Here is a 124330-nt window from a genome sequence, read left to right on the forward strand (position 1 = left end):
CTTGTTAGTGATGTCATGTGTCCTCACGTTGTCTTTATTGTTAGGCAAAATCCCCATGGCGCACAGGTGGCCGCGACAAGGCGGACGAGTGGGCACAATGTCCTCACAGCACCAGGCGGCCGCCAGCCATCTGTCTCTACCTTCTTTATCCACAATACCTTGCACGCACGAAGGACTCCCTCCCGTCTCCTCCACCTCCACGTCTCTTGGGAGCCACTAATCTGTTTTATGCCTCTGGTCTGCCTGTTGTCCTATGAACCGCATCATAGGGGACCTTTTGTGTCTCGCTCCTCAAACTTTGCATATTGTCTGAGCGTTTCACCAGGCTGCAGCCTTCGTCAGAACCTCAGTCCTCTGCATGGCTGCAGGACATCTGTTGTGTGCCGGCCACGCAGGCCTGTCCTCCTCTGTTGTTGGCCATTGGAGTCATTTCCACCTCTCGCTCGTAGGAGCACGTGCTGGTGACGTACCTCTACAAGTTTCTGTGTGGGCACCTGCTTTCATTTTTCTCAGGCACAGACCCAGGAGTGGCATTGCTGGGATGCAGGGTGATTCTGTACTCACCGGAGAAGCCGCCGCTTTTCCATGGCAGCTGCACCGTGTCCCGTCCCCACCAGCACCGCACCAGGGTTCCTGTATCTCCACACAAACTCGCTGGCATTTGAGGTTTCCATTTTCTATGTGAGAGCCATGCTAGCGGGTGTGAAATGGTTTGCATTTCCGTCAGGATCATTACGTCCAGCTTCTTCATGTGCTTGTTGATTGTTTGTGTATCTTTGGGAAAATGTTCTAGTCCTTGGCACAATTTTTTCTTCTTTTTCTTCTTCTTCTTTTTTTTTTTTTTTTTTTTTTTTTTTTTTAGAGCATGAACGCACGTGAGTGGGGGAGAGAAGCAGAGGGAGAGAGAGTCTTAAGCAGGTGTCACGCTCAGCACAGAGGCCGACCTGGGGCTCGATCCCACACGCCGTGAGATCATGATCTGAGCCAAAATCAAAAGTCGATGCTCAACCATCGACTGAGCCACCCAGAAGCCCCCACAGTTAAAACGTATGTAACACAGTTTACAATTTTAACCCTTTTTGCGCACTGTTCAGTGACAATGAGTATATTGACACTGCGGCCACCACCTCCGTCTCCAGAACTGTTAATTATCCCAAACTAAACGTGTTCCCACTGACCAGAATCTTCCCCTGTCTGTCCCCTCAGCCTTTGGTAGCCTCTGTGTCACCTACTGTCTCAGGGAGTCCGCTGCTCCGGGGGCCTCATGGCTCATGGGAGCGACTCACACACTATTTGTCCTTCTGTGTCTGCTTATTCACTTAGTAGGTCTTCAGGGTTCACCCATAGCACGTGTCAGGACTGCATTTGCTCATTTTTAAATTGGGTTGTCTTTTTGTTGAGTTGCAGGAATATGTAAATATACTTGGAATACATGATATGCAAATATTTTCTCCCATTCTGTAGGTTGTCTTTTCACATTCTTGATAATATTCTTTGATGTATAAAAGTTTTAATTTCTGGGGCATCTGGGTGGCTCAGTCAGTTAAGCATCCGACTCTTGGTTTTGACTTAGGTCATGGTCTCATGGTGCATGAGTTCAAACTGCATTGAACTATCAGTACTTGGGATTCTCTCTCTCCCTGTCTCTTTGCCCCTCCCCTGCTCGTTCTGTCTCTCAAAATAAATAAACTTCAAAAAAAAATTTTTAAGTTTTAATTTGTTATGAAGCATAATTGGTTTTTTAAAAAATTTTTTCTTTTGTTGCTCATTTACTTCTGGTGTCAACCCTGAGAATCTGTTGCCAAATCTGTGGTCATGAATGTTTATCCCTGTGTTTTCCCTTGTAAGAGTTTTATAGTTTTAGTTCTGACAGTTGGGTCGCTGATCTATTTTGAAGTAATTTTTGTATATGAAATGGGGTAAGGTTCCGTTCTTTTTGCATGTGGTTATTCATTTGTCGAAGATGGTGTTCTCTCTTCTTGAATGTTCTTGGAGCCCTTGTTGAAAATCCACTGGCCATAGATGCTTGGGTAGATTTCTGGACTGTTCTATTCCGTTGGCCCATGTGTCTACCCTTACACCCAAGTCATACTGTTTTGATTACTGTAGCTTTGTAGGAAAATTTGAAATTAGCAAGTATGAGTCCTCCAGCTTTGTTTTTCTTGTTCTTTTCCAACATGGTTGTGACTATTAGGACCCCTTATATCCTTATGAATTTGAGGATTGGCTTTTCTAGCTCTGCAAAAGGCCCCTGGATTTATAATAGGGATTGTATTGGGGAGCACTGGCATCTTGACAATAGAAGCTCCTCCTCGGGAACACAGGAGGACAGGATATTTCATTTATTCAGGTCTTTGTAATTTCTTTCAGCAGTGGTTTGTAGTTTTGAATCTACAAATCTTCCACCTCTTTGGTTAAATTTACTCCTAGGGGATTTTATTCTTTTGGTGCTCTGATAAATGGAATTGTTTTCTTAACTTCCTTTTGTGTTGTTCACCGCTGGTGCACAAACACAGCTGATTTTTGTGTGTTGGCCTTGTACACTGCATCCTCCTTGAATTTGTCTCTTTGCTCTCGTAGATTGTGTGTGTGGGTTCTGTGTGAGTTTCTATTGATACAATCGTGTCATCTGCAAACAGAGATAGTTTTACTTCCTCCTTTCCTATTTAGATGCCTTTCCTTTGGCTCGGCTAATTGGTCTGGCTAGGACTTCCAGGGGTGTTGAGCAGCAGTGGTGAGAACAGGTATTCTTGTCTTGAACGTAGAAGAAAAGCTTTCAGTCCGTTACCATTGGGCATGATGGAAGCTGTGGATCTCTTGAGTTTTTCCTGCTTGAATTTTGTTGAGTTTCTTGGCTGCGTACATCAAACTTGGGGAGTTTTCAACCACAGTATCTTCATATATTTTCCTGTCCTTTCCTCTCTCTGTTCTCCTGCTGGAGTTCCAACAGTACACGTGATGGCGTGCCAGATGATGTCCCATGGGTATCTTTTCTTTTTTTGAGAGAGAGCGAGCGAGTGCACACACATGTGAGCGGGGGAGGGGGTAGACAGAGAAAATCTTAAGCAGGCTCCACACTAGGCTCCACACTCGGCACATTGAGTCGATCCCACAACCCTGAGGTCATGGCCTGAGCCGGACTCAGCTACTCAGGTGCTCCTCATTTGTTTTTCTTCCCCTGCTGATTAGATTGTGTCCATTACCCGACCTTCAAGTTCACTGATTCTTTCTGATGCCTGCCCAAATCTGCTTTTGAACACCTAACATGAAATTTTTATTTTAGCTACTATACTTTTCAGCTCCACAAAAATTTCTATTTTGCTGCTTTTTATAATTTTTCTTTTTTGATTTCTCTGATTTCTTTTAGTTTTTTGTCCATGGCTTCCCTTCTCTCTTTGTGCATATTTAAGACAATTAATTTAAAGTCTTTTGTCCAGTAAGTGCAATTTCTGCACTTCCTTACAGACGGCTTGTCAATTTTTCCCCCTGTGAATGGCCCATAGTTTCCTGGTCCTTTATGTTTTGTAATGTTTTTGTTGACAACTGCACAACTTGAATACCACAGCACTGTAACTCTGGAAATCAGATTCTCCCCCTTCCCCAAGGACTGTTGTTGCTTGACAAAAGCTGTAGTTAGTTGTCCATTTATTTGATAACTTTTCCAAACTATTTGGTAAAGACTGTATATCTTGTCCTGTGCGGTCGCTGAGTGTATGTCTTGTCCTGTGTGGTCACTCGACTTTGTTCCTTTAGCTTGTCTTCAGTTGATGTTTCATCAGAGATTTCCTTAAATTCCTGGACCTAATAAGATTGTTTTTTAAGTTTCATTTATTTATTTTTAGAGAGAGAGAGGGAGAGAGAGTGCATGTGCACACAAGCAAGTGGGGGAGGGGCAGAGAGAGGGGAAGAGAATCCCAAGCAGACGCCCCACTCAGCACAGAGCCGGACATGGGGCTTGATCCCATGACCCTGGGATCGTAACCTGAGCTGAAATCAAGAGTTGGATGCTCAAACGAGCCACCCAGGCACCCCAGTCTGTATGTGTCTTTATATTTAAAGTGGGTTTCTGGGGCGTCCAACTTTGGCTCAGGTCATGATCTCACAGTTTGTGAGTTCAAGCCCCATGTCGGGCCCTGTGCTGACAGCTCGGAGCCTGGAGCCTGCTTCGGATTCTGTGTCTCCTTCTTTCTGCTCCTCCCCTGCTCATGTTCTCTCTCTCAAAAATAAACATTAAAAAAAAATAAAAAGAAATAAAGTGAGTTTCTTGCAGAGAATATACATACAGGTAGGGTTATGATTTTTGATTTGCTTTGACAATTTTTTTTTTTTTGATGTGTTTTAATTGGTGCATTTAAACCATTGGTGTTCAAAGTGATTACTGATAGAGTTGGATTAAAACCCACCATAGTCGTCACTGTTTTCTATGTGTTGCCCTCATTCTTTGAAAACTATATGCGTAGGTATAGGTTTTTCTGGCATTTATCCTGCTTGTTCCTGCTTCTGGGTCTGTGGTTTCATGTCTGACATTAACTTGGGGAAACTCTCCGTCCTGATTGTTTCAATATTTCCCGTCCCTTCAAACAGCTCCAGAATTCCTTCTGGTGTTCACATTACAGGCATCCACACCTCGTGTACTTGTCCTGCGGTTCTGGACATTCTGCTCTGGCTTTATTTTTTCAGTCTTTGCTCCTTTCAGTACTGGAAGTTCCTACTCCTATTTCCTGAAGTCCAGGGGACTCTTCCCTTAGCTATGTCCAGTCTACTGATAAGCCCCTCAAGACATTTATTTGTTGCAGTGTTGTGTTTTTAATCACCAACCTTTCTTTTTAGTTGTTAGGGTTCCCGTCTCTCTGCCGACATCGCCCACCTACCCTCGTGTGCTGTCTCCTTTATGCATCAGAGCCCCTGGCGTAGTAATCCAGTTCTACGTCCCCAGTCCGGTAACACCAACATCCTGACCCTGTGGGCTCTGATGTGGCGCTCTCTTCAAATTGTGTTTTTCCTTTTAGTTATTCTGACTTGCAGTTTTTTCTTGACAGCTATTCCTGCTGTACTGTGTAAAGGAACTGCTGTCAACAGGCCTTTAGTGATGTGGGGGGTGGGGGAGGGCGGTGGTCTGCACTCCCAGGGTCAGGGCTCAGTCTTTAGTAACTTCTCACTGGTTCTGTTTCTCCGTTTTCTCTCCCCTCGGGTGGGACTCACAGCTACAGGGGGCTGTCTCCCTTCCCCCAGGTCAGTTGGGCTGTTGATCATAATAATATGCTAATACTCCAGCAGGTTAGGCTCTGGGTAGCTGTTTTCCTCCCAAAGGCCTGTTCAGAAGAGCCCTCTGGAGAATTCCAGAATAGCTTTCCTCCCTCCCCCTGCTGCTTGTCCTGTGTTTCCTAGGAGAATCTGGATGAGCTCCTGCAGGTAAAGCCCCCAAACCCCTGTCCCCTAGAGCGTTTAATTCGGAACCGTCCACACAGAGCCTCCAGCACTTTGTGAACCCACGGTAAGGTTTTCCTAGCCCAGCACTGGCTCCCCACGGAACGGTCCCTGCACCTGCCGTGTCTCTCTGTTCCTGGGGAAGCAGTGTGGCCCAGGTCTGCCCCTCTCTTGCCGATGCAAGCGCCCTTGCTTTTTCAGACTGTTCGGCGGTTTACTTGTTGGGGCTAGTGGCAACTTCTAGGCTCCTTACATGTGGAAAACCAAAGTCCTTGATTCCTTTATTTTGAGGCTCTTGTTAGGTGCTTAAACCCTTAGGCATGTTACGTTTGGTGAGTTGACCTGTATCATCATGTCACGTCCTTGTTTATGCCTGGTAACTTTCCTCGTTCTGAGGTCTGCTTTGACGTGAATATAGCCGCTCCAATCTTGTTTTTGATGTGTTCCCATGCTGTCTCTTTCCCATCCTTTAAATGACACAGGTGGGCTAAAAGTAAAAGGATGGGTACTTTTAGCCCACCTGTGTCATTTAAAGTTGGGCCTTATTTTCCATCCAATCTGACCATCTTTTTTAATTAAAACATTTATTAGAGTTGACATACAGTATTAGCTGCAGGTGCACAACATAGGGACTCAACACTTCTATACATTACTCAGCACTCACCATGTGTCACGCCATCTGTCACCATTACAGTACTGTCGACTACATTCCCTATGCTCTATTTTCATCTGCGTGACTTTAGTTTACAGCTGGAGGTTTGTACCTTGTAACCCCCTTCACCTGTTTCACCCACTTCCCCACCCCTCTGGCAACCACCAGTCTGTCTTCTGTATTTACGGGCTCGTTTCTACTTTGTCCACTTGTTTTATTTGTAGATTCCACACGAGTGAAATCATACGGTGTTTGTCTTTGTCTTGTTTCGTGTAGCATAATGCTCTCTAGATCCATCCACGTCGTTGCAGATGGCAAAGTCGAATCCTTTTCACGACAGTCATAGTCCGTCGCACACGTACCACATCTCCTTTATCCATTCATCTATCCACGCACTGGGGCTGCTCCCACACCTCAGCTACGGTAAATAACGCTGCAGGAAACATAAGGGTGCGTGTACTTTTTCAAGTTAGTTTTGTCTTCTTTGGGTAAATACCGTAATGGAATTTACGAGGTCATATGGTAAAATTCTTCTAATTTTTTGAGGAACTTCATACTGTTTTCCACAGCGGCTGCACACTGTACACTCCCACAGTAGCGCATGAAAGTTTTCTCCACATCCTCACCAACACTTCTTTCTTGTCTTTTAAAAAATGTTTTTAAATGTTTATGTTTGAGAGGCGGAGTGTGAGCAGAGGAGGGGCAGAGACTCAGAGCAAGAGTGGGAGAATGTGAACAGGCTCCAGGCTCTGAGCTGTCAGCACAGAGCAGGACGTGGGGTCTGAACCCATGAAACTCGAATCATTACCTGAGTTGAAGATGGATGCCTGACTGAGCCCCCCAGGTGCCCCACTTGCCTTTTTGAGAATAGCCATTCTGACAAATGTCAGGTGATCTCGCTTTGTAGTTTTTTTTCTAAGTTTATTATTTTGTGAGAGAGTGCGCCCGTGCGCGCGCGTGCGAGTGCGGGAAGGACAGAGGGAGAGAGAGAATCTCTGTTGGCCATCTGTAGGTCTTCTTTGGAGAAATGTCCATTCAGGTTTTCTGCCCATATTTTAATCAGCTTATTTTTTGGTGTTAGGTTGTAGAAGTCCTTTGTGTATTTTGGATATTAACCCCGTGTAGATATATCATTTACAAAGGACTTCCCCCGGGGCGCCTGGGTGGCTCAGTGGGTTAAGCGGCCGACTTTGGCTCAGGTCACGATCTCACGGTCCGTGAGTTCGAGCCCCGCGTCGGGCTCTGGGCTGACGGCTCAGAGCCTGGAGCCTGCTTCCAATTCTGTGTCTCCCTCTCTCTCTGCCCCTCCCCTGTTCATGCTCTGTCTCTCTCTGTCTCAAAAATAAATAAACGTTAAAAAACTTAAAAAAAAAAAAAAGGACTTCCCCCACTCAGTAGGCTGCCACCTTCTTTTGTTGGCTTCCTTGGCTGTGCAGACTTTTATTTTGTTGTAGTTTATTTTTGCTTTTGTTTTTCTTGCCTGAGGAGACATATTCACAAATATTTACTGCCTGTTTTCTTCTAGGAGTTTAATGGTTCCAGATTTTACATTCAGGTCTTAAATCCCTTTCGAGTTTATTTATTTTTTATTGTGTGGTACAAGAAAGTGGTCCAGTTTTCCCAACACCATTTGTTGTCTTTCCCCTGTTATGTATTTTTGCCTCCTCTGTGATAGAATTAACTTGGGTTTATTTCTGGGCACTCTGTTTTGTTCCACTGATCTATGTGTCTATTTTTGGGCCAGTACCGTACGATTTCATTTTAGCTTTGTAGAGTATCTTGAAATCTGGGATTGGGATACCTTCAGCTTTGTCGTTTCCTCAAGATTGCTTTGGCTATTTGTGGTCTTCTGTAGAACAATACAAATTTTAGTTTGTTTTGTTCTAGTTCTGTGAAAAATTTGTATTTTGTAGGGGGATTACACTAAATCTGGAGACTGCTTTTGGTAGTAGGGCCATTTTAACAATATTGATTCAGGGGTACCTGGATGGCTCAGTTGGTTGAGAGTCTGACTCTTGGTTTCCGCTCAGGTCATGATCTCACGGTTCATGAGTTCGACCCCCGTATCAGGCTCTGTGCTGACAGCCCAGAGCCTAGAGCCTGCGTCGGACTCTGTGTCTCCCTGTCTCTGCCCTTCCCTGATCATGCACATGCACTCGTGCTTGCTCTCTCAAAATGAATGAACATTAACAAAAATTAAAAACTTACTCTTAGGGGCGCCTGGGTGGCTCAGTCGGTTAAGCATCAGACTTTGGCTCAGGTCGTGATCTCACGGATCGTGGGTTAGAGCCCCGCATCGGGCTCTGTGCTGACAGCTCGGAGCCTGGAGCCTGTTTCAGATTCTGTGTCTCCCTCTGTCTCTGCCCCTCCCCCACTCATGCTCTGTCTCCCCGTCTCAAAAATAAACATTAAAAAAAAATTTTTTTTAAAAAGGAATTTAAGAGGAAACATTAGTGTATTTGCCCAGATCTTTCCATTTCTGTTGATTAAAAAAAATTTTTTTTAATTGTATTTTTGAGTGAGAGAGGCCATGAGCAGGGGGGGTGCAAAGAAAGAGGGAGACACAGAATCTGAAGCAGGCTCCAGGCCCTCAGTTGTCAGCACAGAGCCTGATGTGGGGCTCGAACTCACGAATTGTGAGATCATGACCTGAACCGGAGTCGGAGGCTTAACCAACTGAGCCACCCAGGCATACCAATGTTTATTGATTTTTGAGAGAGAGACAACACGAGCAGGGGGGAGGTAGAGAGAGGGGAAGAGAAAACTGAAGCAGGCCTGATGCAGGGCTCAACCCCACAAACCGTGAGATGACCTGAGCTGAAGTCGGACATTTAGCCAACTGAGCCACCCAGGCACCCCGGTCTCATTCCTGAAGTTCCAAGTTTCGTTCTGTCGTTTACTTTTTGCCTGAAGAACTTCCCTTAGCATTGCCTTCTGAGCAGCTCTGCTGGTTCAGGACTCTTAGTTCACCTTCATGTGGGGATATCTATTTCATCTGTATTCCTGGTATTTCTATGGGTACAGTATTCTAGATGATTACTTTCAGTCTTTAAAAACTGTCCAGTCACATGGGCTCTGGTTTCTGATGAGAAATCTGTTGTTCACATTGTCGTTACTCTGTATAAAATTAGTCACTTTTTTTGGGCTGCTTTCAAGATAAAAAGTCTTCAGGTTCATTAGTCAGTGGTGTTTTGACATAGTTTTAACTTTTTGGGGTGTACTGAGCTTTGTGAATCCTAAAATTTGTCTTTTGCCAGATTTGGGATACTTCCAACCATTTTGGTAAAAAACAGTATTTTTACACCAATGTCTGTCTCTTTTTGCTGGGAATCCATTAATGCACACATCAGATCTTTTTATATTGTCCCACAAGTCCCCAAGGCTTCGTTTGTTTCCAAATGTTTATCCACTAAATTTTCACTTTAAAGTTTGTAACTTCTGGTTTATTTCGACAGCATTTGCCCTTCTTTCATGGCAGTATGGTTATAATGACTAGAGTCTTAAAAGGCTCTAATATATCTTTTTCTGAGCATTCCACCAACACATTTAAGTTGACATCTGTTGACTTTCTTTTCCTTTTAGACTTTCCTGGCTCTTTGTATGTTGACTCTGAGTATTAAAATCCTCTAGAAAATGTTGGTATGTTTTGTTTTTGGGTTTTTGTTTTTGGAAGCAGGCAAACAGTCTGACTAGGTTCCGACCACACACGCTTTCCTCCCCTGGATGGGCCTTGGTTCGAGTCCGCTGTTCTCCAAGCGCACGGTGCTAGCTGGGCCTACGTCTGTGTGCAGCACCAGGGCCAGTCTACGTGGTAGCTCAGTTCATGAAGTCTCTGCCGCCACAGCTCCAGGTGTACACAGCTTAGGGTGAATTCAGGGTATCATATGGGAGGAGGGAGGAGCTCTTCTATACTTCCATCTTCCAGATACCCCTTTGCCTGGTTTTTGGCTAAAAAAATTTTAGGTTTTACCTCCCTGTGGTGTTGTACTCTCTCTGATTGGGTCCAGCTTGGGGCCAAAGTGGCGAAAAAAAAGATCTCACAAGGATTCCCCCCCCCCCCCGACACACCCCTCTTTGGAGTATACAGGTGTCCCTTTTTCTAGTCTCCCGTCTCTGAGCCCTCAGTGTGTCCAGAGCTGTCCGAGCATATCTCCCCGGTGTCCACGGGCCCTTCCCAGCACTCTCCAGGTAGAGAGGGAGGAGGTGTCTCCCGGGTCCGTGGTGTTTGCTCCTAAGTACAGTTCTGTATTCAGGCTGCCCGGGAGATAACGAGAGAGGAAAATACGGGAAAATCATCACCATACTGGTTCTTCTACAGTTTTAGTCCCGAAGTCCCAATCTGCCTGCTGCTATTTACTTTTCAGAGTACTGGGAAAATGCTTCATTCTGTTCAGGGATGTCAGCTGTAACCCTGAGAAGGCACAGGGCAAAGTGTGCTTATGCCCACGGGATTACCCATCTCCTCAGAGGTCACCCGAAACCCTGGCTAACATCTGTTGTGTGGCGGCGGATGTAAACACGGAGGAAGCAACAAGCGGTGAGTCCTTGTAGCACAGCATTCCACGGAAACCTGCGTGTGCTGGACAGTGGCCTACGGGGTCAGTCACTGAGCGCCGTGGTTCTTACAGCCGTTTAGGCCTGAACTGACTATGTGGCTGCAGGTAGGCTCCCGATGGGCACTGAGGTCTTCGTTGTAGACTGAACATGGCTCTAAATGTGGGCCTACCTCTAATTAGCAGTGCTTCTGCTACATGAAAGACCTATTGGTTAGTGAACTGTCCCTTTATCTGGAGGCTCTTCTCTTCTATGTCTGTTTCTTGGATAAAGGTAGCTTATCCTCTAGGATAGCTGCTTTGACACCTGTTTGGACAAGTTTAACTTGAAGGAGAACCTAATGAGTTACCAGAGTAACGTTGTCTGACAGAAGGGAAGTTAAGGCCATACGCATTTTAAGGTATCTATCAATGCAACGTGGACAGGAGATCTAAAGCCAATTGTGAATGCTTCCTTTCGTTAGGAGAACTAGTCTCTCTGTGTCAGAGTGAAGCGCCCCACGAGCTCTGTCTGTGAGCCCTGCAGCGCAGCTTCCTTGAGCTCCCACAGGGCCCTGCGCCGACCTTCCCCGGCTGCCAGCGTCAGTTAGCAAGCTCCAGGACACCAGCGATCCCCACTGGGGACTTTCTGGTAGCCGGACGGTCACCGTGTCAGAGCGTGGAGCTTGCGCTGCCACGGGGGCGTAGATCTCAAGTTGTCAGCAGTGATCTTGATTCTTAGGCTGAAAGGCGGGTCCTTAGAAGAAATGGTGGCAACAGCCACAACCTCAAAGTAGGTTTCACAACTGCACTGTCATAGATGAAATCAGTGAGATTCCGTTATCACCACCTGTGCCCCCTGAGCCTCTTCCACGTGCGAACACCCCTCTCTGGCGGCAGAGCCTACACCACGGCCAGCACAGCAGCTCCTCGGTGCCTTTGCTCAGTGCGCTAGGCCCTTGGCAGGTCAGAGCACAAGTTAAAAAAAAAAAACAAAAACAAAAAACTTGTTTCAGTTTATCAAAATGACAATGATACTCTATTCAATTAAAATTAGTAAAAATATTTTATTGAGTTTCAGGAACTTGGTAGTTTTAAAATTTAAAATCTTTGCACACAAATCACCACTATGCTTTCTAGAATTGTGGAGGTTAGGACTTGAAGACTGTCACTGATCTCCTTGTGTCACATAGCTTGGAAATCCTAAGTCCTGGGGCTGCCCCGCCCGACTCAGGGTCTATGCTGCTGTTCTAAGGGAGGATGGTGAAGGGAGTGGTGTCTTTAAGGAGCTCAGCTGTCCACGTGGAGACTCTTAAGGTTGCCAGAGTAGGAGGGATCCCAAGTCATGCCCAGACACACCACGCCACGTGGCTCACATGTGAGTTTCTCTTTCGTATTTTTGTTTGGTTTGGGGCAAAGCTGTTCAAATGAAGTTTCTAGTTCCTTGGGGAGCCCAGAAGTCTGGCAAAGGTCAAAGCAGAAACGTCCTGAAGTAAGACATTTAGGAACTTCCAGTGAACAGCTGGGGATTAGTTCGGAGCATCACGTCTGTTCAGGGGGCACCAGGAGTCAAGCAGGGACGCAAGCTCAGTGGCCGTGGATGTTTTGAGGGCTCCTGGGAATTCAGAGCTAAACTGCAAACGGTTAAGTGCCTGGGATACGACTATTTGCTAATCCATGTTGTTTTTCTGCCTTCTCCTTGATAGTCTCAAATTTCCATGTGCCAATCAATCAGCCAACTGAACAAGACACGGAAGAGGCCCCCAAGCCCTCTGAAAAAGGCACACGCCAGCTGCTTTACGGCAAAAATACTGGAGAGCTGGGTACTTTTTTTAAAGTCTATAATCCCAGCAAAAGTCCCTCCAGACCCACAAAGTCTATGTTTTAGGCTCAGAAATAACCAACTGATGGACTGGGCTTACTTTGGGAGAACTACCCCAGTCTTTCTGGACGGTGACAGGCACACTGCTGTGGAGACACGGCTCCAGGTGGACACACGATGCATTGGTCAAGTCCGTGTTCCCGCTGGGGTGGCCTCGACCATTCACCTGCCCAGAGCTCAGTCAGAGCCCACGGGAGTCGTCATGACTGGCAGGTCTGGACCACTCAGCGGAGCGACCTGACCCTACGCAGGACATTATGCAATCGGCGTTATTTTGCAAATCGCAAACCTTCTGAGTAAAAAGACAGAAACTATACATTCCAAGGTTGTCTGTAAAGTGCCTGGAAGATGCAGACTGCTGCCCTGAGGCACTCTGACCCATCCGGGCTCCAGCCTGCAAGTTACCTGCCACTGTCACACACGTGGGGCCTCATTCACATGATGGTTTCATTTTTATTTTTCTTTAATGGCTGAGTTATAAATCCAGCTAGTGTGCAGTAATTTCATTATTTTTCATACGCATTATCTGCAATAACATTGTGACAGCTCCGTACTGTGGGTTAACACACAATACTTAGAACAAATTTATCATATTTGGTCTGTAGGTAAATAAGGTTTTAAAATTGCCTAAATATACCACTCTGAGCCGTTTCATTCCACCAGGAAAATACAGGGTTTTCCCTCTCTTTAAAAAAAAATTAAATACCAAAATAACTACATTTAAATAAATAACATGATGATGATGACATTTAAAAGTTCACAATAAGGCCAAAGCCCTCTTCTAGTTGCACGGCTGCTCAGCCCTGACCCCCTCAGAACGCTCTGGAAAGGCCAAGGGTTTTGTTCAGGGGCAGCGTGATGGAGGCCGGGCGGGCGGGGGCGGGGGGGGGGGGGTGCCCTTACTGCTCATTCACTCACCTTTGTTTCATCTCACTTTTGTGTCTTGTAGGAGAGAAGTCAGCTTTAGGACTGCTTCAGTTCTGAAAGGCTGAGGGGGATTTCCTGTCACAAATCAGAGAAGGACCTGGATGTTTCCAAGGCCCTCGTGTTAACACGCAGCCTCTCCTCCACCCCGCACCTGCTGCTCCCCGCGTGCCGGGCAGATGGCAGCGTCACCGGGTGGACGGCTGGTCGGACGATGGCTCTGTGCCTCGAGCCGGTGACCGTGACTAGGAACGTGCCACAGAGAGACCTATGACACTTGACGGAATCTTTTTTCCAAATGAAGGAGGAACAGTTCTGTCGTTTGAAACACACACAACACTTAGGAGGCTTGTTTTACTTAGAGTGGAAAATTATGCCGGGACAAAGTCAACACAAAGAAACAAACAACAGAAAGTAGCAGGAAAGAGAACCAGTTAAGTGCAGCTCGGAGAGTCCGGCAGTTCTTTCGGTCATGGCTACATGCAGCCCCGCATGGGCATCTGTCTGTCCAGTCAGTCTGTCTGTCCATCCTAAATGCATCCGGCACCTGCTCTAACACGGAAAACCTGCAGATGTCATCAAGCAGCTCCATCTGAACATTAACAGGATAGACAAAAGGAAATCATTCCATAGGCTGAAAACAAACAACAAAAACAAAACTACATTGTTTCTTTTCCCCAAATGAAATCAACACAAAAAGTCCTGTGTGATTCCAAAATTTCCAGAGTAGAAATGGAGTGATCTGAAATGTCAAAGACCCCATTATTTCGTAAAGAAAGTACACCTCAAAATACTCTAATTCCACATGTGGACAACAAAACACAGTCTCATCTGCACCGAGCGTCCTGGGAGGGCAGCGGGGACGGCGCCCGCCCTGTCCCGGCAGCTCCACCTGCCCCAGGCACGGGCTCAACCAGGACCTCGCGCCTCTAATCCGGAGTCACCAGCTGAGCCCGGGGCAGGGAGACGCTGCCGGAACCAGGTTCTGTTGCATGTGGTTTTGTTCAGGTGTGACTTCTGTCTTTAAGGAGCGTAAGGCCACCTGGGTTTTGTGTTTTCAGTGCTGAGGTGAAGTCCAACCGCAGGGCCCTCTACCCACCGAGACGGCGTTCCGAGCGTCGGTGAGAGGCAGTGTCTCCTTTTGGCACCACAGAGTTGATATTAAAGTAAGAAAAGCTGTCCCAGTTGCTAGTTCTGGACACCCTTCTCCCTGCCGGCCGTCGGCGGCGTGTCCACACTCAGCGCGATGACGATGCTCTCGCCGTCTTCCGTCTTGACCCGCTTCAGCTCCGGCTGCTCCGACTGGTCGCCGTTCTGGCGCTTTGTGGGCAGGGAGGCGGACGCCGATGCGTGTGTTGCCAGCATGTGCAGAGGACTCGCCCCTGCTGCAAAGAGACAGTGAGTCAGACCCCGCGTTCTCAGGTGCGCCCTCGTCCCCCGTCAGGCCCCCACGGGGCCCTGGGGCACCAGCTGGTCCAGGCTCTGCCCAAAGGGTTGGCTTCTGTGTGTGACTGGTACGGCCCGTGGTGGCCAGGGGCACAGGAGCCTGGACTGGACAAACCCTATATAGCAAGTTAACTGACGAGCAAGCGGGTGTTCTCAGCAACAGCTGGCCTCTTTATCACTTCGAAGACTGTGCTACCTTCACAGAAGCACGGGGGAGGATCAGGCAAAGGGGCTGCTGCCCGCCTTCTCCCCGAGCAGAAGCCCCTCGTGCCCCACATCACACTGAGCGGGGTGGGCGTGTGTGGCTCAGGCCAACCGGGAGCCGTGACAAGGAAAGCCCCGTGTGTGGGGAGGTTCATCTTCGTCCGGGCCCCATGAACCTAGAAGCTCACAAGCAGACGCGTGCCCGTGAGCCCTGGTCTGGCTTGGCGGCTTCTCCTTGGTCCCCACCACCAAACGCGTCCTCTCTCGGGGCTGCATCACAGAGAGACCCCCCCCCCCCCCCTCCTTCCCTGGCCCTCACCCGGCCCATGCTTTGCACAATCAGGCAAACTCTGAGACATGAAAAAAGAAAGTGCTGCTTCCTCAGAGTGAGAAGACAGGGCTGGGTCCCCCTAGGGAAGGGGCAGAACCGCCAGCCTGATCAGTGTCCCAGCATAAGGCGCCCCTGTCCGAACCCGGAAACACAGCCAGGGAAGCAGCTATGAAGGGGAGGCATATAGACAGCAGAATGTGTCCCGGAGTGGAAGCGTCACATGGACACAGAGTTGCCTGTATCTTGAAAGGTAGAGAAGGCAGGAAAAGTCAGGCTACAGAAAGGCAAACTGGGAACTCGAATGCAGGGGCGGGGAGACCGACCCCAAACCAGGCGCTCGGCGACGGGTTCCTCCAAGGAGGTGTAGGGGCAGAAGACGCCAGGAGGGTGCAGGCTTCTACCTGGGCCCCAGGGATGCGCACTGGCTGCTGTAGAGACTCCGCCTGACCTTGGGATGGGGCAAGGGCCGCCCGGGGTGAACCACAGGCACAGGAGGCAGTTCTGCAACTTAGACCCACCTTGTTGTACCCGACTCAGAACCCATCCAAGTTGTATCTCTGGACCATCTCCACCGGCTCCTTTTCACACAGGGGTCTGTGGCATCTCTGCTGCGTCACACGCTCATGAGAGAGCCACCTGTCCCCCTGATTTTTGTCGGACTAGCTGTGGACAGCCCCAGTCTTTCGGATCTTCGCCCCCTGGGTGACCGCACAGAGCAGTCTCGGACTCATGCACTTCATCTGGCAGGCCTGTCCTGATGCCTGGTGCTAAGGCCTCTTGTGTATGACACATGGGGATGGAGAGAGCATTCTCTTGGGAAGATGGGCCCTAGGGGTCTCTAGCGGCCATGCACCCTGAGAGCTGTCAGCTCCTGGTCTTGAGGAGAACAGGCCCCCTGACCTAGACAGGGGGCCAGGGTGGGGCTTTGCACATGGCCATGCCCTCAGGAACAGAGGGGCTGGCTTGACCCTGATTAATGGGGGCACCCTGGTTCCTCTCCACTTCATTCCAGAATAACTGCCCTGTCCTGTTAGGAAAGAGGGCCTGTGTGGTTGCTGGGGTGGCACTGACGTGCAGCCCAAGTTCTTCCAGTGGGACCCGCACACCACACAGTCGAAGATGCTTGACACGAACGAGAGTGAATCAGTGCCTGGAACTGAGCGACACGGGACGCTGGGACCTTGCTGTGCTCGGCCACCCTCCCGGGAGAAATACAGGGCAGGGGTCTGTCAACCGGTTAACACACACCTTATTCTATGTGTTTCTGGTTAAAAACAACTTACTACCACGTTAACACTGAGCTCATGCCTGAAAGCAACTCATGTAACATAAAGCAAATCACAGAGCTCTGTGCCTCTGACACCAGGGGCCTTTTCAGTACTATGCTTAGGGTCCATTTTAAACAGGAAAATCACCAACAAAAACACCAACCCTGAAAAACTGCACTAAAGGGCATGTGCTTCCGGTCAGAGCTGAACCCAAGAGGGGGCACCGCCGTGTCGCCCCTCAGCAGGAGCCAGATTCAAGTGTCCATCCACCCCATGCGTGGGTGCGTGAGCACGCATGAGCACTGACTGGGATGACAAATAACTGTTAGTGATCAGGCGAGCACTGAGGGTCAACTGTGGGAGGTCACCTCTAGAAGTCCCCCAGAGCACCAGCCTTACACAGGATGGGCACGACAGCAACACCGTCCCCTCAGGGCAGACGCCTCCCGTGGGGAAACAGGGCAAAAGGCTAAGCTGGTCAAGCAGGTCTTCCGCTGGCTCCAGATACACCCCTGCAAGTGGCCCCCGGGGGAGACGGAGGTGAACAGGGACACTGGACTAAGACGACAGACAGCGCAGGCACTAGCCCACAGGCACCTGTGTCCCTAAGAGGCCCGTACACCTTCTTAACACCTCAAAGCAGCACAGGGCAGGGGGCCGTTTTCTGCAAGGAGAAGGGCTGATGGCTGTGAGCACAACGGAGACTCTTAGGACAGCAAGTGAAGTGTCAGCCTGGGACTTCTGCTTCAGGGCCACAAGAGAACGTGGTCAGCAGGAGGAGGTGACCATTCTTCCCAACACCCGCTGCCGCTGCCCCTGCCCCCGGATAGAGGCCTGGGGTGGCTGTCTCAGCAAAGACCCACACTGACAGAGCACCTCTGACCAGAACCACAGCCCAGTGGGGGAAGAGAGGCTGAGGAACGGCCAGAAGCACACTGGGTTTTCTGGGGGGCAGGTGGTACAGCCCCAGAAGCTGCCCCGAAGAGGAGCCATCCCTCACAGGCACAGGCCAGAGTTCCACATCCACTCTCCGAGGCCAGCATCACCCTGAAACCGAAGCGGACCAGAATACTACAGGAAAGCTACAATGTCCCTGACACAAACTGACATAAACCTCCTCAACAAGACATCAGCAAATCAAATTCAACAGCATATAAAAGGGTTATATGCCACAGCCAACGGATTCATCCCAGGGACGCAAGGGTAGCGAAACATTAAAAAAAAAAAAAAAAAAAAAAAAAAAAAAAAAAAAAAGCCATGCGACACACTGCATTAATAAAGGAAAACACCCACATGATCACCTCAACACAGAAAAAGCACGTGACTGAATTCAACACCCTTTCCCGATAGAGCTCCTCAGCAAACCAGAAAGGAAAAACAGCTCGGCATAATAAGGTCTGTACCCACAGCTAACATCGGCCTCGACAGTGCAAGACGACATTCTCCCTCTAGGATCAGGCGCAGGACACACATGTCTGCTTCTGGCACTGAGATTCAACACTGCTGGAGTCTTAGCCCAGCAGGCACAGGGAAGTCAAGGCATCCGAATGGAAAAGGAAGTAAAACTCTCTACTGGAAATGACCTAATCTTTGTATGTAGGAAATCCTAATAAATCCACACAAGAAAACCCCCTAAGCCAAAAACTATAACCACTCAGAACTGAACTCAGCAAAGTTGCAAAGTACAATATGGACACGCGAAGATCAGCTGTAACAGCTGTGTATATAGTAACAGCTGTAATATGCAGTAACCAGCTATGTATATAGTAGCAACTGTAATGTACAGTAATCAGCAGTATATATGGTAACAGCTATATATATAGAAAAGACATATATAGTCATCAGCTGTATGTATAATAATCAGCTGTAACATATCGTAATCAGCTGTATATATAGTAAACTTAAAAGGAAATTAAGAGAACAATTCCAAAGGAACTGAACAGGAAGGAGTTCCAAAGGAATAAAACAGGAAGAAATTTGAGCCAGACTTTTACACTGAGAACTACAGAACACTGTGGAAAGAAATTAAAGACTTAAACAAATGGAGAGATGTCAACGCTCCTGGTTGAGAAGACGTGATGCTCGTCATGCGGCACTGCCTAAAGCAATCTATGGGCTCAGTGCAGTCCCTATCGACATCCCAAATGCTGGTTTTTTGCAGAAATGGAAAAGCTGATCCTAAAATTTGCATGGAATTGCTAGGGATCCAGAATAGTCAAAACAAAAAAGAACAAGGTCGGAGGACTCCTCCTTCCCAATTTCAAAACTTCCTACAAAACCGCAGTAATCAAAACTGTGGCTTTGGCATCAAGGCAGACGCGAAGGTCAGGGAGATAGACGTGAGAAAGAAACCCGTAGATCGGAGGTCAAGTGACTTTCCACGAGGGTGACAAAACCACTCCGTGGGGAAAGCATGGTCTCTTCTATGGAAGAGGCCTCTTCTGGAACAGATGTACATCCACACGCCAAAGGTGTGGTCAGACCATTACCTCACTCACTCGATACAAAAATTAACGCTACATGGATCAAAGAACTAAACCTAAGAGCTTGGAACACTGTCGCTCTGAGAAGAAGAAAGCACAGGGGCACCACCTCAGGGGTGGCAGTGGAGTCTTTGCATAGGCCACCTGGAGCACAAGACACAAAAGGGCACAGAGATAAAGGGGACTTCACAATTAAAAACTGGTGCATCAGAGGGGCGCCTGGGTGGCTCAATCGGTTAAGCATCCGATCATCGGGTTCAGGTCACCATCTCACAGCTCACGGGTTCGAGCCCTCTGTCAGGTTCTGTGCTGACAGCTCACAGCCTGGAGCCTGCTTCGGATTCTGTGTCTCCCTCTCTCTCTGCCCCTCCCCCACTCACGTTCTGTCTCCCTCTCTCAAAAATAAACATTAAAAAAAAATATTTTAGGGGCGCCTGGGTGGCTCAGCCAGTTAAGCGCCAGACTTCCACTCAGGTCATGACCTCACGGTTTGTGGGTTCGAGCCCTGCATCGGGCTCTGTGCTGACAGCTCAGAGCCTGGAGCCTGCTTCAGATTCCGTGTCTCCCTTTCTCTCTCAGACCCTTCTTGGCTCACACTCTGTCTCTCTCTCGCTCTCTCAAAAATAAACATTAAAAAAAATTTTTTTTAAATTATTCTAAATCTGTAAAAAACTGGTGCATCAGAGACACTATCAGGAGAGTGAAGAGATAAACCCACCAAATGAGAGAAAATATTTGCAAATCACATCTGGTCAGGACCTAGTATCCAGAATATATCAAGAGCTCCTACACCTCAACAACAAAAAATGGACAAAAGATTTACATAGACAGCTCGTTGAAGACCTACAAATCACCAAGCACATGAGAAGATGCTCAACATCGTTACTCATGAGGGAAATGCAAACCCAAATCACTGATATCACTTCACACCCAGTAAGATGGCCATGAGGGGGAAAAACAACAACAGAAAACAACACGTGTTGGTGAGGATGTAGACAAATGAGAATCTCATACATCAGCGGAAGAATGTAAAATGTAGCTACTGTGGAAAAGTTTGGAAGTTCTTCAATAAACAACACAGAATTACCATACGACTGAGCAATTCTACTCCTAGGTATACACCCAGAAGAAATGAAAATGAGGACACCATACATAATCATGAATGTTCACAGCAGCACTATTCACAACAGCCAGAAGGTGGAAACAATCCAAATGTCCATCCATCGGTGACTGAATCAACAAAAATGGAAACATTAATGGGGCGCCTGGGTGGCTCAACCGGTTGAGCGTCCGACTTCAGCTCAGGTCACCACCTCACGGTTCGTGAGTTCGAGCCCTGCATCAGGCTCTGGGCTGATGGCCCAGAGCCTGGAGCCTGCTTCCGATTCTTTGTCCCCCTCTCTCTCTGCCCCTCCCCCATTCATGCTCTGTCTCTCTCTGTCTCAAAAATAAACATAAAAAAAAAAAACCACTTTTAAAAAATGGAAACATTAAGCCATAAAGAAGTACTGACCAATGCTATAAACCTCCGAACATGATGCTCAGTGAGAGACCAGATATAAAAGGCCACGTATCAAATTGTATCTACAGGGAATGTCCAGTGTAGGCAAATCCACAGAGACAGATTAGTGGCTACCAGGGGCTCAGGTAAGAGGGAAACGGGAAGTAACTGCTTACTGTGTATAAGATTTACTACTGGGACAATGAAAATGCTTCTAAACTCGTTAGAGGAGATGGTTTCAAAATGCTGTGAATGTACCTAATGCCACTGACTTGTATGCTGTAAAATGGTCAATTGTATGTTACGTATATTTTACCATGACGACAAAAAAAAAAAAAAAAAAAAAGACTCGAATCCTAAGGAGTACTAAGTATAAAAGAATTACTGCTAATTTTAAAAAATAGTAAAAGCAAATTCTTTCAGAGATGCTGAAATACCAACAGATAAAAATGACACTATGTCTGGATCTGGGTGGGGAAGAGCTGGGAGAGAATTTCCAGAATGTCTGACGTTTTCCATAATACAAAGCTTAAAAGAAAAAAGCAAAGCTGCTGACTTTCAGAGTTTATTAACAGGTACCGCTTTCCTTTCTCAAGAGTGACTTTCTAGGGTGAAGGCAGTCACAGGCCATGCAGCACCTCAGTGACCGCTGACACTGTGTAAGGAGAGCCACCCTCCTCGCCCAGTCTTCAAGATCATCTGCCACCTCCTCCCCCTTTTCCACAGCGCCTCCTGCGCCCACTGGGCTGGGTGCCGCCGCTGGGGAGGATGGTGTCTGGGAGCACTGAATCGTTACGGACTAGAGAGAAAACCCTTTTCTAAACCAGTGATTTCTTTAAAAAAAAAAATTTTTTTTAATGTTTTTTATTTTTTGAGAGAGCACAAGCAGGGGAGGGGCAGATAGAGAGGGAGACACAGAATCCAAAGCAGGCTCCAGGTTCTGAGCTGTCAGCACAGAGCCTGACACGGGGCTCGAACCCAGGAACGCGAGATCATGAATGACCAAGCTGAAGTGGGACACTCAACCGACTGAGCCCCCCAGGCAGCCCCCAGTGATTTCTAAGTAAAAGACTACAACCAAATTAAAGAAGAACCAATAAAATTTCCCACTAACAGATAATTTAAAATGGTTTTTGGTAAAAGATGACTAAAACTGGAAGGAGTTTCAATATTTTTTCCATCTTCCTTCTCCTGAGAGGGAACAAGGTCTCAAGACTGACCCTGCAGCGATCATCAATGATGATAAAAAAAAAACTGTGTGGCTTTCTTTAAAGCCCCAATTTTTTTTTTTTTTTTTTTAAATTTATTTTTGGGACAGAGAGAGACAGAGCATGGACGGGGGAGGGGCAGAGAGAGAGGGAGACACAGAATCGGAAACAGGCTCCAGGCTCCGAGCCATCAGCCCAGAGCCTGACGCGGGGCTCGAACTCACGGACCGCGAGATCGTGACCTGTAAAGCCCCAATATATTAAGAAGTTAATCTTTAATACAATTTTAATTTATTTTACGAGATAAATTATATTTTTGAGGAGTGCCTGGGTGGCTCAGTCAGTTGAACCATCAACTCCTGATCTCGTTGTTGTGGGATCAAGCCCCAAGTCGGGCTCCATGACAACAGAGAAAAGCCTGCTTGAGATTCTCTCTCCCTCTGCTCTTCCCCTACGTGCACCCCTCTCTAAATAAATAAACAAATATTTAAAAAAATTGTATTTTTGGGGGCACCTGGGTGGGCTCAGTCAGTTAAGTGTCCGACTTTGGCTCAGGTCACCATCTCACAGTTCGTGGGTTCGAGCCCCATGTCAGGCTCTGTGCTGACAGCAAGAGCCTGGAGCCTGCTTCCGATTCTGTCTTCCTCTCTGTCTACCCCTCCCCTGCTTGCACTCTCTCAAAAAGAAACATTAAAAAACTTTTTTTAATAAATAAATTAAAAAATTCTATTTGTTTTTTTAAGTTTGTTTATTTTGAGAGAGAGGGAGAGAGGATCCCATGCAGGCCCCGTGATGTCTGCAGACAGTCCGACAAGGGCTTGATCCCATGATCCTGGGATCATGACCTGAGCCAAAATCAAGAGTAAGGCGCTTAACCGACTGAGCCACCCAGGTGCCCCAAAAGTTGTTTTTATTTTTTTATTTTTTTTTTAATTTTTTTTTGGTAACGTTTATTTATTTTTGAGACAGAGAGAGAGCATGAACGGCGGAGGGTCAGAGAGAGGGAGACACAGAATCTGAAACAGGCTCCAGGCTCTGAGCTGTCGGCACAGAGCCCGACGCGGGGCTCGAACTCACGGACCGCGAGATCGTGACCTGAGCCAGTCGGCCGCTTAACCGACTGAGCCACCCAGGCGCCCCACCAAGTTGTTTTTAAATAATAGTTAACACGTGCCAACCTGTGGATAAATGGACAAACTTGCGATCAGTTACCCATTTCAAATGCTGTGTTCTCAGGTTCTGTAACCCTTATATTCACGATTAAATCTTTAATATTTCCGCATTCTCCTGTGCAGAGTAAAAATGTGCTCAGCAAACAGTATTCAGACAGAAACTAGTCGGCACGCATATGAAATCTGTTAGGGCGCAAGACCCCATTACAGGGGCAGGAGGGCCTGTCTGGGTGCTCATAGATTCTGAGAGTAGACGCCAAATCAGGGCAATATTCAGGGCCAGGAGAACATTAGAGAGAATGATGTAAAACAGTGGAAAACTTAATCCTTTGCTTATTAAATCTGTAAGGAAACATTTTAGATACCAACTTTCACATGTGAAAGGGATACACAGCTGTTCCAACTCCCTCCAGTAGACAGGTGGACATAAGAGGCCCCTGACTGGCACCAGTGGTTCTCTGACAACCTGGAATGCGTTAGAAATGCACTCTTGGGCCCCCAGGCCACACCTGCTCAGGAAGGGACTCTGAGGCACATCATATCTGGGAATCACTGGCTGAACCATGGCTTCAGCCTGAGCAGGATTCAGACCAAAAAAGGACCGACCAGTCCACCTCCCAATGCCACGTTCTTCCAGAAGCACACAGCGCCAACAGGTTTGCTGCGTCAACGTCATCCACAATGACAAACTTATTCAGAGAGAAAATAAGGCCCGCACAACTCTTAATACTTAGGGGACACAGAACCTGAGAAGACAGCATTTGAAATGGGTAACTGATTGCAACTTTGTCCATTTATCCACAGGTTGGCATGTGTTAACTATTATTTAAAAACAAAGACATTAGAAAAACAAAACTCTTGGGGCGCCTGGAGGCTCAGTTAAGCGTCTGACTCTTGGTTTCAGCTCATGTCATGATCAACGCCATTCGTGGGACTGAGGCCCCGTATTGGGCTCTGCACTGATAGCCCAAAGCCTGCTTGGGATTGTCTCTCTCCCTCTCTGCCCCTTCCCCACACTCTCTCTCGAAATAAATAAACTTAAAAAAAAAAAATAAGAAGAATAAGAACAAAGAACTCTCAGGTGGTTAGTCTTCCCAGAAAAGGTTCCAGAACTTATTCTACCAGTGAGTTTGGGTCAAGGCAGAGTGGGAATCTGAATCCCATAGGCAAACGCAGGTCTCCTCCATTCCTTCATCGCTCACAGGTGGGAGGTCAACACAGTCAGGCCTTCTGTTCTCTACCCCTTTTCAGAGAAACTCTGTGGGCACAGAGAGCACCTTCTGACCAGGAGCCTGACTCCATTGCTTGAGCTCCTGCAGGCCACTGCTGCGTCCTGATGGACAGCAGGCACTCTGTAGGCCTAGGCAAGGACCCACTGCTCAAACAGCAGCTCTGAGGATGACACTAGACTCCTGAGTTGACTTAACAGCCAGCCGGACCCCTACGCCTCACATGGCTCCACAGGGCTGGGTGAAACGGGGTTCTCTGTGCTCTCATTTAAAAGCCAAGCTCAGGGGCACCCGGGTGGCTCGATCAGTTAAGCGTCCGCCTCTTGATCTCAGCTCAGGTCTTGATCTCAGGGTTATTGAATTGAATTGAATTGAATTGAATTGAATTGAATTGAATTGAATTCCGGCGTTGGGCATGGAGCCTACTTACTTACTAAATTACTAACTACCTAACTAAATGCCAAGCTCCGTTGGTCTGTCCTGTCTTCTCTACTCGTCGATGTGAGAACATGCATGGACAGCTATGTGCGCAGAGAGCAAGATTCTCTGCTTCCGTCAGACACACTCTGGAGCACAGGTGTCCCAGGAGACATCTCAGAAGGCAGGTGCCAGTGCCCAAACCTCCCGTTACTTCCAGGCCACACCCAGGGATCTACACAAGGACGGGGGGATTTCTAGCTCTCTAGGTATTTACAGAAACGCTAATCTCCGTTCAGATGGCTCCACCAGGGGGACCCCCAGGAGAGCTGACACCCACAACCACCGCCAGGTACCCTGTAGCACTATTAGGTTTCTTACACTTTAGAAATGCAAACATTTCCTCAGACAAAAAAATTAAAATTTAACACTCGAAACCAAAGTATGGAACACTACCATTCATAAAACGGAGAGCAAAGGATCTTCGCTCTTGATATCTGCACCCTATTAGCTGTGAAGGACACTGCTTACCGTTGTTCACCTGGCCGTGGACGGCGGCAGGGACTGGCACCACGTGAGTCCCGTTCTGCGTCACAGTTTTTATTGGTAGCTGGTGCTGACCCAGAGGAGCCTGCTGCACGATGGTGACCGTCTGGACGGGGGTGGTCTGTGGCGTCTGAATGATCCGGCTAGCGGCGCCCAGCGTGGCATGGCTAATCGCAGGAATAGGTTCCACTTTTACTGAAATTAAAAGGAAGGGGAAAGAAACAATTCCAACTGACATTACTGGAAAGCCACAGCAATCACGCCAGGTGGACAGCAGACCCTCTCTAAGACGTTACGTAACTAGAAAAGGGGTTTGGGGGCGGCACCTGGGGGGCTTAGTCGGTGGAGCGTCTGACTCTTGGTTTCGGCTCACGCTGTGATCTCACAGTTCATGAGTTCTAGCCCCGCCTCGGGCTCTGCGCTGACAGTGCAGAGCCTGCTTGGGGGTCTGTCTGTGTCTCGCTCTCGCTCTCTCCCCCTCTCTCTCCCCCTCTCTCTCCCCCCCTCTCTCTCTGTTCCTCCCCAGCTTGTGCTCTCACCTCTTTCAAAATAAATAAACTTAAAAAATTAAAACAACAACAACAACAAAAAGAAAGGGGCTTGGGACGAGTAGGTCTGCTGGGAAGACTTGAGAAACAGCTTGAGAAACTGCCTGCAGCGACTTCTTCTGTTGCTTTACCTTTTACTTCTTTGTGGTCTCCATTCTCTTGCGGCTCTGCCTTAGGAGGGGCCAGCACGGCCGCCTGCGTGACCACGGCCTGGCCGGCAACAGTGTACGTGCTGGCCGGGGCGAGGCCGGCCACGCCGGTGACGGACACCGCGGGGATCTGGTGGACGACGTGCACCGTCTGCACGACAGGCTGCTGGGAGGTCGCGGTGGTCACGGGGGCGGCGACCGTGTAGGTGACAGGCTTGATCGTCGGCGGCAGCTGCCGCTGCACAGCGATTAAAACAGGCTGACTAGACAGGGGAGAGCCTGCAGAGTTTGAGGGAGCAGGGGTGAGGCACAGGCACCCACGTTCCTCCAACCGTTTCCCAGAACCGACCAAGCACAACCATCCGCTCACAGCACACAGAGGAGTAAGACAGGGCGCGCCCCTCCACCTCATAACATAGTGAAGTCACTCGCGGTGGGAAAAGGGTAGTATCTTAACGGGGATACTGAACTCTTGTATCTGACCGCTAAAAACGCAATTCTTGCTCTATTCAGATTTCTTACGACACCTCTTCCCACATCTCTTTCCTCATGAAAAAGAAAATGTCAACACAGTATATGGGAAGAAGCTGCCTACTGAGCCCAGTCAAGGGGGCCACGCTCTCCCCAGCATTAAAGTCTCACGGTGGGGGCGAGAGAACCGGAAAGCCCAGACACAGAGTTACAAACTCTGCCAACCGACCTCTGCTCTCCCTGGTTTGGGCACAGAGTAAATGAAAAGACACGCTGGTGACAGGAGGTACAGGTGGGGGTGGGGAGGGGCTGTTGCCAGCATGGTCAGGAATCCCACTGTGTCAAAGTGCGTATTTTGTGGGTGCCTGGGTGGCCCGGTCGGTTCTGAGTCCCACTCTGGATTTCGGCTCAGGTCACGATCTCGCAGTTTGTGGTACTGAGCCCCACGTCGGCTCTGTGCTCACAGCGCGGGGCCTGCTTGGGCTCCTCTCTCTACCCCACCCCCACTCATGCATGCTCTTGCTCCAAAAACAAAAACGAAAAAACACCAAAAACACACATTTTGCCAACCAATTAGGAATCATAATAGAATTAGTTCAGACACATTTCCACACTGTATTGTTACAGTTTTTGTTTTTGTTTTTAAATTCCTCAGGGCACACATCTTTATTCTGCTTTGCAACTTAGTAAGTAAACTGTGAGATGCTCACCTAGTCATTAAGTGGGCAGTTTCTGCTGCCAATCAATGTCTAGCTTGTCTAATTTGTGTTATTCCTTTGGGGGGAGGGATTTTTTTTTCACAATCTTTGAATGATCAAGCAACTGAGAAACAGATTCTTAATTATTTCAGGCATCCATATAAGCTGTTTTTACGTAAAACAACGTTCACTGTTTTTGGTTGTTTTTTTTTTTAACACTCACAGTACTATTAAGTTTTTCAGAGCTTATAACACTCAGGTATTATGCAGAAAGTACCAGGTACAAAGGAGCCAAGGCCACTGCTGTGTCCCGCTGAGGAGCCTGGCCCGCCGCCACCCACCACGCCTGCCCCCTCTCTTCGAGTCTCACCTGGTGCACTCTGAGCAAACCGTGCCTCCTGGATGACGGCCAGTTTGGGCTGTGACGCGCTGGGCTCCGGGTCCAGCGGGGCCGGGGAACCTTCCCTCGACAGGCTCTCGGGGGTCTGGGCACCACTGGAGTGAGCAGACAGCACTCCAGCGTGATTGGGAGAGGCTGGGGCACTTCTGTGTTACAGAAAAAAAGACAGTGGATTTTTACAGGTCCAGCACTCATCACGCTGCGTCATCTCAATAACGTGCATTTTGAAACTGTAACGGCCATTTGTCTTCTGCCACCTGACTACAGTTCTGTGAGCTCTACCGGACATGGACCTTCCGTGAGACTCACTCAGCTGTGACAGCCAGTGTGCCTGTGCTGCGCGAGGCTACTGGGGCTCCGTGCCCACATGGGCTGCACGGCCGTGGAGCTGTACTGGTGCCCTCCCTAAGCAGCTCCTGTCCACGGGCAGCAGGAGCCAGCGGTGTGCAAGCAGGTGGGGGCCCGAGACTTACATCCTGGTCCTTTTTTTTGTTTAGAAACAGAGCATCTATTAATGAAGCTAAAAATGTATAATTTGAAAATCAGGCCATTAACATTATATAAAACAATCTTGAGTTTAAGCCGCTAAAATACAGCTTGGAAGAGCTGTTCATGTGTCAAAGGAAAGGAAAACACACAGCTCATCAAATGCCGACCGGTCATGTTAACAACGTGCAATGAGTTCAGTGAGGCCACAGCTGCCACGTGGGAGCGGAGTCTCCGCCGTTTCAGACCGCCGTTCAAGAAATGTGCGGGCAGCATCCGACACTCTTGTTCAAATCCCCATCCCCACATTTAATCACACCGCATTTGGTAGTTCCTACTGTGAAAAGGAAAACTGACCAACACATTGAAGGCAAATTTACTAACCAGTAAGTGAGGTCTTTTTGTTTGTCTTTTTTCCTTACCTAGACGAGAGCGGTCCCAGAGGGGTTCTAAAGCAAGGCACGCCCCTAGGCCGTCTTTTCCTAAAAGCCTGCTCTATTAATTTGCTTTCAGAGGCAGGGTCTATCCTCCAGAATGAGCCTTTGCCTGGTTCTTCCTGGGAACGTGGTACTTTGATGAAATACCGATTCAGAGAGAGATTGTGGCGAATTGAATTCTATGAAACATAAAAAAATACGTAGAATTCATATATTTCTTTGCTGAGAAATGAAAATGTGCCCCAGTTTCAGTGCCCTGCAAAGCAGAGACCGAGGCATGCGGCCTTTGCAGAGGGCAGACGACTTACAAGCAGCGCTGTTCTGGGAGGAGCCGGCCCTCCTCCCGAGTGAAGGAGTAGGGGTGCGACCCCCCAGCCGGAGGGTCCTGGAACGAAACGGCAGAGGGAGCACCAGGGGCGGGGGGGGGGGGGGGGGGGGGGACCTAGGGAACAAAGAAGGGGTGGGCCATCTAAACCACAGGGAAGAAGGCAACTTCCATCTCTCCCCCAGGTAGGAGACCAAGGACCCTCACTGTAGTCATCTCACCTTTCCTGCTTAGAGACGAACAGAGACAAAATAAGCCAATACTTTTTGAGCACGGAATTCTTACAAGAATCTGTCACAGCCATCTAAAACGAATTAATCCAGTGCAAAGTGTTTGGCAAACCAGCAAAGGATAAAGACGAGCTAAAGGTTGAGACGTATTGTCGACATCATCTTCCAGTAATAAGAGCACTTTGCAAAATACTTCCATACATGTTTTTCAATTTGATCCACCAAATAATCTGATGAGGCACAGAGAGGAGTTTTCCCTCAACTCCTGCTCTATTCTTTCCATTACAAAAATCTTGGCTCACAGCTTACAGACAGTTTCAGGAAAGCTCCCCACTGCAACCTGCACGACTCTTGGCAGCACGCCTGATCCCGAGCCCCCCAAACCACAGTCAGCAACAGCTGGACAGAACCCATGCATCCAAGTTATTTCATGTATTTACACACATGTTTAAATTTAAACTTAGTAAGTTAAACTACTTACTAGTTAGTAAGTTAAACTACTTACTACTTACTTACAAGATTCAAAATGATGGTAACTCACAGTACAATTTCGGGCTATCCCAAAATCATTTCTAAATTCCCCAATTAATCTTCTAAAGGAACTCCTAGCCACAGCCTGAAATCCTCACTTGCCAGAGGTGGCTCAGAAATCAAATGTATCAAATTCTACTTTACAACCCAGCTAGGGGACCGCTCACCTACCACAACCAGTCACAGGCTATGGCTGTGACCACAGCACCACACAAGCCCGTGGAAGTCCGTCTCCCTCACCAGCAACACGCAGGGGGGCAGCCTAGACTGTCTGTGATTTGTGGAAGTGTTTATAAATAAGTGCATTACCTGAGACTTAGAATATTTTATTATTTTTTTAATGTTTATTAAAAGAAAAAAATTTTTTAAACGTTTATTTATTTTTGAGACAGAGAGACAGAGCATGAACGGGGGAGGGGCAGAGAGAGAGGGAGACACAGAATCGGAAGCAGGCTCCAGGCTCTGAGCCGTCAGCCCAGAGCCCGACGCGGGGCTCGAACTCACGGGCCGTGAGATGGTGACCTGAGCTGAAGTCGGACGCTTAACCGACTGAGCCACCCAGGCGCCCCTAATGTTTATTTTTGAGAGAGAGAGAGAGAGAGAGAGAGAGAGAGAGAGAGGGGGAGAGTGTGAGCGCGCTGGAGGGGCAGAGAGAGAGAGGGAGATAGAGGACCCAAAGCAAGTACAGAGCCTGACACGGGCTTGAATCCATGAACCGTGAGATCATGACCCGAGCCGAAGTCGGATGCTTAACCGACCTGAGCCACCTGGAAGCCCCAAGATTTAGAACATTTTGATAACCGCAGATACTTGTTATTATGTTTTATCATAGGTTTAGGGATTTACCAACAATACCTTTCTACTAGCTCTTCCAGAAAAATCAAACTCAACTACTACTGGTGCTTCCGCCAAAGAGAGAAGACGATCTTCCTCTGATTACTCAGACGTTTCTGTGCCGTAGAAGGTAGACTCCAAGACTGTGGGTTGAGAAAAGCAAACCCAGACCATGACACCACAGGGCCCTCTGGCTGTGAACAAGGCAATCCTTATGACTGCCATGGAAGCGTTAAGAGGTCCTCCGACTGTACGGTGGGAGGGAACCTGGCTACCTGGGCAGCTTACAAGTGAACAACATGGGAGGTGCTGAACCCCCACGTGAAGGCTGGAACTGCACCGAGAAGGTTAATGCACGTACTGCTAGGAGGAAAAAGGGAAGCTGGGTCAGGGGGAGTCTGGAGGTAGGAAGTGCCATTTCAGGGGACTGGGACACTAGTATTTCTTCCCACTGATAAAGGAGAACAGGACTGGCGGGGGTGGGGGTGGGCTGTGGTTCCACGACCTTCATGCCACAGACAAGCTGCACGCAAGTTCCTAGGTCAAGGAGTCGCTATTTTCTGTCCTGAAAATGTGACAGAAGCTACACTATGCACCGTCACAACAGGGTCTAACAAGCCTATGGAACAAAGAGGCCACGATTTTCCAGCCAACAAGACTGGAAATGCTGTGGAAGTCATTCCCATTATTCTACGAGATACTTAATGCAGACGCAAAGTAACTATATTTCTAAGGTCATTTAAGGCCTTTGTAATTTGATCAAGCCAAGCTACAAACACAAAAACCACGCTGGCTTGGCTTCTACTGATTCAGAAAGTATTACATGCAGAGAAAAGGCAGGTTATTACTCTTTAAAACTAAACAGGAAGAAAAGGGTCTGCAGTACTGCACACATTCTCTTCCCCCCAGACCCTCCCCTCACCAAGGCTACTTCCCACAACCCGTCCTCCCTGGGCGCCAGTCCCTCCTCCCTCCTGTCCCCGAAGGCAGCTCCATCCCTGCAGATGACCCGGACGAAAGGCCCAGAGCTGGTCACCGGCCTCCGGCCTCTGTAAGCACCCCCAGCACTCCTGCCCAGACCTAGTTTCTGTCGGCCCCACTCATGCAGAGTACTCCCTCTACTGAGGACTTGTAAACAAACTGATAAGAAGGGAACATGTCAGGACCTTCTAGAAGCAGAGTTCAATGTACAGGGTGAGAGGAGCCCACAACACACCCTCTACTTTAAGAAACCGGCTCTGGTCCTTTCAGAGGCCCAAAGGCCCAGAATTCAAGTTTTCTAGTTATAACAAATACCTCAGTTCTGGGCTGGGTAAAATTATAATTATAAATCATACGAAAACATTTTGGCATAAATATGCAACCGAAGGAAAGAAACATGCCATCTTCCCAGATGCGGTCACAATTTGTTTTATCCCAGAGTTTCCTCTGGACCAATCAAGAAGCCTTGCCAAAGGCAGACAAGGCAAAATACCCGAAGCGAGCCTGGAAGGCAGCTGTGGACTTCCTTCAGGTGCTCCAAAAGGCACAGGTCTCCGAGGAGCAGATCAGAGTCAGGGCCAAGCCCTCGGGCCCTGCTCTCCCTGCACCACCACCTCCCTAACGCCCTAGGGGAGGGCAGGAGGCAGTCTGGAAACCCACATTTTAAAACTGGGCTGTTCTACAAGACCGTCTTCCCCCCCCTACTCTCCACACAAAGAAAATCGGATCTGGCTTTTATGAAACAAGGTTGCAAAAGGGAAAGGCTTTTTTGTTTTAAGCCAAAAGTGAGGACATGGGAAGAAGGTCTCATCCATACACAGACTTTAAGTGCAGTCACTTTGGGAGGGGCAGCTCAGAGAATCTCATGACAGAAAAAGAACACGTGTGGATCAGTACTGGGAACAGCTAAAAGAAATTGAGAGCGCATTCCAAAAATTAAAGGGAGGGGTGCAACAGGAAATCTCTTTTCTGCTAAAACGCTGGAGCCAGGAGGGCCTTACACAGGCAAGGCTCAGTCACCCTTCTGGGCCTTGATCTAGACAGAAAAGAGGTTTCGATAAAAAGCAGCATCGATGACAGCTAACAGAGAGGGGTGCTTGCCCTCCAGCAGCCATGTCTGTGATGCTCCGCTCTCAGGGGCTGGGAAGTCGCTCCCAGAGCCAGGAGCAATCCGTGCACGTGGGGATCACACCTGACCTAACTCCCCACAAGACTGAAGCCTGGAGGAGGCCGCCCCTGAGAGCTGGCCTTCGTCCTCCGGCCAGAAAACCATATGTTGTTTGGAAGCAGCTCTTGCATAAATGGATGTTAGGAAACACAGGGAAACACGTCACTGAAGGTCTGGCCGGGCGCTTCAGTAACACTGGCTCCCCTTCTGCCCCGCTAACTGGCATTTCCAGTCACCAGAATCCTGCACGCGACGAGCTGCACATAACCCCCCACCCCACTCCTTGACGGGGTATCCTGAGACCTCATCTGCCCACACACAGGAAACCGTGTTCCTGGAGCAATCACCAGAAACGGACACAGGTTATCATTTGGCTCTGCTTTTTTTGTTTGACATTTTATCTGAAGCACAACCTCACTGTCCTCGATTAAAATGGTCAGTATCGCAGGGATTTCTTGTCCAATGTGTTGAAGAGACCTGCCAGGTAACTGGAGAGCAAAGGGTTCTCCAAATCCAGCATTTTCCTCACTGCCAACTAAGAAATGCACCTCGCTGTGCATACGGAGGCAGGGAGGCAGGCAGGCAGGGGGCAGCTGCCCCAGGCCAGGAAGGGAGGCGGGGTCTTATTCTGTACCCTCCACAATCAAGGACCCGGACGCGCCTAAAGACCCCTTACAAAGGAAATGTTCAGGATTTGGCTGGACTACTTGTATTATAACATGTTTGTATGTCTGCAGGTAGAAGAAAAGAGTTTTTGCCCATCATTAAACAGAAAATGGTTCCCCCTCCACCCCCACCCACTTGGTTACGGTTACAGGTCAGCAGACACATTTTTCCGAGGATCATTTACTCACTATGCCTGAAAGGAATAGTGTTGCCATTCCTTGTTACTTAATGAATTCAAGAACTGCAAGCGTACATTTCTTCTTTTCTTATGCTTTTAACGTTCCCTATTTCAACCCTGCCTTTCCCATATGGTCTGAATTAGGGAGGTTCTACCATACTCCAGCAAGTAGGCACACCTAGCACAGATACACGGAAGAAAAAACCACACGGTGTAAAACTTTAAAAATTAAACGAGATTAAAAAGTTAAATAAGGATCCGTTATGCACTAATATCCAAGAGTCCTCTGAGGAAGGCTGGGTTGCAGACACCCCGGGAATGATCTGAAAGTACAGGAACACAAGCAGGTAGGCCGCCCCCACACAGGGCAGCATCGTGTCTATCTGCTTTTCTACACTGCCCAACGGGAGAAGATGTCTTTTGAAGAAAGGGTTCGTTGATAAAATAGTTTGGAAACCACCTCTGCAAACTTCAAGAAGCTATGTACGTCAGCAGACGCAGGTAAGGAAGAAAGAAGGAACCCGAAGTAAAGGACGGGCTGGGTTTTTCACATTCCTTTACTTCAGACATAGGAAGTTAACTGCAACGGTCGAAGAGAAACATCTCAAACAATCCATGCCTTTCCCATCCGTGGGGACGGTCAGGGACCGTAAAAACCACAGGCTGAGGTTTTCTTCTAGAGCCACTATTCCTTCTGCTCTGTGTGGAGGAGGTCAAAGCGTGGGGCCAGTGGCCTCTAACACGTCCTCCTCCCTGAGCAAAAGAGGGTCTCCCTCACCTCGCTCTACCCTTGCCCTGTGCCCAAGTTAAGGAAAGCAGCTCAATTTTCCTCTGTTTTCAATCAGCATCTACTGACTTGTCACAGAAATATTTCATAACAAATCGAAATGGATTTACCTGCCAGCCCTTGTCCGCAGTCCTGTAGTATGGGTAATTTTTAGTGATGTGAGTATAAATCCCATTTAGAGTGAGTTGTTTGTCAGGAGCCATTGTAATTGCTTGTACAATTAATTGTGCATAGGAATAAGGTGGCTTTGAATCATCCTGTATTTAAGTTAAAAAAAAAAAAGAGAGAGAGATTATTGAGGTTATCAAAATGTTTACTAAATTTACTAGAATTTAGCACTGTTTGTGCTTTTATTTAAAACAATTTTTGGGGAGGCCGCCTGGGTGGCTCAGTTGGCTGGGTGTCCAACTTCGGCTCAGGTCGTGATCTCATTGTCCATGGGTTTGAGCCCCACGTTGGGCTCTGTGCTGACAGCTGGGAGCCTGGATCCTGCTTCGGATTCTGTGTCTCCCTCTCTGCCTCTCCCCACTTGTGCTTTATCTTGCTGTGTCTCTCAAAAATATATGTTAAAAAAATTTTTTTTTAATAAAAAAAATTTTTTTAATGTTTATTTCTGAGACGCTGAGAGAGAAGGAGACAGAGGATCTGAAGCGGGCTCTATGCTGACAGCAGAAAACCTGATGCAGGCCTTGAACCCATAAACTGTGAGATCATGACTGGAGCCAAAATCACATGCTTAACTACTAGGCCACCCAAGCGCCCCTCTTTTTTTTTTTTTTTTTTAATGTTTATTTTTGAGAGAGAGACAGAGAGAAGAGTGTGAGTAGGGGAGAGGCAGAGAGAGAAGGAGACACAGAACCCAAAGCAGGCTCCAGGCTCTAAGCTGTCAGCACAGAGCCCAACGTGGGGCTTGAACCCACGAACTGTGAGATCAAGACCAGAGCCAAAGTCAGACACCCAACCAAGCCACCCAAGTGCCCCTAGGCACTAGGATTGTTTGTGCTTTTAAGTGTTCCTGTGAAAATGCTTAGTTTTCCTTACTATGAAAGTAACATAAATTGACTGAGAAGCATTTGGAAAATTTAGAGGAAACAAATGGAAAAATGCACAAGCAGTGTAAAAAAGAATATTAAAACCACATAAAGAGAAACTCCAATGGCAAAAACAAAAAACATAAGGAAAAGAAAAGAGCCGCCTGACCTCAGTAAAGTCCAGGACAACACACCTTAAACCACGGTCAGAGTCAAGATGATACTCCTTATATGAGGTTTAAAAAGAAGCAACTGAGACATTGCTTAGGGATAAACACAAATGGACGAAAAGAAGACAAGCAGAGGACGGACAGACAGGAAGGAAGGTAGACGTGCCAAAGAAAGGAGCGTGGGCCTCAGCTGCCCAGCCCATGATCAGTCCTGACAGCGGTGGGGGGCACATGTTCTATGCAGAGACACTGACCGCACTCGTAAACAGCTAGTATTTCCTGAACACTTCAGCTGGGCTCTGCCCCAACTACCCTGAGCGGACAGACTCTGTCTGGAAAGGGCCAGGCGAACTGGTGGAGCTGGAGACTACTCCAGGCAGCAGGTTCAGAACACAAAGCCTTCCTCATTGTGCTTGTGCCACTGGCTGTGTCTCCTGGTTACCTTTTTTCTACACATTGCTAAAAACTTTTTTTTTATTGAAAAATGTAACACAGATAGCAAAGCCTATAATACATCCTCATCAGCTGAAAACAAATTTCTGGGATGTGAACATTAGGACAACCAACACTAGGTCAAGAGAAAACACAGCCCACATCCCAGAAGCTTCCATATGCCCCCTGGGCCTGCAGCCTCTACCCCCAGAGAAGCTGCCATTACCTCTGACATTTTGTCCTAATGACAATCTTGCTGTCAACGTTTTAGCATCTAAGAACGCACACTGAAACAATTTAGTTTTGCCTGATTTTAAACAGGCAACTGTATCAACATGGAACCCCACTGATGGTGCCCCTCTGAGCCTCCCTCCCTTGCCCAGCATGCCCCGTGTGCAAGGCTCCTAGCCACGGCAGACAGGTGGTGCACCACTACGGCCGTCTCCTCCATGACTGTGCTGTGTGCTACTGCACAAATGCGTCACATTTTATACAGATGTAACTAATACTACGCATTGCTTTATTCTTTTTCACCGAGCATTATACCAACAATACTTCCGTATCAGTGACTATGCTGCATAATATTTCCTTGCTTGATCACTCTTAGGGGGCATTCAGGCTGCTTTCAATTTTCTGTGTTATATAAATTTTTGTTTGAGATTTTTGCCATTTCCTTTTAAACAAAATCCTAGAAGGGGCATTACTGGGTCAAAGAACAAAAACATGCAGGGATACGCAGGGTCACAGCGTGTTCAACAACCACTGTCCCAAAAGGGTGTGTTCCCGTGCACATGTGTGCACGCGTACATTCAGACACGAGTGCATGTGCAACCTTCAGCATCTGGGACAGCAGGACTAAACCCTGGGAACGGTTTCCTGGGACACAGTGCTTATCACCGCGTGAGGACCAAGCGATTCTCTTGTCCTCCACTGGTTCAGATCTCAGCACCTGGGCCCATAGCTGACACTGGGGAGCACCCAGTGGTGAATGACCAAAATAATTCATTTATTCTAAGACCCCAACCCCAAGACCCTACTCAACAGGAAGGGACCCCACAACCAACTTGGATCCACACCAGGCCCTGGTAGCGACATTACTAGACATGCAGACAGCAAAGGGAGGATAGCTGGTCACGTGACGGCCCCGGGTTCTGTTTCAAGGCTATAAAACATTTACCTTTGGGCTGTCTCCACCAGAAGCTTCCTTTTCATTTTCTGGCTGGGAGTTGTCGGCCATTAAATTGAGGTCAGCTGGTATCACACGGCCCATTTTGTACCCCGAAGACCCTGCTCCCCGGGGGCTGGATGGGCAGGAGTTTGCAGCACTGTGGGTGGGAAAAAGTGGCTGCGATCAGCCTAATACAGAACATACATCACACCGTGCTTCAAAGACTCGTTCTGATTTCAATGAAAACAAACTTAAAAATTAGAATATCAGCATTTTCTATGGAAAATGGACTCACTAAATTCTCCATGAAATTTAAGATCACTCCAGGAAACGTGGAAATCAGATATCTGCTTCCACATGTGTTCTCTTCCATAATCACAAAACAAACTATCAAAGGAGGTGGTGGTCCACCTGTTTCACCAACGAGGAAATGGAGGCTCAGGATGGTTCTGGAACTTACCAAGGACACGGAGGTGTATCATTTAATGGCTCGCAAAGGGACACAGAGCACAGGCTCTGCTCACTCCCTTCCCACCTAGGACACGGCCTCCAGCTACACCAGAAAGGTCAGGGACAATCCAGAGAAAGAGAAAGGCAGCCGGGCCAAGAACAGGGGACACAGAAAGAGGATGAGGCCATGGACACAGCTGCAGATGGCACCAGGCCCCGGAGCACATGCGTCAGGTCAGTTGGGACACAGCACCCCCAAACACAGGAACCCATTAAAAAAAATTATTTACTTATTTTATTTTTTATTATTAAAAAAAAAATTTTAAACATTTATTTAGTTTTGAGAGAGCGTGGCAGGAGAGGGGCACAGAGAGGGAGACACAGAATCGGAAGCAGGCTCCAGGCTCCTGGCTATCAGCACAGAGCCCAATATGGAGCTCAAACCCATGAACTGCGAGATCATGACCCGAGCTGAAGTTGGGACACTCAACCGAGCCATTCAGGCGCCTCTTCATTTATATTTGAAGTTAACGCTAGCCCCAACACGGGGCTCGAACTCACAAATCCAAGATCAAGAGTTACACAGTCTACCACCTGAGCCAGCCAGGCACCTCAGGAACCCATGTTTAAACACGGGTGCCTTTTTTTCACACGGCAGGGCTGGGGTGCTGCTTCCTCATCTGTGTAATGACGAGAGGCCACTCCCACTCGACTGTGGTCATTCACCAAGCTGCACATTGGAGCTCCTGCCCCGGTTCCACGCATGCCCGTACTTTACAAAGAATGAGCTGCCGCAGTGCAAGGACACCAAAACCAGGACGGGCTGAGAAATTGATCAAGTTACAGCCAGAGTGTGTGGTTAGGGATGAGTGGCATTTGGGGGAAAAAAGACAAGTACTGCAAATATATATAGAAAATTTCTGGAAAAAATACATAAGCAACAGTAGTTACCTCCAAAACCCGGAACTGAACGTGGAGCAGAAGGAAGGGGAGGGGGTGATGCGCTCCGGGCCAGCGTCCCCTGCAGCGCTACTGGGCTCTCTACCGTGAGCACGCACAATGAGTACCTACACGCGCACTCACTGGACAGGTGTCTGCTGAGGCCACAAACGGCTCTTAAAGCACCGGGAAAAAAAATCAGGCCTGCACTAAAGGACTTTAAGCCTCACGATGTTGAAAAACAGCTAGCACTTAACAAGTGCTGACGTGGGGAAGGTGAGAGGCCGTATGGGGTGGATGCTGGGTTTAGAGGAGGCAAGTCCGGGGGCAGCTGGGCAGTTCAGTCAGTTGAGCGTCTGTCTGGCTCTTGACTTCGGCTCAAGGTGCAATCTCACAGTTCACGGGTTCAAGCCCCGCATCAGGCTCCACACAGCGTGGAGCCTACTTGGGGTTCTCTCCCTTTCCCTTGTTTGCACACACGTGTGCATGCGCTCTCTCTCTCAAAATAAACAAACAGTAAAAAAAAAAAAAAAAAAAAAAAAAGAGGAAAAGGAAAAGAAAAAAGAAAAAAGAAAAAAGAAAAAGAAAAAGAAAAAGAAAAAGAAAAAGAAAAAGAAAAAGAAAAAGAAAAAGAAAAAGAAAAAGAAAAAGAAAAAGAAAAAGAAAAAGGCAAGTCTGCCCCACACATCACACATAAACCATCCACAGCTGGGCTCCCACCCCGCTGTCTCGCCCAGCAAGGGCACTATGTTGGTCAGCACCGGCCATGGGGAGGGACGAGCAAGGAAACCAGGATGAAGACGGAGAAGGTGAGGAGAGGAGAGGCTGGGTCAGGAGCTTTTCTCCGACCACGGTCCCCTTCCCCGAGCGCCCACGCCACCGTCTAGTGCGTCAGCGCGCCTGTCTCCAAGGCTGCGGCTCCCACGGTGGGTTGTTATCCCACGTGGGCAAACAGGGCTTTCTCCTCTTCCTCTGTGAATTCCGAACAGAAATCCGGCCACGTGGTTGCTCTCCGCTGACATAATGGCTATTTGGTCCATGGAGTCACATGCAGACAAATTCAACCAAGTGGGAGAGACAAAGGCAGCTTCCTCAGCAGCGCAGCCGCAGGAGGCAGAAGAGGGAGGGGCCTGACGCCAACAGCAGCGGCTACACAGGAGGCCGAGGCCGAGCCCGGAGCCGGAGCCGGAGCCGGAGCCGGAGCGGCAGCAGCCGCAGCCAGTCCACTCGCCACTCCCTCCACTTACCAATAAACACAACACAGATCCTTCTGGAAGTCCCGCTGCTGATGCTCGTTTTTAAGGTAAGAAACGGAAGCGTCTGACTGAGAGGTCAGACACGGCTTTCCCGTGTGCCCTCCCGGGCTCTGCCACACGCAGCGCCAGCTGGGACAGAGCTCATCAGCAGGAGCCTGACTCCAGAGAGTAGTAGTACGGGCATTTGTTCCACACCCAACATCACTCCCAGCTAAGAGGACACCCAAATACACACCACCCCCTCTTCTAAGCACCAACAGAGTCCGAGGAGACCAGCGCAGCTGAGCCCCGCAACATCACAGCAGAGCCGCACTTCAAGCCCACGAGGCGACCTCGCCTGCTCTAAGCACGCACGTCTGCAGGGTCCCGTGGCCGTCCTCGACCTGACCCTCAGCTGCTGTCCTCTGAGAGCTCAGCGTGAGCTGACCACTGTGCTCTGGGTTCCGGGTTCTGCACCAAGAGTGTGCCCCAAAGCCGCTGACCTCCACTTCCTGAAGCACCCAGTCTCTCTTAGGACATCATGACAGACAGACACAAGTTTGTCGCTTCACTGCAGTCAAACTCATCAATCCAAACTACAAATCCTCAGAATGTACATGAAGTTGCAGCAAACTAAAAGAACTCAAAATGCAAAGGAAAACAGCTCAGAGTTTAGACCAACGTGGCAAATCACAATTCTCTCAACTTACACTCAAATACAGAGAGTATAAGTGAAAAAGTCAGGAACGTTTGGGGACTGTGTTTCATATGCAGGAACCTGAGAGCAAAGGGTGTTCAGAAACTGAATGGAAGGTGAAGGGTCCACCTGGGGAAGGAGCGGGTGCTGGCTGCTGTGCGCTCCTGCCCATGACTATGACTTATGACGGCTTCTGCAAGTCCCAAGGCAGGAGGTAACAACGGGATCGGGACGTGGTCACGTACATCTCAGCATGCATGCGCCCCCAACCCGGCCCTCTGTGACCCGTGCCCACCACATGAGCTGCTGTACCTGATGGTTCCTGTGGGGGAGGGAAGGGGGCTGATGAGGTGGGCCATGGTGTCTGGAATGTTGATGGTCAGGGGCGAGATGTGGGCCTGCACGGGCTTCACTGGGGACTCAGGAGCCTCCTGCTTCTCCCTCTTCTCACTGGACAGGGCAGTGAACGTGATCTTGATGTTTGTGCTTGGGAACCTAAACGTGCACCTGAAAAAAAAAAAAAAAAAAAAAAAAAGCCAACTGTCAGCACCTGTCTGCCAGACCAGAGGACACGGTGTCCCACCTAAAGCAAGACAAAGAGCCCAAGTGTCCCCAAACGCACTGGAGCCTCATCTTGTGGTGAAGAAGCCACTGAGAAACTCCACTTCAACCTCACCCTGCGTGTCATAAACCACTTAATGAAGCCACAAAAAGGCATTTCATGACTTTAAAACACTAGTAAACAAATACGTTCTTTTTTAAAAATTTTTTTATGTGTATTTATTTTTGAGAGAGAGAACGAGAGTGCATGTGAGTGGGGGAAGGGCAAAGAGAGAGGGAAACAGAATCGCAAGCAAGCTCTGCGCCGACAGCAGAGAGCCCAGTGCGGGGCTTGAACCCACGAACTGCAACATCATGACCTGAGCTGAAGTCAGACGCTGAACCAACTAAACCACCCAGATGCCCTAACAAATACGTTGTTTAGACCATCCAAATAGAAGGAAAAAATTCAAATGTGACTTAATCTGCATTATTACTTATAAAATAAATACATAAATATAGCTGGATCATTAAGCAATGCAATTTTGTGGCTGTTTCTTAATTAAGAAAGTATTCCTTTTGAAAAATCCCATCACCTTTATCACTGAGCAAACAAGACCCAGAGATATTAAATTTTGGGGGAAAAGGCTTTTAATTCAATACTCTGGTTCAGCTTTAATATAACTTCCTTGACATATCTCAAGTATATTTATTTAAAAAAAAAAAAAAAGTAATGCAAGCCAAACATCTTTAAAGAATAAAATTTAAAAATAGCTCCACAGACTCAGTCTGTGTCTGATCTCACACCCAGTTAAATAGCACCTGACCTGTGTGTATATAAATGACCAAATATCCAGCTGATGGTATTCAGCTGACCTCTGTGTGTCTATCCCGGGGGACCCATCCTGGTGGTCAGCTCTGCCCACCACTGTCCTCCCTGGGTGCCTGCCAAGGAAAGATCCAGAATGTGAAGGGCACACATCCCTCCCACTTCTGGTGATGTCTTCAAGGCAATACTTCCCAAGACTCTAGTTGAGGGTTAGAAAGGACGCCACTTGGCAGGGTTTTGACACTTGCTGCCTGGCTTCCTCTGAATGCACTGACACGGGATTCCCTGCCCCTTCACTTCCCTCATGTGGCACACCAGTCAGTCCTGCAGCCTCAGTGGGCAGAGCAGACCCTGACTGCCTCCTTCCTGATACCCAGCACCCACACCTTCCCTGTTCCTATCTCTCAGGGCTCCTTCTCAATCCGTACTGAACTCTCCTCCCTTACACCTCAATGTCCAATGCCGCAAACTCAGGGTCCAGCTTCTATGCTTCTCTGTCCGCATCCACTGCCTGGACAAGCTCACGCAGGCCCATGACTCTCCCCTCTACACACTCCCAAATGATTCAAAAATCCACATTTCCTGCCCTCTGGACCTAATCTCTCACTGCCTTCCTGATGCCCCCCTCTGTACCCACACTGGTCATCTCTAATAAGACCCGACACCAGCTTCTCCCCAGAGCTCCCCGTGACAGTGAATGGCATCACCCAGTTGCTCAGGCCAGAAACAGGATTCACCCAGTCTACCTGCTAAGCCATCAGCTCTCACCTTCAAAACACACTCATCATCAGAACTGAAAACATCTGCTCTGCCAGAAACCATGCTGAGGCACTAAAAAGGCTACTTTTTAGCCTTGATCACCTTCTAAGAGAAAACTTTTACAAATCACATATCCAACATAGGACCCCTATCCAGACTATAAAGGCTATATAAAAGTGACAGTAAGAAAAACAATCCACTAAGAAATGGGCAAAAAAAACCTAAAGCAAAACAAAACAAAACAAAAACACTTTGCTAAAGGTACATAAACGGTACATAAGCATGAAAAGATGTTCAACATCACTAACTATTAGGGCAAGGAAAATGAAACTGCCATGGGGGATGGGGGGGCACCTGGGTGGCTCTGTCAGATGTCTGACTTGGGCTCAGGTCATGATCTCACAGTTCATGACTTCAAGCCTGGCATCAGGCTTCTCTTTCTCTCTCTCTCTCCCCCCTCCCCCCACCCTTCACTCACTTAAAAGAAATAAACTTAAAAACAAAACTGCCATGAGGGGGGGCTCCTGGGTGGCTCAGTGGTTAGGCATCCAACTTTTGATTTTGGCTCACAGTTCGTGGGATCAGGCCCCTTGTCTGGCTCTTCAGTGACAACGTGGAGCCTGCCTGGGATCCTCTCTCTCTCTGCCCCTCCCTTGCTCTCAAGCACAATCTCTCTCTCTCTCAAAATAAATAACCATTAAAATACCCCAAAGGTCTGCATGGGAAAGGCCAGAGGGAAAGTCAGCCTCCTCCTGCCTGCTCTTGGGGACTACCCCTTCCCTCCCCGTCCTTCCTCCACTCCCAACTTCCCAGAGGCTCCTACCCGACTCTGAGTCAGACCTCATCACCCCTGCCTCTTGTCTCTTCCTGCCCTTGCTTCCTACAGGGAGGTTCCCTCCCACACCTCACCCACCTGTCCAAGAGCCTTCCCTGAAGGCCCTGTCCTGCTCTTCATTTCACTAAGGTCATGTGACTCTAAGTTACACCCACAAGTGCTTGTTGTCACCCTCAATAGGATGCAAAGCTCCAGGAGAGCAAAGCCCTTGCCTGCTGGGTTCACTACTATAACCTGGAGCCTAGAAGAGTTCTTGGTTTATATGAAACAGACCCTCAGCCCATACCTGTGGAATTAAAAAACGCCCAGTTTCATATATTAAAAAGGTAATAAAAACAAGCAGATGACATGATGAATAAAGCAAGTGAGAAGCCCACAGCTGAACACCTTGCAAATGCTGGTATGAGATCTGAATCAATTCTAGGCTTAGAAAAGGTGATGATGACCCCGGTGGCCACTAAACTTTTAGCACAACACACATGACAAGTGTGGAAATAAAGATAGGTTTTCCTCCTTTTTTCTCCCACGCACAGCACCTGAGCCCCCGACTCAGACAACTCCTCACTCCCACGTCAGCAGGAAGGCCGGGCTGCGAGAAGCGGCGCACAGACCTCTGGGCCTGTAGAGCTGCCACCTCTGTGGCTGTTTCCTCACCCACAGGGCAGAGATGGCAGCATCTCCCTCTTAAAGAATCTCAGTGATTAATTCCGATAATTTTTGTCAAACACTCAAATGTTTCTTAAGATGAAAAAAACCAAACTACCTTCTGCCCCACTTCAAGCGACGGACACTTCCTTCTCCCGCAGACAGTATCTGTAGTCCCCCCTGCCACTTGTTCCATCGCCACCCTGAGCACTTCCAGAAAGCCTGCCTCAAGCAGAGCAACAGCATACATGCCTCCCTGGCCGCCAAGCAGTGCAGAAGCAACACGGCCCTGCGGGATTCCAGCGCGGGAACTCCAGAAAGGCGAGCTCTGCCCTCCCTCACGGGGCAGATCTGCGACTCCCCACGTTTAGTTCCGCTTTTCCCAAAGTAAGACCATACCCTCCACTAGGGCCTCAGCTTACACTTTTCCGGAGCATCACCCACCCACAGCATCTGTGCACACAGAAGCGGCTGAGTGCTACCTCTGGGCAGGGTACCACCCCCTCAAGGACATTCTTCCTTTGCGTCTGAGTCCCAAGGTATCCAATTAAAGGTGGAATCGGGAACAGCCAATTCCCTGTCCCCTGGCTGTCTCCAGGGCAAGGTGCTGTCAGGCCACCTGCTGCTAGCCTCTGGCCAACGGCGTGCAAGACTTCCATCCTGGCCACCACTGGCCACTGCTGCCACCGACCCCACCTCCTTGACAGGTGAAAATCGTGAAATCTCTGTTTTCATCTAAGCTCAAACTTCCTATGTGTATGAACCAGGAAACATATTTAAAAGCCACCCAGACATCCTGGTAACTTTCTGTTTTTTAATCTGGGTTCTGGTTACCTGAGTGAACTCCTGTTTGTGGAAATTCATCAAGTCATACACGTATGACACTTATGCTTTTCTGTACAAATAGGATACCTCAATAGAGAGTGGTTTTTTAAAATTAAAAAAGCTATCCACGTAGGTAGATACAGAAATAGCACAATGCCAATAATGTGACAGGGGGTTCACAGTGCTGTCTTCTATACTTTTGTGCTAACAATAGCTTATTTCTAGACCTGGGTTGTAATTACGTCGGTACCCACGATACCAAGATAACTGATCTTTCTATGTAGATTACATTCAAAGCAAAATACACTAAAACCGTTTTCAAGTTCTCTACAGAGTTCAATTAGTTCTGAAATCCTTGTTCCCCTTTAGGGTAGATGCATGACCACCACTTGAGTCTGCCAAGCTAGAAATAAAAAACAGCACAATTATTTTGATTAGTTGCCTCACAAAACTAAAAAGAGCAGCAGAACATTAGAACAGCACGGAGGTGAAGGTAAACCCACGTGAGGGGATCCTCTTTGGGTCTCTGCCTTCTCCACACCACAGAGTGGCCTGAATTTCAGGGCTGGAAGGCCCATCACATGTGTGCACACTGGTCCACTTCCCTGCAGTGCCTGCCAGTCAGGGCAAGGGTGTGAATGCCCGTGTCTCACACTTATGTCACAATACCTCACTTGAGGTGTTCTTTAAAAATACTTTAATTCATTCTAGGGGCGCCTGGGTGGCGCAGTCGGTTAAGCGGCCGACTTCAGCCAGGTCACGATCTTGCGGTCCGTGAGTTCGAGCCCCGCGTCGGGCTCTGTGCTGACAGCTCGGAGCCTGGAGCCTGTTTCCAATTCTGTGTCTCCCTCTCTCTCTGCCCCTCCCCCGTTCATGCTCTGTCTCTCTCTGTCCCAAAAATAAAAAAAATAAAAAAACGTTGAAAAAAAAAAAAATTAAAAAAAAAAATAAAAATAAATACTTTAATTCATTCTAAAAGATGTGTAATGAAGCTCAGTGTAAGAATATGAATCTGGGGGCTCCTGGGTGGTTCAGTCGGTTGAGCATCTGACTCTTGATATTGGCTCCGGTCATGATCTCACAGTTGTGAGATCGAGCCCTGCACGTGGAGCCTGCTTAAGATTCATTCATTCTCTTCCTCCCTCCCTCCCTCCCTCTCTCTCTCCCCCACACACCCCTCCCCTGCTCATGCATGTGCATACACTCTCTCTCAAAAAAGAAAAAAGAATAATGAACTTGTTTGCTAGAGTCTGACAATTATGACAATAGAGGAAAAGGAAAGATTAAGAAATGAACAGTGAGAAAAGCCAGATAGCAGAATCACAAATCCCTAAGTAAAAACAAAACCAGAAACGCCAAATCACAGGACATCGGCCTGATGTATTGAGCACCTCTGAGAACTGAGAACCACAAATCAAAACTTATAGCAGCAACACAACAGCTGATGGTTTCAAATGTATGCAAAGGACCTTGATAAAAATTAAGTTTCAGGGTGCCTGGGTGGCACAGTCAGTTAGGCGTCCGACTTGGCTCAGGTCATGATCTCATGGTTTGTGAGTCTGAGCCTCTCATGGGGCTCTCAGCTGACAGCCTGGAGCCTGGAGCCTGCTTCAGATCCTCTGTCTCCCTCTCTCTCTGCCCCTCCCCCACTGTGAGCCTGCTCGCTCCATCTCAAAAATAAATAAAAATGTTTAAAAAAATTAAGTTTCTCTAAAAAAATTTTGTTTTTCATTAAAAAGGGAGGGGGGGCACCTGGGTGGCTCAGTCGGTTAAGCATCTGACTCTTGATTTCGGCTCAGGTCATGATCTCGTTGTTTGTGGGATTGAGCCCCGTGCTGGGCTCTGTGCTGACAGCATGGAGCCTACTTGGGATTCTTTCTCTCTTTCTTTCTTTCTTTCTTTCTCTCTCTCTCTCTCTCTCTCTCTCTCTCTCTCTCTCTCTCTCCCTCCCTCCCTCCCTCCCTCCAAATAAATAAGTAAACTTAAAAAAATAAAAATAAAAAGTGGTATTTCAATTAAAGAAAAAATGTTTTTCAGGGGCGCCTGGGTGGCTTAGTCGGTTAAGCATCTGGCTCTGGGTTTCAGCTCAGGTCATGATCCCAGTGTAAGGCTCCATGCTGACAGTGCAGAGCCTGCTTGGGATTCTTGCTCTCTACCCCCCTTCTCTGCCTCTCCCCCCAATCATGCTCTCCCTCTCTGTTTCTCAAAATAAATATTGAAAAAAATTTTTTTTCAGGAAAAAAATGAGAGAGATAAAGTGTGATAACTGTTAATATTTGGGGACTCCAGGAAAATGGAAATTCTGTTCTATTTTTACAGCTTTTCTATGAAGTCTGAAGTGATTTCAAAGAAAAGGAAAATAATTTTGGAAACTTTCAAAATGTCCAGTGCAAAGCTCAGTGACCTAGGCCATCTGTGCCAGGCTGACAATTGTGCACAATGTTCAGGACATCCACGACAGCTGTGACAAGGTGAGCACAGACACAGAGAATGTTCAGAAACCGTCTCACTCGCGCAGCTGCTCATGTGGTTGTGTTGCACGGAAGCACCCGTCCACAACGGACGGGCCTTCACCACTGACAGCCTGGAGCCCTGCTCTGGGACACACCCTCATCATCTCTCTTCTGTGGGAGTCTATGACATTTCAGAGTCCCATCAAATTCCAAGCACAACTTGGTGGGACACTTAACACAGTTAATGAAATGTCACCTCACCGTAATTCTCCTGGACTCCTCACCCTCATCCTGGGCCTCAGGCTAAGCAGTATGACCCCAGTTTGGGGGTACCCAGGGCAGTATCACAGCCACATTCACACAGTGATCTTGACACCTGCACACTCTCACTCACCCAGCACAGGTGACATGTTACCTATACACACGATCCTGTCACTGGGCTCCCAAACTACGACCTAAGAAGCTGTGGTCTGTAGTGATAACACACTCCGTACTCTGGATTTCTTCTCCCCTTGGGAAAACATCTGTCCCTTCTTAACACAGCAATACTCGGCAGGGTGGGTGATGGGTATTGAGGAGGGCACCTTTTGGGATGAGCACTGGGTGTTGTATGGAAACCAATTTGACAGTAAATTTCATATATTAAAAAAAAAAAAAAAACCAAAAAAAACACAGCAATACTCTCACAGAGCAGCATCTCCCAAACCACACCCCCTCAGCACAGCACTGAATGTCCTGATGCACAACACCCACCAGCAGGCAAGGCAAATCCTGCTGTGCTAACACGTGGCCCCCAGAACCCTGTGGCGTGAAACAAAGGTCTGGATCTAGCATCTGTCATTCACCCCCTCCACAGCAGCTGGTCTGCTCTACATTTCCTTCACTCTGGGAAGGTGAAGGAAAGGTGGTGGCCCCATTTCAGACGGTGCTGGTCCCAAGGCGGAGAGAAAAGACAGAAGGGAGGAGCCAGGTCCCACGGCCACACCTGCAGTCGAGGGGCGGAAGAGGACCACAGGAGGGACCTCCCCTACGCAACATCACCTCCCCTGTGTCAGCAATCCCAAGGGGTGCCTGGAAAATCGTCTGGAATCTTTCTGCCTATGCAACTAACCCACAAAGGCACTAAGCTGAGCTGCTGACCTGTTCTCTAGGGAAAGAAATGAGACGTCAGTTACTCACCTACGACGACTGACAGAATCTAACGTGAAGGAGGAGAAGATCTGATAGTTTAACCTCATGGTTGGCAAAGGAAAAGGCTGTGTTAATAAAAATGTGTTTTGGGGCGCCTGGGTGGCGTGGTCAGTTAAGCGTCCGACTTCGGCTCAGGTCATGATCTCACGGTCCGTGGGTTCGAGCCCCGCGTCGGGCTCTGTGCTGACGGCTCAGAGCCTGGAGCTTGTTTCAGATTCTGTGTCTCCCTCTCTCTCTGCCCCTCCCCCGTTCATGCTCTGTCTCTCTCTGTCTCAAAAATAAATAAACGTTTAAAAAAAAAAAAAAAAAAACACGTGTTTCACAGGGTGGACAGTGCTCCAAGGCCATCAATGATTTGGTATAAGCAGCAAGCGACACCAAGAACATGGAGGGCAGCAGAATCCTCCGCATTTGAGGAAACGTGTAGACAGTGACACCGAAGAGTAGACTGGGAGGAAAGAGTGAGAATGAGTGGGAAAGAGTGGGAAGCAGTGAGGACGCTCCTCAGGAGCCCAGGGCGTGTAGCACTGGCACCTCGGGGGCAGTGAGGACGGAGGGGGCCTGGATTCGGAGACAGAAATAAACAGCCTGTAGACACAGTGCTAAGTGTGGGCTGAGGGGACGGCGGTAACAGTTACCGAGATGCAGGTGGATGGGGGGCGGGGGTGGGGAACAGGTTAAGTGGACACATGACACATGAGGTGTCCCTCAGCCACCACCCCAGGGGGACATCCCCTAGCCCTTTAGCGAAGCATGGATGGAGACACGCCTCAGTGTCCTCAGCGCAGAGAGGGCACATGTGGCACATCATAGAAGAGAAGGAACCTGAGAAACTCAGCCAGCACGTCTGGCAAAAGAGAATGTTCGGGACTCAACCAAGCATTCCCTTGAACGTTAACATGAGAGTTTAAAAATGGGTTCCAGTCCCAACTGAGTCCTGACAGCAAGCCTGCTTTTTAAAGTTTGTTTATTTTTAAGAGAGAGAGAGAGACAGAAAGAGCGGGGGGGGGGGGGCAGGGCAGAGAGAAAGGGAGAGAAAGAGTCCCAAGCAGATTCTGTCTGCACTGTTAGCACGGAACCCGACTCGGGGCTCGAAGTCCTGAACCGTGAGATCACGACCTCAGCCAAAACCAAGAGTTGGACGCTTAACCAACTGAACCACCCCAGCGCCCCAAGCCATGCTTCTTTTTTCTCTTCTGCAAAAATGGAAGAAAATTCCTCGTCTTTCTGAACCCTGAGGAGGACTGAAACCAAGAGCCACTTTAAGTTCACCATTTGCTTCCACCAGGTTCCTCTAATATATGATAGAAATATTGAAACTTGTGACACAATCTTTCTTGAATTGTTGCCCCTAATTGATCACCAGTGAGTGACTCACCAGTCACCTCCTACCCCACGATGTCTTTTGCACACGCTAGGACAACACACCCACCCCCCAGTCAGTCCTGCTCACAGGCCACCCTGAGCCAGGAGCCCAAGGCTGCCTCCACCATCAGTCTGAAATGGCCCGCAGCCTGGCAGGCACTCCTGTGCCCCTCGCCCTGCCGCGCGCCAGCTCAGGGAAGGGCCGCACTGCCCCTCCGAGGAAGCAGTGCCTACTTCAAGTGCACAAGTTACAAGTAGAAACCGTGACCAAGTTTGATACAGTCGAGGACAACGAAAAATACACTGGGGACAAAGTTGGAACCCCCGAGGAGTCTATATACTTTCGTCACACCTCAGCAATTAGTCAAGCAACACCTATCACCTCAGCTTGAACTTCTTACCCTGGAAATGCTAAAATGCTAGCTTTCCACGAAAACTTGTGAAATGCAATGGTGTGTATCAAAGCAGGCCATGCTATCTGAGGTTTTACTAGGTTGGGCGCGAACCTTCTAATCACAGCCTCGACGTCTGCTGCTTCAGTAAGCTGCCTGCCTGCAGGGGCCTGTCTCTGACTGAAGCACTTTACTGTCGCGTTTGCTTCACAAGGACTTAGAAACGGCACAGCTTATGAAATAAACTGCTTACACGTGGAGAGGACTGGCTGTGGGCGCAGGTGCTAACAGTCCCACAGGTGCTATGCTCAGAGGGACCCACAAGTGAGGGTTAATGCTCTCCGGCCACCATCCTGAAATCCTCAATGATTTCATTTCTGAATATAGGTTTTGTAAGTAAAGTCCAACGACACCAGAGAGCACAGGTCCAGACTTGGGAGCCCCAGCTCACCTACATCTTGCTCTCCTGCACAAACACCTCCTCTCCCATGACCATCCTCTGTCCCACACAGAGCCTGGAGGGGACACCTTGGGTGTCCAGGAGGATCTGCACTTGCCCCAGGGAGCATCCCTCTGCCTAAGAAAGCTTGATGTTAAGTAACAAGGCTGAGCAACCACACGAGAGAGGACGAGGTTTTCTCCTGCCTTCTCAGTCCGTATTTCCACTCTGCACTGGAGCCCAACGATTATGGAGCTGGGCTGTACCCTGAGATACTAGACATGAACTAGGAAATGGTGCACTTCCACAGACCAGGAAGCCTCAACTCCAGAAACATTCCTGACCCAACTTAGGGGCTGACGGTGGGCTTTCCACCAGCAGCTTCACAAGTAGCTGACCAGTGCTTCTGAGTTCTTCTTCGGTTTGGAGAAGAACCGTGTTTGTTTTCTGTCATTCTGCCTACTCCCCATTTGCAGTCAGGGGAAAGGCCGACTCAGAAGAGCATGTTCGTTGAAGATCCTGAGGCCAGGCTGGGGGTCAGGGCGGCAGTGGATGTTGGGATGGTCAACTATGATGCTTTGTGCTTCCAGCAGCCCCATAAAACATGGGACAAATCCTACTTTAACTTTCAGGATGTAACCCTCAGTCATTTAGGACACGCTCGAGACTAATGAAGACTCCCGCTGGTTGTGAGAAGTAAATCCATGAACCCTCTCTCGTCTAAAAGGCCACATTCCGCGGCTCTTGGTGCCGATGGCCGGGTGGACTGTGGCTGTCACCCCGATGGTAGCAGCAGACAGGTGCACTGAACATACAGGAATGGCTAACAAGTATATGAAAAGATGCTCAACGTCGTTAGTCGTCAGCGAGATGCAAATCAAACCACGATGAGGTACTACTACACCCAATGAATGGTTAATATAAAAAGAATGACAAAACCAAGTGCTGACAAGGATACAGAGCAACTAGAACTTTCCCACACTGCTGGAAGGAATGTGAAATGGCGGGACAGCTTTGGGAAAGTCTGTCAGCTTCTTAGTAAAGCCACTCCACCCGTAAGTATTTGGCCAAGAGAAGTTAAGAGTATGTGTCCACACGAAGACCTGTTCACAGACGTTCACAGCATGATCCATAACACTCCTCCCACATACCCAGCAACTGGTGAATGGATCAAACGGTGGTGGTGCGTCCATACAAGAAAGTGTTTCTCAAATACCACTCAACAATCACAAAGGAAAAACTGCCCGAACAAGTAACATGAATAAACCTCAAAAAGGTTAATCAAAAAAGCTAAACTGGGGGGGCACCTGGGTGGCTCAGTCCGACTCTCGGTTTCAGCTCAGGTCATGGTCTCATGGTTCATGGGTTCGACCCCAGGATCAGGCTCTGCACTGACAGCCCGGAGCCTGCATGGGATTCTCTCCCTCTCTCTCTGCCCCTTCTCCACTTGTGCTCACTCTCTCTCTTGTTCTGTCTCTCAAAATAAATAAACAAAAAAAAAAAGGAAGAAAGAAAAAGAAAAAGAAAAAGAAAAAGAAAAAAAAAGCTAAACTGAAGAGGACGCACTGCATGATTCAATTAGTGAGAAATCCTAGAAAAGATACAAGTAGTCCACAAGTGAAGGAGGCAGTTGAGCGACTGCCTGGGGCTTTCAAGGTGACCACGAGGCAGCCTGCAAAAGAGGAGGAGGAAGATGTTGGGGAAGAAACATTCTACTATCTTGACTGAGACATACATATCTTACACAGACATACATATCTGTCAAAATTCTCTGCGGGGCACCTGGGTGGCTCAGTCAATTAAGCATCCGACTTCCGCTCAGGTCATGATCTCGTGGTTTGTGAGTTCAATCCCCACATCAGGCTCTGTGCTGACAGCTCACAGCCTGGAGTCTGCTTCAGATTCTGTCTCCCTCTCTGTCTGCCCCTCCCCTGCTTGTGCTCTGTCTCCCTCCCTCTCTCAAAAATAAACATTAAAAAAAAAAACAAACCTCTTTGAAAGGTACCCTTAAAACAGCTTTTTTTAATTCTATTGAGGTATAAAAATATTTGAGGTATAAAAATATACCTCAAAAATGTTTGTGTAAAAAAATAATCTGGCAACAATGTATTAATTTATGTTTGTTATATAAAACAGAAAAATAGCAAGCAAACAGGATGAGAAAAATAACAAGTATATTTTCTCCTCAAACTCTATAAATTAATCATTGCGAACTAATTTTGGGGTGCACATACCCACTCTGGAGACTAACATCCTGGAAAAAATGTCATTTTGGTTTTATTGGTGAAGTTCCACACACAAGGAATACAATGTCTAGGATTGTGTGAGGCTTTCCCCCAGTTTTATTGAAATATAACTGCAACATAACAAGATATAAGTTTAAGATGCGCGATGTCATGATTTATGCACATACCACAAAATGATCATCACAATAAGGTTAACACCCATAACCTCAGTTACAATTATGTGTGTGTGTGTGGTGAGAACGTTTACGATCTACCCTCCTAGCAACTTTCACATACACAATACAGCACTGTTAACTATAAACACTGGGGTGCCGGGATGGCTTAGCTAAGCATCCAATTTTGGCTCAGGTCATGATCTCACGGTTTGTGGGATCGAGCCCCATGCTGGGCTCTGTATTGACAGCATGGAGCCTGCTTGGGATTCTCTCTCTGCCCCTCTCCCACTCATAAGTGCACGCACATGCTCACTCTCAAAATAAATACATACACTTAAAAAAGATAAACACCATACTCTACATTATATCTTCAGAACTTATTTATGTTACAACTGGAAGTCTGTACCTACTGACCACCTCCACCCATCTTCCCCTCCCTAGGTTTATGTTTTCTGGGTCACTAATACGGCTGCCAATTACATAGCAGTAAGAGAGACCACTGGGGGCACCTGGGTGGCTCAGCCGGTTAAGCGTCTGACTTTCGCTTAGGTCATGACCTCACGGCTCATGAGTTAAGGCCGAGTCAGGCTCTGTACTGACAGCAGAGCCTGGAGCCTGCTTCAGATTCTGTGTCTCCCTCCCTCACTCTGCCCCTCCACCACTCATGCTCTGTCTCTAAGAATAAATAAACATTTTTTAAAAAAGAGAGAGAGAGAGAGAGAAAGATCACTGTATTGGGTTCCTTATTAAAAGATAAGTTTTCACATGTTTCAAATTGGGGTAAAGTATTTCATCCTTAAGGCACTTTACAAAAAGATTAATTTCTACTTTATGGGAAAACAAGAGCATAACCCAGAAGTGAATGGCAAGGTCTGCCTTCTGAACAGGTGGCTCTGACTTGGAGCCGGTCTCCACCACACACAGGTGCACAATGCTGAGCCCGTGCACGAACTTGTACACTTCTCACCTGTCTGGCGAGCTGCACACAAAAGTACATCTACTGAACCTGCAGGAGAGCATTCTGGAAATCCTATGCTGAATGGCCACTAAGCACACGAAATGATCCTCAACATCATTTGCCCCCAAGAGAAATGCAAGTTAAAACCACAATAAAATACCACCATACACCCACTAGAAAACCTACAATGAGAAAGAGAAAATGCCAACTTTGACGAAGCTGTGAAGTCACCTGAATGGCACTTTACACAGTGTCAGTGGGTGTAAACTATACCAAGTGTCTTCCAAAGTGGCTGCACCCACGAAAGTGAACATATGCACATCTTGTGAGCCAGCAGAGCCACGGAGCCAAGCACATCCAACAGAAATGTGTGTGCTCATCAAAACACGGCTACAGGAATCTCAAATGTTCATTTAAAATAAGTCTTCAGGGGCGCCTGGGTGGCGCAGTCGGTTAAGCGTCCGACTTCAGCCAGGTCACGATCTCGCGGTCCGTGAGTTTGAGCCCCGCGTCGGGCTCTGGGCTGATGGCTCGGAGCCTGGAGCCTGTTTCCGATTCTGTGTCTCCCTCTCTCTGCACCTCCCCTGTTCATGCTCTGTCTCTCTCTGTCCCAAGAATAAATAATAAAAAACGTTGAAAAAAAAAAAATTAAAAAAAAAAAAATAAATAAATAAATAAATAAATAAATAAATAAATAAAATAAGTCTTCAGGGGCACCTGGGTGGCTCAGTCGGTTAAGCGTCTGACTTCGGCTCAGGTCATGACCTCACAGTTCGTGGATTCGAGCCCCGGGTCAGGCTCTGTGCTGACAGCTCAGAGCCTGGAGCCTGTTCCAGATTCTGTGTCTCCCTCTCTCTCTCTCTGCCCCTCCCCTGTTCATGCTGTCTCTGTCTCAAAAGTAAAAAATAAACAGTAAAAAAAAAAAAAAAAAAAAAAATTTTAATAAATAAAAATAAAACAAGTCTTCAAACTTAGAAAATATCCAGAAAATACTCACAGCAACACTGTCCATTACATGAGACCAAAATAAAACTACCTGTCTTACTATAGCAGAACATCAAATCGTGGCACTCACGTTACCGAATACTTTATAGCAATGAGAATGAATGATTCACAGCTAAGTATAAATCTATGAGCTAACCTCACCATCATTTTATTCAGTGAAAAGCCAACATCAGCCCCTGAAAGTCCATGTATTCCACGTATATGAAGTTCAGAAGCCCACAGAACAGTCTCTGGTTTAGATTTCGGGACAGTGCTTCTGTTGCTGGGAGGGCCTTCCAGGTACTGATGATATAGTGTTCCCAAAATGGGGGCAAGTTATGCCCTAGGTTGTCCTTAAGCTCTACACGTAGGATCTGTGTCCTTTCCTGTGTGTGCATCATACTAAAACAAAAACAACAAAAATAATGGAAGGTGACAATCAAATTACTCTCGAGGTCCAGATGAGAAATCACTATGTCAAGAGCAATGTAGAGGAAAGAAGGGTGGAAAGGACAGGTGTGAGAAACGTGCAAATGAAATGACTGAGGCAGAGACAGAATTCTACCCAGGCAGACAAGCAACGTAGACCAAGGAGAGAGGGAAACCACCATCCCAGATGATTCACACCAGCTCACAGGAAGAAAGGAGGGCACCTGAAACAGATAGAGACAGCAGGGCTGCAGACTTGGAGCTGAAGGCTTTACACCACCGAGGACAGCCACCTGTGAGCATCGTGCTCCTCGCGACCCCACAACAACTTGCCTTCAAGCAGTCCTATGCCCTACACAAGTCCACAGTCCCTTGTTCACAAATTCTAAAAAACAAACAGTTCCAAAATCCCTGACTTGAAATTGGTTGGCGGCCAATTCTGACCCAAACTGAGAAGGAGCTATTTATAGCCTTTAATTATCCGGCTTAGAATATTCATGTATTTCATGACAGAAATTCTGATGTGTTGAATTACAGGTGCTGAGAATGTGAAATAATATGCAGCACACACACTACTACTTTTCTAAAATCCAAACTACTCTGATTCTGGAACACCTCTGGCTCCAAGGGCTGCAGGGATCTGTACATATACTGTCTGCTGGCCCTGACACTGTGCCATATCCAAGAATTTCTCCAGAAATATTCTGATTTATTTAGGGGAACAATCAAAATGGCTTACTTCAAAAAGAGTAACTCCAGAGGCACCTGGGGGGCTCAGTTGATTAAGTGTCCAACTGCGACCTAGGTCATGATCTTTTATTTTATAGTTCATGAGTTTGAGCCCCGCATCAGGCTCTGTGCTGACAGCTGGGAGCCTGGATCCTGCTTCAGATTCTGTGTCTCCCTCTCTCTCTGCCCCTCTCCTGCTTGTGTTCTATCTCTCCCTCTCAAAAATAAATATTAGAAAAATGTTTATTAAATTTAGCATTTAGATTTATATCCAATAACCTGTTCATGTTGTAGTTGCAAATTTAAAATACAGTAATTTCAAATAAGTCCAACTTAAACATAGATATTTGATCCAAAAATAAGCTTTGCAGTTGTGAAAGCCTCAGTACTCTTCCATTTCTCCCTCCTACCCCCACATCAGGTTTTCTACTTCAAAAAGAAATCTCATCATCCCTCAGTTTAAAAAAAGCTCCCTGGTGTTTTCTCTCCACCAGAAAACAAACCAAGAAAGAATGAAGAACACACACATTCTCCAGACTCATCACTACTGCTGGGCTGAGAGGGCGGTGAGCCCCTCCTGACGCCGTCCGTGCTGAGCCTGGCTCAGGAGGGCCTGGCTGGAAGAAGCGCTCTAAGTTTGGCAGGGGCTTTACTCCCAACAAAACATGGCGTGGGGCACTTTGCTTTTCACTTTATGCCCCGTGACACACGGAAGAGCCCCCAGGCAGCAGTCCAGAGCCTGCCACCTTGCAGCCATCACGTGCACTGGGGCCCACGTGTAGACAACGGACAAAAGAAGGGTCCCGGGAGAATGAAGGTCAAGTGCTGGAATGGCAGACTTGGGGTGACCTTCCCTTTTGCAAAATAAAACTTAATGGTACTACGTGTCTAGTACTTTTAATAAAAAGAAAGCAGGGAACATTTATGGACATAGGCATTTGACACAGAAACATCACTAAGAATCTAATCCTTTAAAATTCAATTACAATATTGTTTACAATAGCATAAACAGTTAATCTCCTGAACAACAGGAGATGGCGGGTAAGTCGCAACATGTCAAATAGATGGAAGCTGCCGCAGCCAATTACAATGGATGTTTAAAGGGTTAACTGACACCTTAGAAAAAGTCATAAACATCTTACCCACTAACAGGATTTAAATCTACCATTTAAAAACAACTTCAAGGGGCGCCTGGGGGCTCAGTCGGTTGAGCGTCCGACTTCAGCTCAGGTCATGATCTCGCGGTCCGTGAGTTCGAGCCCCGCGTCGGGTTCTGGGCTGACGGCTCAGAGCCTGGAGCCTGCTTCCGATTCTGTGTTTCCCTCTCTCTCTGCCCCTCCCCCGTTCATGCTCTGTCTCTCTCTGTCTCAAAAATAAATAAACGTTAAAAAAAAAATTTTTTTTTAATAAAAAATAAAAACAACTTCAAGGGGCACCTGGGTGGCTCAGTCACTTAAGCCTAGGACTTCAACTCTCGGCTCAGGCCATGATCTCATGCTTTGGGAGTCTGAGGCCCACATGGAGCTCTCCCACTGTCCGCACAGAGCAGGGTTCAGATCCTCAGGTCGCCTTCTCTCCTTGCTCCTCCCCCACCTCTTGTGTGTGTTCTCTCTCTCTAAGATAAACATTAAAAAAAAATTTTTTTAAACAAAACCAAATTCAAACTTATAGAATAACACACATATTTTCTGTTAACAATAGTTACTCTGGATGGTGGGATTATGAGTAACTTCTCTTATCCATTTTTACAGTTCCAAATATTCTATGACAGCATTTTACACTACTTCACACTTTATAATTATTTTTTTAAATTCAAGTTAGTTAACATACAGTGTATGCAGAACCCACTGATTCACCTCTTATATAAGACACCCAGTGCTCCTCCCAAAATGCCCTGCTTAATGCCTATCACCCATTTAACCTATCCCCCACTTCCAGCAACATTCAGTTTCTTCTCTGTATTTTTTTTTTAATGTTTATTTTTGAGAGACAGAGACAGAGTGCGAGCGGGAGAGGGGCAGAGAGAGAAGGAGACACAGAACCCGAAGCAGGCTCCGGGCTCCGAGCTGTCAGCACAGAGCCCGACGCGGAGCTTGAATGACCTGAGCTGAAGTAGGACGCTTAACCGATTGAGCCACGTGGACACGCATGTTCTCTGTATTTAAGAATCTTGTATGGTTTGCCTCCCTCCCTGTTTTTACCTTATTTTTCCTTCCCTTCCCCCATGTTCATCTGTTGAGTTTCTCAAATTCCACATATGAGTGAAATCATGACATCTGTCTTTCTCTGACTTATTTATGATATTTTAAAATAAACTTTATTTGAACATTTTAGAAAGACTACCAGCATCATACGAATTCAATTCAACAAGTATCAGAACTCCTTGGCACTAACCTTTCTTATTTTATCATTTTTTTAGTGTTTATTTTTGAGACAGAGAGAGACAGAACATGAACGGGGGAGGGTCAGAGAGAGGGAGACACAGAATCCGGAGCAGGCTCCAGGCTCTGAGCTGTCAGCACAGAGCCCGACGTGGGGCTCGAACTCATGGACTGTGAGATCATGACCTGAGCAGAAGTCAGATGCTTAACTGACTGAGCCACCCAGGCACCCCCTGGCACTAATCTTTCTAACCAGGTACCCAAACCCTAGCCCACAGTACCAATCAAGCAGCTGGTGATCGACTCTCAACCAAGTGCCAGACTAGTCTGATGCACTCCGGCAGAAAAACCCTCTGCAACCAGCTGCTAAGTTTTAAATTCTTTTCACCAAACAGTGCTTTCTAACTTTAAGTGCCTGCCAGAAGCTGCTGAAGAGTTTTTTTCAAAATGCACACATGCCCCATGGCCCCCTACCCTGGTTAACCAGTCTCTGAAGCAGGGGGAGGAGGGGGAGGTCCAAGTATGGGTGTATGAGTGTATGGGTATTTTTTAATTCTAGCCAGCGAGAAGCAGGGCCAACATGTCACCATGATGACAGTGATGAAGCCAGCAAGGGGGTGTGAGGCAGACACAATCCTGCACTTTCCATTATTCCTGGAGGGAGGGAGCAAAGAGAATGGGGTGTGAAGGGATGGGAATTTGGAATCTGGGCAGGGGCACTTTTAAGGTGTGGGAGCATGTGCTACCTGCCCCTTACTGGGCTCACCACACACAATGCTGTGCTTTTGGCTGATGTCAAAACTGGAAAAGCCAAAGCAACGTGTGCTTTAATACGGGGCGGGGGGTTCTCCCTTCACCTCCAAGTGAACATGTCCAAACGAAATCCAACCTCTTCCCATAGGTTACAGTGGCTGTAAGGTGTGGGTTTTCTCCCAGCCAGGACTTCTTCAAGGGGCACGCCCTGCCCTGGTGCCGTCCACACTCACGTGGTCCTGATGAGGCGGCTGGTCGCAGCACCCTGTCTGCTGTGGCTCGCAGCCCACACAGAACCGACTGGTGTGCTTCCGCCCCTTCATACACTGTGAAACAGGGGACATCCTGGCACAAGCCTAGATCCTCCTCCCCCCTCCCCCGCAGCCAAGAGTAAATTCAAGTCTGCAGAAGAAGACTTAGGATACCACCGAGAAACAGCACAGAGGGGAAGAGAGACATCACAGGCCCCGAGAAGCGCCTGAGACCACTTCTGTCCCTTGGTCTCTGTCCTGCTGCACCCAGCATGCATTCTAGCACTCCTCAGGTCAAAGGGGCCCAAGGACGAAAAAGGGGCAGTAAAAAATGAAGGGCAAAACCAGAAAAGAACAACATGGGAAGAGAAAGCTAAAGCCAAAATGCATAGATCCAAGCCAGGAGACCCCATGCTGTCCTCTCCAGTAGGGCTTAGCGCTCGCTCTGTCTCCCGTGTGTGCAGACTTGTCAGCAGCATCGACAAGAACCACCAACTAGAGCCTAGAAGTCCGTCTTGCACCCACACTTCCCTCACCTCTGCCAGCTGCCCACCACAGCATTCCTGCCCCTCCCTCGCTGCAAGAACACCTACAGGTGGCAGGACAGCTTCCCATACCCCCTTGCAGCCAGATAGGGCCGTAAACCCCAGCACCCAGCAAGAAAATGCACAGAAGTACCCGGGACTTCTGGGACAGAAGTATTTGTCCTGCTGCCTGGAACGCAGAGCTGATGGCTAGGGCTCTGCTGGCCCTCAGAAACCATGAAGACAAGAGCCACAGTCAGTCTGCATTTTTAGAACGAGAGAGAAACACACTCACTACAGGTCCCTCATCTACGATTCTGAAAACCCCAAAGCCTGGTCTTGGTGTCATTTCTTTGGCTGCAAATCCTGATCTGAAGACAAGACGTGCATGTTTCTCTGCAGAAACAGGATGTGTCCGTCTGAGGGACAGCAATGCCCAACCTTTGGGGGGGGGGGTGCGCAAAGTTATAAGCACTGGGTCACCCTTCCACAATCCCCAAAGATCTCTGTCCTGTGGTCTGCACAAGATTCTGAACACCTGCCCCCTGTTTAGACCCCTGCTAGTTCCTGTGTCTGGCTCGGCCATCCATCTCCAGCCCGCCTCTCCTCAGGCACAGGCCTCGTATTTGGTCACAGGATCGCCCTTCTGCTCACCACAAGAGCTCCCTGGACAGCAAAGGACAGACTCCCGGACAGGCAAGGTGCCCCCAGCCTCAGGGCCCCGGCCCATCTGTCCACACACAAAGCTTTCTCAACTGTGTCTTCTGTCAGTCCCCCCCCACCCCCGACCCCCAGCCTCCTGGTCCTTGCCTCCCCCCGACCACCACAGTGACTACACCAACATTTCTGCTTTTTGCCAAGGCAGGGGCCATGTCTCCTCGGCCCTCACATCACAGCCTTGCATGAAGGAGCTCAACCAGCAAACACTCCACTACAGAAGGCAGTTTCCTCATGAATTCTTGCTCAGTTGAAGGAGAGATCGGAGATCAGAAAGAAACGATGTCTGTATTATAAAGTACTGACCTCTAAACAAGGAAGGTGCCGTGCAACCCTGCCGCTGCCTCAGTCCAAAGACTCTTGGGGCCACCCCAACCAGAGCAAGGACAGGTGCCCAGACATCCAAAACAAAAGGACACATCACTACAAGGCAGGAGAAGCATGACCTTGAACTGTCCAGAGCATGCATGCCAACGACAGAAAGGATGGTATGGCACAGAATTAGGAGAGGCAACCCCTCTTTTTTTCAAAAATAAAAAGGAGAAGTTTTCTTTGCCCATGTCCACAGATAAAAACTTTAACATAAACCCAATAACTACACAACTTAGTTTTCATGAATTCCATTTTCTTTGCTAATCAGAAAGCCAGAAGGGCACCTGGGTGGCTCAGTCAGTTAAACGTCCGACTTCGGTTCAGGTCATGATCTCACAGTTCTTGAGTTCAAGCCCCGCGTCGGGCTCTGTGCTGACAGCTCGGAGCCTGGAGCCTGCTTCGGATTCTGTGTCTCCCTCTCTCTCTGACCCTCCCCCATTCATGCTCTGTCTCTCTCTGTCTCAAAAATAAATAAACATTAAAATCAAATAAACATTAAAAAAAGTTTTTTTAAAAAAGGACCCTTTCACCTCAGAATCCTTTGTTAAAAAAAAAGAAAAGAAAAGAAAAGCCACAGAAATAAAGAATAAAATTCTTATTACACTGTCCTATGACGGAAACTCAAAACACAGAAACCTTGACGTGTGGGGGTCATGCGGCATTCACACCACTAACTGATTCCACATTACTTCTTATTCCTCCTTTAGAAGAAGAGCAAACCTCAGATTTTTGAGAACTGGTGATTATTTTTAAAATAGTCACTCCTGAGAGCTGACAAGCAGTGACGTTATCTATTGATGGGCGGTTGCCACAGTATGCAGACACAACCTATTCTAGGAACAACACACACATAGCATTTCAGACAGGACTAAATATTCTCCCATGTCAAAAGAATAGTACAAAATAAGAAAAACATCCACCCATATCATCATATATGACATACTCAGGCTGTTCTCACAGTTGCAAAGCAATTACACTGGGTCTAGAAGCCATATGGAATACACTTTACTACTAGTATGCGTGCCTAAAAGCAGATTAACCGAAATCAGAGCAGTCAACTTTTTTTTTAATGTTTACTTATTTTTGAGAAAGAGACAGACAGACAGACAGACAGCATGAGCAGGGGAGGGGCAGAGAGGGGGGAAGACAGAGGACCCAAAGCAGGCTTTGTGCGGACAACAGAAAGCCCAATGTGGGGCTCGAACTCACGAGCCGTGAGATCGTGACCTGAGCCGAAGTCGGCGCTCAACCGACTGAGCCACCCAGGCGCCCCTAACATTTTCTTATTAAACAGAAATACATGCTCATTATAGCAATTTTTTAAGACAAGAAAACAGAAACGGCAGCCCATAATGCCCCTTTGGAGACAGGCATTCTTGTCATCTTCGTGGTGTTTTAAATGTATACCACACGCGTGCACTCACATTTCTAACCAGAATTCCTCCACAAGCACTGTTAACTTTTCCTGCTAAATATGGGAACTTGTAAATGAATAAATACACTTTAATGGCTATATGGTATTTCTTTGAGCATAACTTACATAACCTAACTGTCAAAAAAAAGAGTAGATAAATCAATGTAATTTAAAAACCTATTTCACGGGGCGCTGGGGTGGCTCAGTTGGTTAAATGTCCAACTTTGGCTCTGGTCACGATCTCACGGTTTGTGAGATCAAGCCCTGCATCAGGCTCCATGCTGACAGCATGGAGTCTGCTTGGGATTCTCTCTCTCCCTCTCTCTGCCCACCCCCCCCCCCCCAATAAATAAACTTAAAAAATAAAAATAAAAACCTATTTCAGTTTATCTTGCAGATTTTCTAGTTAATGGCTGTTTCTTGGCTTTGAGTAGAGCTTAGTGATTAAAAACGCTGTCAAAAAACCTGGATGTAGGTTTGAATCTAGCATTTCTAAACTATGCACCTTTGGATTAACACCCTCCAAGCCTCCACTCCCCCCTAGAATAGGGATAAGAATCAATTCCACAGGATTCACAGAGCAAACGAGAGCAGGTGCTGGCAAGCCAGTGTGCCTTCAGGCAGCTGCTGTCCTGTCCTCATCGCCACCCGCAGCTAAGAATTCCACCATCCCTGCTGATGGGCTACAAACATGGCAACGTTTCAAAACATTGTAATAACTTAAATGCAAGATTATTTCTTCCTTTATGTTAAAGCAAAACATCCTTCCTATGACTGCAGGTTATTAAGAAACACTAACAAAAATCACTATTATGGTCTCAGCTTTTTTTTGAGGGACTGGAAAGAAAATGAAACCAACATATCAACCGTTTAAGACCACTGAAGAATTTCATACTTCTGATTCAAAGTACAGACCCTAACAAATTACTAATAGCCAAGACAGACTTACTAAGAGTGACAGTCTAGGTGCACCTGGGTGGCTTAGTCAGTTAAGCAGCCGACTCTTGATTTCGGCTCAGGTCATGACCTCATTCATGGCTGTGAGCCCCGTGGTGGGCTTTGCACTGAGCCTGGAGCCTGCTTGAGGTTCTCTCCCTCCCTCTCCTTCTGCTCTTCCCTGCTTGTACATGCTCGCACATGTTCTCTCTCTCAAAAAATAAAAATAATTATAAAAAAAAAAAAGGTCTGATTTTCATGTTATTTTGCACTCAAGGTAATTTAGAAATTTTGTCATACTCTATTTCACTTTTTCAAAATGGGATAATGGGGTGCCTGGGTGTTTTGGTCTATTAAATATTTTTAATGTTTATTTATTTTTGAGAGAGAGAGAGAGAGACAGAGCACAAGCAGGGGAGGGGCAGAGAGAGAGGGAGACACAGAAGCTGAAGCAGGCTGCAGGGTCTGAGCTATCAGCACAGAGCCCGACGCGGGGCTCGAACTCACGAACCGTTGAGATCATGACCTGAGCCGAAGTCAGACACTTAACCGACTGAGCCACCCAGGTGTCCCTAAAAATTTTTTATTGTAAGTAGGCTCCACACCCAACATGGGACTTGAACTCACGACCCTGAGACTAAGAGTCACATGCTCTACTGACTGCAGCCGGCCAGGCACCCCTGAATTTGCATTCAATTTTTTTTTTAATGTTTATTTATTTATCTTGAGAGAGAGAGAGAGAACGAGTGAGGGAGGGGCAGAGGGAGAGGGAGGGGGAGGATCCCAAGCAATGAAGCACTGTCCATGTGCAGCCTGATGCGGGGCTCGAACTCACAAACCACAAGATCATGACCTGAGCCGAACTCGGACACTTAACTGACTGAGCCACCCAAGCGCCCCTGGTTCAATCAGTTAAGAGTCCAACTCTTGATTTCAGCTCAGGTCATGATCCCACAGTCGTAGGATAGAGCCCCACAGCAGGCTCTGAGCTGACAATCTCTCGCTCACTCTCCCTGTGCCTCTCCCCCTGCTTGTACTCTCTCTCTCAAATTTAAAAAAAAATTTAAAATTTAGAAGAATAAAAATGGGATAACTCAAATGTCACAATACTAAATCCAGGGAAAACAACTGCCACTATTTTATACTCAGTGCAAAATGAGAAATAAAATGAGCATTAAAAGAAATAAAATTTTCACTCAAAAGTACTGACCACTTCTGAGTGACATCAGCAAAACAGCTCAGTGAGAAGCTCCAAACTCTCATTCACCCCACCCCACCACCACCACCACCACACACACACACACACACACACACACACAGGCACACTGGAAAACGAGCAGAAACTGTCAGAACCAATTTGTGACAACTCTGCAAGGCAGTTAGAAGTCCGGGAACCACCAAGTGCTGAATCAGGAAAGAGGCTCGGCGAACGGTGGGCGGGTTAGATTCTGCTGCTCCTGCCCATCCCGTCTGGCAGAGCAGCAGCAGGCCTTGGGCTCCAAGCTCGCATGTCTTAGAGCATAAAAGGTCTTAAAGTAATGCCTTAAAGCAAACATGGTCTTGAAGTGGTGGCAGCCTGGGCTGCGGTGTGGGGCTGTTTTCGTGGCTCTAGGGAACAGAGCAGACCTTGTTCACTGTGTAGATCTACTCTAACCTGTCGCAAGCCACCTGAAGGGCTGACACAGGCACTCCTCTGGTGTTTCATTTAACTCAGAACTCAGGCTGAAAAAGCTTGAAAACACTGCAAGTTGAGTAAAACCCCTCAGAACCTGTGGCAAAAGATTACAGTCTAAACATATAGTACGCTGCCTAAGGCAAAAGCTGGGGAGAGTTTCTCTGGGAAATTAGGACATTCAAAAGTAACAGGTCTTACTAGCAACTTCAGAGTACCACACACATGTCCAGGGCAAAATGCATGCTTATAAAGAGCTGAGAAGACCCTGGGTTTTCACCATGGCCTGATCCCCGGGCACAGTACAAGCCTGATCAAGAGCTGAAGGAGGGCCCAGGCACAGAGCCAATTTCCAAAGAATGGGAGATAGGAGAGCTGCTGGTGTTCAGGAAATCTCTGTCGAAACACCAGCTCAACACAAGAAATAAAACAAGACTTCAGGAACTACATTGTCAAGGAATATGGTCTTTGGCAATAATAGTTCAGATAAGTCACTAGGTAGAGACCTCCTACGACCTTCAACAAATAAAAACAAACATTAGGAAAGGAGGAGAATATGATTTCCAAAGTTATTACATTATAATAGCCAAATGTCCAACTTTCAACAAAATCAGAAGGCACACAAAGAATCAGGAGAGCATGACTCAAAGCAACAAAATAAACAGAAACCATCTCTGAAGAAGGTGAGACATAGGCCCTCCTAGACAAACTTTAAAACAACCATGTTAGGGGCACCTGGCATGCGACTCTTGAGCTCGGGATTGTGAATTTCAGCCCCACTTTGGGTATAGAGATTACTTAAAAATAAAATCTTAAAAAAAAAAGCGTTTTAAGAAAACAACCACCATGTTATATGCTCAAATAACTAAATGAAAATACAAACTAAAGGAAATCAGGAAATTACATAAGAACAAAACAGGAATAGCAACAAAAAGAAATTACAAGAAGGAATGAAACAGAAATCTTGAAGTTGAAAAGTACTGTAACTGAAATGAAAATTTTACATAGGAGTCCAGCAGCATGTCTGAGCAGACAGAACAAAGAATCCACAACCTTAAAGACAGGACAACTGAAATGATCAAGTCTGAGGAGCAGAAAGGAAAAAGAAGAGTGAAAAGAGCCTTAAAGTACTCATGGGACATCAATAAGTAGACCACATACACATTATGGGAGTCCCCCCCCCCAAAAAAAGAGGTAGAAAGAATAAAAAAACAATGGCCAAAAACATCTCAAATCCAATGAAAGACATAAACCTACAAATTCAAGAAACTCCACAAATTCCAGCTAAGATAAATTCAAAGGATCCACATCAAGACATTACAATTAACCATCGAAAGACAAAGAATCGTGAAAGTAGCGAGAGAAGTGACTCGTCACATACAAGGACTCAAAAAGGCTAATGACTGATTTCTCATCAGAAACCATGAAGGCCAGAAGACAGTGAGATAATTAAAATGCCAAAAAAAGAAAAAACTAAAATATTAAAACTGTAGGCTGAGAATTTGATCTGGCAAAAATGTCCTTCAAAAATAGGAGAGAAATTAAGATATCCCTCAATAAACAAAAATTGAGGGAGTTCATTAACATTAGACGTACTCTAGAAGAAAGGCTAAAGGGAGTCCTCCAAGTAGAAACGGAAGATCACTAAACAGTCACTTAAAACCATATGAAGAAATAAAGATCTCTAGTGAAGGTAAATACATGAGAAAATAGAAAAGTTAGTATTAATGTAATTTTGGTTTGTAATTCCAATTTTTACTTCCTACAGGATTCAAAATACAAACGCACAAATAAACTGTAAATATGTTATTGGAGGGGGGCATCTGGATGGCTCAGTCAGGTGAGCACCTGACTTCAGCTCAGGTCGTGATCTTGTGGTTTGTGTGTTTGAGCCCAACATCAGGCTCACTGCTGTCAATACAGAGCCTGCTTCGGATCCTCTGTCCCCCCTCGCCCACTTACATGTGCTCTCTCTCGCTCTCGCTCTCTCTCTCTCTCTCTCTCAAAAACAAAATAAACATTAAAAAGAAATAAGTATGTTATCTGGCATACAATGTATAAAGATGTAATCTGTGACAACATAAAAGGAAAGAGAAAAGAGATATTATACGAGAAGAGTTTTTGAGGTTGATATCAATTCAAAATAGATGGCTTTAAACTAAGGATGTTAAATATAATCCCCATGGTAACCACAAAGAACGTATCTTAAAAATATACACAAAAGGAAATGAGAAGAGAATCACAAGAGAAGAGAATCACAAAAGGAAATGAGAAGAGAAAAGAAAGAAAGAAAGAAAGAAAGAAAGAAAGAAAGAAAGAAAAGAAAAGAAAAGAAAAGAAAAGAAAAGAAAAGAAAAGAAAAGAAAAGAAAAGAAAAGAAAAGAAAAGAATCAACTAAACAGAATCAGGCAGTGAGGAAGAAAATGAGGGATAACAAAGCTATGAGACATAAAGAAAAATAGCAAAATAGCAGAAGTCTTTCCTTACCAATAATTACTTCAAATGTAAATGGATTAAACTCTCCTATCAAAATACTTAAGACATTTGAATTTTTTCTTTAAAAAATATTAATATTTACTCAGCAATTTGCCTGTATCAGGCAAAGGCAATCCACACAACAACCCCATGAGGTCAATTCAATAATATCTATGTTTATAAAAGAGGATCCTGAGGTTGAGAGATTAAATAGCCTGATCACATGTGGAGGTGGCTGTCACCTCCCCTGTCCAAGCTATGACACTGTTCTGGTAGCCTGGTGGACATACATTGATGAGCGCCTGCATTACTAAGACTTTGCTCTCCTCAATCTTTCCTTTCTTCCTGGAGAGGTTCGTGGAGAGAAACACACAGAGGGGAATAACAAGCAACCTCTGAGATGTGGTTCTTAGATGAAGACCCTGGAAAGTTACCCTCCACAGAACAGAGAAGGGATCTAAGACTGACCTAGTACCTACTGGACACCAGGAGCTGAGAGATACTCAACCAGTCTTCTCAACAATAAAGTCTTTTTAATTTTGTTATTCATTTTGCATGTTTCATTGAGTCCCTTTTAATAAATGTCCCTATTTTCCACAATTTTATCTTTGACAGCAAAATGGCCTTACAGTCAATTAGTTTTGTGGTGAAAATGTTTGCAGCAAAAGCACTGGACCCTGGCAAAAATACAGTATTGTTAAAACATCACCTATACACCCAAAGCATTACAGTATTGTTAAAACATCACCTATACACCCAAAGCATTACTAACAGTAACTGTCCAACTTACTTGCTTAGGGTTTTTTGTAACCCATCTGTTCAAGTAAAAATCAGAAGATGTATTTCAAACTGCCAATTATTATGCCAAAATACCATGAGAAAATGGCATCTGACAGCAGTCTTTCGTAATACAGTTGTGACACTAATGTCACACTCCCTGACATAATCAGTTCATTTTTCAGAACCAAGACCAAAAAAAAAAAAAAAAAAAGTAACAACTCTGCCAAAACAATTCAGTGCCTCCCCCACCCCATTGACTGCAAATGTTTTCAGAATAATTTAACCATCTAACTAAACCCAAAAGATATGCCTGACAGTAAATATTCCAAGAGGGAAAATGTTGGGCTACTCTTTAAAGTGATAAGACCAATCTTACAAGCTAGGTAATTATGAAGGTGTTCTGTGAGTGTCCTTCCAAAACTGCAAAGGGTCTCTCCACCTCAGGCTTCATTTATTTTATGTATGTATGTATGTATGTATGAATGTATGTATGTATGTATGTATGTATTTAAGTTCAAGTTAGTTAAGGTACAGTGTAGTACTGGTTTCCGGAGTAGACCCCAGCGATTCATCACTTACATACGACACCCAGTGCTCATCCCAACAAGTGCCCTCATTAGTGCCCATCCCCCCTCCCCTCCAGCAACCCTCAGTTTGTTCTGTTTTTCCAAGTTTACTTATTTGGGGGGGGGGGGGGGAAGGGCAGAGAGGGAGGGAGAGAGATCATCCCAAGCAGGCTCCGCGCTGTCAGCGCAGAGCCTGACATGCTACTCAAACCCAAGAACCTCAAGATCATGACCTGAGTTGAAATCAAGAGTGGGACACCCAAGTGACTGAGCCACCCAGGCACCCCTGTTCTCTGTATTTAAGAGTGTCTTATGGTTTGCCTCCCTAGTTTTATTTTTCCTTCCCTTCCCCTATATTCATCTTCTTGTTTCTTAAATTCCACATGAGTGAAATCATATAATATTTGTCTTTCTCTGACTTATTTCACTTAGCATAATACATTCTAGGTTCCATCACTCTGTTGCAAATGGTGAGATTTCATTCTTTTTGATCACAGGCTTCATTTTAGAAAGGTGCCGGGGCACCTGGGTGGCTTAATCCATTAAGCGTCTGACTTTCATTTCAGCTCGGGTCATGATCTCACAGTTTGTGGGTTTAAGCCCCATGTCAGGCTCTCCCTCTCTCTTTCCCCTTCCCCACCCCCCTTCTCTCAAAAATAAACACTAAAAAGAAACTTAGAAAAGTGTCTGCCACTGAATATGAAACAAATGCTTTGGTAGCTTAAAGATTCTAAACAGGTACTATTTGTAAAAAGTTACTAAGATTCACTCAAGGTAGCACCAACAACCAACTGTTGTTATCAATTGCCATATGACTGTGCTGGGAGGGGGGCTCCCTCCCCACTACCCACTACCGACATTTGGGGTTGGATCATTATCTGTTGTAGGGGGACTGTCTATCCTGAGCATTGTAAGATTTTTAGCAACGTCCCTGGCCAGAAGCACCGGCAGTTGCACCAACCTAACGTGTCTCCAGATATCACCAAATATCCCTGGGAGCAGGGAGGAGACCCTGGTAAGAACCACTGTCGTATTGATGCCTTTCAGTGGATAAGATACACGATTCTGTCACAAATGACAAACTGCAGCAAAATGCCTACAACCCCTATGGAATTCTCAACAGAGCGTCCAACATACACTCTAAAAACTGGTGCCGCACAGAGGAAAGGCCGCTTTCTAGAAAAGTGCTTCCCAATCTCCCCCTGTGGGCGCTTCCCGGGATGACAGCAGTAGCACCTTATCGTGGCGCTCAAACTGCTTCAAATCACAGAAATGGCGGTGCGCGCCTTAAACAAGCAAGCCCTAGTGTATGGTTTCCTCAGCATGTTCACAAAATCCTCATCAAGAACTGGGCCCAGAAGTGTGGGAGCTGACTTGCTATATTATGTTATTTAAGATACTGTAAACCGCTCCAAAACCCAAACCTAAAAGAAAACATGAGCTATGCAGAAATGTTAAACAGATAAGAATACTATCCAAGATGTTAATTGCTTTCATTAAAAGCTCCCTTATTTTAGAAACCGTCTTTTCTACATTTTCAAAAAAAACGCTTTCTCCTCAGCAAAGCAAGAATTGTTGCATTTTCACAATGGAAAAATCTGCTGTTACTATAACAGCCTCATCTTCTGGACTATTTCCCCTAATTATGCATGAAGTTATGCTGAGCTTCTGCAACTGTGGATCTAGATGGGAGCCACTGGTAATTGGGGGAATCACGTCTGACTGGAACCCCAGCACTAGATAGGGGATCAGCACTTGAGAACGTTCACATAACAGCAACACCCCAAATCAGCACTCAATGTGTACACGTATTCTGGATACATATCAAGTGAGGACAGCTCTGTGCCATTTCCAGGGGACGCACACACATGCAGGACCCAGTCCCCACACCACGGAAGGCCACTTGAGTGAGATGAGTCACAGCACAAGATGATGAGGAGGGAACATTTTTGCTTCCATCAGCGTGACAGTGCAAGGGGGCTCTGTCTGGCCTGCTGGTCCTGAGAACAGGCTCCGTGACCGACTACCAAGGGGTCCTAAGCACCAATGCCGGCCTGGAAAGCACTCAGGTGACACTAGAGACCTGTGGGGGAGCCCAGCTTCAGGTCTTCACTGCCTCCCAGAAAGAAACCATAGCCCAAGTCTCAAAGTATATGTAGTTCCTTACACTTCAATAAAAAAGCAGTTTTAGGGGCGCTTGGGTGGCTCAATCCATTAAGCATCCGACTCTTGATTTCGGCTCAGGTCACAATCTCATGGTCACGGAATCAAGCCCCATGTTGGGCAGCATGGAGCCTGCTTGGGATTCTCTCGCTCTCCCTCCACCCTTCCTTTGCTCATGCTCGCTCACTCTCGCACATTTCTCTCATTTTTTTTTTAAAAAGCAGTTTAAAAAAATTAAAAATTAAAAATTAAAAAGCAAGGTTTTCTTTTTAAAGATTATTTGTTTTGAGAGAGAGACAAGGGCAGAGAGAGAATCCCAAGCAGACTCCACACCGTCAGCCCAGAGCCTGATGTAGGGCTCAATCTTACACACCATGAGATCATAACCTGAGCCGAAATCAAGAGTCAGATGCTCAACCGAGCCACCCAGGCGCCCCCAAAAAACACTTTTAAAAAGAAAAACAGTGCATTGTAATTGCAAAGTTCTTCAACTATACAGAGAAGCCATCCTTAACTTCCAAAAACAACAGTATAGCCAATGGCATTAATGAACAAGTATCCTTCAAATCAGATCACAAACAGGACACAACTTTTATCTAGCTCCCTTCACCGACTTTGCACCCAAGGCAAAGACACTTTTCCTCCCCGCCCCCCCACCCCCACCCCGGGGTCAGGAAAGGTGTGTGGTTGATGCTTACATTTTGGAATGGAACAGAACCAGAACGGAGGTTTCACGAGGAAAGGTATCCCCAATGCACCTCTCCTGGCCTAGCCTGCTGGACAACACCAACCACACCCCATGGGCCTGTTTTTATGCTTAGGTGCTAGGAGGGAGGGTGCAACTTCTCCCCGTTGAAGGAACTTCAAACTTCACTCGCTGCTCTAAGAGGCCCTTGAGCGATTTACCGTAGGCGTGTACACGTGTGTGGCGCACTGAAGACTGCTGGCCTCTGGGAACATTTCTACCCTCCTGTCACATTTTCTGGCACATGAGGTCCTCCTCATGGGCCCCTGTACACCAGGACACTGTGATGGACAAAAGACAGGAAGCCCCTGATGTAGTAGCAGGGGCACTAACACAGGGCTACCTGTGTCACACGTCAGACAGTTGTTATCCCATGTTACACACGAGAACTAAAATTCAAACAGGTTAGGTGGCAAGGCTGGAATGTAGCCCCCATGTGCCCAGTCCAGAGCCCACCCTCACCGTCTCCTGATGCAGTCAGTCAATATAATAAGACACATACGACCGCAGCAGGTTCCAGGTCCTGCCACACGGGATTGTGTCTCAAGATGTGTTACCAATGCAAATTATTTTAAATCCAAACCGTCTGAAACCACTAATTACACATCAAAATAAACTGAGTTTTTCCATCGGAAGCACTACCAAATGCTAGGTTAAGTAGAAGTTAACCCAGTTGTTGAGTTATTTTTAACTTAGTAAATTAACAACTACTTTAAAATAGCTGCCCTGTATTCCCAATATCTACAAATCAGTGACAAAGTGTATCTCAATTTGGCAAAAGAAAGCACATTATAGCTTTTAAAGAAAAGCACATAGTGGTCACTTAAAGCAATTAACTTGTACACTGAGCACTTTTCAAAGTGCAACACTCTGCCCTCTGCTACATATGTACACACCACCGCACGTCACCCGCTGCTGGGTCCAGGAGTCCAGCCATCTTGGACCCCTGCTCTCAGCTTTTTTACAGAAACCGGTCAGTCTCGGGTCACAAAATGAAGGAATCTCAGCCAACCCTGCAGCCCTGGACCAAGAAAACACGACGGACCTCACCAGTGGGCCTGCTCTGGTCTTCAAACACGACATCCTCGTTGGATCTTCTTCCGGGAACCCTATCCTCCTTCACACTTGGTCTGTGTCCGCTCACTGGGCCAACCAGGCCTCGCTGCATCTCTCAGGGGTTCTTTCACCCACTTGCCCTAGTGACCCACAGGGTCTCACTCCTCCTAAGCCTACTCTTAACCTCCACTCTCCTTACAACAGCCCCCGGCGCACAAACTTCTTACACCCTCACCCCCCCACTCCCCAGCCCCACACCTCCAAGAGGTCCTGATGGCCAAGCCCATGGCTCCCCAATCGCTGTCCTTTTCCTGGGGCCAACCCCTCTCTTGGTGCTCCACTTAGTCCCTTCTTTTGGATACTGATATTCTCTGGGAACCTTGGTTCCGCCCCACTCCATTTCTGAGCACAACCAAGTCACTGTGAGTTCCTTTGGTTTTTTGCTTGGAGTATTCACCTGGAAAGCTCCAGAAGCCACTCTCTGCTCACCCCTCTCCAGTCCTAACCCTCAAGAATGCCATCTCTGATTTAGCGAGAAAATCCTGAAACGTGACATTACCAAACTTAAACTGCAAGTTAAAACACACCACATAAGAAAGAGGGGTAGAGCTGTATCACTAACGGATTGGCAGCTAATTTAGCACAGGAGCAGGATCACTTTCCCAAATAAACGCGATTATAGTGTCACATGTTAAACAGTTTAGGGCTATAGCAGATTCAACCTCTTCTATGTCCATACAGCTATTAGATATTCTAGGACTTTCCTGATCAAAAATGTCAAATTCACTTGATGTTTCAAAGTACTTTAACAACTGTTAAAGACTTATTTTTATTTGTAAATTATGTGCAGTTTGCTACCCTAGCAACAATAAGAGCAACAACACAGCCAGACATTCCTGCCCAGCAAATCTTCCTAGATTTGCTGCCCACTCAGACCAGGTCCCTGGACAAATAAGGACCCTGTCCTCAAAGAGGGCATTCTTCATTCTGTCACTGACCACCTTGAAAATGCTCCCCCACCAGGCCCAAGGTTCCTTCCAGCCTAAATTCCACCTTCTTCAGCACCAGGCTGCTGGCCCAGGGACAGCCACAAGGCCACCTCCACCCGCTCACTTTCAGGAGCTTCCCCTCCCCCACACGTAGCCCAGGGCCCTTCCACGGTTCCCACCCCAAAGAACTCCCCAGTATCAATAACACCTGCACCTCCAGAGAGTGAGATGCTCCCAGAGAGGAAAAAGTTTGCATTTCTGTACCCACAGCCCCACATACTTACTTGGCTGACAATCAAGGATTTGTCGAAATCGCCTGTTTGCTGGAAAACCACACACCCTGGCATGTGTGTGCACTCCACACACACTCAAGGGTCCCCACTGGGCTCACCGACCATCATGGAAAAACCATGTGTGTTCAGATCTTACCCAAACTGTTTAAAATACTCACAAGAGCCAATACACTGGATCACGGTCCTCGTTTGTCTCTGTTCCTCCTACAGTAACACACTATCTGACATTTTAATAAAATGATGAACCATACTTTAAGACTAAATTACTTATGCACTCTCCCAAATTCTCTGTATGTAAATTTTCAACACTAACTACAAAATGCAAATTCACTCTAAAATTGGAATTGGACTAAAATCACGGTCATTCAAATAAGACACCAACCATGGATTGTGATTTTTTTTTTCATATATTTTTTTTAACTCGGTAGTGATTTTCAATTCAGTAGGCAAGTCTGAAATAAGCAATAAGAATATTTCAATCTCTGCATAATTTCTCTAAATTACACATTTTTTTAAGCTTATACAACTTGATTTTTTAACTTAAAAAGAACTTGTAACATAAAACTAAGTTTAGGTTCAAGAAAAAGATTCTTAAAACAATTTATCTGCATTTAACTAGCACCAACTGTCTTTACCCAGTCTCTTGCATTAACCTGTATCTGTTACTACTCTACACCAAAAATGCAGGAACGATCTCTACAAAAAGGGCAGTGCTACAAGGTCCCACAAGTTATTCACTTATTCCACGTTGTGAAAACGCCAAAATCCCTTCTGTGAAACAATTCCTGGGCCATAAGAAGGGCAGGGCTCCTGGAAGCCGGGATGCAGCTCAGGGGCTCGGCCTCCACCGCACAACCTCTCTTACTCACTCCTTCTTCTGGGCACACTGTACCCCTCCGAAAGTCTGATTTCTGCTCCCTTGCCAAAGGTCAACTTATTTCCATATTTATTTAACATGCCAATGCAAACAGGTTTGGCTGAAAATAAGAGAATTTTCCTTGTAAACCTCAAAACCCTCGGAATAAAGGCAGAAAATCCTTTGTTGTGACATCAAGTTACTTGTAAACAACAAACTGTCGGAGTAAAAGACAGCTGTCATGGGGCGCCTGCGTGGCTCAGTTGGTTAAGCGGCCGACGTCAGCTCAGGTCACGATCTTGTAGTTGACGAGTTCGAGCCCCGCGTCGGGCTCTGTGCTGACAGCTCAGAGCCTGGAACCTGCTTCCTGCTGCGATTCTGTCTCCCTCTCTCTCTGCACCGCCCCCTCTGCAGTCTGCCCCCCCCCTCAAAAAATAAACATTAAAAAAATTAAAAAAAGACAGCTGTCAGGCCCTACCACTGGTTTCAGGCAGTCTGCAGTGTGCACACGCGCGTGCACACACGCACAGCCATCTCTGAAACACGCCCATCGGCTAAGCAACAGCACAGCACACATGGACCAAAGTCAAGGAAATCAGCGTCTCTAGCAACTGGAAGCAGTTAAAAATTCTCAGTTTGTGGACAAAGGCTCTATTTGCAACGATCTAGAAAGGAGCCCCTGAGGAATAATTAGCATTTCCTAGAGAGCAAGCTTGTTTTCCAAGCAAAGTAAAGGATAACTTCATAAAACCAGAGAACCGACCTACGTCGTTTTGTAGCCAGGCTGACAACTCCCCACCAAGCTCACCTAACACCCCACGTGACCTTGTAATAGTTTCTAAATAATCAACTAACTTAAAAACAAAGTCATATTAAAAGTATCCAGTTTTCCCCAAATTTTAAGGCGCAGAGCACAGATTTAAAATGTATCGTGCTTGAAAAGTTTCCAATTTACCGGGTTACTAATGGGGGGGAGGGGGGGCGGGGGCAAAGAGTCCTTGCAGCTCAAAACAGACTCCCGAAGTATGTCGCTACTGAAAACCTGTAGAACAAAAAGGAAGTATGAACGAGACGCCGCCGTAAGACGCAGATTTTAAGTTAAGAAAACACGTTACACCAACTAGACTTGACCGTCGGTACCGAGAACTACCTGCACGTCGGTAACGAAAAACACACGCTAACTCCCCAGAACGCACCAGGGACTCCCGAAAGGGGGCACCGGCCCACGTGCACCGCCGCCCGAGCCTCCGCTCTGGGAAGGTGAGGCCGGGGTCTCTGGCAGGGTGGCGGTCCGCTACCGCTCCGGGGGTCCGCGCTCGGGGGCAGGAGGCCGTGCGGGTGGGGGCGGGGGTGGGGGCGGGGTCGTGCGTGGTGGGTCGCGGCCCGGGTCCCGGCCGTGGGAGCGGGTCTGGGTCGAGATCTGGGCCCTCCCGGTGGACAGGACCGACAAGGCCAGGGGCGCCGGATCGGGGGTCCCGCCCCCCCCCCCTCCCGCGCCCCCGGCCCACTCACACGCGCGGCAGCTGCAGCGGCGGCGCCCCGCGCCTCTGGAACACGCCGTCCACGAACACGCCGTTCTTGCCGAGGCAGCGCAGGTAGAAGTCGCCGCCGGTGTCGGGCCCGGGCTGCGCGGACGGCTCCGGGGCCGCCCCGCCATGGCCGCCGCCGCCCGGGGGCGTGAAGATCTCGAGGTGGCGCCGCGAGATGAAGCTCGAGTGGCCCATGCTCACGTCCACGGAGCCCTGCGACGAGTTGCGCCCGATGGTCACCGAGCGCTTCTTCATCAGGTACTCGAACTCGCGGCCCTCGAGGCGCGCCACGGCCCAGCCGCCCGGCGGGGACCCGCCGCCCGCGCCCCCGCCGCCCCCGGCCCCGCCGCCCGCGGGAGGCCCGCCCGCGCCCGGGAGCGCCGCGGCCGCCGCCATGGGCCTGCGAGGGCCCGGGCCGCCTTCCGCCGCCGCCGCCGCCGCCGCCACGGAGCTGAGGGCCGCGCGAGGCCGCCGGCCGGCGAGCGACGAGCGGCGGCGAGGGGCGGGACACGCGCGGCGCGCTGCGAGCCGGCGGGCGCCGCTGACTGGCGGCCGCGCCGGCCTATGGGGGCGGCGCACAGCAGTGGGGCTACCGGCGGCCAGCCAATTGCGAGGCACGCCGGCCGAGCGCCCCGCACGTCCGGCCGCGGCGCCCGGCGCAGGCGCGGCTTCCAGCGGCCTGGAAAACCCGGGGCAGAGCGTGGCTGGCGCGGAGTCGCGGGACAGCTCGGGCCCGGGTCGAGGTCCGCGCGGGCTGGGCGGCCGGGGGGGAGCGCGTGACGTCTGCCGCGAGGGGCTGCGGCTCGGGCTCCGGCCGCGGGGTGGGTGGGGCGCGCACGGCCCGCGCTGGCATCCCGGCTGGCAGAGCTGGGAACCGCCTCCACGGCTGGAGGTCCGCGGGAGACCACCGACGGCTGGCTAAGTCAGCTCTGGGGTGCTGGGACGCGCCGCGCGGGGGGCCGGGGGCGCACGGGGCAGGGGCTGGGGAGGCCGCAGGGGGGCGGAGGGGCGGGGGCACAGGGGGCTGGGGCCGGGTGACCAGGAGCGCGGGAGGGCGGGGACACCTGTGCCTGAGAAGGTGCTGGAAGTGCCCGCAGGAGACATTGGGACACCCCTCATCCCAGCGGAACTCTGACTTGTCTTGTGATCTGTGTCCGCAGTCTAGCATGAACTTTTCGAGCTGTGAGTATGGCAGAATGTGCTAGACAAGGAAAAGGAAGTTTCATTAAATATTTATGTAGTGGTGGTCTTCAGGCAAGTGTGGAAATGTAAGTGGGGGAGCTTCTCATTTAGAAACAAAATACAGGGGTACCTGACTGGCTTGACCTCCGGGTTGTAAATTCCAATCCCATATTCTGTGTAGAGATTACTTAAAAATAAAATCTTTTTTGGGGCCCCTGGGTGGCTAAGTCAGTTGAGCATCCCATTCTTGATTTTGGCTCAGGTTATGATCCCAGGGTCATGAGATACAGCCCCTCCTCCAGCTCTGTGCTCACAGCGCTGAGCCTTCCTGGGATTCTCTCTCTCTCTCTCTCTCCCTCTCTCTCTCTCTCTCTCTCTCTCTCTCTCTCTCTCTCTCAAATAAATAAACTTAAAAGCAAATAAACAAGGGGCGCCTGGGTGGTACAGTTTGTTGGGCGTCCAACTTTGGTTCAGGTCATGATCTCATGGCTTGTGAGTTTGAGCCCCTCATCAGGCTCTGTGCTGACAGCATGGAGCCTGCTTGGGATTCTGGGTCTTTCTCTCTCTCTCTCTGCCCATCTCCCAACTCATGCTCTGTCTCTCTTTCTCTCAAAAATAAATAAAACATTAAAAAAAACATTAAAAATTAATAAAATCTTTTTAAAAATAAAAGCATAATAGTCGATTGAAAGAAAGGGCATATGATCAAGTATAACAAGTGTTTCCAAACCACTGATGACAGTGACTATGGACTGCGTTGTCTGCTCTTGTGTCCTGGGGCTTTGTCCCCTGCCTTGTGCTTAGAGCACACACTTCAGGGCATCACCCCTCTACTTGCCTTCCAGAAGTTTCACAGTAATCAACTTATTGATGGTGTTTGGAGGGTGTGTGTGTATGCTGCTAACTTCTACAAGGCTAACTGGAAGCTGCTCACATGTTATCAGCACCAGGTATCCATCATGCAGGGAACCCAGATTTGCAGATATAAAGAGGATGAGCCTGTAGCATTGCACTGACATGTTTCAATTATACCCTTGCAGTGTAGACGCAAAGATAGGCAATGCCAAGCCCTGTACAAGTAGAAATGGTAAGAACCACATGGTTCTAGACGAAAGCTCACCAAGTGCTGGGACAGTCGGAAAAGGCTCCAGATCAGAGACAGGGCTTGCACTGGGCTTTCCGCCCATCACAAATGCTTGGTAAGTGTCCACTGTATACAGGCACGAGCCAGAGTTTCGCAGACAGCAGTGAGCAAACCGGCAGCCGTGCCCCGTCGCCATGTGTGAAAGGAGAACCAAAAGGAAGTCAGCACGCAAGACCCCTCGTGACTGAGGGAAAAGCAGCACCAGAAGAGCTCGCAAGGTAGGTGGCCCGCTGCTCTTTGCATCAAGGAGCTAAAGGCAGAGGTATGGAAGACAGACACCCAGACCCGGCTTTTACAAAGATTTGTTCTTCCATTCAGAAGTGGACTGAGCATCTACAGTCTGCCAGACACAGGTGGAGAAAGAGAGCAGAGGCTTACGGAGGAACCGCCATCCCCACGTGATCATCACAGCACAGCCAAAGAGCAGCACGTTCCGTAAAGCAGAGGGGCCAAGAGATGAGCCAGAAGGCCGGAGGAGGAGGAGACCTCTGACCTGCAGGATCTGTACCAGGGACCACAGCAACCTCTGGGTGGAGAGCAAGGGCACAGCCCTGAGGAGGCAGAAGGGTGTGTCAGAGGCAGGAGAAGGCATTTCGGAAGGCTTGCTGCGCTGCTGGGCTCCTTGCTAAGGGAAATGGGAACCTCCAGGGCAGTTCAAGCAAGGAGTGATATGATCCAATTTAACTTAAAAAGATCAACCTTTTTGCTGTGGGACAAAATTGAAAACAGGGAGACCCATTTGTGTCTCTTGCAGTGAATCAGACTACGGTAAAGATAGCTGGACCCATGGTCCTCAAACCTTTTGCACAGTATCTAATAAACTAATTTTGTGAAAATTTATAAGCCCCCACATTTAAGATAATAGCAAAATTTTACATTATGTTAAAAAGTTAAATTTTTATTTTGAGAGAGAGCACATGTGCATGCACACGTGCAAGTGGGGGAGGGGGAGAGAGAGACTGAGCCACCCAGACTCCCCAGAGACAATCTTAAACAGGCTCTATGCTCACTGCAAAGGCCAGTGCAAGGCTCAATCCCAGGACCCTGGGATCATGACCTGGGCTGAGATCAAGAGTCGGATGTTCAACCAACTGAGCCACCCAGGCACTGCCCCCCATTATGTCTAAATAATTGCAATGAATGTAATTTCCCAGATATAAATATTGACTTTTAAAATAGATCATGACATCATTCCTTAAATGTATGAAATGGATCCCGAATGCCATTTTGATTTGAAACCCACTAGCATATGTTTTTATAAACATACAAACAGTCTTCTGGGGTAACCAGAGTTTAATTAAATCCTTTACTCCTAAACTCATTTCCGTTCAAATTCTCCCACAAATTTTATCCTAAATAATAATGTTTATGCTTGAGTATTTATTGATGAACTTATGATTTACCCCTGGAGAGAGACACACACATATGTGCACGTTAATTTGCAATTCCTGCAGATGTAAGCCTCATATTAAAACATTTCTCTTGGATTGAATTACGGCAGCCATTATTAACATATGGTTGGTGAAAGTAATATTAATATCTATATGCAGGTTTCGATTAAGACTAAAAAATTGAGTATATCGGAGGTTTGTCTCCTAATAGTATGTGGGGCCTTTTTTCATTGGACCTAGCTCATACATCCGGTGACGAGAATTACTGGAGTGGGGCAGGGTGCAGAACCAATATTATCACTCATCATAAATGCATACACATAAGTGAACAAAACAAGAGGAAGTTTTATTACAGCAAAACCTAACACTGTTCTGGGAGCCTCTTCTGGTTGTAGGTGCGACGGGAGAGCTGACCAGAGACTGCAGAGGCCTTGCAGGACTGGGAGGTGCTGGAACTTGGTGCAACCCAGGCAGCAGCTGAGACGCCAGAAGGGCCACGCCCCAGGAGTCAGGGCAGCACATGAGGAGTAAGGGACAAAGTTAAATTACCTGAAGTGAAGAGCTCATTGAATTTTCTGGACAACAGACAGGGCACAGCTGAAGAGAGGGTTTTTCAACTCAAAGTTCCATCAGGAGAAAGCACCTGAAAACTCAGAAAAAAAAAAAATCAAAATGAGAAAAAGATAACAGAGAGCAATGTTAGAGATGTATGAACAGGATCGAATGGTCTGATGTACAACAGTCGAAAGCTGTACTTCCAGAAGGAAGGAGAAAGAAACTGGAGTAGAAATATTTGAAGGGAGAATGTGTAAGAATTTTACACAGTGGCGCGCCTGGTTAGCTCAGTCGGTTGAGTGTCCGACTCTTGATCTCATCTCAGGATGTGACCTCATGGTTTGTGAGATCAAGCCCTGCGTGAGGCTCCACGCTGGGAGTGGAGCCTGCTGGGGGTTCTCTCTCTGTCCCTTCTCTTCGCTTGTGCTCTCTCTCAAAATAAACATAAAGAATTTTACAAATTGATAAGAATACACCAACCACAGATCCAAAAAGTTTGGTAAACCCCAAAGAGAACAAATTCAAAGAAAAACATGTGGAGGCATATCACAGTCCAGCTTCTGAAAACCAAAGATAAAAATAAATGTCCTAACAGGAGAGGCGCCTGGGTGGCTCAGTTAAACGTCTGACCTCGGCTCAGGTCATGATCTCACGGTTTGTGAGTTCAAGCCCCGTGTTGGGCTCTGTGCTGACAGCTCGGAGCCTAGAGCCTGCTTTGGATTCTGTGTCCCTCTCTCTCTTTCTGCCCCTTTCCCACTTATGCTCTGTCTCTGTCTCTCTCTCTCTCAAAAATAGACGTTAAAAAAAAAGTTCTAAAAGGAGACAAAATTGAAAAGACACATCACATTCAGGGAAACTAAATGAGAATGACTTATCACAAGCAGTGGTGCCAGAAGACAGAGACGGCATCTGCAAAATGCTGAATGTCAAACGGTCCTCCAGACCAGTATTCAATACCTAACAAAAATACCCTTCAAAAAGTAAAGACGTAATTAATTTTAACACACGTAAAAAAAGGTATTTTCAGATCAACAAAAGCTGAAGAATGTCACCAGAAGAGGCCTTCAGAAAAGTAATGACGTTTTTCAGGCCACAGGAAGGTGACGGCAGTGGAATCCCAGACCTGCACGAGGGCACGAAGACCTGGGCAGACGATGGAGTGGGTGACTGTAAAAACATTTAAAATAACTTCTTTAAAAAATTATGGAACAAATGCTTGAAGCAAATTTTAAAGTCGCACGTTCCGGGCTTTAGAGCAATGCTGTGCAATATAGTTTCTGATGCGTTCAGTCATGGTGCCTGCCCAGCACAGGAGCCGCCACCCCGGGGGGAGCTCGTGGGCACTTCCAGTGTGGCTAGTGGAACTGAGGAGCTGAACTTTAAGGCTGCATTTGGTTATAATTAATGTAATTGTATGTTTAAATAGCCACATGTGGCTAGTGGCTACCAGATCAGACAATGCAACCCACAGAAATAAAAAATACGATCACAAGAGAAGAAAAAAAGAGGGAAGTCGGTGTTATTTCACTGTTTCAAGGTTCTTACCTGGTTAATCAAATGGTGTATGATTCCAAAGTGAGCCGTAGTAAGTGAAGGGTACTTACTGTAATTTATAGCTCAACCACTAATAGAAGTATAAATCTATATATTATATATGGTATATAATACCTATAGGTAAAAAACTATGAGGAGATAAGATGGAATTTTAAAAATATGTGAATAGTCCAATAGGCCAGGAAGAAGACAAAAAGCTCAGATGGGACAAATACAGAACAAGGTTGTGGCTTTAAACCCAACTGTGTCAGTTACTATATTAAATGCAAATGTGTGGAACAGTACAATTAGAAGCCAGAAACTTTAGACTGAGTAGAAAGGAAAAGAGAAAAACCACCTGACCTACAAGTTTACAAAACACTCTTGCAACCTAAAGACGAAGACGAGCTGAAGGTACGGGGATGGATAAAGCAGTTTCACGCAAACCCCTGGCATCAGACCAGCCGCCTCAGGTAAGGGCTGTCACAGGAGACTGGTCCACGGGGTCAACTGTGGGTTGACAGGGTCAACTCAGCAATAAAATGCAAGAATACTAAGTGCATATCATCACAGTCTCCAGGACTCCTGGCTGGCTCAGTGGAGCGTGTGACTCTTGATCTCTGGGTTGTGGGTTCAGGCCCCACGTTGGGTGTAGAGATTGCTTACAAAGATGAAATCCTTGGGGAGCCTGGGTGGCTCAGTCAGTTAAGTATCCAACTTTGGCTCTGGTCATTACCTCACAGTTCGTGAGTTCGAGCCCCGCATCGGGCTCTGTGCTGATAGCTCGGAGCCTGGAGCCTGCTTTGGATCCTGTGTCTCCCTCGCTCTCTGCCCCTCCCCCCTCACGCTCTGTCTCTCTTTCTCAAAAATAAACATTAAATTTTTTTTAAAGGATGAAATCTTTAAAATAACAAACCTAACATCCAAAGTTTCAAAGCAAAAATTGACAGATCTGAAATGAGATAGAAAAGAACCTACAAATATAGTTCAAGATGTTAACAGTTGGCTATGCAGTTACCAGAACGAGCAGGCAGAAAAGTCTAGAAGGCAAAGAAAGAACAACGAGGCCTGGACCTTCCAGTGTTTATGTCAGGCAAGCCTGGCTGGAGAGAGTGTTGTCAGAACCCTGTGCTAGTTGACAAACCATTTGTGCGGCGTTTTCTGCGTGCCAGGTACGGCTTTAAGGACTCTGTGGGTATTGACTCAGGCTGTCCTGTGATAGAGCTCTACCGGACAGACGCTCCAATGGCCTGTATCACACCCGGGCAGCGAGGGCACAGTGACCTGCCCACTCCAGGCCAGCCTATACTGCCCTATGCGGTAAGCAAAACTGAGGCTTCCTCTATATGCCACTCAGTAAAAAGGGTGCCAATTCTTAATGTTATCACTGTGAATTTTTATAGTCTCTAAGAAACATAAATCAGAAGAAAATCCACCACTGCCGCTGGTTTCATTTAACAAGATAATACAATGCGATTGCAAGTCCTGTGGTCCTAAGAATGTCACTCCGTGTATCAGCATTTTCCCCTAAACTGAAACACCTTCAGAGGCTCGGCATTATGCACCAGGCGAAAGCCAGACCCAGCAACCTGTGTTTCCTGCAAACAGACGTTCTCCCTGTCCAGCTCCGGCCCAGATTTCCGTTTCCTCGCACTGCTCCCGGGTGGTGTGGGTGACCTGTGCCCACCCCAGCTGTTGGGCTCTGCCTACGGCTTGCCTGTGCCATACTCCCCTCCAAACAGCCCCCTTCCCCGCCTATTCCCGCATCAGCCCTTGTTCATACGGCTCTCCCGCCTGCAGCCAGGTACCCTCCTTCCCACCAATCCAATTCCCTCTTGACACAGTACAGTTGGCACTTGAACAACTCGAGGGGCAGGGTCGGGGCACCGACTCCCTTGACACCCCCAAAACTTTACTAATAGCCTGCTGTTGACGAGAAGCCTTACCAATAACATAAATGGTTGATTAACAATATGTTCCTTGTTCTATGTTTTATATACTGCATTCTTCCCAAAGAAAAGGAAGCTAGAATAAAAACAAATGTTAGTCAAATCCTAAGAAAAACATTGATGGTAGTGTTCTTTTCGGAAAAAAAATCCACCTGTAAGGGGACCTACGCGTTTCAAACCTATGTTGTCCAAGGGTCCGCTGCGTTTCCTCATTGTGGTCATTCTGTGCGCACAGGCCCGGGGCCCCAGGACTAACCTGTGTGTGTGTAATGCTTATTTGACATTTAATAACTTCTAGCCTGACGATGTTTCTTGCTGCCTTCCTTTCATTGTTACTTAGTTTCTGTGCTGTTGAGTCTTACCTCCCCAGCTGCTGGGGCCTCCAGTTAACGCCTCTGAGTGATTCAGTGCCAGTGGTAGATTGTCAGTATGTGTCCGTCTGGCGAAATCCTGTAACTGTGTTGACTCGGCTGCCCAGCGCTCATATTGCGTTCAACTCATCGTGGCTGTGGGTACACAGAGGAGACAAATATTCTAAATGTTCTTATTTTGGCCAAGCTTTCAAAGAAAATATAAGCTATACTCATGAAAATACGGCCCTGCTGATAAAACTGTAAATTTAAAAAGTATGGGGTGCCTGGGTGGCTCAGTCAGTTGAGTGTCCGACTTCAGCTCAGGTCATGATCTCACAGTCTGTGAGTTCGAGCCCCACGTCGGGCTCTGTGCTGACAGCTCAGAGCCTGGAGCCCGCTTTGGATTCTGTGTCTCCCCCTCTCTCTGCCCCTCCCCCGACTCATTCTCTCTCTCCCTCTCTCTCTCTCTCTAAAATGAATAAACATTAAAAAAATTTAAAAAATAAAAAGTATTATGGATGTAGGTACTATATTAAGTAAATAATAAATTTCACAATTTCTGGTTTTCTTCTTTATAGAAACACAAATACTACAGTGTAAAAAACCATACATAAACCATCTGCTACCCAGCCTTCTGAGAAGAATGAGCTGTTCTGGTTGATTAAACGTCCTGGGCTCTGGGGCAGGAGGAGGCTGTCGGGGTGTCCCTCTGCCAACATCTCCCTAGCACCAGGCGAGGAGTAGGCATTTTGTATATTTGTCACATCCCTGAAAGGAATTGAGGTCTACTTGATAAATCCAAATTGATATGATTATGAAGTTTCAGACAGTTGTAAACAATCACAACCACCTGACATCAAAACCTTTCTGATGGTTTCAGGGGTCCCCTGCTGCCCGTGAGTATAATCACCAGTACCATTTTGTCAGTGTCATGGTAGATACACAGAAGTACCTATCAGCATAGAGCTCACCCCAGTTGGTATAAGTAACTATATTGGTATATAGATCACTAAACAAAAGCAACAGATTCTTGAATATTGATTTGCTGAACTTGTGCCCTGTTTGATCTATAGAGTATCATCCCAATCAAAACCTCATCTAGTTTTTCTTATAAAAGTTGACAAGATGATGTTTTTTAATTTTATTTTTCATTTTTTAAAATGTACATCCAAAGTAGTTAGCATATAGTGAAACAATGATTTCAGGAGTAGATTCCTTAGTGCCCTTTGCCCATTTAGCCCATTCCCCCCTCCCACAACAAGATGATTTTTTTTATGTTTATTTTTGAGAGAAGAGAGACAGCACGAGTGGGGGAGGGGCAGAGACAGAGAGACACAGAATCCGAAGCAGGCTCCAGGCTCCGAGCTGTCGGCACACGGCCCGACGCAGGGCTCGAACCCACAAACTATCAGATCGTGACCTGAGCCGAAGTTGGACACTCAACCGCCTGAGCCCCCCCCCCCCCCCCAGTGCCCCTGAAGAGAATTTAAAAGAACTCCTGAGCCTCCATAATCTAAAAAAAACCCTAAATTTCTAAAAATAGGCAAGAGACTGGAGCACTGCCTCACAGAGAAGATACACACCCGGCAGCAAGCAGGCGAACAGTGTGCAGCGTCATTAGTCACCAGGGAAGTGCAACCTGAAACCGCAGAATGGCTACCATTAGTCACGACCCACCTTCCCAAGTGCAAATGACACGTGCAGCAGGTAGAAGTCACACACTGGGGGGGGGGGGGGGTACAGAGTGGGGCCACCACTTTGGGAAACAGAGTGGCAGTTTCTTGTATGCAGTTACACACACACACACACACACACACGCACGCACCCACACGCGCTTACCACGTGGTCCAGCCGGTCCACCTTCGGAACTCACCCAAGAAGGCCTATGCCTGCGGAGTGGCTTGTACGACAGTGTCCACAGCAGCTTTGTTCATAAAAATCAAAAGCAGAAACAACCCAAGTGCCGTCAGCAAGGAAGCGAAGAGACAGATCCCGTGCATCCAGGCGCTAGAGGGGCCGCGGGGAGGCAGAGCCGCCTCCTGGGCTCAAGTCCCCCCGCCCCAGGGAGGGGGGCCGCGCCGGCTCTCACACGTGCCTTCTGGGCTTCCTCCCAAGCATTTCGCTGAAAGCGCTTTGAGTTGCTACCAAAAGACACTTAGAACCTAGCAGAGTTTCAGGTGTACGTGCCCTCTGACCCCGTAACTGCAGGTCTGGAACTGGCAGAGCAGCGCACGGGCCTCTATTCCTGCCCCTCGTGAAGACAGAAAGTTTACCCGACTTCAGTGTACACCAGCAGTGGCCAGTTGAGTGTCCACTCAGAAAGAAGCAAAGGGTGCATCTGCTGAGGTGCAGCGACAGGAGAGGTGGGTGCGTGTGGTGAGGACAGGCTGGCTTACCACCTGGTAACCGAGAAAGGTCCGAACAACATCCACCAACCGCCGACAGGAGCTGCTCCCATTTCCCAGGCCTCGGTCCTTTTCCATTACAAAAATAGTAAGTATGTCTTCCTTTGTGATCTCAATTTAAAATTAATTAAGTTTGGAAAACATTATTGGATCGCTTAAGAGGTAAAAATTCGTGGGACACCTGGGTGGCTCGGTCAGTTAAGCATCAGACTCTTGATTTTGGCTCAGGTCATGATCCCATAGTTCGTGGGTTTGAGCCCTGAGTCAGGCTCAGTGCTGACAGTGTGGAGCCCACGTGGGATTCTTCCTCTCCCTCTCCCTCTGCCCCTCCCCTCCCTCGTTCTTTCTCTCTGTCTCTCTCTCAAAAATAAACATTAAAAAAGGTAAAATTTGGTAAAATGTTTTAAATCCCATCTGATTTTAGAAAAGGGTGAGTTTTATAGATGAATAATATACCTTCTTAATTGAATTTCATTCTAAACAAATGAGAGCGGCAGAGATAAATCTTAAAATACCAGTTTTTAAAAGAAAATACCAAGAAAATCATTAAATTTGCTGATATTAACTGGACCCGAAAGCGTGTCTTTCTAAGACCTCCTTCATCAAAACCTCTTTTCAGCAGACATCCCTCAGGAGCTCTGGAGATGGGGAGACGCGTGTTCCGACCTCAGGTACTCCAGGGGCAGGAAGGGGGTCAGTGGGTGTGTCCGGCTGTGCAGGCTGCATGCGTGTCATCGAAGCCATCACATGGGCAGCTACGTGTATTTGGCTGCTGGGTTAAGGCAATGCTCCCAGACAGGAAGCCCTCAGGAGGGGACCAGGGGTGGCCAGGCCCTACACCAGCTTGCGATGTTTTCCACCACGTTCATCTGAGTTCAAGAAGAAAAGAGAAGATGGCCTGGGTGAGGGTGGCATGAAACCATGAGCCATGCGGCCCTCCTAGTGACCGGTGTCCCATGGCTGGCCACACACAGACCAGCTGCCCTTAGCATCAGGGTCCAGCTATGTCTCCTCCTCTGGGCGACCTTTCTGAATCTCCGTGACAACGTTGGTGTCCCCAAAGGCACCCATGGAAAACATGCAAAACGTAGACCGTAGGACAGACATGAACTCAGCAGCGGAAGGCAGGTTCTGAACGGAGGGGCCTCTGCTGCATCAACTCAGCCACCCCGGAGCTCCCTGTGGCCTCTCGGCATCCTGGACGTTGCTGGTCCTCCCATCTACTGACAGGAGGGGCCTCCGGGCTGGCTTTGCCTCCTGCACTACCGCACCCAGGCACTTGTTCATTCGCACGTCACTCAGCAGGCTGGGCCCTGTGCCGGATGCCAAGGGCCCACTGAGAGCAGAGGGGACACGGGCTGCCTTTGTCAGGCCAACGGGGGCAGGAGGCCTAGATGCAAGGCATCAGCACACCTCATCTGGAGCAGCAGCCCAAGTTCCCTCACCCACAGCCAGCCCCTTCCCCGAGACCCTCCCCACACGCATGCCCAGCCACCCCCACGCAGGAGCCTGCTCCCATCAGCCACCCTGACACCTGCCACACAGTGACGACTGTTCCTTCATTGGAGCCGCCTCATTCCCAGCTCACAGAGGGACAATCAGTGTGCACATGCATTCTCCTTTTTTAGGAGACCTTAAAAGGTTATTTATTCTGAGAGAGTGGGGGAGGGACAGAGAGAGAGAGCGAGAGCGAGAGCGAGAGCGAGAGAGAGAGAGAGAGAGAGAATCCCAAGCAGGCTCCATGCTCAGCACAGTGCCCAAGCAGGGCTTGGTCCCAAGACAGGGAGATCACTACCAGAGCCACCCAGGCGTGCTGTGCACATGCGTTCTCCTGTGGGACTCAGCCCAGGTGGATTTCCTGATTGTCCTCAGCACTTGCCTGATGCAGAGTAAGTTTGAGAAAGTGACATAATGAGTAAACAGTAACTCCAGTTGGTTGCCGCTCGTTGGCCCATGCAGAAGCCTTCCTGAGCTCAGGAGGGTCGGGATGAAACCCCGCCTCATCCTGGAGGCCCTTGATCTGGGGGTGGGACGTGGGCGAGAACAGGTGCATGAGAGCAAGGCTGTGCTTTGAGGCCTCCTGATGGTAAACATCAAAGCTGTCCTGGGGCATGCGGCCTGGACCCGATGGCCTAAGTATCTAGCTAACAGAAATAATCCAAAAGCTTTCTCTTTGAAGTCCATTTCAATTCAACAATATCTGTGGAAAGCTACACCCATAGGAGACACTGCTTCATTTAGGAAACAAAATACAAGAAAACAGAGATTCTGGCTCTAGTGAATGGGTAACGAAGAGACAAATGCCACAATTTCTGGTACTGGAGAGTGAGTTACAGACAGGCGAGGAGAGGCTAGAAGAAGCTGCTGACTCTGGACCAGAGGCGGGTCTCATTCCAACCTTCATGTGGACAAAAAGACAAGCATGAAAATGACTTCTTTTATTTATTTTTTATTATTTTTTAAGCATTTATTTATTTTTGAGACAGAGAGAGAGACAGAGCATGAACGGGGGAGGGGCAGAGAGAGAGGGAGACACAGAATCGGAAGCAGGCTCCAGGCTCTGAGCCGTCAGCCCAGAGCCCGACGCGGGGCTCGAACTCACGGACCGCGAGATCATGACCTGAGCCGAAGTCGGCCGCTCAACCGACTGAGCCACCCAGGCGCCCCGAAAAGTGACTTCTTTTAAAGTAGGCTTCATTGGGGCGCCTGGGTGGCTCAGTCGGTTGAGCGTCCGACTTCGGCTCAGGTCATGATCTCGCGGTCCGTGAGTTCGAGCCCCGCGTCGGGCTCTGGGCTGACGGCTCAGAGCCTGGAGCCTCCTTCCGATTCTGTGTCTCCCTCTCTCTCTGCCCCTCCCCCGTTCATGCTCTGTCTCTCTCTCTGTCTCAAAAATAAATAAACATTAAAAAAAATTTTTTTTAAATAAAATAAAATAAAGTAGGCTTCATGCCCAGCGTGGAGCCCAACGCAGGGCTTAAACTCACGACCCTGACATCAAGACCTGAGCAGAGATCATGAATTGAATGCTTAGGTGACTGAGCCACCCAGGCGCCCTGTTAGACACAGAAACAATCAGAGATGAGCCCAAATCCCCAGGTTCATGCACACTTGTGTGTTTCCTAGCCCTGCACCCCGAGATGGCGCAGGCACAGAGACGTCCCCCGGTTCAGTCCCTGAACCCTGAGACAGCGCAGGCACAGGGACACCATCTACACCGTGTAGTAGCAGCAAACACCGCACTCCAAGAAAAGAACCAAAACTCCTTGGGGAAATGTGAAGGAACCACTAAACTGTTTTCCAAAGTGGCCACAACATTCTAGGTTCCCACCAGCCACATATGAGGGCTCCTGTTGCCCCCACCTTCCCAATGCGTGGCGAGGGCAGTCTTTTCGTGGGTGTGCTGCATTTCCCCCATGTCTAAGGACGCTGGGCATCTCGTCCTGGGCCGACTGGCCATGAGCAGACCAAGGGTCACTGGTGGTGTTTTCAGGACCAGAGAGATGTGTGTGTGTATGTGCTGAGGGGGCCTTAGAGGAGAGGGGAAAGTTGGAAGCGTGAATGGGTCCGGGTCCCTGCCTCCCACAGCGGGGAGGAGCGGGTCTCCCGGAGCAGAGATTGCCAGGTCCAGTCTAAGGCTCTGGCTGCTAGTGCAGCTGTGAGCAACGCTAGGCCACGGTGGCTGTCCGCTTCTGCCCCGGACAGTGCCAGAGGCTGCCCCGGGCGCTTCATACACACTGTCTCATTAAACCCCCAGCCACCATGGGTTGACCGTCGAGACTCTCACTCAAGATGGTGGGGAGCGAAAAGCCTGGCACGCGGGCAGGTCCTGGGCTTAGCTGGGATGCCCACTCCAGGGCCAGCCCCAGGAAGCAGGGTGGAAGAAAGGTGAACACAGCCCCGCCCCGGGGCCCGGAGCGGAGACTGTGGGGGATGCCGCTTGGGGTCCGCAGCACGCTCCACCTAGCCGTGCTCCGGCCAGCTGCCTGGGTGCTCACCTGGCCAGAGGTTGCCCCAAGGGGGTCCAGTCCTCCACCCCCGACCCCAGGTGCCTGTGGAATGAGGGATGTCCCAACTGAGCGCAGGACCCATCCCGGGAAAGCAGGTGGGACGGGAGCACTCTCGTGTAGGGACACACTCTGCACAAGTAGCCCACACTGTTCCAGCAAGTATCTTTCCCTCTTAGTTTCTCAGGAAGCCTGCGCTCCGGGGACACCCCCACAGCCGCAGCAGTGAGCGCACTGGGCCCAACCCAAAGTCTTTGTAGCCAGACACTGCAGGTCAAGTCTTAGCAAATCTGAAGCATCTTGTCCAGACAAAGTCTGGAAGTTTCAGAAGAAATGACACTTGAACTGGTAACGATGCAGCAAAAGGGCCTGAAGAAATACGTGGCCGGTGACAGAACGCCACACATGCACGTTAGTCGCTGAATGTGGCCCGTGGGTATTCCATCACACCGTCACAGAGCTTAGCACTGCATGGAGGAAATTTTACTTTGTAGTACCTTTTTTAAAGTTTATTTATTTACTTGGGGTGGGGAGGGGCAGAGAGAGGGAGAGAGAGAATCCCAAGCAGGTGCAGAGCACCATGCAGGGCTCAGTCTCATGACCCTGGGATCATGACCTGAGCTGAAATCTAGAATCTTACATTCAACCTAGTGAGCCACCCAGGCACCCCTGGGGCAATTTAAAAATGCATCTGAGGGGGCACCTGGATGGCTCAGTCAATTAAAAGTCTGACTCTTGATCTCAGCTCAGGTCTTGATCTCAGGGTTGTGAGTTCAAGCTCCATATTTGGCTTTGCACTGGGTGTGGCACTTACTTAAAAATGCATTTGAGCTGCATTGTGTTTGCCGTAAGTTCAGATTAACGTTGCGTACTTTAGAATTACTGATCATAGAAAAATCAAACACAACCAGAAGGAAATATGTTACTGAAAGGAAAAACTGAAGCAAAAAGTCTGGTAGAAACTTCAAAAACTCAAAAGTGTATCACAATGTCAACCAAACGCTAGTGGTCGATATCATGAAGGCAAAGAATCTTGATAACTAAGAAAATATGGATAATGGAAGCAACAACAGTGAAATGAAGAATACTGTGAGAGCAGGACGCCCCTCAACAGGAAGCAAAAAAGCAGAAGGAACGTGGTGGTGACCGACTGCACGGAAACTACGACACACCCAGCCAGCAGGGCGCGAGGGTGGGCCTAGACCGCTGACTTTGAAGTCTCTTGACTTTGTGGAGTACCACGATGTTGCATTATACCTGTTACGATAAGCTATCATTCCCCCCAAACCTGTTTAATGAAAAATCCATTTGTTTCAAATCATGATTCCATTTACAGAGATCCAGTAAATGTACAATGGGCAAAGATGCTTCTCAAAACATTTGAAAGAACTTTTTTTAATTAGTTGCCCTGCATTTTTAAAAAAGATTTTAAGTAATCTCTACACCCAACATGGGCCTCGAACTTACAACCCCGAGATCAAGAGTCACATGCTCCACTGACTGAGCCAGCCAGGCACCCCCGAAAGATCTTTTTTTTTTTTTTTTCAATTTTAACATTTATTTATTTTTAAGAGAGAGAGACAGAACATGAGCGGAGGAGGGGCAGAGAGAGAGGGAGCTGCAGAATCGGAAGCAGGTCCCAGGCTCTGAGCTGTCAACACAGAGCCTGATGCGGGGCTCGAACTCAAGAGCTGTGAGATCATGACCTGAACTGATGTTGGACACTTAACCAAATGAACTGAAATTAATGCCTCTTCAATTTAAAAAAAAATTTTTAATTAAATTTTTATTAAAAACATTTTTTTGAGGGGTGCCTGGGTGGCTCAGTTGGTTGAGCGTCCGATTGAGGCTCGGGTCATGATCTCGCTGTTCCTGAGTTCAGGCCCCACATAGGGCTCTGTGCTGACAGCTCAGAGCCTGGGGCCTGCTTGGGATTCTGTGTCTCCCTCTCTCTCTTCTGCTCTCTCTTTCTCTCTCAAAAATAAATAAAAACATTAAAAAAATTAAAAAATATACTCTGTCTCTCAGACACAAGTTGGGGAGGGGCAGAGAGAGAGGGAGACACAGAATCCGAAGCAGGCTCCAGGCTCCAAGCTGTCAGCACAGAGCCCGACACAGGGCTTGAACTCACAAACCACAAGATCACCACCTGAGCTGAAGCCAACTGAGCTACCCAGGCGCCCCGAAAAATCTATTTTTTAACAGGAAAACTGCTACATGATGTTGACTAGCTTGTTCCAAGACTAAACGTTGCCTATATTGTTTTGCTTGTAATTGGCTTTCAAGACAGACATCACTTACATCAGACAGACTCACAAAAATCATGAAGACTGCACAGAGTATGTGGACTGTGTTTACTTGGGTCACATACAAACCACAGAAAGAGTGAGCTTAAAAAAAAATGTTTTTAATGTTTATTTATTTTTGAGACAGAGAGAGACAGAGCATGAATGGGGGAGGGTCACAGAGAGAGGGAGACACAGAATCCGAAGCAGGCTCCAGGCTCCAAGCTGTCAGCACAGAGCCTGACGCGGGGCTTGAACTCGTGGACCATGAGATCATGACCTGAGCTGAAGTCGGACGCTTAACCGACTGAACCACCCAGGCGCCCCTAGAGTGAGCTTTTTTAAATGTTTATTTATTTTTTTAACGTTTATTTATTTTTGAGACAGAGAGAGACAGAGCATGAATGGGGGAGGGGCAGAGAGAGAGGGAGACACAGAACGGGAAGCAGGCTCCAGGCTCTGAGCCGTCAGCACAGAGCCCGACGCGGGGCTCCAACTCACGGACCGCGAGATCATGACCTGAGCTGAAGTCGGCCGCTTAACCGACTGAGCCACCCAGGTGCCCCAAGAGTGAGCTTTTTAAAGGACAGTGGAAACAATGTTTGTGACCCAATTAATGAGCATGAGTGAATCAAACGTGGGAAATGGTTTCCATCGCTTCCTAATGAAACACTGCAGTCAACGATGCCACTCTGAGGGCATTGCAGATTTGAGACTAGTGTCTGCAGCCACATACCTGAAGCACCTGAGATCCCTCAGATCATACGTGTTTTGGCCAAATCCAAAAGCAATGCTGGAATGTACGTGGCATTACCAATAAGAATGCACAGCTGACATACTGCTCAGCCATGAAAAAGAATGAAATCTTGCCATCTGCGATGACGTCGACGTCTGGAGCTAGAATGTATTATGCCAAGTGAAGTAAGTCAATCAGAGAAAGACAAACACCATCATGATTTCACTCACGTTGATTTAAGAAACAAAACAGATGAACATATGGGAAGGGAGGGGGGGAAAGAGAAGAAAGGGAAACAAACCATAAGAGACTCTTAAACACAGAGAACAAACTGAGAGTTGCTGGAGGGGAGGTGGGTGAGGGGAATGGGCTAAATGGGGGATGGGCCTTAAGGAGGGCATTTGTTCTTTTTTTTTAATTAAAAAAAATTTTTTTTAACGTTTACTTATTTTTGAGAGAGACAGAGCACGAGCGGGAGAGGAGCAAAGAGAGAGGGAGACACAGAAGCTGAAGCAGGCTCCAGGCTTTGACCTGTCAGCACAGAGCCCGACGTGGGGCTTGAACCCACGAACCGCGAGATCATGACCTGAGCTGAAGTCAGATGCTTACCGGGCTGAGCACCCCCCAGGCACCTCAGGAGGGCACTTGTTCTGAGGAGCACTGGGTGTTGCATGCAAGTGACGAATCACTGAATTCTACTCCTGAAACCAACATTGCAGGTAAGTTAACGGACTAAAAATTTTAAAAAGAAAAAAAGAAAAAAAAGAATGCACAGCTGACAATCTTTTCTCTATTAATAATAATTTAAAAAAATTTTTTTTAACGTTTATTTATTTTTAAGACAGAGACAGAGCATGAACAGGGGAGGGGCAGAGAGAGAGAGGGAGACACAGAATCTGAAACAGGCTCCAGGCTCTGAGCTGTCAGCACAGAGCCCAACGCGGGGCTCGAACCCACGGGACCATGAGATCATGACCTGAGCGAAGTCGGACGCTTAACCGACCAAGCCACCCAGGCGCCCCAATAATAATTTTTAAAAAACAAAATTTGATCAACTGCCCTATGGTCAAAACTGAATTATCTTTCTATCCACTCTATAAAAAATAGTGTTGAGGGCACCTGGGTGGCTCAGTCAGTTGAGAGTGAGAGTCAGGATTTCGGCTCAGGTCACGATGTCTGACCTGAGAGATCCACCCCTGCGTCGGGCTCTGCACTGAGCGCGCAGCCTAAGATTCTCATAAATAAATCGATAGATAAGTAAAGTGTTAGCAAATCTTTGCCTTGTCAACAGGGAAAGTCTGCATCAAAAATTTTAGGAGAAAACGCGTGAGCGGTGCGTCACGCGGTTAATCAGTGAGCTGTTTTATTAATTGTATGAAGTCTGTGGTATTCATCGGCTCTGTACAACGTGAGGTTTGTTGTTACCACTGTTCTTACTCTAATCAACGCTCACCTTCACTCCGAATTTTCCATTTTTCATACAAAGGGAGCTCCGAAGGGCAGGCGCCACCCATCCTGCGCTGGCCCCGCCTCCCGGACCCTGACCTGCCGGGGGCGCCCCGGTGGCTGAGTCGGGGAGAGTAAGTCGCCACCGCCCCGCGAGGGTAGGAGCCCTGAGGAGCCCGCGCCCCTTCCCACCGCCTTGGCCGCGCCCCTGCCCCTCACCCACCCTGCCCCTGCCCCACCGCCCAACCCGCGCCCCTGCCCCCGGCGCCCCGCCCCTCCGACGGGCCCCGGGGAACGCGCCCGCACGTGGCCTCACCGCCCTCCGCAATCCGCACCGTGAGGTGCGCACGCGTGAACGTACGCACGTCCTCCAGGGTGGGGCGGCAGCGCGAGGGCGCCGCGAGGTTACGCACGGACACGTGACCCGCTGCCCACGTGACTGCCGACTGCCCGGCGGTGCGTCGAGCCTGCGGCAGAGCTGAGTCCTGAGAGTGGTTGTGGCCGTGTCTGCTGTCCTCTCCGCACGCAGACGCGGGCTGTGACGGGCTCGGGATGCACTTGCCCAGCGGGTGGACGTGGCTTATCGCTGACGACCGGGACGTGCTCCTCGTCGGCAACTGGGCGATGTCTGACGTCAGCCGCTTTGCTCCTGTGCCCTCGCGTGCAAGACCGTCCCGAGGAGACGGGCTCAGATGCTCCTTTCCAGGGCCACTGCCTCTACGTGGTGAGGCATTGAAGGGACAACAGTGTCCCGTGGGCAACGGCCCGCTGCCTGCCGCTAACTGTGGGGCGCGCGGTTTGACCCTACCCCCCCCCCCCGCCCCCCGCCACCAGTAGTGGGATTTACATTTGGCCACTAAAACGTATAAACAGGAGTCAGAGGGCAGGCGTGGTAGGGAAAGAAGGAGTCCGTGTTGCTGAGCCTACTTCCTTGTCCCCAGGCCATTTTGGTTCGGAGTTCATCAGGCTTCACTAGGATAGCTGGAGAAAGGGTCTGACGGACATCTCTGTAAATTAGCTTGCCACCTGATTGGGCCTTTCCTACAGTGGAGACCTTTTGATGAGTTTTCACGTGGAAGAATCTGCAGATTCTGGGAGAATCTGCAAATTCTGGGCGTCTTCCAGGAAGTCCATCCACACACCTCATCAGAAGGCTCTTTTGGCACTGATCCTCCAACTGGTTTTGTTGTCGGGTCCCTGCCCTGGGGCATTGATTAGATGTGTTGCCCAGAGGGGTTGCCACTGTTTTCTCCCAGCGGCCACTTTTTCGTCTCTGATCTGTCTGCCTGGATTTAATAAACATAGGCAATATTCTTAACACTCTTGTGGAGACGCGGCCTACAGTACAGCCCTGTGGGTGCACGTCAGGGGTCCTCGTCCCCTTTGGCAACCACCAGCCAGTCTTGATATTTCGAGCCAGGGCTGCCCCCTGTGCCCTGCTGGGTGTGTCACTGATGCTGCAGAAGTCCCTGCCCCCTGGCTTTGCCCAGGCCTCCACTTCAGGTCCTCCTTCACCTTCACCCTCCCTTCAACGCCCTTGGCAGTAGTGGTCGCACATCTGAGGTTATATTTGTTCCCTACGGTTCTGGATGTCTTGCCTTTGCCCTCCAGATCCACATCTTTCTCTTCTGTGAGACCAACGGGAAGCTGGAGGGCAAGAGAGCCAAAGGGCTGTAGCCAATGGGAGGGACTGGCAAGGAGATTACAGGGGAGGGAAGAAAGGCTGGGCGGGTCCTCCTCAGCACCTTCCTGCCTGCACGTGGCCTGACCCTCCACTGAGGCCACCGCTCCGGTGTGGAGCTTGATCCAGTTCAGCGCTCCTAGGAACTGCTCCCTAGCCTGGGTATTCCGGGTGCCCGGTGCAGTGGCTGGGGTGGGGCGCTGAGTACTCCTTTTAGCCTCCTTTAATCCTTGTCCTTAAACTCTCTGCAGCCATGTCCTTCGAGCATCCTGGCTGACACTCATAGTTTGACCTCAGCGGTTTCAGTGTCTGTGTCTCTTTCCCAATGCTTCTGTTGGCTTTCGAGAGGAGACCACCGTGTACAACAGCAAGTTCTACAGATGCTTTTTACTTGAAAAGCTTCAGCATAAAAGTTGTTTTTTCCAAAAGGCATGTTCTTGGGAGAACAGTTCATACCTATTTGAAAGTGCAGGGTTTTATTATTTTTTTCAAATTATACAACTGGACAGCAAGAGGTCATAACAAAGCAGTTTTGTATTGGAGAAACAACTTTATTGGTCACAGAAAAGAAGTAGACCAAGAGAAGAAATAGAATTAAAAGAACAGTTTATTCATAATCATGCAGATTAGGAGTCCTTTTCAAATGATGGGGAAAAACATTGTTTTTGTTCCTTTCCAAAATCCAACCACCGTCACCGCAGCACAGAACCTGCTGCCACTGCCCAGGGACACGGACATTCTGGGCTATGAAGGTTGTGTTTCTTGACTTTCTGGTTTTTTGTTTTTAACAGCAGAAAAGGACGTGAATTCAGAGATTTCTTTCCACGGGAAACTGAAGGAGGGAAAGCAGAAATCCACTTGTATTTGTAAATGGGCACTTGCCTTGCCCTCTTCCGGCCCCTGTAGGAGCCTGCCATTCTCATCCCCTGACCTGGAGGGGCTGTGACCATCAGACCTGTCACATTCGGGGCCTGGGCAGCAGAGTGGCTCATTGGATGTGTGTTGGGCCCATAACCCAGGGCTCAATGGGGCGACACCATCCGCGGCTACAGGCTCATCTTTTTTCCCCCAGGCAGCAGCCTGCAGACCTCACTCTCCGTGTCCCCTTCTGTCTCCCTATCAGGGTGTGCAGGGCCCACAGCAGCAGTCTGCTCCACAGTATGGTGGTCAGCACTCTGGACTCTGGATCCAGCGATCCGAGTTCAAATCTCGGTGGGACCTACACAATTCTTTTTTGTCCCCCTTCCCTTGATCCCCACTTTGGTGTCTCTTCCCTCAGTGCCCTCAGACCAAGGGTAGCCTGACGGCAGCCCTGGTGTCTTATGGTTCCATGGTGTAATGGTCAGCACTCTGGACTCTGAATCCAGCGATCCGAGTTCAAATCTTGGTGGAACCTGCCTCACCTGTGGCCCTTCTGTGTCCTCCCAGTGCCAGGTAGTGGGCAATGCAGCCCTCCGCAGGAAAGCCTGGTGCTTCCCAGACCAGGGTCTTCACTTTGGGGCTCACGTGGAGACCCCTGGCTGCAGTCTCCATTTGACGCCACTGGCCCCTCCTCAGTCACCGGTCACCTTTTCCTTGTATGTCCACCAGGACACCCCTAGTCCCTAGCCCCTAGTCACCCCTTTCCTTGTATGTCCACCAGCACCCCTAGCGCTGCTGCCTGTGGCTCAGAGGACATGGTCTGGTGCAGGGGCGAGTCTGCCCTCAGGGTGCACAGAGGCCTGGGCTCTTATTGCTTCCACTTGGGCACATACCTTTCCAGGGAGCCTCCAGGTCTAGACCTCTGAGTGGGGTTGTGTGGGTGGCCCAGCAGGGCTCCTGCCCATCCCCCGACCCCCGCAGAGGGAGGAACATGTTAGAGATTTCCTGATCTCTGCCCTTTTTAACGTGTACTTCCTCTCTCTAGCTTGGCTTTTAAAAGGGAGACCAAGAGGGGCTCATACTGTCACTGCCAGGAAACGTGAATTGTTTTCATTATTAGAGCAGATCCATACAAATCCTGAGTTAAGGGCCGGGGGCCTACCTCTGTGTCTGTTCCCACGTGACCTTGGCAAGACCCTGTCCTCTTGAGGGGAGCGGGAGGAGCTGGTCCTTGGGTCCATCACAACTCTGCTGCACAGATGGGATTTCAGTCCTGCTCCTGCCAGCTGCAGAGCCCTGGGGCTCAGCCTTCTCCTCATTCCTGTTCCCCCCTGGTCTTTGTGCAAATGGGCTCATGTCTGGTTTGGGGCCCAGGCAAGCACCCCAGAAGAGCCCAGCCCCCACATTTGCTCGTGGATTATGACAGGGGCCTACTGTGAGGACTCCTTGGTGATGTGCCTGTAGAGATTTCCCTATTTGTGCATAAAAAATCTGTTTTAACTGCTCTGTTTCCGATTGGGAACAAAGGCAATGGCTGAGGGAAAGGAGGTGATGTTGTAAATACCAAGTGTCCAGAAGCCAGAGGCTCAGCTTTGGGCCAGCAGCTGAGGTCAGAGAACACCATCAGGTCAGCAGCACAGGGGCCGGCACACAGGCAGTGCCCCTGCTCCACGCCCTAGGCCAGCATCAAACTGATGGTGTAGACAATGGCTGAGTTCCGATCCGCAGTCCAGCAGAGTTGAGGAAGAAAAACCAGGGTCTACAACGGCTGGGACTGGCCCACGGGCCAAGGCCAGGCGGAAGTGCAATGGAAAAATCTGGGCTCTGCAGGGCACTGGAGAGCAGAGCTATTCAAGACGGCCACCATGCATACAAAGCTGCCGGACACGGTCATGGTCCACAGGAGGTGCTAGCAGCACCACGGCTCCAGTGACAGCATTCTGTAGAGCGGGTCCTGGGTGCAACATGAATCTGGACTTACTCTGCCTTCCTCCTCATGGTGGGCACCACTGCCCACCAGACACTCTGTGCACCAGCCCAGCTTGACTGTGGGGCCTCCCCCTCTTCTCTGCACGTAGGGCTGGAGTTAGGACAAAGGTGGCCATAACCCCAAGATGTGCTGCAGATGAGACCCCACACCTCGTGTGATCACACCTGGTCTGTCATCCTGGGCCCTGGCCACTGGGGGGCTTTGCTGCAGCTGGAAGAGACTGCTTTTGAAAAAAAAAGTTTTTAATGTTTACCTATTTTTGAGAGAGAGAGACAGAGTGTGAGTGGGGAGGGACAGAAAAGAGGGAGACACAGAATCCGAAGCGGGCTCCAGCTCCGAGCTGTCAGCACAGAGCCCAACGTGGGGCTCGATCTCATGAACCGTGAGATCATGACCTGACCTGAAGTCAGATGCTTAACCGACTGAGCCACCCAGGCGCCCTTGGAAGAGACCGCTTTTGAAGCGAGAGGCGCAGCCCCCACACCTGACTCGTGGCTTTCTACGCCCCCTGAGAGCAAGGACAGCGCTCCTACTCTGGGCCATGGTGAGGCGAGGGGGCACGCGGCCCAGCGGGAAGGGGCATCTTCTCGACACACTCTCCACACTCAGACACATTCAACTGTTTATTCCGCAGTCAGCTACCGTGGAGGATGACACCGGTCGTGACCAGATGGAAAGGAAAAATGTACGATTTCACGCCCTAGCCGGCTATCAAGCCGGACAGGATACGGAACACGATGAAGGAAATGGAGCCCACCAGGGCGTGACGGCACGGAGGACTCAAGAGGATCAACATCACTCGTGTTTACCAAATCCAAGTGCTTCGAAAAACCAAAATCAGGCCACTCGCAGATGTCTTTCTTTTGGAGGACGAGCCCAGATGTGGAGCGCCATGGTTCTGGAGGTTTCTGGCTGCTTGCTAGCCCTTGTTTGTATTGCGGGGAAACCACGTTCTATCCCTTCTTTAAGGTGCTCACAGGAGCGGCGCGGGCCGCAGGATGACAGTCACTCAAACAGCAAAGGTCGGGGGGAGGCTGTCCCCTGCTAACCCCGCTGGGGAGGGACTGAGGCGAAAGCCTCCCGATCACACACCCTGGCCCGAGCGGGGCGGCCAGTCTGTCCTCTGTCCTTCCGTCCCCCTTGCCAGGCCTCCCCGACCTCGAGGGGAGTTCTCCTTAAAGGCTGAATGTAAAAGTGCAAGTCTGGGGCCCCCTGGTTAGAGGTCTGGTCCCAGGAGGCAGTTGCTACCGCTCTCTGACAGCTGCAGTGGCGAGGAACGTGGCCCACCGCTACCAGAAAATCCGGAAATCCAGCTTTGTACACGAGCCCCCCGATTCCGAAAGGATGCAATTTATTCACGCTCTGGCAAAAATGTTTTCAGGAGTAACGTAAGTGGGTAAAGTAAGAGCCAAGTCGGGCAGACCGGGGACCGTGGCTCCACCACCCCCGCAGCCTGCCCGCCTCTCATCTGTTTTCCACGTCACATCGCTCTGAGGCACATGAATCTGAACTTCTGGGGTCTTAGCTCTTCGCAGGACACTTTTTAGATTTTTTTTTTTAAGCCTAAAAGATAGTAGTCTGTCTCTATTTTTGTTCTTTGGGATATTTTTCGGTCTTAAGATAAAAGGGTACTTGAATAGGGGCAATCCTTCTCTCTTGTTAAAATATGCCAGTTGAACACACGTTACAAAGATAGCACCACGTCAAACCGAGTGAGGGAGCCGCCTACACACAGGGGGAGAGAGCTCCGGAAAGCACAGTAATGACTGAGAAGCGGAGCGGTTCTCCTCCAGCGTCTCCCTCCCTGGGCGGTGGTGGGGCCCGCTTCCCAGCCTTGCCCACCTTCACCACTTGATGTCTCGGCTGGCGGCAGGGAGCCCCGGGCCCTGGTACACGGTGTGCAGGGCCTCCCGGACCCTGGGGGAGTCGGCCCCGTCCAGCCACTCCCGGTACAGCTCCTGCACGTGGGCGCTGGTCTCGGGGGGCCGCACGGGGACGTCCGCGTACTTGCCCTCCATCTGCCGCAGCAGCGCCTTGTCTGCGCGCCCATCCTCCGCCTGGGCTTGGCCCCTGCCGTTCAAACACCCTGGAAGACAAGCAGGGAGCCTATGCTTTTTCTCCTCTGCGTCGAAGGGAGTGGCTCCGGGGCAGAGGAGAAACAACACCGCGTGCGGCATCCCGTGGCCAGAGTCTGGAGCTGGACTCGACGTGCGGCCCCCAGCTCCCAAGGACAGCAGCTTACAGGCTCGCAGCCCCGGATGCTTCCTAGTCTTACCTACTTATGCTCTCCAGGAAACAGTTTTTACCTAAAACCGAATAGCCTGCCAACCTTTAGAACTAGATGGCTGTACATGCAAATCCGGACCTCTGGTTTCTCCTGAAATTCATCAGAACCAGAAGAGCACGAAAACCGCTAACGGGCAGTCACGCTGCTGCTGTCTTGTAAAGCCTCTGGGTGCTGGTCACCCCCCCCCCCCCCCCCCGGGCGGCACTGGGGAGGGGACGGGAACCCGGGAGCCCACACAGGAGCCTACCCGCCCAAGTACCGCAGCCGGGATGAAGGGCGTGCCTCTCACGTAGGCGTGCTGCTTACCTCCAAATGTGTTAGATGATGTCACGATTTATAGGATGACATTCATGGAAAAGAACTTGGAGCAAACTTCCACCCTGGTCGAGTCCCCTTCCGCCTTCCCTTGGCAGCACCCAGCAGCTGCACTTTTGACCCCAAATCCTGAAGACGCTCAGTGGTGGCGGAGGACCCTGCCCGCTCTCCCAGGGTCTGCTCCTCTCCTCAGACCCCCGGCCCCCGCCCCCGCCCCCCTGCCTCCTCACCTGCACCCGCACCCATCTGCTCCCTGGCGCCCCCACATGGCCTCCCCAGACACTGGCGGGTTTTCACTAGCGCCCCGGCCGTGCCTCCTCTCGGCAGGCAGGTTCCAATCTCGTGGGCCCTCCCCACTCGGGGCACGAGTGGTCCCACTGCCACCCGGAGGCCACAGGATCCTCTCCCCTGACACCCACACCCACTGCACCAGCAAGTCCGTGGCCTCTGCTGTGGGAAGCCGCCCCGGCCCCTCTGGTTGGCCTCTGTTTCTCTGTCCCTCAGGTGGGGCCTAGCCACAGGTGGGGCCTCTGGAACCGAGAGCAGGCCCTCACCTGGTGCCACCGCAGGTGCAGCTCTTCTCTGGGACTATGTCCCAGGGCTTTTCTAAGGGGACACCTGGCTTTTCTGCTCTGTGGTGAGAGGAGGACAGGGACCACTGTGACAACCACCAGGGCGGCACCCACGAGGTGTCAGAGTTGGGCGAGGCCTGCGGGCGGAGCCCCCGTGCCTTACCCCCGGCGCAGGCGAGCACCTCCACAAAGTGGTACGGGAACCTGCCCTTCTTCAATTTCAGAACCACATTCTGGATGTTTCGAAAGCCGTACGCAGCAGCAAAGCGTAACAGAACCTCCCCATTCTTTTCAAGGGTGACCTCCTGGAAGTCTTTGTTCCTGTAAGGTGAACAAAATGGGTTTTCATCTACAGAGTCCTTCCTCTGTAGCTCGACAATTGTTTTCAAATCTAAGTTGGAAACGTTAGCAAAATGAAAAGTCTGCGAACGAAAACAAAGAAGGCTTTTTGATCTTGGCTGTTCTAAACCCTATACCTAGGACAGCCCCCACCCCAACCCACACACACACACACACACACAGGCCTGGCTGGCTTTGGGCAGTTTGCCCTGGACAGCAGCGCTGACCACACAGGCAGACCTCAGGGTGCGGTAGGTGACCTCCCCCACGTCCTCGTCAAACAGCTGCTTGGCGGCGTGTCTGAAGACGTGCGCCAGGTACCCGTCGGAGCTGGCTCCATCATGGCGCCTCACCTCCTCCTCCTTCAGGCCTCCGAACCTTCCCAGGGAGGAAAGAGCAACAGCAAGATTAAGTCAGATGTCCAAAGTCTTATGATCCCCGTGAAGAGAGAAACCCCTCACAGATATTTATACTCTGGGGCCACAAACTCACGTTCCTGAGTTTTAACGATCGGACAAAGCAGCAGGCAGAGCCCCACTTGGTGCGCCCACATCAGGCACGTTCCCCTGGAACCCTGACACTTGGGAATAGAGCTGGGAATCTCTGGGCCACTCGGAAGCGTGTGCACGTACCCAGCGGGGACAGGCGACAGGCACCGGCTCTGGCCACGGGCACTGCAGCCAGCTGACTAAACTCCATAAACCTCAGGACGACCGTCCACGAAAGGGCCTCGCCGGCTAAACAGCCCACACTCGCCCTGCGTGGAGCCCAAAGGAGCCACTCTTCCCAGGAGGTGACCCAGCCTCGGGCAGGTCCAGATGCTCAATGTCGGGAACACACGAAGTTCAGAAATGGAGGGTGCTGGCATGTCAATGTCACCATGGAAACCCCCTTCCTCCAAGTGGCATCTCACACCAGGCCCGCCCACATCCCATGGAAGAGCCAGGAAGAGCGGGTTGTGGTAAGGGCTGAGCGGCAACACAGGAAGGGGAAACTCAGGTCAGGGGCCCCCACACCCTGTCCCCTGGCTGCACGTGGCCTCATACAGGAGGCTCCACCCACAAGGTGCCCCTCCCTGAAAGTCACTTACAGAGTATCAACGGCAGCGTCTTTTACCACGAGGTCGCTTTGCTCCATTATCTGCACGACTTCACCTACAGACAAAGAAGGGGCATGAGGCACCGAGGAAGCTGTCCTCAGGAGCTGTTTCCCAAATCATCTCCCCACTGGAAACCTGCTAAAGCGACCCCGGACGCCGTCATGCTCACGGAGGCAGGAACCCAGCTCTAGTGCAATGTAACCCCAATAAAATGAAAAACTGATGAAACGTGAAAGAAGAGTGCAATTCCTCCTTCTGCCCTTGAAATGAGGGATTTTGCCATCTCTCCACATTTCTGTTTCTGAAGCAGAAACTTTTTGCACACAGCCTCCTGTGGACAGATGACCAAGGCGCAGTGGCTGCCCTAACACGGTATCAGGTTGTGTGCAAAGAGATGAGCTGAGAACCAGAACTGTTCTCCTACTTCCCTCCACACAGCGGCCCCCGGAAGGCTTTGTGGAAACAGCTAATGTTTACATCAGCCACCGAGGCATCACGTGCGCACGAGTGGACTCAATGTCTGAGAACGATAGTAAAACGGACTCTGCATCTCAGGAAAACCCACTATCTACCCTTCCTTGGCTGCTAGGGCTGTCCTGTCTCCCTCCCCCGGGGACCCGGGGGTTCTCGTGCTGGAGTTTCAGGTCAGGGGACCCACGCCCAGGAGTCCCTGTCCCCGAGAACTGGCCTAAAGTACACCCACGTGGGTTCAGCAGACGTAAGCCGCCCGCAGACTGCTATGTTCTGCGGAACGGTCCTGGAGGACGCCAAGGAACCACCCCCACCCCAGCACACAGGCTAGAGCAGGCCCAGGGCGCTGGAGCACCGTGGGTCCCCGCTCTGTCTCCAGGTGAAGATTTGGTTTGTCCGCAGAGCCTCTGGGCTCACACGCGACTTTTCTGTGCTGCGTGAGCGCTGCCTCTCTCCACTTTCCTGCAATCTGGCCCTCGGGGGGCCTGTTGTGACCTCAGAGGATGACGGGCCAGAGGCCCCAGCAGTCCCCAGCTCTGCACCCCCCTCACCTGAGGTTAGTACGCAGTCAGCACCCCGGGAGCCGTGCAAAGCTGTGGGAACGTCTTCTCGAAGGGCTTCCAGTTTCCTATCGTAGCAAGGGGCCACGATAACATGGAAAATCTTGTCTGGGGACAGGTTCTGGGGAGAAAGAGCAAACCCAGGTTGGGGCTGTGGGAAGCGAGGAGGGCAGATGTGTGCCAGTGCCCACAACACCCCCCGGGGCCTTCCTCAGACCCAAGTTCCGACCTGTGCCTGCCTCCCAGCTGTACGGGGAGACCGTGCCCTGGAGACCCGGGCGGATTCATCCAGAGCCTATAAGGCCGATGGCCTGGAGATGCCAGGGAAGAGCTGTAAAGCTGAACCCGTTTCCCCTGAAACCTCTGCATACAGTGACCAAACATGGTTAAGAGTAAGCCACACGGAGGGTTGCTCGACACCTGGCTGGTTTGCCTTTGGACCTTCTGGAAACTTCCCAAGTGACACCTATCGGAGCTGCCCCTCTGGTGCCTACGGCTGAGCTGGAGTTGGCAGCCACGCCAGGAGCTGGCACAGTTGCTGAGTGACCTTTGTGGAGAGGCCTCGGTGGAAACACCCTACTCGGGGCAGTCTGAGGAGGGTGCCGGCCGGACCTCAGCAGGCCCACAGGACCAGGAAACTCCTGGACTCCCCCAAGCAGTGGGGCTGGGGCAGTCCCACAGTTCATTTTTCTGTCCCCAAAGTGAACACGTACACACTGACATCACATTTACGATTCACAAGCTGTGGTGATGTTATGAGCAAAGGAATGAAAAGGGAACATTCCCACTGCTAAATTAACGAGGATGCCAGAACTGTGTGGCTTCTTGAAACTGGCTGTGGGTCTGGGGGATTCCTCCAGTTCCTGCAGGGCCAGACCTTGATGGTTCCCTGGAGAGATGTCTAATCTGACTGAGGAGGACTATGGGGGCTCTGGCAGCTGGAGAGCAGGCCACGGGAGGGGCCACATCGTGGATGGCATGAGAGTGTCAGGGACCTCCGGAAGGACCCAGGCCTGGCCTCCACTAGGCTCCCAAGGCGGCCCTGGATGGCATGCGGGGGGTCTGCGTGGGGAGGGACAGCACAGGGACCAGCTGATGATGGGGCACCGTCCATGGTGGGGGAGCCGGAGCAGGCGAGGGATGTGGAACGGCCTTCAGGGGCCTGGCTGGGAGATTTCCCGTCATGTGAAGGCAGATGCAGCCAAGAGATCAGACACTAGCTGCTCGCTGTGGTGACAGGCCAGGGACTCCCTCAGCAGGACGGCAGCATTTCCACTCGGTCCGGGTCTGACACCACCCTGGTCGTGCGTGGTGGAACATTCCCTATCTCCTGGCCCACGTGCTGCCCTCTGGGAGGAGGCTGGCTTACCTGCCGTCTAGCGAAGTAATCCTTCACCAGAGAGCCCATGATCTGTTGGGGAGACTTAGCGGTGCAGAGGTGGGGGGTGACAGGGTGGCCCAGCACCCGCTCGGCATATCGGACCCAGCCTGGGGAGAGAACGGGTCCTCTGTCAGCTCCTCACAGTGGCTTCCTCCTGCTTTCTGTCACACACGAGGAATTCAGCGCTCCCAGACCCTGTCACTTGGGGTAAAGCCAGACACCTCTCCTGACCCTAGGAGCTGGTGGCGGATACCCCCCAGGAGCTGGTGGCGGATCCCCCCTAGGAGCTGGTGGCAGATCCCCTGCCAAGCTGCTTTTCCTCAGCAGCTTGGGCCACGCAGACCCCAGCTGCATTTGCCCCGGACAGGAAGACGCCCCTGCCGGCTCGCCAGAGAGGACGGAGTGGAAGGAAGTGAAAGCTGGTACAGGGGGTCCCCCAAAAGAGGAGGAGCACAAGCTTAGAGGAGCAGGCACGCGGCAGCGTCCCGGGGGGACAGGGCCCCTCTCCACCGTGCCGGCCACAACACCGTCCTTGCAGCCGGCAGCCATGCTCAGATGCTGCATCGGCCACAAAGCCACCGGCGCCACTCACCTATCAGAAGTTAACGGCCAACTGCTCACTTAGGGCGAGGACCACAGGAGGATTTCATGCCCCAATGACAGTAAGAGACAGCACACTTGCTCTCCACCTACTACGTGCCCAGCACGGTACAAGCATCTCCTGAGTGGCTGACGGCCACTGTGCCCTCTGGGGTCACCCCTGCTATGGTTTCCAGGGGTGACAGGAGTCAGAGAGATCAGTGAACTACAAGGCCAGAAGCCTGGTGAGAGGCCTGCTGACCGCCAGCTGGGCGTGCACACCATGGCACACGGGGGAGCACAGAAGCCTGGCGGTAAAGCTGCTCGTCAGACCCTGGGGACAGCCAGCCACTGTCCTGTGACCGCCCCCGGTAGGGAGAAGCGGCAGGCTCCAGTTGACACGACTATCCCGTCCGAACAAACTCAAACCGCAGCTGTCACCTCCAGGACAGGAAGTGTCTGCCGTGGCCCCCAAAAGCCCCAGGAGAGGGGGCCCTGGAGGAGGGCTCTCTCATCCCGGCCTCAAACATTAAGATGAGAAACTGCCAAACACCGTGGCACCTTCGGGGCCCCAAGGCCCTGCCCCCCGGTCTCAGTGCCCAGGCCAGCAGCTCGAGACACGGCTCCCAGGCAGGTGGCACCTATGGGCTGCGGGCAGGCTGCTGTGTACTGGCCCTGGGCGCCTCACAACATCAGGCAGGACACCAGGAGGTAAGGGGCAGGGCCCACGGAGGACACCCGGCCTTGGGTGAAGAGGGCTGAGCAGGGACAGAGAGGAGGAACCAGGGTCCCAGGCCCCACGGCTCCCTGCGTCTGAAACCAGACAGGCTAGCTTTTCCTGAGGGTTCCCTTCATCTCCCCCGGAGACAGAGAGGCTGCTGCCAGCTTCACAGCAGCACAGGTGTGACAACGCGCTACCCGGATGCTGGCACTTTCCTCGTCAGACCACAGACGGGATGGGACGAGGGGAGGTGCTTGGAGAAGTGGCTTGCAGATACGCGGCTGGGTGCCGGGCAAAGGTACACCCAACAGGAGGCGTTCTGTCAGGCTGTGGGCGGCAAGGGTACCCCAGGACCGGGGAGCCCTGTGAGCCAGCACGGGACTGCCCCCGGCCCCGATTCTATCTGCCAGGTCATGTCACCTGACCTTGACATTGCTTCAATTCCCTCACCTTGTCACAGGGAAGCAAAAATGACAATGCCAATCGTAGAAAAGGGTTAGGTTTGAACCGAAGCTCACCTCCTCTCCCTGAATTTGAGAGAGGGTATGGAGCTAAACAACTCATAGTCCTGACACATTTAGGTAGAAGAACTCCAGAAGGAAAGTGCATCATTATCTAGGAAGAACATTCCAGAAGCTCCAAACCTACATGTAAACAGACTTGAACAGCTTGAAACCCTGAACACAGCAAGTATCAGGCCAGATCGGGGGTGGGGGCCGGTCTGCGTCAGTCAGTGGCTCAGTGAGAGGGGGCTCGGGCGGATGTGCAGGGGACCCGCGGGCACTTCACTCCCTCCTGACCCAAAAGCCCAGGGGGCCTGGGACCTCTGACCTCACCCACCTCCTCTCCTGCCCCCAAGGCAGACCCATGAGAAACGCTGCCTCAGGCCAACGGAGGCACAGCAGCGGGCTCTGGACGCTCACCCGGACAGGCGGAGGTGAGCATGGGCAACGCAGGCTCCTCCTCGCTGTGCTGGCGGAAGCGACGCACAAATTCCTTCTGACTCTCCAGCACGCTGAAATCCGCGGCTATCGTTGTGTCAAAGACATAGTGCACCCCTGCAAGAACGAGGGGAGCATTTAGCTTCTCTTGACCTGCAAGAGTCTGGAGACTCGAAGATCAGACTCAAAGGACAGACTCCATGGCACCCCCGCACGATCTCCCTCACTCTCGCCTCACAAACCGCAGAAGCCCAGGACTGTGCTTTAACTTTTCCTTGAAACAATAAACATGCGTCACTTTTCACAATAACATACAAGTATTTTCTCTCTGGCTTCTTCTTGTTCTCTCTACATCTACATAAAAACTTCATGGTAGCCCATAAAAGTAATGGAATATTGCAAGATACCAGCACCACTCTCTTCCAATCAGTGGCTAAATTTCAGTCTGTAATGATCCTTGATGTCTTGAAAATAAATGAGTAAGTTGGCAGGTCATACCTTTTTGATGGCTGCAATTATTATGATTTGTAACCATCTATCTTTTTTTAGCTATCTTTTTAAAATAAATTTTCTTAATATTGGCTCGTAAGGATGATACATTTTTAATAATTACAATAAAGTTAAAATAACTTTAATATCTGCAGCTAGTCTAAATCTTAAAAGCAAAGTTATTCCTAAAAAGAAACATTATAAAGATAAGCATCATCTTATCATTTAAAGTATTACCTTAAATCAGTTTCGTTACAAATATATTTTATTAACGTATAATGTCCATTATTTTCTTTCAAAAAATTCTCCCGCAAGTGGAGCCGGGGTAGCTTAATCAGTTGAACGTCCGACTTTGGCTCAGGTCATGATCTTGAGGTTTGTGGGTTTGAGCCCCGCATTGGGCTGTGTGCCAAGAGTTCAGAGCCTGAAGCCTGCTTCAGAGTCTGTGTCTCCCTCTCTCCCTGTCCTTCCCCCCTCACACTCTATCTCTCTCTCTGTCAAAATAAATTTTAAAAATTTCCTCACAAGCAGTGGTGCCTGGGTGGCTGTCGGTTAAGCATCCGACTCTGGATGTCGGCTCAGGTCATGATCTTGTGGTCCATAAGATGGAGTTCTGTGTCGGCCTCTGTGCTAACAACACGAAGCCGGCTTGGGATTCTCTCTCTCCCCTCCCTCCTCTGCCTCCCTTGCTCCAGCTCTAAACCTCTTTGTCAAAATAAATACATAAACTTAAAAAAAAAAGTTTCCTCCCAAAATAGGGCCTTTCCCCATGAGAAGAGAGCTCTGGCCTTCGGTAAGGCCGAGCTGACCTGAGGCGTTCTCAGATCACATGTGTGAAGGGGTAGCTAAATCCGTGCTCGCAGCCGTGGCCCCACTGGGAGCAGGCAGTGTGCGGGGAACCCACTCCACGCCCAGCGCTCCGAGGAGGCGGCCGTCTTTATTCTGAGCGTCACCTTATTCTATTAGGAATCCCCCATGTGCTTGGTCTCTAAAAACCACTGCAGAAAAACAAACTCGTGTTGGCAAACGGCCCCAGCTGTCCTCTCCTGAGCCCACCTGGCGGTGGTGTGCACGAGGGCACACGGGGCGGCAGATGCTCTGTGCATGGTGGCGTGGGGGGCTGGGGTTGGGCAGCTCTGGTCTGACGACAGCGGGTGACACAGGAGCCTTCTTACCGCCATTTTGCACAGTGCCATTCTAGCTCATTCACATCTGAGCTCCGAACCATGTCTGAAAGGGACCACCTTCCTGTTTTGTGCACAGGACACAGCCCATTCCCTCACTGCTCTGCTCTTCAGAGCACATCCTGGGAACTCAGATGCCAGTCATCTTGCAGGAACGAGGCTCTACGAAACGCCTTCCGTGGGCCCTGGGAGCCGGGACGAGACTACACTCCTCGGCAAGTGCAGGAACCTCCAGCGTGTCCCCGGCCACCCCTTTCCTTCCATCCCTTGCCACTCCTGGAGGCCGGGCCACACCTGTCTGCACAGCAAGGGGTAAGGGACACCTGCGGGGTCTCCTCTTACATTCCTCAAGGTGCTCATGGAAGTCCTCGTCTACGCTGCGCCCCTGCAAGCTGAACTCTGGAGATACAAAGGGCAGCTATAAACTGGCATCCTCGACGCACAAACAACATCAAGGAGCCTCACCAAGACTTTTGAGGAAGCCGCAGAGTCTTCTGGATGCATCAGTCACACTGAGGCGGAATTTGGCAGCAAAGTAAGGCAGAGACTGAGGACACACCGACACCACCAGCACCTTGTGCTGTGAGGTATCACATTTCTGGAAGAAACAGAGTAGAGTGTCATTCATGGGGGGAGTGCGGAAAGTAACGTAAGACATTATAATAAAAAGGTCAGAAGAGACAGAATGTCATAGATGTTCTGCGGAAAGCCTCCTAAATATACAAGCACTAGCAAGTATAATTAAGGACATGGAAAAAGTGAGGACTAAAGAGTATGACATCCTGAGACGCCTGGGTGGCTCAGTCAGTCAGGCGTCTGACTCTTGATTTTGGCTCAGGTCATGAGCTCACGGTCGTGAGATCAAGCCCCCTGTGGGGCTCTGCGCTGAACGTGGAGCCTGCTAGAGAGTCTCTCTCCCTCTGCCCCCTTTCCCCTGCTCACGCTTTCTGTCTAATTAAAAAAAAAAAAAAAGTACATCCTAAGAGATTTTGTCAATTTGATTTTTTAATGTTTGTTTATTTTTTTGAGAGAGAGAGAGAGACCCAAGAAGTCTCTGTGCTGTCCCACAAACTGTAAGCTCATGACCTGAGCTGAAATCAAGAGTCAGATATTTAACTGACTGAGCCACCCAGGCGCCCCTGCCAATGATAACCTTCACATCTTCTGACCTACACAGTTCTGATTTCTTTTTTTTTTTTTTTTTTTTTTTTTTTTTTTTTAGTTCTGATTTCTTTTTCTGATTGTATTGTCTAGGTCCTTTAAACTCAACCTTCGATAACAGTGGTGATAAATGGTACTAACATCTCGATTCAGACCTCGGTGGAAACGCTCATAAAGATGTACTATTAAGTAGAGGTTTGCGGAATTTCTGGTAGATACCCATAGGCGTCAGCATTTCAGTTGCAGCAAATGGGTATGCAACTCACTGGAATAAATAACAAGGAAATGGCTGTTTTGTGAAACTGGGCTGGTGAGCCAGCCACTCGAGATGTGGTCAGGCACACGGCAGTTTGTTGAGTTTGAGCCCTGCCTCAGGCTCTGTGCTGACAGTGTGGAGCCTGCTTGGGTTTCTCTCTCTCTCTCTCTCTCTGCCCCTCCCCTGCTCATGCTGTCTGCCTCTCTCAAAATAAACTTAAAAAAAAAAAGTTATCACTGGCAGACAACACACCTACAAAACTGGAAGTAACCTAGGAAACTAGGAGAATATCAAGCTTATAAAATAGCTACATACAGATGATACATGAAAACCAAAAGCTTTCCACCCCAACAAAAATCAGTATTACAGAATTTAACAGATAAGAGGCGGTATGTGTAACAAAACAACCACAGAGACCCAGCCACACCAAGAATACATTACGTTGCAGAGAACAGACAAAGATGCAACATGAACACTTGGGGGGTCACACAGCCTAACCAGAGGCACAAACCACGATCATGGACGAAAAGATTATTCAGTAAAATATAAACTTCCCCCTCATTAACCTATTGACTCAATGCAACTCGCTTCAAAGACCCACAGTTAATACCCAATAGTACAAGGTCAGCCAAGAGAGGAGAACACAGAACAAAGAGAAGGATGGGGTCTACCAGCAGCTGGGGCCTGTTAAAATAGAATCCAATCAACCGTACGTGCGTCTAGCAGTACAAAAGCCTTCTTATGACAACGCAAATTAAAAGCTAGCGAGGAGAGAGCGCCCTGCACAGCTCCAGAAATCCAGTGACTCAAGTGTGACGGGAGTGTGCACACACACTACGGGAGACGCTCCACCCGGGAGAAAACATCTGTGCCCTGTGAGCCGGGCCCAGGGTGCTGCGAGGGGGTTGGCGGGGAGGGGCTGGGAATGGCGGAGTCTGGACTTGTCTACACGAGGGAACGGCCCTCCAAGCTGTTCAACGCCTGGCAGCCGAGTGCAGTCTCGAACTCACAGAGCTGTGAACAGGCGGCATACAATATGGTCAATGAGCATGTTAAAGATGTTCAGCCTCACTGACGATCAAGAAAATGCAAACGGGATCTTCTAGTGATCACACTAGAAAAGCAAGGAGTTTGAGAACAGGTGTGGTCAGCATAAGCGGGACGTGGGCGTTCTCACCTATCACTTGCAGGAGCATAAAGGGAGATTCTGGCACAAAGTACCGCCACTAAAGAAGAAAAGCCCGCAGTTTTGTTCCGTGGAATGTGCCAGTGTGTGGGGGGACCAAGATGCGTCGTAAGTGAGCCGAGTCTGCTCAGTGTAATAAGACAGCTGAAGCCATCTTGCTCGGACAAGGACAAGGGTGAGCAGGCAGGGACGGGTGAGCACGGTGACAGGAGCCGACAGGGTGAGGTCTCCCGGCTCAAAGTCCATCCCACTGCTTGCCCACAGACCTCCCAGGGAGCCCGAACGCCAGGAAGGGGACGGACAGACACCATGCTGACAACCCAACATGTTATTTCTATCTGAAACTGTGCCCCCAAAATGCTGAAGGGCGTACCCAAGAACACGCCACAGGGGTGGCAAACACAGAGAACATCGCTTGGCTCTGTCCTGGGCCACGTCAAACCCGTGTTCCTCCCGGCCTCTGCCCCGCTCAGGCACACCGCGCATTGCAAGGGGCAGACCCAGGTGTGCCTTCCAGCTCCCCTGCCTCCCCGGCCATTCCTTTCACCTGTCTTCCTGTCAGGAAAGACACTGTTCACAGCTGAGTGACACAGGTCTACAGGGCAGCTGAGGGACCACAGCACTGGCCCAGCCTGATGAGCCCATTAGACCAGAACCCCACCTCTGTGAATAGACCGGGGACCTTGCCTCGTTCCACGTCAGTGAGGGAGTGTAGCCCTGGGTGGCGATCGTTCTGGCTGGCGGCGGACTCTGGAGAGGGCAGAGTCAGGCAAGGGACACAGGGCCAGGGCCAAGACCTATGCCCTGACCCCAGCAGAGGCTTTCACGACTCACCTGCACCGGCCCCCTGGGCCGCAGCACCAGCAGGTGCCCCAGAAGCCCTACCTTATTAAGGTTCAGAACTCGAAAGAAGTCCTTGGCGTTCTGCTGGGAGACCTGGAGCCCTTCCTCTGCAGTGACACAGCTGTCACACGCCAGGCAGTCACTCAGAAATATCTTGGCATCGGCCAGCTTATGGAATTCTCCCTTCTACAAAAGAAAGATGAGGTAGGTTTTGGTCTGATATTTCAGTAAAAACTCTAACATGTGCTTCTCTAGGGAGGGTGGCAGCATGAGACCAGCACAGGACATGGACCCCCCTTGAACAGCACAGAGCCAGGCCTGCAGCTCGAGGGGCTGGAAGGGCACAGAACAGGCCACAGTGACACCAGGGAGTCTCACAGATGACAATCGAGGGCGGGAGCAGGACGGCACTGTCGTGTGGTGGGAGGAAATCGCCATTCCTGTGTCTTGGGAGCTGGCCCGGACCTTCTCCTCCCTGTACCCCTTCTGTGTAGCCCCTGGGGACTCCTGCTTGGCCGGGTGAGCTCCCCGTGGAAACCCGTGGCCTGGCCTCAGGTCTGAATGGGGCCCAAGAGTTTGTACTTCTAACGTGCTCCCGGGGGGGGCCAGGCCTGCCACTCCCAGGGTCTGGAGCACACGGCCTCTCCGTGCCCGCAGGGGTGTCTGTGAGCACGCTCTGCACTGTGCCCAGCAGGACTTCCTCCGTGCCCGGTGCACCACCCAGTCCTTTCTGCAGGCTCTCCCGGGCCAGGTCCGGTCCTTCCCCTCCCTCTTGTCTCCTGAACATGTGCCCGTGCGGAAGACTGCCCAACACCCCTGCTCTGCCATCAGCCTTCCCTTCCCGAGCAGTGCCAGCCTCCCCACCCCCAACACCTCCCCAGCCTTCACCTCCAGCGGGGTCTCACCCTTCTGAGCTCCAGACAGACGGCCATCCCACAGACAGCTCAGCGTCTGTGGAACCGGAACTGCACTCTACTGCCTGTGCTGCGTCCTTTCCTGCTTTTGCCACCCCGGCGGGCCTGCCCAGGCCCCGCCACCCCGTCTCCCGTATCGTTTCCTTCATCCTCCCCTGCTCTAGCCACCTTAAGCCACCTGCCCCCAAACACACATACGACCTGTCCCCTTACCCAGACGCCCTCAATGGCTTTCACTGCCCCTCCCCCAGAGCACTCTGTCCACACCTCCCTTGTGCCTGGAAAGCGCACCCCACCCCTGACCTGCTCACGTAAGGGGGTACCACCCACCGTGCTGGCAGGGCGTCCACTGAGGCCGTGTGCACACCTTATCTCTGTGTCACCACGGCCCTGGGAGGGAAGTAACTCGACTCTCCAGCTCACTGATAAGGAAACTGGGGCTCCAGGGTTTAGATGTCTGTCTGAGATGACGAGGCCAGCGGGTGGGTGTGGGAGGCACCGGGCACTCCCCGCCTCTTCCACCTTTGTGCCCTGGGTGCCGTTCTCACCCACTGCTTGCCAAACCCCACGGCCGCCGGACCACAGAGCGGTGCCAGTACGGGAGGGACGAGACCAGTTCCTGTCGGGCAGACGTCGAGACTACAGAGAACCCTGCTGCTCTTCGCCCCACGTTGCCAGCTCTCCACTAGTGAGGTCGGTACCAGGACTTGCCAAGGGACGAGCGACCTCCCCCTACCCGGTAAACACAAACCGTCACTTCTAGCTGAGGAGGATGCAAACACTCAAGAACGGACTTAGAGAAGAAACCACTAGAAAAATAACCTTACAGGATCAGATTTGAATTATTTTATAAGTTACCTACCTAAACTCCCATTTTACAGAATGAAGCTTCTCATTACATAAAATTGGATATTCCAATACTATAACACTCCTTCTAATAAACGATTAAGGAGGACGCTTTTCTCTGTTCCTCACGCAGCTTGCTTTGGCTCGGTGTATTCTCGGAAGGCTGGCTCTCGGGCACCTCTGTCTCTAAAGGTCATGTGCCTCGGAATGACGGACCTGTGTGTGTGTGTGTGTGTGTGTGTGTGGCCCCGGGCAGGGCACCACTTCAGTACCTTCTTTCCTAGAGCATGACGTGCTGGGGACAGGAGCCCTCGAAGAGGACAAAAACGGCCACAGCCGTTTACTCCAGGCGAATACAACACTGAAAAACTACTTGCCTCTCCGTTCTCCAGGGCCAGACTTGGTACTTCGACTGATGCATTCTCTTGGTCATCGGTTTTTGTTTTTTTACTACATTCCTTGAAAAGGCAAAGGAACATATAAAAGAACAACTTTTTAATTTGACTCCCTGAATTTGCAAAGATGCACATAGTCTCCCCTCCGTTAACCTCATGTGTAGAAGTTTTTTCTACAAAAATAAAAGCGACCGTACTTGTGGACACACGGAGACAGACAGACAGACAGACAGGCGCGCACACACACACACACACACACACACACCCTCCTCTATCTGTATCTGTATCCCTTTTAGTAACTGAGAACTAGAAACAATGGGGCCTTCCATCCACAGGTAAATCAACACCGACTACCAGGACACACATCATATTTAGAACACAATGGACTAGAACTGTACGCGAAGCTCTGAAAACGCACCTGCTGTATGTTAAGTAAAAAAAAAAAAAAAAAAAAAAAAAAAAAAAAAGTGATGGAATATTTATATGAACCAATTTGTGGAAAAACAAACCAAAAACCCCATTCATGCACTGAATGGCTATGTATGTTCCGCTGCCTAGAAACAAGTGTGGAAAGCCATCCCAGTTACCATGGTTACGCAGGTGGAGAGGACCAGCCCAGACCTTCCTGCCTGTATAGTTTTGTTACTATAAGCTTGTTAGCTGTAGAAAAGCCTCCTCAAAAACATTTTTTGATCATGGTTTCAATCATCCACATCAAGAATGGTGTTTTCCGTGACTGCCCTGAGTGGTTGCAGGGGTTGGTGTTTTGGGGGGGTTTTTAGTATTCTTTTTCTGGCTTCAAAAATACTTTGCGAGCATGGACAAGTGCACGGAAAACTAGAAAGACGAAGCATGACCCCAACTGTAACGTTAACTACAAGGCACCTGAAAACGTCACCTGACACGCAGTAGCAGCTCCAGACACCTGGCAAGGTGCAGCGCCTGGAGCTTACCAATCATCTACAGTCGCCCTCCATCCAGTTAAAACCCCAACTAGTTCTGCCAGACACGCGATCAAGGGTGCAGGTTGACGCGGACGCAGAGGCGCCCGGAGCGGCGATCCGGGGGACCGGGAGCGAGGACCGCGCAGCGGCTGGCGCTGCCCGCTCTGGGCACCGGGGCTCCCGCATGCCCGCAGACGGGGGCAGCCCCGAGCCCCCGCAGTCCCGATCCCCTGACCCCAAGCAGCCTCGACCCCGGACAGGCCGACCCTCGACTCCCTGACCCGGGGCGGCCCATCTCAGCCGGGGCCGGCCCCCGACCCCAGCCCGGCCGTCCCCCGACCTCCTGACCTCGAGCAGCCGGGCCTTCCCCTGCAGCCCCCGGCCCCCCACGCCCAGACCCCAGACCCCCGACCCCGAGGAGCCCACCTTCCGCGTGCAGTGCTCACACTTCATCTGGAGCGGGGCAGGCAGGAGGCCAGGGCTCGGCCTGAGAAGAGCACCGGGAGACGCGGTCACTGACGCCCGCCACCCGCCGCCCTTTGTTGTAGTCGCCCCCGGCCGGCCCCACCCCCGGAGTCTCCTCTCGACCAATGAGAGCGCTGGGAAGGGACAGGCCTCACCACTAAACCAATAGAAGTGAGAAAAGGGCGATGCGGCTCCCTCCCGCACGGCTCCGCCTAGGCCAATGAGAGCGCCGGGAAGGGGAGGGCCGGGCCCCGGAGCCAATCGGAGTGCGCGGGGGCGGGGTGCGGCGGACGCCCTGGAGGCCCGGCAAGTTCTCGCGCCCGTTTTGGCAGCGCGCGGGTCGGGGGCGGGTGCGGGGCGGACGCGCGGACCCTCTCTGTAGGAAGCAGCCCCGAATTGTCCTGGGGCGCTGGGCCGTCAGCTCGGCGCCGCCTCACGCCCGTTTCTAGGCTTCGCCGGGCCATCGCCATTGCCGCCCCGAGGCGCGTCACGTAGGCCGGTCCCGGTGGCAGTGCGCACGCGCAGGTGTGCACCACGTGGCGCCTTAGGGCGCACGAAGTTGGGTGTGAAATGAGTCCTCCGGAAGTTCTAGGCAAGTGTGTGGATGCTTGCCTTACAAATAGAGAGCAGTTACTGATTCTGGGAGTGATGACTCCACCTGCGGGGCTGAAATGAAAATGTTTAACTCTTAATAATGAAAATAAACACTTTACAAAATCAGCGTCTGCTCCTTACAGGATGATCAGAAACGAGAGGCATGCCTGGAAAACTTGAGTAGAGAATAGGAAAAGTAACTGGTGACCTTAAAAATAGAGTTGCCATTTTACCAGAAAAAATGGGTGTATTTGCGAATAACAGAGAATTGCAATTGGGACCAAGCTAGCTGTACCAAAACCATAATAGGCAAGTCTGGAAACAAAGGAGATGAGCACACTTTTATAGAGGAAAAGGGGATGTTGGCAGAGGCTATTGTAAACAGAAAGTCCAGTGGAGTAAAGTAGTGGCCTCTCAGCACCGAGCTTGACTGCTTCTCCTGGCTGGGCGGTCCTGCTGCAGTAGCTGAGTACCTGCAAGGATCCTGCGGGGTCTGCGTTGGAGACCAGCGGTCGTGGACGGAGAGCGCCCCTGCCTGGCCCCAACCCAGCCTAAAGAGGGTTTCCTTGATTCAGTTTCAGGATTTCTAGTGCTTCATACAGCTTTTCACAAATGCCTCTGTTAACTCAGGAGGTCTTTTAAAAAAATTTCTATTTATTATTTTTGAGAGAGAAAGAGAGTGCAAGCGGGGAAGGGGCAGAGAGAGAGGCAGACACAGAATGGGAAGCAGGCTCCAGGCTCAGCTGTCAGCACAGAGCCCCATGCTGGGCTCACACCCATGAACTGTGAGATCATGACCTGATCTCACACTGAAGTCCCACACTTAACCAACTGAGCCACCCTGGTGCCCCTAAACTCAAGAGGTCGTAAATGGCTCCCAGATTAACTCTCTGCATTACTCAAATCTAGGTCAGCAGCTCTCAGAAAACACATTCCTTCAGTTTTAAGCATGAATAACAGGGTATTTTGCGGTTGTCACTTGTATATATTTCTCATTATTATTTTAAAAACGTAACCATGATACCATTACCGTAATGTGTGAAAAAAGAAAATTGCAATTACTTAATTTCATCAAATATGTAGTGTCTAGGTTTCCCTAAATTGAACTTTTTTTTTTTCAGTTTAAATCAGGACCTAAATAAGGTCTAATATATTCATTGGTTTGAGTATTTCTTGTGACTCTTTTTAAAAATTTTTTTGTTTTAGAATAACTTGCAGCTCACTTAGAAGTCGCAAAGACACCATGGAGAGCTCCTGGTCTAAAGGCCTGTGTGTGCGTTTGAATTTGTAGGTTCCATCCACATCCTGCTGGCCTTCTCCTTGCATATGGCTATAAAGGAATCCGGTGATTTGGCTGTAGGGCTTCCAAGAATTGCTACCTGTGTCCTTGTGGAGTCCTTTCATATATCCTTGTTGTCTGAGTTTCCAGTAAAGAGTAGTTAGAACATTCTCATGTTTTGATCACGGGTTAAATTTGTTGGCAAGACTATTTCATGTATATTGTAATTCCTTCAGGAGTTTATACTAACCGTCTTTTTTGATATTAATTAGCGCACATTGATGAAACTGCATGGATCCATTCATTTATTATAGCAATTTTTAACCCTACCGTTTCTTCTTCTTTAAAAAAAAATGTTTATTTATTTTGAGAGAGAGCGGGCACGAGCAGGGGAGAGGAAGAGAGAGAGGGAGAGAGAGAATACATCAGTGCAGAGCCCAGTGTGGGGCTCTATCTCATGAACCATGAGATAATGACCTGAGCTGAAATCAAAAGTCAGACACTCAACAGACTGAGCCAACCAGGGGCCCCAGTTTCTTATTAATTTACTAGTGGGAATACTTTCATAATGATAAATTCCTCTCATTCACTATTTGGTTACTCTGTTGTAAAATTTATTTTTTTTATTATTAATGTTTATTTAATTTTGAGAGAGAGAGAGAGAGAGAGAGAGAGAGACAATATCTGAAGCAGGCTCCAGGCTCTGAGCTGTCAGCACAGAGCCCGATGCGGGGCTTGAACTCACTAGCTGTGAGATCATGACCTGACCTGAAGTCAGACACTCAACCGACTGAGCCACCTGGGTGGCCCACTCTGTTGTAAATTTTATAAAGAAAGGCAGGATGAATGAATCTGTCAAAAAAAAAAAAAAAATCCAAGTTCCTTTGTTAGTATCCTCTGAAAGTGAACGAAGGATTTAAAATTGATCATTATGAATTATGGATTTAAACCCTTGAAGATTTTTGATTCATATTTTTTAAATATTTTATTTTTGAGAGAGAGCATGAGTGGAGGAGGGGGAGAGGGAGGGTGACAGAGGATCTGAAGCATGCTCTGTGCTGACAGCAGTGAGCCGGATGTAGGGCTTAAAACTCATCAACCTTGAGATCATGACCTGAGCCGAAGTTGGACGCTGAACTGACTGAGCCCCCCAGGTGCCTTGATTCATTTGAATTATTGTTCTTGTTGATGCTCAAATCCTTTTTTTTTTTTTTTTCTTTTTGGCATAGAAAATCTCTTCAGCTAGGCTCCAAAAATTTTTTAACAAGATGCTAATAGTCTGTTTGCTTTTTGATACATCTGCTTGTGCATTTCTTGCTTTAGACCTGAAATCACTCCTTTCTCCCAAAAGCCTGGTTCCTTTAGTGGGAACTGCTATTTAAAAACCACAAAATCTGTACTAGTATTGTTCATTGCTACTGCATTGGTCATCGTTTCCAGTGGACAGCATTAAGAGACATTTTTTTTTAATTTTTAATGTTTATTTTTGAGAGAGAGAGGGAGAGGGAGAGGGAGAGAGAACAGGGGAGGAGCAGAGAGTGAGAGGAAGACACAGGATCGGAAGCAGGCCTGCAGATCCCGCAAAACACAACCAGGAAGAAAAGCTCTTCCTCCTGCAGTGTCTCTCCAGCACCCTCTACTGGCAAAGCTTAACACCATGCCAGAGAGCACACAAAACATAGGGGTTCAGGTCCATTTTCAGGGATCAGGCAATGAAGTTTGAGTTTAGAGCTGGTTTAATGCCTTGGTAATTGGCACAATGTACAGGTTTATTCACTCAGTACCCTCTTTATGGATGTTGTATTTCCAGTCTTGCTTTTGCCAATAGTCAGGATTTTAACCAAATTGACTATCATTTGGTTACACATCTGACATTTGTAAGAGTCCAGCGCAGTCTTCATTTTTAAACACCTTATAATCTAGTAGAAAAGGTCAAATTATGCAAATAAATGTAATGCAAAGTAGAATTTCCTAGGTATCATCCCAGTTCTACCCAAATTCTGAGTAAGACCACTTCCTGTTCAGTAAGCAGGACGAACTTAAAGGAAGTACTAACAATTCCAATCAGTCTTCAAGAAGGAAGTCCACTTCAAGAAGGAATGTGAGCTGAGGGCTCAGGTCGGCGAGGCTGCTATGCTCAGACAGAGCCCAGTTTTGCTACAGCTTAGAGGAGACGGTCTCAAAGTGCTCAAGGTGTGGTTCCTGGACCAGCGGTATTAGCAACGTGTATATTTTCAGCCCCGCCCATAACTGGGCACAGGTACCAGCCATCTGTTTCGGTAAGTCTACCAGGTGATTCCGATGCATGCTCAGGTTTGGGAACCACAGCAGAGAGTGTCTGAAGGAGACTGGTAAAGTATAAAAGTCATCTCCAAATTTTTGATCATGTGCCTATATTGGTAAACTTGTAGGGTTATGCATACTGATGTTCATATATTTCTTTATAAGTTAATATGCAGTGTTATACTATTATGCATGTTATAAAAACACCGAGAATAAATATGAAAAAAGAGAAACAGGAATACAAACTCTCCTATGGTCTTTCGGCACCCCACATATCACTTGGCCTTACCACTTTGGAGATCACTGAGGCAGGTAGACAGTGACTATACGGTGAAGACATACAGGTAGGGTCCTTTCCTCATCCGGTCAGAATTAGAAAGGCAAGTTAGGGTCCTACTCGGGTCCTCATCTGGCCGCAGTAAGGGAAGGTGGTGTTTTGGTGGAGCAGAAAGGCCACCTATGCGGGTATCACAAGGTTTTCCTGGAGAAAACAGTCTCTCTTACCACGACTCTTTTTCGCAGACATCAGGGCATGTTTATTAGCAATAGATAAACTATCATCACAAACACGTGAGTGTTTCGTTTTCCCAGCTACACTGGGAAAGTTGTTTTGGGGTTAAGGATCTCTGGTTTACACCTGCCCTCCCCTACTTGCCTTGCATGGGCTGTTTAGATTTAAATTTTTAGCCTGTTGAGGGGCACCTGGGTGGCTCAGTGGGTTAAGTGTCCAACTTTGGCTCAGGTCATGATCTTCTAGCTCCTGAGTTTGTTTGTTTTATATATATATATATATATATATATATATATATATATATATATATATATATATACATACATATTTTTAACGTTTATTTATTTTTGAGACAGAGAGAGACAGAGCATGAACAGGGGAGGGTCAGAGAGAGGGAGACACAGAATCTGAAACAGGCTCCAGGCTCTGAGCTGTCAGCACAGAGCCCGACGCGGGGATTGAACTCACGGACCGCGAGATCATGACCTGAGCCGAAGTCGGCCGCTTAACCGACTGTAGCTCCTGAGTTTGAACCCCGCTTGGGGCCTACTTTGGATTCTGTGTCTCTGACTCTCTCTGCCCCTCCCCCACCTCCTCCCCTCTCTCTCTCAAAAATAAATATTTAAAAAATTAAAAAAAAATAGCTTAAACTTTTAGTCTGTTAATATACTTTGGGAAGTATAATAAAAGGAAAACTTTAGAGTGGAGTTAGGAGGCAGGCAGGGGGAGCTGTTGGCCCAGCATTAGTTAGCAATTACAGATGTTATGCCCAGAATTCGTGATCCCCAAAGCCCACCATGGAGCTGAGTCCAATGCAAAAGCAAAGAGCCTTTATTCGAGCTAGCTCGAGCTCAATCCCCTACCTGCACCGACACAGCGGCAAGATACCGGAGAGAGCGAGCGAGTTTCAAAAGCACAAAGGTTTTATAGGGGTCTAGGGGCAGTTGGTGAGGTAATGGCTGTGGCCTCAGCCAATTGGCTGGGGAAGGGTCGGAGTCCTGTTACGCAGGTTGCCAGGTGTGTTTTGATCGGGAAGTCTGAACGGGTGAGCAGGAGGTTACTCAAGGGGAGGAGGCGTGGTCTGAGGTTTCTGCGATTTTCCCGGAAAGGGGGCATGTCGGGGGCATAGTCACTCAAGGTGGAGGACACAGAACAAGATGGAGTCGGCCGGCGTAGGTCTGCTCTTTCAGACTCAACAGAGGCACCTTGCAGGTGGAGGCTACTTACCCAGCAACAGGAAGGTTTCCTGCTGCTCCGGCAACAGCCCAGCCAATGAGAGGCCACTATACTACCAGCTCCCAGTTTAGTCCAATGGACATTCTGTTTACAACAGCCCCGCCCACCCACCAACTGTATAAACTGGCCTCCCCGTCCTGGTCTCCAGACTTGCTTGTTGTTCTGGGTTGGGATTCTCTGCTATTCTCAAATAACCCCGTCTTTACTGGTAAAATAGCTGGCAGTGTTATTTTTAAGGTTAACATCTTAATAGGATACATTGAATCTATAGATCAAACTGGCAGGACTTATTTTTTACAATAACTTTTCAAACCATGAACGATTTTAGCTGTACTTCGATATTAAAGTGTTTACATTTTTTTTTGCCATAGTTTGTATACGTCTGTTGTTACATTAACTTCAGAGACTGCTTTTTATTGACATTGTAAGCGAGGCTTTTTTGAGGCATAATTTACAGACTTTCTAGGGCTCAGTTACCCCCAGTT

At 49.1% G+C, this 124330-nt stretch overlaps 2 protein-coding genes, 4 long non-coding RNA genes and 1 other non-coding gene across 12 annotated transcripts; 4 read left to right on the plus strand and 3 right to left on the minus strand.

Annotated features, from left to right (window-relative positions):
* The first annotated feature begins 851 nt into the window (after positions 1–851).
* Positions 852–12382, plus strand: LOC131497881 (uncharacterized). Its single transcript, XR_009255197.1, has 2 exons — positions 852–1047; positions 10444–12382. It is a non-coding gene; the product is annotated as an uncharacterized LOC131497881 (long non-coding RNA).
* FOXK2 (forkhead box K2) lies at positions 11023–76921 on the minus strand. 3 transcript variants are annotated; one of them, XR_009255191.1, is made up of 11 exons: positions 76463–76921; positions 40546–40740; positions 36922–37069; positions 34222–34368; positions 28397–28590; positions 27459–27634; positions 25902–26198; positions 25208–25417; positions 14517–14802; positions 13412–13495; positions 11023–11569 (listed from the first exon to the last, which is right to left on the minus strand). XR_009255191.1 is itself a non-coding variant. In XM_058704530.1 (9 exons), exons 1-9 carry the CDS (start codon positions 76873–76875, stop codon positions 14606–14608), a joined length of 1977 nt encoding a protein of 658 aa, XP_058560513.1. In that variant the 5' UTR covers positions 76876–76921; the 3' UTR covers positions 13758–14605. The 3 variants fall into 3 exon arrangements, 1 of the variants encoding a protein (XP_058560513.1); XR_009255190.1 differs by lacking the exon at positions 11023–11569 and having other exon boundaries at positions 11659–13495; XM_058704530.1 differs by lacking the exons at positions 11023–11569; positions 13412–13495 and having other exon boundaries at positions 13758–14802.
* A 189-nt stretch (positions 76922–77110) lies between these two features.
* On the plus strand, positions 77111–84350 carry LOC131497878 (uncharacterized). Of its 2 annotated transcripts, XR_009255192.1 has the most exons (4): positions 77505–78611; positions 78702–79027; positions 79124–79372; positions 80592–84350. It is a non-coding gene; the product is annotated as an uncharacterized LOC131497878 (long non-coding RNA). The 2 variants fall into 2 exon arrangements; XR_009255193.1 differs by lacking the exons at positions 77505–78611; positions 80592–84350 and adding an exon at positions 77111–77222 and having other exon boundaries at positions 79124–80389.
* LOC131497880 (uncharacterized) lies at positions 80522–87911 on the minus strand. Of its 2 annotated transcripts, XR_009255196.1 has the most exons (4): positions 86860–87911; positions 86426–86510; positions 84596–84739; positions 80522–80839 (listed from the first exon to the last, which is right to left on the minus strand). It is a non-coding gene; the product is annotated as an uncharacterized LOC131497880 (long non-coding RNA). The 2 variants fall into 2 exon arrangements; XR_009255195.1 differs by having other exon boundaries at positions 86426–87911.
* Positions 87912–96562: 8651 nt separating this feature from the next.
* On the plus strand, positions 96563–99146 carry LOC131497879 (uncharacterized). Its single transcript, XR_009255194.1, has 2 exons — positions 96563–98743; positions 98786–99146. It is a non-coding gene; the product is annotated as an uncharacterized LOC131497879 (long non-coding RNA).
* On the plus strand, positions 98468–98539 carry TRNAQ-CUG (transfer RNA glutamine (anticodon CUG)). Its single transcript has one exon. It is a non-coding gene; the product is annotated as a tRNA-Gln (tRNA).
* Positions 99147–100604: 1458 nt separating the features above from the next.
* NARF (nuclear prelamin A recognition factor) lies at positions 100605–118049 on the minus strand. Of its 2 annotated transcripts, XM_058704534.1 has the most exons (12): positions 117904–118049; positions 116516–116596; positions 114421–114564; positions 111398–111530; positions 109242–109376; positions 107007–107125; positions 105629–105758; positions 104598–104661; positions 103748–103885; positions 103332–103489; positions 101837–102080; positions 100605–101356 (listed from the first exon to the last, which is right to left on the minus strand). In XM_058704534.1, exons 1-11 carry the CDS (start codon positions 117928–117930, stop codon positions 101839–101841), a joined length of 1371 nt encoding a protein of 456 aa, XP_058560517.1. In that variant the 5' UTR covers positions 117931–118049; the 3' UTR covers positions 100605–101356; positions 101837–101838. The 2 variants fall into 2 exon arrangements, with proteins under 2 accessions (XP_058560517.1, XP_058560516.1); XM_058704533.1 differs by having other exon boundaries at positions 100605–102080; positions 117904–118048.
* Positions 118050–124330: the final 6281 nt, after the last annotated feature.

This window comes from Neofelis nebulosa, chromosome 16 (assembly GCF_028018385.1).
Source record: "Neofelis nebulosa isolate mNeoNeb1 chromosome 16, mNeoNeb1.pri, whole genome shotgun sequence".
NCBI lineage: Eukaryota > Metazoa > Chordata > Mammalia > Carnivora > Felidae > Neofelis > Neofelis nebulosa.

Coding starts and splice junctions, on each gene's coding strand:
- FOXK2 (XM_058704530.1), bottom strand. CDS start 76,875: ATGGCGGCGGCCGCGGCGCTCCCGGGCGCGGGCGGGCCTCCCGCGGGC. Junction 34,369..36,921: donor CTGGTGGAGACAGCCCAAAG/GTAAATGTTTTA, acceptor ACTTAAATACAG/GATGATTCAAAGCCACCTTA. Junction 27,635..28,396: donor CTGGGACCGCTCTCGTCTAG/GTAAGGAAAAAA, acceptor TCTGTAACACAG/AAGTGCCCCAGCCTCTCCCA.
- NARF (XM_058704534.1), bottom strand. CDS start 117,930: ATGAAGTGTGAGCACTGCACGCGGAAG. Junction 114,565..116,515: donor TGGCCCTGGAGAACGGAGAG/GCAAGTAGTTTT, acceptor TTTCTTTTGTAG/AAGGGAGAATTCCATAAGCT. Junction 103,886..104,597: donor GACGCTGCCGTTGATACTCT/GTAAGTGACTTT, acceptor CTCCCTGGGAAG/GTTCGGAGGCCTGAAGGAGG.